The following is a 144,179-nucleotide window of genomic DNA, read 5'->3' on the forward strand; positions in this document are numbered from 1 at the left end:
ATTAGGGAGTCTATATTAATTTGATAGTTATTTAGATTTGAATCCATTCTTTACTCCTCTCTTCCCCACATTTTAGTAATATGTTTTTATATTTTATATCCTTTTATTTTGTGAGTTCTTTGATTTCTTTTAATAGAAATATTTGTTTTTACTGCTTTTGTGTCTTTTACCTTTATATGGACACTATTGGTTTCTTCTTCCCACTCAGAGTTCCCTTTAATATTTCTTGCTCAGTTGGTTTAGTGGTCATGAACTCCTTTAGTTTTGTTTGTCTGGGAACTCTCTCTCCTGTTCTGAATGATAACCCTGCTGGATAGAATATTCTTGGCTGCAGACTTTTCCTGCTGAGCACTTTGAGTAATCATGCCATTCCCTTCTGGCTTGGAAAGTTTCTGCTAAAAAATCTCTTTCTAGCCTTATGGGTTTTCCCTTGGAAGTTACTATCTTCTTTTATCTTGCTGCTTTAAAATTGTTTTCTTTATCTCTATATTCTGCTAATTTAATTTAAATATGTAATTGTAATTGGTGTACTTCTGCTTTTGTTGATTTTGATGATAGTTCTCTGTGCCTCCTGGATCTGGATATCTATTTTCTTTCTCAGATTAGGGAAATTTTTAGCTATTATTTCTTCAAATAAATTTTCTGTCCCTTTTTCTCTCTTCTTCTTCTGGGACTCCTATAATATGAATGTTATTATGTTTGATGGAGTTCCTAAGTTCCCTAAATTTAATCTTGCTTTGCATAATTCTTTTTTCTCTCTTTTGTTCAGCTTTGTTAGTTTCCTTTACCTTATCTTCTAGTTCACTAATTCATTCATCTGCGGATAGAAATCTTGCTGTTCATGCCATCAAGCATGTTTCTCATTTCATTTATTGAGCCCTTTATCTCTGTTATGTTTTTCCTTATCTCTGTATTAAGGGTCTCACTCATGTCTTCCACTCTTTTCTCAATTCCAATGAGTATCCTTATGATCATTACCTTGATTTCTCTATAAGACATGTTGTTCATAGCTGTTTTGCTTATATGCCTGGCTGTAGCCTTGTCCTATTCTTTCATTTGAGATACATTTCTCTGTCTTCTCATTTTATCTAAGTCTCTATGCCTATTTCTCTGTGTTAGGAAGTTAGCTATGTCTCTGTTCTTGATAAATTTCTCTGTCTTCCATTTTGTCTAAGTCGCTATGTCTATTTCTGTGTTAGGAAGTCAGCTATGTCTCTGTTCTTGAGGGTAATGGTCTTATTAAGAAGAAATACTGTAGTGTCCTGTCACGTGGTGTCTCCTGTTCTTAAGGGCTTGGTGTTTTCAGGAGTATCTCCAATGTATGCTGTGTGTGCTCTGCTATTTTGTCTTGACCACTTTATCCTTCAGGCAATTTGTCTGCAGAGGCTCTCTTTGCCTTTTGTGGGCAGTGTTTGGTCCCTGGCCTGAATGTGGCATATTTTAACTAGGTGTTCTCTGCTTATGAAATGAGACCTGTCACCACCACCACCAGAACCAAAGCTTTACATAACTCCTGGGTTGGGAGACATAGTATGAGCAGGGGTTTGGGTTGATCTTCTGCAGGAGGGGGCTTTTTGTGCTGTTACTGAGGCAAACATGACTAAGAGAGGCAGTTCCACCATGGTGTGGAGGGGCAGGACTTAGTGTAAGCAAGTTAGGTAATAAGTGTTGGTGCTGTGCTGGTTCTTGCAGATGGCCTGGTGCTTACGCTGAGGGGCCAGAGAGGAAAATGGCACTGGACAGTACTTTTGCTCCTGGAAGGGTCTCTCTGTGAATGCTGTCTCCCTGGAATGCACTGCAAGATGATCAAATAACCTCCCCAATATATGTGCCAGGTGGGGCACACTGTATGCTGTATGCACACTGTATGTCTACTGGTTGTTTGCCTGGCTTCTCTCCAAGATCAGTGCAATGCCCTCTGGGCTGTATCCCAGCCATGTCCACTGATCTTTAAAACTCCAGGCTTTAAGCTCTTTTGGTTGCGAGAAATAAAAAAATTCATTTCCTCTTGCTTTCCAAGCCAATTGCTATGCAGATTTGTTTTCTCTATGTGCCCCTCTGTGTGCTAGTCTGTCTCTTGTCCTTCTCTGTGATTGTGGCTCCATCCTCTCTGCAGTGGCTATGAACTATTTTTCTCCCAAATTACATCTCCATACTTCCTACCTTCTTTGATGTGGGTCTTTTTTCTACTTTTAGTTGTGACGTTTGTTTGCCAGTTTTCAGGTAAGTTACTGGGTATTTAGGATTATTTGACAGGTATATAGTGTATTCATGGAATGAGGAAAACCTAGGATCCTCATACTCTACCAACATCTTTCAACCTACATTACTTGATTGTTGGCTGTTGAGCCAACGTTGTATTCTCAGGCTACTATCCATTCTTGTACCATCTCAACTCAAATTTAAAAACATGACAAATGTTTTTTCTAGAGTCATAGTTTTCTGTGATTCTTAGGTTTCTCTAAGGCTCAAATTCTATCACTCTTGGTTTTAAAGCAACCTCATTTTTTCCTACACAGTTGCAAAGGTGATATACATATGGCTTATAAGGCAAATTTGGCTTGGAGGTATGTTTTATTTGGACTATATATGCTTTTGAAATTTAGGCCAAGAGTGTGCACCCTAGGTAGACACCACACTCAACATTTCTTTTATCTTCTCTTCTACATAAGCCAGGTATTTAAAGACTTTGAAGTTGTAATGCTTGTAATAAACCGTCTTGCTTTTGGCATATTTATTTATCTCAATGAAGTCATTTCCTGGTCACTGAACGTTAAAATATTGCAGTCATTGTTGATAACTTTTGTGAAGTATTTTTTGCCCTTTGAAATAATCACTGTGTGTATTTATTTAACAGCATTGAACTGTACTTATAAATTAAGATGGTAAAAAAAAGACCCAAATTAAATAAAAATAGATTCTCATTGTATAAGATTTAGACAATCAAAAGTACAAAAGCCCTAAAAGTCCTCTTTCATTTGTCTCTACCAACCCTTCCCCATCTACAGATAATTATTTTCATTAAATTAGGATATATTCTTCTGGGAAACTTTGTAGACTTTTACACCCCTACACATACCCCCCCCCCCACACACACACACAGACTATTAGGTTTTACATAAAAAGCAGGCCAGGAAAACAGTATGGTTTCCTCAAAAAGTTAAAAGTAGAGCTACCCTACCACCCAGTAATTGCACTACTAGGTATTTATTCAAAGGAGATAACATAGTGATTCAATGGGGCACATGCACCCCCATGTTTGTTTGTTTGTTTATTTATTTATTGTTATTTTTTTATTGAAGTTCAATTTGCCAACATGTAGTATAACACCCAGTGCTCATCCCATCAAGTGCCCTCCTCTGTGCCTGTCCCCAAGTCACCCCATCCCTCCACCCGCTCCTCTTCTACTACCCTTTGTTTGTTTCCCAGAGTTGAGTCTCTCATGTTTTGTCACCCTCTCTAATTTTTCCCACCCATTTTGTCCCCTTTCCCCTATTATCCCTTTCACTATTTCTTATATTCCTCCTATGAGTGAAACCATATGATGATCGTCCTTCTCCAACTGACTTACTTCACTCAGCATAATACCCTCCAGTTCCATCCATGTGGGAGCAAATGGTGGGTATTCATCCTTTCTAATGGCTAATATTATATTAGAAAGGATGAATACCCACCATTTGCTTCCACATGGATGGAACTGGAGGGTATTATGCTGAGTGAAGTAAGTCAGTGATTCTTAGATTTCTCTAAGGTATATATATATATATATATATATATATATATATATATATATACACACACACACACACACACACACCATATCTTCTTTAACCATTCATCTGTCAATGGACACCGAGGCTCCTTCCACAGTTTGGCTATTGTGGACATGGCTGCTATGAACATTGGGGTGCAGGTGTCCCAGTGTTTCACTGCATCTGTATCTTTGCACTCCTATGCAAAGAAATCTTGAGAGAAAGAAATCTTGCCATTTGCAATGATATGGATGGAACTAGAGGGCATTATGCCAAGCAAAATAAGTCAATCAGAGAAAAATGATTATCATATGATTTCACTCTATGTGGAATTTAAGAAACAAAACAGAGGAGCAAAAATGAAGGGAGAGAAAAATAAAACAAGATGAAATCAGAGAGGAGGATGAACCATAGGGATTCTTGACTATAGCAAGCAAGCTGAGGGTTACTAAAGGGGTGGGGAATAGGGGAATGGGAAATTTGGTGATGGAAATTAAGAAGGGCACCTGATATAATCAGTACTGGTGTTATATATAACTGATTAATCACTGAACTCTACCTCTGAAACTGATAATATGCAATATGTTAATTAATTGAATGTAGTTAAAATAAAAAAAATTTTAAAATGTAGGCCAGTAAAATATATCCCCCCTCCCTTATTGACAATAGGTGTCTTTAGATGAGAAAGGTATCGTCAAGGGGAATGAAGGAGAACTTTTCAGTTTTTAGCCATTACTGCCAATGCTGCATGGACATGATTTGCATACATCTTTGTATAAAACCTACCTTAGCAAGATATGAAATCAGGATGCTATAAATCAGAAGAATGGTAGACTGGCTATGTAAAAATATTATACTATATCAGTCAGGGTTCAACCTGAGAAGCAGAGCCAATAGGGAAAATAAATAAATAAAAATATTAGATAGATAGATAGATAGATAGATAGATGATACATAGGTCTGTGTGATTGTTGGGGCTGGTTAAGAAAGTCTGAAATGAGCAGGGCAGGTCTTCAGAAAGGGAATATCATAAGTAGGTTGGAACCATATCTTCTTTTGGGAACAGCGTCAGTTCTGTTTCTAAGTCTTTTCATCTGATTGAATCAGGCTCACCCAGATAATCCAGGATAATCTTCTTTACCTAAAGTCAACTGATTAGGGGTTTTAATTACATCTGAAAAATACCTTTACAGCAAACCCAAGATTAGTATTTGATTGAATAACTAGATACTGTATCCTAGCCAAGTGAATACATCAAAAATTAAAATATATATGTATAGCAAAAGACACTGTGAACATAAAGACAATAGATAGGTAGATATATTTACAATATAGATAATAAAAGTATTAATATTCAAAATTTATTGAGTTCCCCCAAATCAACAAGAAAGTCAAGAAACAGCTGATAGAAAAATGGGCAAAAGATATGAATAGGAAATTCATATACAAAATACAATAGTCTGATGGAAAAATGTAAGAATATGCTCAAACTCACTAAGAATTAAGAAAATAAAAGGTAAAAAGATTTACATTTTTAAAGTTAAATTTTAAAAAAGTATAACTTTTACTTGGTGAACTACTCCTATGAATCTATTGTCTCTTATTCACTCTGTTAATCACTAAGTTTCAGTGTTAGTCTTGTATGACTGATGAACCCTACTGAATTCCCTGATCCTTCTTTATCTGAGTTCAACTTACACACTACTGCTAGATAGATCTTCCTAATCCTCTTTTTTCTCTTACACACATGCACACACACACACACACACACATACAAATATACCACAGCATTGTTTGTAACAGCCTCAAGCTGGAAACAACCCAAATGTCTAACTAATATAACATGGATAAACAATTTGTGATATACTCATGCAATGGAATATTTACAATAAAGAAAGTGAATGGACTATAGAGTACAAACATTAACATGGATGGCTCAAAAAATATTCTTAAGTAAAAGAAGCAAAAAACAAAGAAAACAAAGTATGATGCTACTTAAAGTTCAAAAAAAGCTAAATTAAAATGTGTTATTTAGGGATGCATAGCTAGGTAGCAAAACCATAAAAAAAAAAAAGAAACGAAATGATTATTCCAGATTAGGGTAGTAATTGCCTTAGCTGAGTGAAGAAGAGACTTGTGATTAGTGCGGTGAATTCAGGAGACCTTTGGGATGCTGTTGATCTTAGACTTTATGGCCTTGATGGGGACAGCATGTTAAACTCACATATATGCTTTATGCTTTGTCTCTATTATAATTTTTTTAAATGCCACTAGGGAATTTTCTAGTGCTCACAATCTCTTATTTCTCTTTTCTCCCCAGCTTTATTGAGATATAATTAACATGTAATATTGTATAGTTTGAAGTATATAATGTGTTGATTCAATATACTTATAAATTGCAAAATAATTACCACCATAGTACAGTTGACCCTTGAACAACACGGGTTTGAACTGACTGGGTCCTCTTTTATATGGATGTTTTTCAACATAGTACATTCCTATAAATGTATTTTCTCTTCCTTGCGATTTTCTTAATTTTCTTTTCTCTAGCTGACTTTGTTGTAAGCATACTCTATATAATACATATAACATACAAAATATATGTTAATTGACTGCTGTTGGTAAGGCTTTTAGTCAACAGAATCTAACCTTAGTAGTTAAGGTTTTGGGGAGTCAAAAGTTATACTTGGATTTTTTGGCTGTGCGGGGATTGAGGGCTTGAGGGAAGGTGGTCAGCACCCCAACCCCTACATTGTTTGAGGGTCAACTGTTTAGCTACCACCTTCATCCTGTCACTTGTGGTACTTGCACAGATTTTGCTTTATCATTTTCTAAATTAAATTTACTTTTCTGTTTGTTTGTATTTGACTTAAAAATTGTTAAAAATAAATTAGATTAAAAAGACCTGTATGAATTACTTCCTGCCTACAGAATAAAGGTCAGACTCCTCCACATTCACATCTCTCCATTTACTGAGTACCTCAGCTTTTGTTATCCTACTCCTACTACTGTCCTCAGTGGAAGCCAAAAAACCTCAAACAAAACAAGACAAAAAAAAAGCCCCAACAGATACAAATTTTACTAAATTGCCTGTACCAAAAAAGAAAAAAAAATGAAGAAGACTTTTCCTCTTGTTCTTTATTTGAAAGTAGATAGGGGGAGAATTTTGAATTGCTTACCACACATTTTTCTAAGATGAATCAGAACAGGATGAAATGCCTGCTTCGTCTCTGGCTATAATGAATACGCATCTAGGGCACAATTTTCAGGGAGAACACAAATATATGCAATGTTAGTTATGTTGTGCCTGCCACAACACAGTGAAAAATAAGAAAGGATTAAAATCTAGCCCAGAGTCTTCATGCGGACTCTCAGTTTCACACTTAGTCATAGCCAACTTCACACCCAGACGCCCCTGACAGAACCAGGGCCAAATGTTCCTGGAAAATGGGACTTCTGAGCTTCATAGACATGTGCTACAAATACCTGAGCCTCATGCCTGGGTGGAGAGCTCAGCAAGAAGACTGATGGGCAGCTTCCAGGGGAATAAATGAGGGAGGGGCAGGATGTGGTCTTGGTGACTCAGAAGTGGCCCGCCTTCTCCACCACCAATCTGAGTCAGCATGTGGCCACATGGTCTCACATGGTGCCTGGTGGGTCTTGATGAGCTGTCCTACCAGGTCCTCTGTGCCTGCCTTTAGTGAAGCATTTGATTTTAGAGGCTCAATTTACATATGAGTAGTTTTATTCTGTCTTTCTGAATTAGTCAAGCAAGAGATTGTTGAAGCTTTCTGACCTACATGGTATGGTGGCATGAAGTGTTGTTGGAGGTTTTCATACTTGCTCGCCTCATGTGGTTCTTCAAATGGTAAAGTAACATCACACAAGTGGAGACAGCCTAGCATAGGAGTTGAGGACCTGGGTTTTGGAGGCAATCCAACTGGGTTCAGATCCCTGCTTGCCAGAACCCCTGCACTTCTGATTTTAGAAATGTGCACATACCATTCCTTTTTGCCCTAGGACATGAATTGTGTGCTCTTAATGTGATTGGTGCAGTGAAAACTGAGTCATCCTCGTTGGTGCAACAGTGGCAGTTCTGGTGATGCCCTGCAGAGCGGTGGCAGTTCTGGTGATGCCTGTGTCTGAGTTTCTGCTGGCAGAGTGGATCATCCTGTCCAGTGCTGGGCATTAACTTTCAATGTCTTGATTTGGGACATGGTTCATGACTGCAGAGGCCTCAACTCACCATCCTGGCAATTCTGGGAGTTATGCAGTGACCTTTTGTTTATTTATTTTTAAATTTATTTTTGAAGATTTTATTTATTTATTTGTCAGAGACAGCACAAGCAGGGAGAGCAGCAGAAGGAGAAGCAGGTTCCCTGTTAAACAGGGAGCCCAATGCAGGGCTCAATCCCAAGACCCTGGGATGACAACCTGAGCCAAAGGCAGACACCCAACTGACAGAGCCACACAGGTACCCCACAATGACCTTTCAATACATTCTTTTTTGCTTCAACTGAACTTTTGGTTGCTTTTAAATGTAACTAAGGATGTTGACTGATTCAATGACCTGAGGAACATTTATTACGTTTTCTTAACCTATTTTTTCATCTGTAAAGTAGCTTAGTAATACCTGTCTCTTAGGGTTAATGACAGACTTAAATATATATGCATGCAAATAAATATACATGCAAGCACTCAGTATGGTGCTGACACATAGTAAGAGTCCTTAAAATGTTAGCTATTATTATTAATAATTTGTTGGGCATCAGAGTAATATTGGAGTGTCTATAGTAGAGTGAATTTTGGTGTGAGGAAATTCTTGCCGTTTACCAGAGAGTCAGGAATGATAGCTTGGAGTCTTAGTTTCAAGATTCACATATAGTGACCCCATCTGAATGGTAATGTAGAAGAAATAATTCTTTCTTTATTGCAATGGTAGGATTAAATGTAACCTAGGAATTTTTATGGCTCATGGCTTTAATTTATGGTTGGTTGATTTAGGCAACCATGTATCTTTAGTTTTACTTATTTAAATTTAACATATTGACTTGAAAGGGCACAAATCTTAAGTATACAGCTTGATTATTGCACAAAGCAAGATATTAATCATTACCAACTTTACAAAGGCCTACTTTGTGTCCCATCTCCAAAGGTAACTACTACACAGATTTCTCTTGCCATAAATTAGTTTGCCTGTTTTTGAACTTTAAATAAACCAGATTATATGGTATGTACTCTTTTTGTTGCTAAATGTTATATCTTTGAAATTCAACCATGTTGTTACACATAGAAATATGTGTAACACAAACTCACTACTGTATTGTGTTATGCATATACTTTATTTACCCATTCCATTGTTAATGGGCATTTGGGTACCCTCTCATTTGATTCTATTAAGAATAATGTACTACCAATATTCTTGTAGTATTTTTTGTGCACATATGTATGCATTTTTTTTGGATTTACACCTAGAGGTTGAATTGCTGAGTTATAGAGTAGGTGTATGTATGCTTACCTTTCTTGGCAACAAAATTCCCAAAGTAGTTTTGCCAGTTTGCATAGCATTTTAAGAGTTTCTGGCAGTCTATATCTTCTCTAATACTTGGTATTGTCAACCTTTTAAAATTTCGCCATTCTGGAGTGTGTGTAGAGATACCTTGTTTTATTTTCAACTTGCATTTTCCTGATAACTAATGATGTTGAGCATATTTTCATGGTCATTGGCCATTTGGATGTTTTCATTTGTAAAAAATCTATTCATGTCTTTTATCCTTTCTTAAAAATAATTGAGTCTGTCAATTTTTTCTTATTAATTTATAAGAGATCTTTATATGGTCTAGAAATAGTCCTTTGTATGATTTATCCATGTAAAATGTCTTATCCCACATTACTTCTTGTCTTTTCATTCTCTTAATGGTATATTTTGATGAATAGAGGTTTTATTTTTTTAAAGATTTTATTTATTCGTTTGAGAGAGAGAGAGAGAGTTGGGGAGGAGCAGAGGGAGAAGAACAAGCAGACTGTGTCCAGTGGGACTTGATCCCATGACCCCAAGATCATAACCTGAGCCAGAATTGAGAGTCGGATGTCCAACATTGAGCCATTCAGGAGTTCCATGAAAAGACGTTTTAAATTGTAAGAAGTCTGTATGGTTAATCTTTCCTGTTACATTTTGTGCTTTAAAAAAAGACTTTATTATTTTTTTATTATATATTTTTAAGTAATCTCTATACCCAATGTGGGGCTTGAGCTCAAAGCCCTAAGATCAAGAACTGCATACTCTACCAACTGAGCCAGCCAGGCACCTTAATAGACTTTATTTTTTAAAAGCAGTTTTAGGTTTACAGAAAAATGAACAGAAAGAACATATATTTCTTCCCCCTCCCCAGTTCCCCCTAATATTAACATCTTGCATTGGTGAGGTGCATTTGTTACAACTGATGAACCAATTCTAATGTATTATTAACTAAAGTCCATAGTTTACATAAGGGTTCATCACTGTGAGAAAGTGTGAACCCTGTAAAAGTGTTGTATACTTTTTTTGGTTTTGACAAATGCATAATGTTACTTATCAACCATTACAGTATCACTTAGAATAGTTTCACTGCCCTAAAAATCCCCTGTGCTCCACCTCTTCATTTCTCCCCAACTGCTGATCTTATTACTGTCTCCATAGTTTTGCTTTTCCAGAATGTCATATTGGTGTAATCATCTGGTGTATAGCCTTTTCAGACTTACCTCTTCACTCACTAATATGCATTTAAGGTTCTTCCATGTCTTCGTTTCTTTTTAGCACTCAATAATATTCCATTGACCGGATGTATCATAGTTTATTTAACCATTAACCTCCTGAAAGACAACTTGGTGGCTTCCAAGTTTTGGCAATTATGAACACAAAGTTTCTACGAACATGTGTGTATAGGTTTTTGTGTAGGCATAAATTTTCAATTCCTTTGTAATAGCTGGATCATATGATAAGAGTATGCTTAGTTTTGCATGAAACCACCAGATTGTTTTCCAAAGTGGCTGCACTATTTTGCAATAAGTGAGAGTTCCTATTGCTCCTTATCTTTGCCAGCATTTGGTATCATCCATATTCTGGATTTTGACTATTCAAATTGTTGTGTAGTGGTAGCTCATTGCCATTTTATTTTTATTTTTTAAAGGTTTTATTTATTTGTTTGAGAGACAGAGACAGTGACAGAAATAGCAAGAGAGAGCATGAGCAGGGAGGAGAGGGAGAAGCAGACTCCCTGCTGAGCAGGGAACCCAATGAGGGGCTAGATCTCAGGATCTGGAGATCATCACCAGAGTTGAAGACAGATGGTGCCCCTCATTGCTATTTTAATTTGCATTGTCTTGATGACATGTGTTGTTGAGCATCTTTTTATACGTTCACTTTTCAGCTGTGTATATTCTTTGGCGAGGTGTCTGTTAGGGTCATTGGCTCATTGTTTGTTTGTTTGTTGGAGAAAGAGCATAGGCAAATGAGAGCCCAGTGTGGGGCTCCATCTCACACCCCTGAGATCACGCCCTGAGCTGAAATCAGGAATAGATGCTTAACTGATTGAGCCACCCTGGTGCTCCTGGCTCATTTTTAAATTAAGTTGTTTGTTTTCTTATTGTTGACTTTTAAGAGTTTTTGTGTATTTTGCATAACAACTCTTTATCAGATGTGTCTTTTGCAAATATTTTATCCCAGTCTGTGGCTGGTCTTCTCATTCTCTTGACATTGTCTCTCATAGAGCAGAAGTTTTTAATTTTAATGAAGTCTACATTACCTTTTTTTCCCCCTATGGATAATGACTCTGTAAAAAGCCATTGACAAACTCAAGGTCATTTAGGTTTTCTCCTATGTCATCTTCTAGGAATTTTGTAGTTTTTTTGTTTTATATTTACCTCTGTGATTATCAGTTGATTTCTGTAAAGGCTATAATATCTGTGTCTAGATTTACTTTTCTTGCATATGATGTCCAGTTGTTCCAGCACCATTCGATGAAGAGACTGTCTTTTCTCTATTGTATTGCCTTGTTGCTTGTCAAAGGTCAGTTAACTACATTTATTGGAGTTATTTACAAGCTCTCTGTTTTCTGCCACTGACTTATTTCTTCTTTCATCAATAGCACTCTGTCTGGATAACTAAGTCATGTTTTTTATGGATGCCTAGACATCCCCAGTATGGAAAAGCAAGCTCATGACATAGAGGATGGAATCACGGACCAGTATCTATTTGGACTTCTCCGTGGAACCAGAACTAGTTTATTTGTGACCAACTTAAATTTACTAGCCTATCTCTTTCAGTGGCAAGAGACAGAAACCCAACCCAAACTTAAACAAAGAAAGACATGTTCTGGCTCACAGGGATTTGGGAGAATTGAGTGGAACTGGCATTAGATATCTTCCAAGAATCCATATATCTTGGCCCACCTTCTCATTTAGAGGGTTTTTAATAATAAGAAAAATTAAAAACCAAATAACCTACTTCTCACTGGCTTAAAGAATAATTTCTTCATTTCCTTCAAGTATTTGCTCAAATCTCACTTCCTCAGTGAGGCTGGCCAACTTTCACTTTATTCAACACCAACACCTGTCTCCTTTTTACTATGCTCGACTTTTACATTTTATTCACTTACTGCTTTGCAACATACGGTAGAACTTTCTTATTTATGTTTTTATTTTAATATATTTCTTGACTAGAATGTTAGTTCCACAAGGCAGGGCTCTCATGTATTTTGTTCACTGAGATATTCAAGCATCTAGGACAGGGTGCCTAGAGTATCGCACATGGTAGGTGCTCAACAAATATTGGTAAGTGAATGAAAGGGAATTTATTATCTTATATAAGATGAAGTCTCAATTTTCAGGATCATTGATTCTGCAGCTCAATGACATAATTGAGAGCCATGGTCTCTTCATCTTCCCTGCCTGCCACCCTCAGTATGCCAGCTTGGTGTCTTGGGCTAGCTCTCTTCATGGTTGCAAGATGGCTGCTGCAGTTCCAGGCATCCCATTTATCTCTTTTTTTCCTCTAATCCGTGAAGAATCCCATATTGATTTTTAAAATCACACTTGCACATATAATAACAAATTAAAATAAATGCATAAAATACATGCAGCCCTCCTAGACACATTCTTAATATAATTACTCAACTGCAAAAATGTTGATTTTGGAAGAATTTTGTCAATGTAAATTTTTGAAATGTTAAGCAGGTATGTTAAGTATAATAATTTTGACATTGCCTTTGAAAAGTTTAATAATGGTGTGCCTTGGTGGCTCAGTCCATTGAGCATCTGCCTTTGGCTCGGGGCATGATTCCCAGGTCCTGGGATGGAGCTCTTTGCCAGGCTCCCTGCTCAGCAGGGGAGTCCACTTCTCCCTCTCCTTCCACCACTTGTGCTTTCTCTCATTCACCCTTTCTCCCAAATAAATAAATAAGATCTTTAAAAAGAAAGAAAGAAAGAAAGAAAAGTTTAATGGTTGGAAAATTATTTTTGAAATACATCTTATTTATTTTAATAGAATTCTTAGAAAAAAATGAGGAAATCTGTCATGAGGATGATTAAAGGAAAAGCGTTGACTATATTAAGGTGAGATAAAGTATTTTTAGAAACTGTGAAAATATATTTTAAAATATAAAATTTCCATAAGGCATAATATAGCCAAAAAAAAGTACATGAAAGACAACTAACATTTTTTTTTTTTTTTGGTTGGATCAATTGAATGCCTATTTTATTTAACTCAGATCAAGTGGATTAAGAAAATTCCCTTTGGCTAAAATAAAAACATGAGATAATGGTAAGGGATCCATCGAGCTCTTTTAATATTAACTGCTTTGAAAAAGTAAAGAACATTTCATGTGAAAATGTTAATTTAAAACATGGAATGTATCGGTTGCCATATTGCTCCATGTATATAAAAGGCTCAGGCTTATAAAATCTGAAGAGAAAATAACCACAAATCACCCTGTTAATCCATTGGGCATTTCTAGCTGAATTAAGTTTGTCCTTGTTAAAGAAATTATCTTCGTTCCCCCCCCCCCTCTCAGGAATGCATGTAAAACAGTTCCTGTCTCGATGTATGCCTAAGGCAAAAAGTTCAGTGCTCAATTACCTGCTGTCTGAAGTCTCAGATTTTGCAGGGAGCAAGTGAAATAGCGTTTGAATCAGAAGTCTTGACCCATGCTCTTCTTTTTCCCTTCACAGCCCTGCCAGCTATTTGGCATATGAAGGTCCTGACCTGGGAAAACCATCTCGGATAACCACGCAAGGAGAGGGAAAAATGCAACACCTAGGAGATTTCAGTAAACAGTAGAATCATGCCAACCTAATCTGTGTTAAAATGCTTGGAATGTGGGAGCCGCCGATGATGCCTGTTGTCTGTGTGTCTGACTGAATCCTTTCTTTTCTCAGAGCAGCAAAGCCAAGCCTGGGAACCAGGCCAAATGCCTGCCACTTACCTTAAATTGATCAGCCACTTTGAGATTAAAACCCCTGAAAGCTGCCACACCGTGAAAACAAGGCCTCCTTCACATTAAAGGCAAATTGCGACTTTGGGTTTGCTGTGATCTTTTTTCCATTTTATCCAGTTTTTCACTGTGCACACTTTTTTTTTTTTCCTTTCCATTTATGCTCCAACGTAGAAGCCAATAGTTACAGCATCTTGGCCAGGCATTCATTAAGGTTTATAAGAACAAAATTTATGGTTATTTAGAGCTGGCACAGAGACAGACTGTTGTTGGAAAAAGAAAAAGAAATACAGGTGGGAAATAGAAGTCTTAACAAAGGCCCATACTGTAACGTGGTGCATGGGCTCTTCTTGGCTGTGGTCTGGGGCAAAAAGCATATTGTATTTAAAACCAGTTACTCCTCTATTTTGAGTCCTCCCCATTCTATGGTTCTGTAGATGATGAAAACAAGTAGACCAGTCACTCCAAGTGGTTTTCCTGTCTTGTGTAAGAGCTAGCATTTACAGGAGTGGGCAGCCATCAAGATGCATAGATGTGTGTCCATCTGAGTGATACATCTGTCAGCATGGCTAAGGTAAGCACATTTAAGAAATACATATTATGGGGCCACCTGGGTGGCTCAGTGGTTGAGCGTGTGCCTTTGGCTCAGGTCGTGATCCTGGGGTCCTGGGATCAAGTCCGTCATCGGGCTCCCTACAGGGAACCTGCTTCTGTGTCTCTGCCTCTCTCTCTGGTCTCTCATGAATAAATAAATAAAATCTTTTAAAAAAGGAAAAGAAATATATTATGGATCAGAATAAAGGCTCTCTCATGAAGAGACGAGTCACTTTATCTTCTTACATAACAGCAGGGCCTGTGTTCTCAAAAATGCAGGGTGTGGGCAAAACACACCCATAATCTCTGAATTCAGGTAATAATGTGGAATTCTGGCACAAGCTTGAAGTCTATATTCTCCCTCGGGAAACATTGCTAATGATTCTTTTTTTTCCTTTTAAATACTCTGATTGCCTGCAGTAGGGGAATAAGAAGGCTCCTTGTCCAGTCATTTGCAATATTTATGAAGCAGGCCTTTTAAGCATATATTTTAGTTTCTACTCATTGTAGTCCAAGAAGTTCCTAGGAGTCCTGGCATGTATTGAAAAAACATACAGCTTTAGTGTTTCATGATGTAAAGTGTTCCCAAAATACCACTCCTAGCTGTGCCAGTAACATGCTTTATGACTTAGAGCAAGTTAGTGTAAGTGTCCAGCCATTCATCTCCCATTATTAAATGGGAATATTACTACTATTACTACTATCACCACCACTACTACCATCACTGTACTCTTACCAGGTACACTATGCTAAAGTATTGGCTCCTACTTCTCCAACTTTGTACACACTAGGATATTTCCTCTTTCCTCGCCATGAAATTAAGTTCATCTTATTTACAGACTTTGTTTCGGAAATCTTCCACATAATTCTTTTTATTTCTTTTTATCAGTATCACCTCAACATGGAAATATTTATAGTGTTATGTGAACTTGGCTTTGTCTACATGTTACTTGTGCATAGAAAGGAGTACTTTACCCTAATCACACACATTTTCAGCTCCCCAAGAGCAGAGGCTAGGATCTTCTTGATATTTCTTCACCAACAAGGTGATCATTAAATTGGAATAGAATACACACAAAATCTTTTGCATCACTTCATAAAATGTTAAATATAGCTTTGGCTGCATGAACACACAATGTGATCCTTATTTGCAGATAATACTGATTATTTCTGAGCGTGGGTGAGCCTGTTTGCTAAGTAGTGAATAGAAGTCACTTCCCTTATAATGCAGAGTACCAGAAAACCAGAGTCATCATAGAGGGAACAGAAAATGGGATGGTTTGGTCTGGTATTGATTTCTGTCTCTGCATCTTTTTGACCAGTTTGCCTCATAACTTTGTCATTTAAATTTCCTACCATGCCAATAGGCTTTTATCTTGATTACCGATTTTATCATAACTTCCGAAGTCTTTGTATTTCATATCTCCTATTAATTGTGATCCTTCTATATTTCATCAGTCATCAGGTATTTATGGAGCGCCTGATATGTGTTCAGTGTTAGGCGAAGGGTAATTGAAAAATTCCTGTATAACAAGAAAGAGTAGGTAAGAAAACACAAAGCAAGTAAATGACTGCCTCCAGGGATCTGCTTTGTGTTTCGTGGCATAGGGTAACAATTTGAGGATAATTTGAGAGAATGTACATTGGAATCATGTTTCATGATGAAACATCAGTATGGCAGTCCAAAGAGTGTGCACTGAAGCCATCGCAGAAGGTGTAAGCCTTGAACAGGGCCTATAGCAATGACGGGGAAAGGAGGGCTGTGTCTCTGAGAGAGGGGAATAGTAGGAACAAAGGCACAGAGGTGAGAATGAACTTGGTGACCTCATGAATCAGCTAAGACATGCTTTTGGGTGGAGCCATGAGAGTATGGCCAGGAGTGTTTTGGGAAAAAGGACTGAGCGACAAGTGCCAACTAGTGGAAGTCCTTGCAAGTCAAACAGAGAAGTGATTGTCTTGGGAGAAAAATGGGACCTTCTTTAGGGTTGAGGTTGAAAGATTTAAGATGACCATGAATTCTTTTCATGGCTAAGGCTAAGGATTTCCAAGGCTAAGGCTTGGCATTGGAACACTTAGGCTCTGGTCTTGGTTTCAGCATTTTCAAGACGCGTGATCTTGAGCAGGTTAGTGAATCATCTGAGCCTTAGTTCTTGCATTCATAAGCAGGAATAGTTCAGTACGCCACCGACAGCCCCTGTAGCCATGCGAGCGTGAGAAAATCAGCACGTGCAGTGCAGCAGAGCCCACAGAAGCCAAGCAGAAGACAGAAATCAGAGAAATGCTGCAGAGGCTGACACTGCATCATATGGGTGACTCTGGTCCTCCGGTCTCCAGAAAAAACTAGTACTGCCGACTGACTTCTTTCCCTGAAACTCCATCTCCTCACCTCGGCTACTCTATGGAACTCTGACATTTTGCTACTCTCTCTTTCGCCTTGTCCCTTTTCAGAAAGAGTTGCCCTGTCCCTACTTACACCACCTCACAGACCCTTTTGGAGAAATCACCAACAGATTCCCAAAAGGCCTGTTGTCTTTTGAGTTTCTGCTTTACTCACATCACACACTCTGTCTGTTGACATTATTCTTTAGCACCATGCCTCCTTATTTTCTGTAAAGCTCCAATTTCCCTGAGTCTGATTCTGAATGATTTTTAAATTTCTTACCTAAGAGAATTCACTTTCCTCCACTTTTGCAATCCTCCCAGCCCATTCCTTTTGCTCCTGCTGGTCATTTGCTCTCTCTGATTACTTATTACCAGCACACCTCTGCCTCCTACCATTCTCTCATCTCATTCTTGGATTGTCTTGCATTTGAAAAGATTAGGGAGCCATCCCTGCTAATGCCAAGTCCTGGAAAGGATGTAGGGAACAGAAAGTAAGTCAAACAGTGCTGGTGATAATGTAAATTGGTCCAACATTTTGGACATCAATTTGGAAATACTTTGTAAAGCCAAAGATGCTCGGACCCTCTTCCTACCTAGGTGGTCGCCCCAATAATAACTGTTGTTGTATACTGAGTACTTCTTTGGTGAAGATGCTGTTTTCACTGCTTTATTCTCTGGAAGGAAATGCTTCCATTGTTCTAATTTTACTGAAGGAGGCACAGAGAAATTAAGATACATGCTCAAGACTGCACTGTTGGGTCTTTGTGGTAGAGCTTGGAACTGGAGTGGGTAGTTGGGCTTCAGAACCTAAGCTGTTATCCATCAAACATCCTGCAGAAGTTTATACCCCAGGAGTGATGTTTACCAATGTTCACTGCAGCACTGCTTAGAACATCAAAAGATGTGAATGACTACACTGCCCCTCCAAAGGCAAATGGGTGGATCGATCCATGGACTCCTATTCAGGAGCTAAAAGGAATGAACTGGATCCATGAATATTGAGGTGGACTAATCTCAGGAATAGACTCTTGTATGGAAAAAGCAAGGTGCCGCATGATATATATACAATAACACCAAAGATGTAAAATTTTAAAACAAATGAAACAATAGTACATAGTTTATAGATCATCATCCCTGTACTAGTTAAAAATCTTAAATGTGAATGAACTACATCAACTGAAAGATATCTTGAGGGATGGAGGGAAAGAGAAGGAATGAGGGTGATTTTCTCTGTGTTTGTAACATTTAAACACAAAGGAGAGGGTGGATGAAAATATGGTAAAATATGAATACTTGTTTAATCCAGGTACTGGCTACATAAGTATCATACTATGTTTTCATTCTTGTCTATATGTTGGCAATATTTTATATACACAGCTTGAAAACATTAAAAAGAAATGAGAAATTAGTCAAAACCTTACAAGGAGGGACCATCTTCCGGGGGCTTTCCAAGTGAAAACAAAGTAATTCTGTAGCACAGATTACGTGATCAATATTGCGAGTGAATAAAGGGAAGTAAAGGTATTTTCTAGGAGCCTAGAGATTAGTTAAAGAGAGCCAGACCTATAAAACAATTACGAAATAACATATTAAGGGTAGAAATGCTCAGACTGACAAATAAATAAGATTTTATACTAAAAAAAAAAAGAGAGAAAAGAAAAGAAAAGAAATGACATAGGCACAGGCAAGGAATTTTAAAGCACAACCTACTTCTGCTAAAGGAATGCCCACCTGAGTGGTTTCAGCAATTGGCTCTGGGCAATATCACAGGGGAAGGAAAGTGTATGGGGCTAATCTTTGAGCAATGGCTCAAAATATGGGTATGATCTCCCACGTGACTGATAGCTGAGGCTCTGCTCTTAAGGAGTGGAGGATAGGAAATTTGTAGGCTACCCATCCACACTTACAGCCTGTTACCAATATAAAGCAACCAAAAGTGTAATTTTACTATTTTGTAACCAGCCCTCTATTTATACATCTCATGTCCATAGATTTCATGTAATTAGAACCTAGAGATAATACCTAAGGTATTTATTTAACACGTTCATTCTGACTGTGTAATATTTATTATTTATTTATCTCCTTAAATGCACATGATACTTGACAAATATGTAGAAAGACAAGTTTCCTGCCCTGGGGAGTTTATGTTCCAATGTGCACAAATAGAACACAGGGGTAGGATCTTGACTTGGGGAAGACTTGGCAGATAGGGAGAGGCTGCCTAGGTAAGAGAGAAGGGAAGCTGAAATCGCTGGAAAAGTGGGGATGGGAATGTGCAGGGAATGGAGGACTTCTAAAGAAATTCTTTAATAGTAAGCATGATGTTTAGTCTATATAATGCCCTTGAAAAAACTTCGTGAGAGCAAGGGTGAAGTTTAAGATTTTGACAATAAGGTGAAAGTGTGGAAGCATTGGTACTTCAGTAGCAGCAACCATGTACTGAAGCCACCATATACAATGTACAAGAATCCTCATGTATATTAAGTCACCAATTCCAAAAAGCTGATTTTAGTGTCATCACTTGACATACGCAGAAACCTTGTTCAGGATGACACAGCTGGTAAGTGCACGAGCATGAATTCAAAGTCAGATTTGACTCCAAAGTCCATGCTTTTTACTCTATACTCCACACAAAGCAAAGAGAACATCAAGAAATGAGAACCAGACAGGAGGATTAGAACATAGGCTAATTGTACACCATTAGCAACAATACAGTGCAACCACCTCAACATTTAAGGTAATAAATTTCCTTATGTGAGAAAAAGTAGAGTCACTGCAGGTAAGTTAAATGACTGAACTGAATTACATTTATCACTAGTATATTAAGAAAGAAGAATCTGTTGAGATTTATGCTAATATACAGATAGAACACTCAGAGAGTAGAAATATATGGTGTGACCATGGAGAAAAAGGGGAATGAGGAAAGATGAAGAGGAAAAGCTCCACACTAACTCAAGAAGCGAACATGGGGCACCTGGGTGGCTCAGTGGGTAAAGTGTCCAACTCTTGATTTCAGCTCAGGTCATGATCTCAGGGTCGTGAGATTGAGCCCCAAGTCAGGCTCTATGCTGGACATGAAGCCTGCTTGAGATTCTCTCTCTCTCTCCTTCTCCCTCTGTTCCTCCCCTCCTGCTCACACACTCTTTCTCTAAACAACAAAATAAAACAAAACCCAAAAACTGGACATATAAGAGCTCTGGATTTGCAAGTAAATTTACTCTTTTATTCTTTTTTAAATTATTGAAGTATAGTTGATACACAATGTTACATTAGTTTTATTTTTTATTTTATTTTTTTTTAGAAGCAGGCTCCATGAGGGAGCCTGCTGTGGGACTTCCTGGGACTCCAGGATCATGCCCTGGGCCAAAGGCAGGCGCCAAACCACTGAGCCACCCAGGAATTCCCCCTGTTACATTAGTTTTAGGTGTGAGATATAGTGATTGGACAACTCTATACATTGTGTTATGCTCACCACAAGTGTATCAACCCTCTGTAACCATACAATGCTATTACAGATGGCCAGCAGACACATAAAAACGCTCAACATCACTTATCATCAGGGAAATACTAATCAAAATCACAAAGAGATAACACCTTATACCTATCAGAATGGCTAGTATCAGAAAGACAAGAAATAACAAATGTGGGCAAGGATGTAGAGGCAAAGAAACCCTCTTGGTGGGAATATAAATTGGTGCAACCACTGTTGGAAAACAGTATGGAGGTTCCTCAAAAAATTTAAAATAGAAATACTATACAATTCAGTAATTCCACTATTGGGTATTGACCCAATGAAAATGGTTTAACACTAATTTGAAAACATATATGCACTCCTATATTCAAGGCAGCATTATTTACAATAGCTAAGATATGGAAGCAACCTGAGTGCCCATCATAGATGGATGAATGGATAAAGAAGTTGCAGAATATACATAAAATGGGACATTACTCTGCCATAAAAGTGAGTGAGATCTTGCTATTTGTGTCACCATGGATGCACCTTTTATTCTTGAATCTATGATCAGGCTGTATTGGTTACCTGCCTCTTTTTTGCCCAACTGCATAGGACTCCATTGGTATGGAAATTTGCCACCTATCATCTTCCCATATCTTTTCCAAAAGGATTCAGAGCAATTTTGAACAAAATATATCTACCCAATAAGGTTAATAAAAGTGAAATAATTACAAATTTACCTACGCTGCTCTTTCCTAACTCCTCACCCCCAGTCAACCATCCATTAACTCAATCCCATACTTAAAGATCCAACTCAAAACTCATCATTCTGACCCTTCTATCTTGTTCGACGGCTGTTCCATGCATATAATTTTATTATAGCACTTATCATATGATATTACAATTAGCTGTTTCAAGTAAGTTTTCTTATTAGACTATGAGGTCTTTCAAGCTAGGAATCAAGTTACATTCATTTGTATGCACCTTACTTTGCAAAGTATCTGACACATGTTAGGTACTCAAAAGTTATTGAATAAATAAATGATTAAAAGTCAGAATCAAAGAAAAGAAAAGAAAACAAGTATTCTAAACTATAGGCTAATAAGTATTTTTGTTTTGGGGTATCAGGATTGGCTCTGGAAGTTAGAAAAAAAGAGGAACACAGAAAACACATTATCATTACCAAAAGGAAAATGCAAACACATTCTTAGGGAAGCAGTGATTAGAGCTAATTATGCCTAATAAACCTTTGTTTGAGGGGCATGTAAGTAATAAGTTATAAATTGATTTTTCCAAGCAGAAGTTTCATATTAAATAAAGAATACATATCTACAAAACAATGACCAGCTTGTCAAAGAGTTATAACTAGACATTCCCAGTACCATTGACCAAAGATCCCTACATTTATTTAAGAATTATGACAGTATTACCATGAAAGTGTTTTTTGCTTTGTCATTGGTGTTACTGTGCCACCAAAGGAAATACCATTTTGACCACTGTGCATCAGTGTAACCCACAATGGCATTATTTTTAAACCATATGTCAAGTGCCCTCTCTTCCAACGCATTTGTTTTGAGACACTGTGGTTCAGTAAAGACAGGATGCACTTAGAATTAAGCATCCTTAACTCCATTTCCTAGTTCTACCACTTATTGCCATGTGATCCTGGAAAAATGAAGGAAACTTTCTGAGCCTCAGTTCCTCATCTGTAAGAATGATAGAAACAGAATAGGAGGCAATGTATGTTAAGTACCTAATATAGCGGTCCTCATATGGTGGCTACTCAATTAATGCTAGTTATTATTAAGGGCAAAAATCCTCTGTCCTTAATTAGGACACTTGACACCATTCTGTACATTTTTAGGGCAATAAGTAAGCAGTGAGCACATTTCAGGTCGTTTCCTTGGGGCATGTTGCTTTTGACTGCTGCCCTGCTGATTATTGCCAAAACAATCACTATCTTAGTTCTCACTCTGGGGATGCTACTCTGTGTTGCCACAGGGGAGCTGCATGCAGCTTTTGTCTATCTGAAGCTATCTTGCTTCCAGTGGTACTGTTTTTCTCCTGGTATTTATCATACAAATCCTGTTGGAGCAGACACCAGAATTTTCTGAGATTTATGCTGTCTTTTTAAAATCTCCATAGCCTAGGGATGCCTGGGTGGCTCAGTGGTTTGGCGCCTGCCTTCGGCCCAGGGCGTGATCCTGGAGACCAGGGATCGAGTCCCACATGGGGCTCCCTGCATGGACCCTGCTTCTTTCTCTCTGCCTGGGTCTCTGCCTCTCTCTCTCTTTCTCTCTCTCTCTCTCTCTCTCATTAATAAATAAATAAAATTCTTAAAAAAAAAGTCTCCATAGCCTACATCCTGGTCTTTATCACCTACCTTCACTGACCTTGTCATAGTTCTTCTCATACGAATAATCAGGAAAAAAAAAAAAAAACGAATAATCAGGAAAATCCTCCTCAAGTAATGAGTTCATTGTTTAATTACCCCTTTGAAGAATTTAAGAGATAAAATGGGCTAACCTGCCAGATTATGGGTCCACCCATATCAGGATTTTGTTTCTACATCAAGGAAAATTATGTGGGGAGTCTCAAAAGGTTATGAAAATACCTTAGTTATCTCCAATAACTTCCTAATAGCCTGTTACTTGAATATCTAGAATTTCATTGTTTCTTCAGGATTGGTTTCTTGATATAGTCACACACTATATGGTAGAGTCCCAAAGGAGAAAGGATATGGATCTTTTTAAAGTTAATCTCAAGGTTCTGTAGAGAATGAGAAACTGTCACCTAAGGAATGGTAGCTAGAGGTGCTTGAGCTGGGGTGGGTGATAACTGAAATCATGTGTTTCTTTCAATGAAGAAGAAGTGAGGAGAATAATGCTAATCTGGTGATTTCTGCTTCTCCCAGAAAATGGGACCTCAGAAGGAAAAAGCAAGGAGATATCTAGGCCCACATAGAAATGATAAAGCCCTGCCTTGTGAGGGAGGGTAGTAATAACTCTCTCAATAGATACCATTGACTTAGAACCTTCTGTCCCTAAATTTCATTCTCTTTTTAAATCATGATTTGTGCTCATCAGAAATAAACACAGGATTTAGGTACTGAATTCTACAACTTCCCATTTACTTCCTATATCGTTAAATTTACACCACTCAGCTCTTCATCAATCACAAATATTTATTCATTGACTACTGCAGCATAAATAAAGTAGCATATGACTACAGTAGATATTTGAAGGATTTAAGATTTTTTTTTCCTTATTGCCTGCTTAGTGTTCAAGCTCATTCCTACTTGTGGGAGTGCCCTAGTGAGTGGTATTGGTAGGATGGAAGAAGAATGGGACAGATGTCCCTTCTCTCTGTCCTTGTAGCTACAGTGTGGACATAATGACATAGGCTGAGATCATTTCTTCCCTTGCTGCTTTCACCTTGCAAAGCAGTAATGCAAAGACATCAGGATTGTTTAGAAATTATTTATGGCAGCACACAGAGTCCAGCAGCAGTGGTGTCTGTTGGGGCAGGGATGGTGTGGCCAGTAGCGATCTCTGGGCCAGACAGTTCCTGTGGCCTGAACTTGACTGTGATTGTTATTGAGTCTCTGGTTCCTGTCTGCTCTCTGCTTCTCCAGCCTCCCTTTGTATTTTGCGCGAATTAGAGTAAGTTTTCTGTTGCTAATCAGCTAAGTCTGACGAATGAAATACAAATACAGCTCTTTTCCCCACATGCTGTCTCAGGGCTTTGGTTTCCATCTCCTGACTCCATAATTTGAGCATGGCTTCCAAGGTGGCTGCAGCAGAAAGGAACATAAGAACTTATGTTCTCTTACCTGCCTTGGCCCAGGAGCACACACAGCACTTCCTCTTGTGACCATTAGCCAGAACCATCACGTGGCCCCACCTGACAGCAAGGAGGCAGGAAATGTAATCTCCCTCCGCATCTAGGAGAGAAGGGATATTTGCATATGGGAGACACTAGGTGTTTGTGCCATGAAGAGTAAAGAGTGCTAAAAGTTCATTAAAGGTGGAAAGTGACAGAGGCTTAGAGAGGCAAGAGAAAGTATATCACCAACAGCTAGTGCTTCCTCAGAATCACTCTGTACCAGTGTCTCCTGGTCCCTTAGCCACTTACTCTGCCTCAGTCTTGGCTAGAACCTAAGTGGTTCTAGCACCTGGCGTTGCCCAGTCACTGGGAGGGCTGGGCTGTGGAGCTTCTCCTGTCTCTTCTGGAATTGAATGAAATGCTGCATGGGCAGAGTGTGCAATCTGGCTTTCTAGGGGGATGCCAAAAGGGCTGAGTGTGGCAACCTGGAAGGGCTGGGAAGCTAATTGCCTGTGGCTCAATCTTTGACTAATGGAAACCAAGAGTCAGGAGGGAAGTAGGCAGATACATTCCCTCTTAGTCCTCCTTCCCCTGAGGCATAATTTTTCCAGAAGGTCAGTCAGGAGACCTGCTGCATCTGGCCCATTCTAAAGCAGTGGCCAGCATGGAAATCCTTCATTGTTCTATGGCTTCCCATCTTTTCCTGTTTCATTTTCTTTTTTCCCTACTCTTTCTGGTTTAGGATTGTATTCCCAAATTGTAAGAGAAATCTTGGTTTCCTCCTCTATTACTTTACTTTCTAGTACTATCATACACTTCTTTTTAAAAGTTTTTAAAGATTTTATTTATTTATTCATGAGAGACACACACAGAGAGAGAGGCAGAGACACAGGCAGAGGGAGAAGCAAGCTTCCTGTGAGGAGTCTGATGCAGGACTCGATCCCAAGACCCCGGGATCATGACCTGAACCAAAGGCAGATGCACAATCACTGAGTCACACAGGCATTCTCATACTCACACTTCTGACCACCAAATGTGTGGGGTTTCTTTCCACACATCAAGCATTTCCCCAATTATTGGTGCACACCTACTGAATATCCTACAACTATGGTCAGTTCTGACACAATCTACTTTGAGTTATCAGATCCTACAAGCTTAGGGCTCAGTCCCAAAGACTATTACCACTTAGGGGTCCATTAAAAGTCCCAGGTTGTCACCTGTACTTTGGGTCACTGGGCTGTAATTCAGGGTTCCCATGACCCTCTTTTCAAGTTCAGTAATTTTCTGGAACAGCTCACGGAACTCAGGGAAACACTTTCATTTACCGATTATATAATGAAGGCTATGATAAAGGATATTGATGAATAGCCAGGTGAAGAGATATGTAGTGCAAGGTTCAGAAGGGTCCTGAGAGCTGGGGCTTCTGTCTCTATGGAGTTGGGATGTGTCACCCTTTTGGTACACGGATGTGTTCACCAAGCCAGAGACTCTTTGAACTCCATAGGCCAGGGATTTTTATGGAGGCTTCCTCACACAGGTATGATTAATTATTAACTCAATCTCCAGCCCTCTGCCCTCCTCCAGAGGATGGGGAATTAGGCTGAAAATTCCAAATTTCTAATCATAGCTTGGTCTTTCTGGTGACCCACACCCATCTGAAGCTTTCCGGGAGCCTACTTAGAGTTACCTCATTAAAACAAAAGATTCTCGGGCGCTTGGGTGGCTCGCTTGGTTAAATGTCCACCTTTAGTTCAGGTCATGGTCCTAGGGTCCTGGGATTGAGCCTCATGTTGTTGGGCTCCCTCCTCAAGGGGGAGTCTGCTTCTCCCTCTCCCTCTGCTCCTCCCCCTGCTCATGCACTCCCTCTCTCAAATAATAAATAAAATCTTTAGAGGGGAAAAAAACACCAAAAGATTCTCCTATCACCCAGGAAATTCAAGAGGTTTAGGAGCTTAGTGTCAGGAACTTGGGTCAAAGACCAAATAGAACAAAAGATGCCCCTAGCACCTTTATTGCTTAGAGAATTACAACGGTTTTAGGAGCCAGGAGCCAGGGACAAAACCTCAAGTATATATTTATTATATCACAATATCACAGACATCAACACATCTGAGATTAGGCTCTGCCTTCTAGAGATCTCAGACTAAAAGAAGCCTTCCTACAAAATGAATTAATATTATACAAGCTTAGGTGTCTGCCTGGCTCAGTCAGTAGAACATGTGACTCTTGATCTCAGGGTCGTGAGCTCAAGCCAGACATTGGGTATGGAGCCTATTTTAAAAATATGTATATAAGCTTATTTAAGGTTTAAAAATACCATGGCATGGAAGATTTATATTCATAAAACTTAGAGAATAAAAGTTTAGTTGATTGTAAGTTGAGACAATTGTGTATATTCAGAAAGGATTCCTTTCTGTATTTGGCAATCTTTCACTGTCAAGTTGGGAGGGATTCAGAGTTTTAGGGACTTTTGGGTCATATAAAAGTTTATAACTCTCAAGTTCCACAGAAGTAGAACTATATTGTTGTGAAGGTAAAATCTAGTCATTACACAAGAGTAAGAGGTGGTGTAGATCAGTGTAGTTATGAAAAAAATAAGTAGAATTTGCAACTTGGAATATTTCATATCCAGATATAATGCGAATAATTTAAGATACAAATAGGTCGAAGTAGTCAGATAGAATAGAGCCTAATCAGTTAACCAAGTCCAAAATCACTGGATTTTTTTGGGAACAAACTTAAATTCCTATTAAGATTCTTGCGGAGTTATACAGAAATTTGATAAACATGCAGACTGTTCTACGAGGTTCTGAATGGAATGTGTGCCTAGAAAAAAATTACTTCTACTAGAAACATCAAGCAGATTCAGAATCTGGAAAGATAGAAGAGAATATCATACTATGGGTGTTTAGACGTAAAAGCTTTAATGGAGGAGCTAAAAATTTGATTTTCTACACTTGATACCCTCCTACAATATCCTTATTGATAGTCCTTCAGTTTCTGTTTACAGAATTCTAATCCTGGGGAATTTGCTTCTTCAATAGAAAGATGATTTCTGATGTCATTGTGTGTCAGTGCATGCGTGTGTGTGTTTTATTTTTTTAATTTTTAAAATTTATTTTTAAAAGATTTTATTTATTCATGAGACACACACACACACACACACACACACACACACACAGAGGCAGAGACATAGACAGAGGGAGAAGCAGGCTCCGAGCCTGATGCAGGACTCAATCCTGGGACCCCAGGTTCAAGACCTGAGCCAAAAGCAGACGGTCAACTACTGAGCCGCCCAGGTATCCCATGTGTGTGTGTTTTAAAAGCAAAATTGCCTGCCTTTAACTTAACTGAGCCTAAGTCCCTAAACTAGCTAAAATGGTCTAATCCCTCTTCCACATGATGATCCTTGAAATGCTTGAAGATAGGTTTCATGTTTCCCCTGGATCTCCTGTGCCCCAGGCTGAATGTCTACTACTTCATCAATCACCCTTTCTATGATTCTGTGTTTTTGTTTTGTTGACATGGCCCATAGTTAGTTTCTAGGTGAAGGGGGACAATAAGTCTCTTTCTCTGATTGAAGAATTATATCCTTCAAAACTGAGCTGCCCAAACGTGGACACTGTATTTTAGATATTGTCAGGTGAGTCCAGAACGGATCAAATTGTCAGTTCCCTCATTAATGATTCCATACTCCCATTAATGTAGTCTAAAATTATGTTATTATTTAACTGTTGATAAAACTTACAGTCAGCCAACCATTAGTCTTCCCCCCTTCCTTTGCTCCTCAGCCAGGTCTTTCCCATCCTATCCTTGGTACTAATTTTTTTGAATCCAAATTAAGTGTTTTTCATTAGTTGTTATTAAACTTAATTTCTCTGACTCAGGCCATAATTAAAGCCTGTGCAGATTTTCTTTTTTGGATTAAAAAATCTGCCACCTAATATATTTACTATATGTTTAGATTTCGATCACATGCCTTCAATGATAAGCAAATTGACAAGATAGAACCAAGGATGGTGCCTGTGGCAAACCAGTAGATAGCACAGGTTGATCTCAACCTGATAATCAATTCTAAATGGGTGCCATCATCAGTCAGTTAAATGCTATGTGTTTGTACCAAGCTCCAAGGAACTTTATTGGGATACTACTGAAATAGCTTTCCATTTGGTTTACCACTTTCCTCTTCTACTACATTAGTAACGGACATCTGACTCTGTACTAGGCATAATCAGCTGGTCTAGGTATTGCCAACTGGCCTGGCAGTCATAGCCAGGTCTTGACCTTCACTTGTTGGTTGTAAACAATTTCCCAGGACATCAGCATGAGACTTGATCACTCTCTGACCATGATGGATCAAGACAATGACTCTGTAATTATGTCTGAACACGGACAAAAACATGAATGTTGTCCAGGTGACAAATTACCAAACATTCCCCTCTCCCAGCTAATGTGACTGCTACACCTTTGGCAATGATAGCTTTATCCTTACTTTAGTCTGTCCTTTCTGTAGATAACACTTGGGGAGATACCTAATCATAGAAATATCCCTGTTCTCTAATAGTATCCAATCTAGAATAAATTCCCACTTTTCTAGAGCCTTCCCCAAATCACCTACCCAAAGTGCAAATTCTATAAAGGTTTTTTTCTAACATCCCCTTACTAAGATGCCCCATGGGTTCCCCACAGCGAATGCCATACCTTGCTGTAACAAGTAATAAACCCAGCTTGGTCAACTACAGGTGTGTTCCTGGTGGCCTTTTGTTGGAGAGTGTTCACATACTGCCAGAAAAGAAGGTATTTTTCACATGTTTCTGTGTGCATGCACATGCGTGCACACACTGCCCACCCCGCCCCAATTTATTATTTTCTTTTTTGCTCTGAGGATCAGAAAGGGATCCACAGCCACAGAACCTTATTACTATTTTCCCTGCTAAGGATTCAGAATGGCCCACTGGTTTTCCGATCAGGAGGAGACATCCTTCTCTCACCTCTACGTGGGCACAGCTCTGTTCACACTGGTTCAAGCACCAGTGGTGCTTGGGAAAACTGGGACAGTCTATAATCTCCTGGCTCCACATCCCTCAGCACAAATCTTCTGCTTACGCTACTGCCACCGAATCCAGTGATGCTTGAAGTGGCATAAGGAAACTGCTTTGCTTGCGGTGACTGTGGTGTCTGGCTCTGGGAGAGCAATTCTTCCCTTGAGTCATGGGCTGAGGCCAGGGGTGGGACAGAGATAAAAGCTTTTCTCCCCTCTCCAGTACCCAGCTAGAACCAGACTCACTGAACCAGACCCAGCATTACGAATATTGTATTCATATGTAGCTTGATATATTCATTTAGTTTCAGGGAACGTCAGTGTTTTCTTGGCACTGGATTCTCTTTGCACTTGAAGCGTGTGATTTTAAAGAAAAATTTGTTTTCTACTACCAGTTTACATACTAACTGTTGTCTCTTGCATTGCAACAGTTTTTCTCTTTCCATTTATTTCAATAAATGTTCATTCATTACCCACCAATAGAGCTGTGGAAAATAGGAAGATGAATCAAATGTTGCTCTTAAGTATATAATCTAGAAAAGGGTATCAGACATGTACGTAAGTACCTGGGCATCACTCCTCCAGTCAACAGAGATTCATTAAGAACCTACTCAGTGCCAGGCACTGTGACCTTAGCTGCATGTTGATAAATGCTATGAAGACTACATGCTAAAAGGATGGCCTTCTAAATCAATCAATCATCAATCAATCAATCAATAAAAGGATGGCCTTCGAAATGTAGTAATCTATTCATCGAGAACCTCCTATGTACCGGTACTAAACCAGGAACTTTTACCTGAATATCTCCCTTAATCCTCAGAAGGACACTTCGGGATGGATGATGTTATCACTCCGTTCTGCTGAGGAGATAGCGGTGCTTGTGGTAGAACTTGCTAAGATCCCAGAGCTAGTTAGTACTGGAGTCAGGATTCAAACTCAGATGGTCTGTCTTTGGATCTGTGCCCTTAACAAATACTGATGATTTTTGTTTTGTTATTCTTTTGGCCTATAGCTTTTTTTTAGGGGTGGGGGGCGGCGATGCTGCTGATCTCTGAGAACTTTGGCTCTGGGGAAGCTTACAGTGTGACCAGACATTTCAGGAGGTGTTTGAACTTTTCTCCTGCAGTTGCTTCTCACAGGAGCACATGTGGATACGTAGGCACCGAAGCAGAGCCTGGAGTCTGCAGCTATGACTGTACTGCCGTTGTTCTATGTATTCTGTACAGTCTTGGGAGGTTATTTTTAATGCAACATGCCAGAGTGGCATGTTGAAAGATCCATAGTAACCAGCTAACAGTAACAGCAGGGCCTGCCAAGTAAAAGTTCTGTAAATCAGTCATAAACGCAGTTACAAAATCCGGCCAGCGTCGTGTGCATGAGGGAGTGTCCTTGGAGGAGGCACAATCCACGCACAGTTTCATGGGATCTCCTCGAAATTCCATGAGGGTAAAGAGCTCTTGTGGTGATTTTTTTTTTTTTTTTTAAGGAGAAAAACGTGAGGAAAGGCTTCCTGTCACTTTATTCTAATAGAGAACTCTAGCTCCGAAAAGTTAAGGACCAGATGCTCAGAGAAATGAAGGTTTGAGATACCAAGTACCCTCCTTTCTTGTGTTTTTAATATTTTTGGAATAATTCCTTTTCCGCTACCACAGCCCATACTCAGGCCTTAGTAACTCGGTGTACTGAAAAGCCTCAGTTCTTTTATCTGTCCTCCCTCAAATCTACCGAATTCCCAACAGTGAAAATCACCTCAGGCAGGATTTTGGACATCTCACTTACCCTTGAGTGAGAATTTTACAAGGAGCTCCCAAGTGCTACCAAACCAAATGAAAGCTCCTACTTTGAAACAGTAGGGGCTTTCTCCTATGACAGCCTTGGAGCAAACGCTGTGAGGGAGCAAGATGCTTTACTGGGGAATGAGGACTTTCGTATCAGGCAATGGGCACGTCATTAACAAATACTAACGAGTAACGCGTTCCCTCTGCAAAGCCAGAGCAATCACCTTTATGGATCTGGCTCCCAGCGGTTTCAGAAAATCTGGGCATCAGAAGCAGGCCATTCACGGCCGACAGAAAATATTTTATTTTATTTTTTATTTATTTATTTTATTTTATTTTTATTTATTGGAGTTCAATTTGCCAACATATAGCGTAACACCCAGTGCTCATCCTGCCAAGTGCCCCCCTCAGTGCCCGTCACCCAGTCACCCCAACCCCCCGCCCACTTCCCCTTCCACTACTCCTTGTTCATTTCCCGGAGTTAGGTGTCTCTCATGTTTCCGATAGAAAACATTACACGAATATAGACTACCCCAGAAGCAGGCCCTTGAACATCGATAACATAATGCTCGATGAGATTTCATCTGTGCATTGCATGTGGGAGTGGACTCTCCTGCCCTTCCCCAGCCACCCGGGACCATTCACATCACACGTACCTCTTTTACTTGATTTTGCACGTGGCTGGTTCTCTCCTTGGCTATCTGCTCATTTATAAATCATTGCCACTTGGAGAGGAAGGTTGGGGAAGGGTAAGAGAGTAGTGAGGAAACCCAAAGGGAAAACTGTTCAAGCAATGCCACCTGAAGAGCAATTATAAATGACATAAAACTTCCTTGACTATATAACGTAAGTTATTGGGAAAATAGGCTTTAGCTGGTGAAATGAGGTGTGGCTGTGTCACCGGAAAGGCTAGAGATAAGGTTAAGTGGAAAGCTTTTTCCAAGATGCCGACTCAGGACGCCTACCTGGGTTGGGAATTCCCCACTGTAGGTTTTCCCCAGAATGAGATACTGGTTGAACAGAAGGGAGTTATGAAACTGATTTTTCTGTATTTACTGCAAAAGTTTTAATTTCAGGTGCTTCAATACTTTGGGCACTTTCTTTTCTTCTCTCTCTCTCTCTCTCTCCTTTCTTTCTTTTCCCCACTGTGATAAAATACACAACATAAAATTCATCGTTCTAACCATTTTTAAAGTGTCCAATTCACGGCATTAAATACTTCTCAATGTTATACAACCACTACCACTATTCATGTCCAGAACTTTTTCATCATCCCAAAGAGAAATTCTGTATCCATTCAACAATAGCTTCTTCTCCTGGCCCCTGATAACCTCTATTCTATTTTTTGTCTCTATGAATTTGCCTTTTTTAGGTATGTCATATAAGTGGGATCATACAATTTTTGTCCTTTTGTGTTTGGCTAAAATAAGACATTAAGTACAATGTCTTTACGGTTACCCCATGTTGTGGCATGTATTAGACTTTCATTCCTTTTTAAGGCTGAATAAATATCCCATGGTATTTACATACCACATTTTGATTAACCGATTCAATATATGAAGTGTATTTGTGTTGTTTCTACCTTTTGGCTCTTGTGACTTCTACCATGAACACCAGTGTGCGAGTATCTGTTTGTCCTTGCTTTCAATTCCTTTGGGTGTATACTTAGAAGGGGAATTACTGGATCATATGGTAATTCTGTTTAACTTTTTGAGAAACATTGAAAACTTTTAAAGAATATAAATCAAAGAGGCAAACCCATTTCAGAATCTGAGGTTTTCAAACCCAAATGAGAAGTGCCAATTGGATTTAGGAAAGAAAGAAAGAAGTGATTGGAGACACTGATGTGAACAGTTTGGGTGCCGAGGTGGCAGGGGTGGGGGTGGTTAGAAGCCAGATGGCAGTAGGCTGGCAAGTGAATGGGAAGTGAATAACTATTTTTATTTAATCTTAATTTTTTACAGATAGCCATTTATTCAAGTCTTTTGAGAATGTGAACTGTGAAAGACTGAAAGGTAGGAGAAAGTTAAGGTACTAGCTGGAGAGGCCAAATTGAGAACAGGCTGTTTTAAGACAGGAGAATCTTGAGTATGTTTAAGTGCTGGTGGGAGACATAAATGAGGTGTGGTGATAATCAGCAGAGGTCTCTGGGGCACCTGGGTGGCTCAGTGGTTGAGCATCTGCCTTGGGCTCAGGTCATGATCCCGGGGTCTTGGGCCTGAGTTCTGCATTGGGCTCCCCGCAGGGAGCCTGCTTCTCCCTCTGCCTATGTCTCTCTGCCTCTCTCTCTGTGTCTTTCATGAAAAATTAAATAAAATATTTTAAAAAAAAAATCAGCAGAAGTCTCCAAGAAAGGAGGAGAGGGTCATTGTGAGGTTGTCTTGGCCTGCATTGAGGGTCTGCTTCTGTGGAATAAGAGAAAGAGAGCAGGACAGCTTCAGGTGCAAATAAGTTTAATCATTCAAAGATATTTTTTGAGTTTGGTGTTATAGTGGAGTATAACGTGAAATACTACCTGGATTTTATTATGGTGGTACTATAGAGGAGGGAAGGCTTGAACCCTCAAACTAAAAATAGGGCAGAAAGTGCAAAATGTCGCAAGGTAAAGATACAGAGAAAGTATTGTGACCTTCAGGAGAGGGAGGGAGTAACTCCAGTTGTGGAGGACCAAAAACAGGGGAAACTTTCACCAGAGAGTCAATTATTTGGGATAGGATTTGAGATCTAGGCTGGCGGTGACAGCTAGCAAAATGGGGCAAAGGTCATATTTCCAAACCATTCTACAGGACACTTAGACATTCTATGAGAAATGGGTGTTGGTCAAATTAATTTAGAAAGTGCTATATACAGGCTAACCATATTGTACAGCATGATGGACTTTAGAAGCAGAAGAGACACTATTAAATACACCAGGACAACAGGTGTACATTGGGACTGTCTAGGCAAAGTGGGATGAGTAGTTACTCTTGTTCTATACCGTAATCCCCTTTTGGGGATTTATTTTTTTTAAATATTTATTTATTTATTTATGATAGACATAGAGAGAGAAAGAGAGGCAGAGACACAGGAGGAGGGAGAAGCAGGCTCCATGCCGGGAGCCCGACATGGGACTCGATCCCAGGACTCCAGGATCGTGCCCTGGGCCAAAGGCAGGTGCTAAACCTCTGAGCCACCCAGGGATTCCCCCCTTTTGGAGATTTAAATGAACATTAGGATTTTAAGAGATTCTGGGAAGTACTCTAGTAAAGAAACCTGTTTTATGCTGGTTAATCTAGCATTTCCCATATTTATTTGACCCTGGAACACCCACCCTGTTTTTTCTCCCTTTCAGGAGCATATATTAGCACCTAGTAAGTGCTCCAAAGGCAGGGAAGTGAAAGGGATGTGGAATCCATGGAGGATTTGTTTTGGCATAAAGAGAGCAGTGGAAGATGGGCTTAGAAAGATGGATTGAGCCATATCGTAAAGGCCTTTGAGGGCCAGATTGAGACCTTTTCTTTTTTTTTTTTTTTTTTTTAACTTGATGAAAGCTATTTCTGAGAGTAGCACACAGAATAACTGCTTATAAGTTGAAAAGAATTTCAGAGAATCATGACTTTCAGGAGGGTAAAATAATATATATTTTTCCTTGTTTTCCTATTCCTGTTCCTTCCTTAATCTCTGTGAGTAGGAGAGATGAAAAGCTACAATTTAGGGACTTTCTTCAATGCAGGAGGTATTAAGGGATGAGTTGTAAAGCCCCTATCTGAAGTCATGTCTTCTTCTCTTCCTCTGGTTTCATTTCTGAGGTCTAAAGGATAAAAGGAGGGAGGAATGTGAGGTTTTAAAAAGCAAAGTCATCTCAGTTCCACTTGGTATTGTGGGTGCTACATTTTAAGATGTAGATTTGAATACAAAGAGTTAGCCCGGCTAGAGTACCATGGTGATAAAACAAATATCAGTTATTATCATTGCTTGATGGCAGACTTAAAAAAAAATATATATATATATATTTTGAAATAGAGAGAGAGAGAATGAGGAGGAGCAGAGGGGGAGAGAAAAGGAGGGGAAAAGAATCTCAAGCAGACTCTGAGCTGAGGGCAGAGCCTAACTCGGGCCTCAAGATCACGACCCTGAGATCATGACCCAAGTGGAAACTAAGAGTTGGACTCTTAACCGACTAAGCCATGCAGATGTCCCTAGACTTTTCTTAAGTAGAGGCATATCTGGCAACCTGATTTACAGGACAGCAGATAAGAAGCAGGAATAATTAAAAATAAACTCCTTGAGAGGCTAAAACTTAAGGCACAAGTTCTATACACACTAGGTGTAACAGACAATTCTTACAAATACTCCTCATACTCATTTGTACACACTTCCAGTAAATTTAATAACCTTGATTTCTAGTGCACAATAAATTTAACAGCAAATTAAAAGGGAAGGAAAAATTAACTATGGTCAGTACATTTAAATGAAACACAGAGTGTAATACTATAAAAATTCAAGAAAAGACTCACATGGTACAAGGTTCTGAAGGCATTTTAGAGGCAATAAGTTGATCAAATCTTGACTATGCTCTCTGAGAATACTATTTAGTTATACCATAGAGTTATATGTATTTATATGGATTACGTTGATTCATCAAGGATGTTTAAGTATGTTCCATTATTCTAAGATGGTAAGAGAGCAGTAAGACATTTTAGAAAGAGTTCCATCCAAAGATGCCTGTGATTTTAAAAGTTTGTTCACTTAAAGGTATCTATCTCTTATCTGGGGAAGTTATTGTGTAAATCTGCTATTTCATGCAGGTGTTGTTTCCTTCAGAAAGAAGTTCATTGTCAATTTTTTCCCAACCATATTTCAACATCAATTATTAATCCCATAGGTTAAAAGAGGATCAACATGGCAACAAAGTGTTTTGAAAACAGCCTCTTGTGATTTGAAGATCAAATAAATCATTAAATTAAATTACTCTACAATCAAATGTTTATGACTGTTTAAAGTCAGGCAGCCAGCGGCACTCTATAAAGGAACACCGACTGAATTATGTCATAAAATACAGCAGCTAAACTTTATCTTATCACCTTAAAAGCCACTTGTGGTTCTTATATGGGGATGCTGGCTGTTCAGGTTGGCAGGGGACAATCTCGTGTGTCAAGGAGCAGCTGTGAGCCTTGTATCAACTGCCTTCCCGAAAGCAGAGGGCCAATGGTGCAGTCCACAGGCAGCTATTCTTTCTTCTTAATATTTGATTTTGGGGTTTTGGCCTACTTTAAAAATACTTGGCAATTTTAAACTTCATCAGAAAGTGGGGGAAGAAAAGCTATCCTTAAGGTAAACATGAATACAGTTCAGAAGTTCTGAAAAATTAAAACTATTTTATGCTAAGATTGCCAATGTTGAAAATAATAAAGCATAGTTCATAACATATGGCCATCATCCTTATTTCTTGGCAAACAATAGCATTTCCACTTCCCATTCCAAATTGAGCTAAACAGCTGAAGAGTGAATCATATTAGGAAAGTACATTTCCTCTTGGACTATTTGAACATGCTCTGATTTATCAGACTCTTGTCTAATAATTTAATGAGGTTTGGTTTTATTCATTCTTTATCAGAAATATAGATGGATTTCTAAAACAACAACAAAACTCCAAAAGTCTTGGTCTCTAGTATACTAGCAAACTCTGGGAAATTAAAAACAACAATTAGCTATAAAGGTTTATTTTATTTTTTGGATTTAATAAAAGTTCATTTTAAAAGATGTAGGACACTAGGGGCACCTGGGTGGCTCAGTGGTTGAGTGTCTACCTTTGGCTCAGGGTGTGATCTTGGGGTCCTGGGATTGAGTCCCCTGTGGGGACCCTGCTTCTCCCTCTGCCTTTGTCTCTGCCTCTCTCTCTGCGTCTCTCATAATAAATAAATAAAATCTTTTTTTAAGTAAATAAAATCTTAAAAAAAAAAGATGTAGGACACTCTATTGACTGGTACTTGAATAGGAAAAGCAAAGAAACAAAATTTGTTGTATGGCTTAGGGGCATTATGGCTGTCATTCTACGAGAGAGGTTGTGAAGGGCACAAAATTTGTCCCATCCATAGAATATGATTTTCAACAAGTAATAGACATTGAAGATTTGAAGGGAGCTCAATGGGTGATCCTGGACCAGCCGCACTGGCATTGCCTGGGACCTTGATGGAATTGTAAATTCACAAATCTCACCACTTCAGGACACTTAAATCAGAATCTCTGGAGGTGGAGCACTGCAATCTATGTTTTATAAAGCTCTCTCCAGTGATTCTGATACAAAATGAAATTTGAGATCTCTCTGAGATCACCACTGAATCACTGAACCTACATTAAATGTACGGAGAGGCATTCATTATCTTCTAAGGCAAATCATCCTATAGTTAAATAGCTTTGATTTTTCTGAGATAAATCTTTCAAGTATTAAGCTGATAACTGTGTCTCTGAATATCTCTTCTGTGGTCCTAATTCTACTCATGAGGAGTCACACAAACTCCAGTCCCTTTTCCTTTGTTGGGATGTGAGATAGCCCTGTGTGATGCTTAATAGCACAGACATGTTCTGGGCTTGAATAGAGACTTTATCATTAATACATATGTGACTTTGGCAGGTCATCTGACCTCTCTGAGCTTCAGCTTCCTCATCTGTAAAAGGAGAATAATATTAATATATTCATATAATACCCTATAGGTTTGTCGTGAGGATTGTATGTACTTAGCACATGGTGAGCACTCAATAAACGGTAGTTGCTTATGATTATTACTGTGTCGACCCTTTAAAATTTTAAGACAGTTATCATGTTGTCTCTGAGTCTGTCTCTTTCTAAACTTATTGTCCCCAGGTCTCTCTACCATCAGTATTACAATGTGATTTTGGATTGTCTCACCATTCTGATTGCTTTTCTATAAATAACCTTCAGTCTTTATATCAATGTCTTTATCAAGAGTGGCTCTATATGCCAGATCACATCTTATCTCTGCATCATAGATATGGCATCTTTATTTTACATACTATTTTTCTGTCAACATAGTCAAACTTAGGTATTTTGACACTTGTTTCAACCTATGAAATCATACTGACCTTGCTTTCAGTTAAAACACTCAAGTCTCTTAAAAATACATATTATTTTTAATTACACAAACGGCACATACCTAATAAGAAAAAAGAAAAATAATGCTACTGATATTCACTATGGAGATAACTATGGTAAAAATTTTGATATGTACCTTTCTAGACTGTAAAAAAAAATCATATGGTAAGTTTTGTGGAACATAGCCAACAGCATGAATTCTGAAATACTGGCCAGTTGTTTACAACATTTGAAAAGTTGTATAATCTCTCCTAATCTCATTCCTCACTGGGAAAGTGGAAATAACAACATTTATCTTATTGCTGTGAGATTTAGATCAGATACTCTTTGTAACCACAAAACATGACTTCAGAAAATGGCACTTGATTACCATCATCATAATTACGTGAATTACATGTATATTTTATAAAAAAAGAATTATATTTTCTGATTTATTGATATTTCTGATATATCTTATTCAAAGATATATTGTGAACAGCTTTCTGTTTTAATACATTGATTTTTTCCTATTCTTGATTTTGAAATTATAACAACTCACAAGAAATTGCAAAAATATTAGGTTCTAGTGTACCCTTCAGTTAGCTTCCTCCAGTAGTAACTATGATGGTATGTTATCCAAATCAGAAAATTGTTATTAGTATACCATTAACTAGACTGTACATCTTATTTGCATTTCACCAGTTTCAATACATTTATTTCTACAAATTCATTTAATATTGTCTCATATATTAAAAAAACATAATGTAGGGATGCCTGGGTGGTTCAGTGGTTGAGTGTCTGCCTTCAGCTCACAGTGTGATCCTGGGATCTGAGATCAAGTCCCCACATCGGGCTCCCACCAGTGAGCCTGCTTCTCCCTCTGCCTATGTCTCTGCCTCTCTCCGTGTCTTTCATGAATAAAAAAATGAAAAATCTTAAAAAAAAAACCCAAACCCAACAACCATAATGTATATACCCATTTCCCACCTTGGGACACTTGTATGCATATAAGTGTATATGTGTCTGTATGTGTTGCTGTCATAGTCTCTTCATGTGCTAGGAAACTGGATATTCCCAAGCAAAAGAATGAAACTGGACCTCTATCTTACACACTTACAAAGATTAACTTGAAATTGATTAAAGATTTAAATATAAGACCTGAAACTGTGAAACTCCTAGAGGAATGGGGAAAAATCTCCTTGACATTGGTCTTAGCTATGAATTTTGAATATGACACCAAAATTCAAGCAAAAAAAGCAAAAATAAAAAAGTGGTACTACATCAAACTAAAAAGCATCTGCACAGCAAAAGGAACAATTAACAAATGAAAAGGCAACCTATGGAATGGAAGAAAATATTTGCATACCTATCTCATAAAAATTTAATATCCAAGAAATATAAGGAACTCATCAACTCAATAACAGAAAAACCCAAATAACCTAATTAAAAATGGGCAGAGGATCTGAATAGACATTTGCCAAAGAAGATATCAAAATGGCTAATAAGTTCACACTCAACATCACCAATCATCAAAGAAATGAAAATAAAAACCACAATGAAATATCACTTCATACCTATTAGGATATGTATTATTAAAAAGATAAGAGGTAAGTGTTGATGATGTGGAGAAAAGGGAATCCTGGTGAACTGTTGGAAATGTAAATTGGTACAGTTACTATGGAAAAAAGTAGGGAGATTCCTCAAAAATTAAAAATACAAATTAAAAATATGATCCAGTATATATAGAATCTCACTTCTGGACACGAAAACAAGATCTCAAAGAGAAATATGTATGCCCATGTTCATTGCAGCATTATTCATAATAGCAAAGATATGGGAACAACAGATGAATGGATAAAGAATATGTGATATACACCCATGCATACACACACACACACACACACACACACACACACACACACAATGGTATGTTATTCAGTCATTAAAAAGAAAGAAATCCTGCCTTTTGTGACATCATGGATAGACCTCAAGGATATTCTGCTAAATGAAATAATTCAGATAAAGACAAATACTATATGTTTTCACTAATATGTGAATCTAAGAAGCCAAATTTACAGAAATATAGAGTAGAATGATGGTTGCCAAGGGTTGGGAGAAATGGGGAGACGTTGGTCAGAGGATACAAACATCCAGTTTTAAGATGAATACATTCTGGGCATCTAATGTACATCATGACTATAGTTAACAATACTGTATTATATACTTAAAAATTGTTAAGGGAGTAAATCTTAAATGTTACCACCAGGGGAAAAAAAAAAAGGTAATTATGTGAGGTGATGGATGTGTTAACTAACTTTATTTAGGTAATCATTTCACAATATATATATGTATGTGCTGTATACCTTAAACTTACATGGTATATGTCAATAATATCTCAATAAAGTTGGGAAAATAAATCCTGTGATTAATATTGTAGTAGCTAAACACTATGTGCATCCTTAATTATTTAAGAAAATTCCTAGAAGTGTAATTATTAGGATAAAAGGTTTGCATGGTATTATGATTTTATTTTGTTAAAAAGATTTATTTATTTGAGAGAGAGAGAGAGATAGATAGAGAGAGAGAGACCAGGGGCAGGGAGAGGTGCAGAGAAGAGGGAGAGAATCTTGAGCAGACTCCCTGCTGAGTGTGAAACCTGACACAGGGCTTGATCCCGAGCCTGAGATTATGACCTGAGCTGAAATCAAGAGTTGGGTGCCTAACTGACTGAGCCACCCAAGTGCCTGTGTTATGATTTTCAATACATATTGCCAAATTGTTACAGAAGGACTTATGAGGACTTTCTTTATCATCTTTACTCATTTGGTAGACTGAGGGATTACTGTTTTAATTTATTTGATTAATAATGAAGATAAAGAGTTTTGTTTATTTATTAATCATTAATATGTCTTTGATGGTTGTCAGTTCAAGCCAGTTCAAGTCTGACTCTTTAAAACACACACACACACACACACACACACACACACACACACACACACTATTCCATGCCTCTCCCATCCTGTATTTGTGCACAGTGTTTGTTTTCTTTTCTTTTTTTTTTATGGGCCAGAGTGCAGGAACTTACATTTTCCCCTTTGTAATCATCTTGTTAAATTCAGCCAAATGTTTCAGCTCTCTGGATCCTGAGTCTCATCCTGTGTTTGCTGTCCTTTCTGGTTTGTTTTTAACTGCAGATCTGATAAATTTGCAAAATAGCTTTTTATTCTCATTTTTGAAAAAAGTGTTAGCAGGACAGGGCTCTGCACTCGACCCTGTGGCACTCCCTCAGGAACTGGCCCTGTCTTGACATCAGTCCATTAATTAGATGGGTTGACAGTGTAACTTTCTAATAGACAAAGCTGTCACCACCACTGTGGATGATATTGTAATCCAGAGTTCTCTCAGTTTTAGGATTAATCACTGCAACTCTGTGTTCAGGTCCACTGAAGCAATAGGATTACAAAGTTTCGATTTCTCTTTTGGCTCTAAATTTCTAAGAAGTTGGTGACAGTATCTCGCTCATCTCTTTATGTCTCTCCTCCTCCCTCCCCCAGTTTCTTCCATAGCACTCATTCAGTTTAAGTGTATAAAATGGAATATAAACTTTCCTGGCTGCTTCGCACATAGGGACAAATGACTCACCTCCTTTCTCTCTCCCTGCAGTCAGGCCTATCTATCCTACATCAAAGTAGCCATATATGCACAATAAAACTGCAATTAACTGGACTGCAACCTAAGAAACCTCATGTTATACACTCCATTGCTTAAAAAAAGGGGGAGGATTGCATTAAAAAATCCTTAACCCTAATTTTTTAAAGAGTAATTTTTTTTTGTTTTCTGTAATTTTGGATCTATAAGAATTTATTATTGAAAGATAAAACTGAGACACTGACAGTTTCTAGGTCATAAAATAAAGGTGAAATTATCTTCTATAATGAGAAAAGCATACCAAATACCTTAACAGATGCTTCCAAGGAGGCTTAAAACTGAAAATTAAATTTCTGGTTTTACAAAACACATCAGTCTCCAACATTCTAGTTAATTGAAGTTGACTATGTTCTGCTTTCTCTGAAGTTTATAGCTTCATCATGGTTTCAGACTATGAGCATTTCGATCATGAGTTATTTGCACAATTCTAAAATCTGCATTTCTTTTTTTTTTTTTTTAAAGATCTATTTATTTATTTTAGAGTGAGAGAGAGAGAGAGTAGGAGTACAGGGGGGAGGGACAGAGGGAAAGGGAAAGAGAATCCTAAGCAGCATTCCCCTCAGAGTGTGCAGCCCAACGCAAGCAAGGCTTGATCCCAGGACCCTGAGATCATTCAGACCTGAGCTGAATTCAAGTCTGATGTCCAACTGACTGAGCCACCCAGGGACCCCTAAAATCTGCATTTCTTGACTTAGCACTTTACAGACTGCCTCACTGAATCCTCACAAAAATGAAATGCCTAGAAACTTTTTAGAGAAAAATAATTTACATGTACTTATTTTGCTGAGGTCAATTTTTAATATCATTTAATAGACACAGTGATTGAGCTAGATTTAAATTCATAATACTTCGAGTTCTTACTCAAATAACACAACAAAGACAAATTTAGGAATCTACTATAAATAAAATTACAAAACAGTCTTGTTTGAACTTTCAGTTCAATATAGGAAAGAAACATTTATGTTAACTTGGTTCTTTTGATTTTGAGCACTATAAACCATGGTTTGAATTATTATTATTATTATCATTATCAATATGATTAGTTTTCTTCTTAAAGATCTTGTTTTTAACATTGACAGTTATTGAATACACCCCCAAAACAATATTAAAGACTCCTAAAAGAGTTGCTTTATAACAAGTGCTTCATGGTAGGCTCACTGTTACTGTCACTGCTAATACCTAATGAGATGGTGCAGACAAAGCAGGACTCCACAGTAGATCCACACCAGGGTTAACATGGCCCTGGCTCCTGTGGGTGGGTTCTGTGAGTCTGGTTTCCCTTTATTACCATACAGTGTGTGATGGCTGGGTTTTCCCACCACTTTTTGCTACTTAGATGACTTTAAGCCTCTCATTTGTGCTATTTGCTTTGGGGCCTTTTGGCTTTTCATGTGGTGAGAATGAGATTGTAAACAAGAATAGGGCATGTGAACTAATAATACCTGGTGGTGGTTATAGGCTGGTCATCCAGATCATCTCAACAAATGTTTATATTACACTTAAAGTTTTTTCATTTAAGTGAAAATTCTAAATTGAAGATTTCTAAGACAATATTATGGGTTGACCTTTTAGAACCATTTTTTTTACAGCTTTATCAGAGTATGAGAAGAGAGAGAGGGAGAGAGAGAGAAAAAGAGAGAGAGAGAGAGCACAAGGGGAGGGAGGAACAGGAGGAGAGGGAGAAGGAGAAGTGGACTCTCTGCTGAGCTGGGAACCCTGACTCAGGCTAGATCCTGGAACCCTGAGATCATGACCTAAGCCAAGACCCAGGAATCATGACCTGAGCCGAAGGCAGACACTTAACGGACTGAGCCACTCAGGCACTCCTATTTTTCTACCAGTAAAGAGGTCACTGATTTACATATCTCTGGTTCCCAGAATCCACACCCATTATTCATCTATAAAATGGGGATAGATAATAATAGTATGTGTTTCATAGAGAAGCAGGGGCTAGGAGTGAATAATGTAAGGCAAATAGAACATTTAACACAGATTCCAGCTGGGATCACCATCATTGTTATTATGATTCCATGTGAAATTTAGAGGAGAGAGATATCACCTTGGATTGGTCTGGTCTAGGAGAGATTCCTACATAGGGTAAGATTTTAAGTGGATCTTAAAGGACAAGTAGGTGTAAAGAAGAACAGAGCAAATGTATGGTTCTGAGGTAGAAAATATCAATGTGGTAGTGGGGTACAAGAGATTGTGAAGAGAAGGGTCAGGTGAAAGGTGAGGGTGTGTGGAGCAGCAGAGTACATATGGGAAGCTCACTGAGACCTGAACCAAGGAGTTGGGACTTTGTTTCAAAGGTACTGAGAAGTCAGGAAAGATCTTGGATTGAAAAATAATATGAATGAGGTGGGATGGCTTATAATGAATAGCAGAGGAGAAGTCAGCATCATCCCGGGCGCTCCTTTACTGTAACCTCTTGATGACTTAAACCCAAAACACAAAGCCAGAACACACGGAGGAGATGGCCCAGAAACATGAAGGAAGAAGGTGAAGCAGGAGAACATCTTCCTCCTCTCCACTGGACTGAGAGCCCATGTTTCAGTTTTTGGTGTTCTAACCAAGTCAGCTTTCCTTTATCTCTAGGCCATGAATCAGTGCATGTATTGTGTGTTTATATACGTATGCACATACATCAATATTTTTAGCAGTTTATGTGAAGTTATATTTTTTCATACAAATTTTTATTTGTAAAAAATTACACAGCAATTTTAATGATTTATGAATTTATTATAGTTGGTTGGGTTTACTTTTTTTTTTTTCTTACTATTCTTTCCTTAAATAAATAGATCACTGTGGGTACTCCAAAAAGATGTGGGCAAGCAAAACCTCACCTCCTTTGCAATAAGTGAAGGCATGGCATCAAATATCTACATTGGAACAGTGACCGTTCCCTTTCGAGAAGAAATGTGTTCCATACTTTTCTACAGTTGTCATCATTACTTCCTGCTATTCTCCAGCCCTGAGCCTGTGTCAATGATGTTTATCATCACACTAGTGCTATTGTTTTGCTTCTACTCAGTTCCATATATTAATTTTCATTCCTTACTTGGCCTTTTGGTCAGTTTAGCTCATGACTCATGAATAAAACCAATTTCTATTTTTCATGTCCGAAGTTGAATTTTTATAGGTATTTCTTCTCAGTATTCTAAGACAAGCTAAGAAGCAGCATTAATTATCCTGAATTCTGAATAGCTAAGGTCAGGCCAACTCTTGGTTATAACTCATGTATACTTTTCTTGGCCTGGTTAATTTTGTGCATTCATTGAAAAAAGAGATCTGCCAGGAGTTGTTTTTGATCTGATGGCAAGCCAACAGATGCTGTCAAATCATGCCAACATATGCTAAGTCCTATTTATCAGGGACTTCATTGTACAAGTCCCTTGTCTACTGTTATGTCATATTTACTTGCTCAGATAGATAGAGGTCTATGGCCAGATGAACAAATTCTTGAGAAGGTGCTATTTTTACCCAATTCCCTAAACCACATATGAGTGACAAATATTTCCATAGGATTAATGAATAGGTGTTTCAGTCTCCTCCACCCTTATTAAATACTGGCTTTTTCTTTCATACTTGGAACTCTGTTGAGTTTGTGGATGAGAAACATTTTCCATATGTAATGAATCCAAGGGCTTTTAAACCTATTAGATTTTGTTGCATATATTGGTCACTCTTTTAAGGAATTGTTTCCAATCCAGCCAAGAATCAAATAACCTGAGAATCTGGTACTCCTTTATTTAGAATATTTTCATATTTTTGAGTAATAAACACAGGGAATATTTCCTGATAAGATCAAGAATTGACCAAGAGAATCATGTAGCTTTAGCCATCCTTGTTTTTATCATTTGCCAAAAAATTTCCTTAGCTTCATAGAAACCACATAGAAACCAAATGACTTGGTTTTCTTTCCACTTCTCTAGGCAACAAACCAATTTTTTAGTTTCCATGGACACCCAGTTGAGCAACAGTAGTTAGATCTGTAAAAACTGCTATCTGAATTGGTTGAGCTACCCATCAGCATTGGGGTGGCATTCAGGCTTGATTCTCTAAGGGACTAATATGTATGAGAGTGCACATGAGCATCTGGAACAGTGCCAAGTTACTTTCCCTGGTTCTTTTTTAGTTTCTTAACTTGCAGAGGTTCACAAAGTATTATAGTTCTTGTCTTCATACCTAAATAGTTAGGAAGCTCCAAAATAAGGCGGTGGGAATGGTGATAAGATAGGTCTGATTGAAAGAGATTTACTTTTTACTTGGTTAAGCAAGAGGCCTCACATACTGATGGCTATGTTAATTAGGTTGAGAAATATACATATTTGGAAACCCTGTGGAAAGCCCAAAATACACTTGAAATGAGAGAAGTTATTGACTCATGTTTTAGTACATATGAAGGATAGCTTTGAATCTAAGCAGTCATCAGAAAGTCTGCCTATTCCAGCTCAGCAGAAATATAAGATGAGAGATTGAATTTAAATTGTCCTGTATCATGTACTAATTCCTAGGATCCCTCTCAGCCTAGGATAGAATGAGTGATCATTTGAAAAGATTAATCTGGTTTCCAGATTCTGAATATGTTGTTCTTTGCTTTAGCTTGCATGGTGTAAAAATCTCCATTTCTCAGTTTCTCCAAAATGAATAATATAACAACTGAATCTTGCAGACTATTAATCAGTGTTGCAAATGTTGAAAAAGAAAGGCATTGAAAAGTAGTGAGAATGATACTTTAATTGGCATTAGGGGACACAACTCTGCCATAAGTATGCTAGACCTTTATAGGTATGGTATTTCTCTCTTCTTGGTCTCTATCTCCTCATTCATGGAAGGAGAGGGACAGTTACTAAAATTCCTTCTAGCACTAATGTTCTACTACTCAGTGAAAAATCAATTTTAATTCCATATACAACAGGGGCCATGTCATGATCTTGAGAGCTAGTTCTTCCCAGGAATAAAATCTTCAGGCTCATGATCACAGGGAATTGAATGAAAAAATTCATTTTGTATTTTCCAAAAAGCTTCTAATCGCTTCTATTTCTTTTTGTGTTATGGAAGGTTTCCACGAATACCATAGAAAATGGATTCCTGGAGAAAAATAGATATTTCTCAGAGACTTTTATTTTTGGTTTGCTCTTAGGAATTTGAGGTAGACAAATAGATATGGAATTAAAAGCATAACTTTTTAAAAGAAGAGATGGTAATGGATGGTAGCTAGCTATGGGAAATCAGCCAGAATTTTGCAGATGTATAAGGAACTGATTACTGAGGTGATATTTTATCATTAGCAAATCAGGAACAGGAGAAAGATTTAGGAGAAATGTTACAGGGAAACGTTTACAAATCCAGGGACACATTTACAGACCATAGTTCTTTGACAGCTCCTTAACTGTGTGCAAAGTTTCCAATCTCACTCAAGTAACCTGTGCATATCTGGAGGGGAGGACCTCCCAGGTGGAGCTAACACCGTAAACAGAGCTTGAGAAGTATGAGCATGGCAGTGCAGAGTTTGTTTAGTCCTCTTGTAGTATAAAGTGTAGAAGGAGGCTGGATCATTTAGAATTCAGGTGCAGATAACAGAAACCATTTCAGCAATTTTAAGAGAATTGTGGCATAGAATTGTGGAGAAAGTTATCCAACAGGATCAAAAGTAGCTACAATGTCAAGTAAGATCAGTGCTGAGGAGTGTCCAGTGCTTTTGACCATTAGGAAACCTTTTTTTTTTTTTTTGTATATTTTTTTTATTGGAGTTCGATTTGCCAACATATAGTATAACACCCAGTGCTCATCCCATCAAGTGCCCCACTCAGTGCTCGTCACCCAGTCACCCCATCCCCCCACCCACCTCCATTCCACTACCCCTTGTTTGTTTCCCAGAGTTAGGAGTCTCTCATGTTCTGTCACCCTCTCTGATATTTCCCACTCATTTTCTCTCCTTTTCCCTATAATCCCTTTCCTTATTTCTTATATTCCCTGTATGAGTGAAACCATATGATGTTTGTCCTTCTCTGATTGACTTATTTCACTCAGCATAATACCCTCCAGTTCCATCCACATTGAAGCAAAAGGTGGGTATTTGTCGTTTCTGATGGCTGAGTAATATTCCATTGTATATATAGACCACAGCTTCTTTATCCATTTATCTTTCAATGGACACCGAGGCTCCTTCCAGTTTGGCTATTGTGGACATTGCTGCTAGAAACATCGGGGTGCAGGTGTCCCGGCGTTTCACTGCATCTGTATTTTTGGGTAAATCCCCAGCAGTGCAATTGCTGGGTCATAAGGTAGCTCTATTTTTAACTTTTTGAGGAACTTCTACACAGTTTTCCAGAGTGGCTGTACCAGCTCACATTCCCATCAATAGTGCAAAAGGGTTCCCCTTTCTCCACATCCTCTCCAACATTTGTTGTTTCCTGTCTTGTTAATTTTCACCATTCTCACTGGTGTGAGGTGGTATCTCCTTGTGGTTTTGATTTGTATTTCCCTGATGGTAAGTGATGCAGAGCATTTTTTCATGTGCTTGTTGGCCATGTGTATGTCTTCTTTGGTGAAATTTCTGTTCATATCTTTTGCCCATTTCATAATTGGATTGTTTGTTTCTTGGGTGTTGAGTTTAATAAGTTCTTTATAGATCTAGGATACTAGCCCTTTATCTGATATGTCATTTGCAACTATCTTCTCCCATTCTGTAGGTTGTCTTTTAGTTTTGTTGACTGTTTCCCTTGCTGTGCATAAGCTTTTTATCTTGATGAAGTCCCAATAGTTCATTTTTGCTTTTGTTTCCCTTGGCTTCATAGATGTATCTTGCAAGAAGTTGCTGTGGCCAGGTTAAAAAAGGGTGTTGCCCGTGTTCTCCTCTAGGATTTTGATGGAATCTTGTCTCACATTTAGATCTTTCATCCATTTTGAGTTTATCTTTGTGTATGGTGTAAGAGAACGACCTAGTTTCATTCTTCTGCGCGTGGCTGTCCAATTTCATTAGGAGACCTTTGATATCCTTAGCAAAAATAGGCCAAGGAGTGGACTGGGGCCATACTGCAGTGGGGGTCATCTGTGTTTTCTGGGAGTTTGGATCTGAAGGGAAGGACAATTTTATTTGAAGAACACAAAATGAAGGGAGATTTTGATCTTAAGCCACCAGAATCTTAAACAAGTTTGGATGCAGAAGGAATGGAGTGACTCGTTAGGCAAGACTTAAAGATACAAGGAAGAGACAGATACTAAATACTGATGCCTACAGATATGGAGGAGAGATATGCCTCCAGTCTTGGAGGCAGCGCTGGCCTCAGATAAGAGGAGGAGTATGTGTTTCTCACATAAGGCAAAGGAGGAAAGCAAGAGTGAAGAAGTAGATGTATTTATAAATTAAGGAAAAGAAGGGAGTAGAAATCACAGACAAGAGATGATTTTCTTTTTTTCTTTTTTTTAAAGATTTTGTTTATTTATTCAAGAGAGACAGAGAGAGAGACAGAGACACAGGCAGAGGAAGAAACAGGTTTCCAATAGGAAGCCCAATGTGGAACTCAGTTTCCAGACCCTGGGATCATGCCCTGAGCCAAAGGCAGATGCTCAACCACTGAGCCACCCAGGTGTCCTTAAGAGATGATTCTCTTGAAGACGGGAGGAACAGATCATCTATTGAGAGAAGGGAGAATGGGTTGGGGGGTATAACAGGGTGGGATAAAAAATTTGAGGAAGAATTAGGTTGGGGGAAACAAGCCAGAAGTGATCAGAGACCCATATCAAAATTGCTAAGTAAAATTCACCTTGAATAATTGGGGAGATTTCTAAGAAAGGCATAAAGTAATATAATAACTGTGATGATCTTGGGATAGTTGGTCTTTTAGAAAGTGGTAGTTGGTACTTAGAATGGTGATGTTCTTCCTTAAAATAGATTTGTTTTCAAGCTGTCCACCTGATGATTAGGTAAGACTTTTAAATCATCATCATCATCACTGATAATCATCTATTAATAACTAATAATTATAATAATTAATAATTAATCTTTTATTTCTATGCATCCTTGAGTGCTTTGAATAGGAGTGAGACAAAATGGTGGAAGTTATCATTAAAGAAAGAATTTTCTAAGAGCTTACATTTTGAAGTATTCTTCTGTGACTAAAAGTCATTGCTTTAGGTTAAACCTAATTTAAGGTTTGAGAAATCTGTCTAACAGATTGATTTAAGGACATGAAAGGATATTCAATATTATTAGTAATCAGGGATATAAAAAATATAACATTCAAATATAAAAAATAAAACCATAATGAGATACCACCATATACCTATTAGAATAACTAAAATTTGAAAGACTGAACATATCAGGTGCTGGCAAGGATGTAGAGCAATTGGAACCCTCCTCAACTGCTGGTGAGAATGGAAGTGGTTCAACTACTTTGGAAAACAGTTTAACAGTATCTTAGGCACACACACCCAGGGTGCCTGGGTAGCTCAATTGGTTGGGTATCTGACTCTTGATTTCTGCTTGGGTTATGATCTCAGGGTCATGGGATTGAGCCTTACATCAGGCTCTGTGTTCAGTGGGGAGTCTGCTCTCCCTCTGTCCCTTCCCTTGCTCTCTCTCTCAAATAAATAAATAAATCTTTAAAAAAAAGAAACACATGCACATCATATGGCCAAGATGTTTCATCCTCAGATACTATAAACATTTGTAACATTTGTATATAAGCCTTTGTGTAGAGTATCTAAAAGAGAAGCAATAAATGGCTACACAAAGACACTTTGTGCAATGTTCATAGCAGTTTTATTTGTAATAACCAACAACTGGAAACAACAACAATGTCCATCAATAGGTGAATGGGTAAATACATTATGGTATATTCATATAATGGAATACTACTTGGCAATAAAAGGAAAGAAGATACCGATTGCAGCCCAGCATAGATGAATCTCAAAATAATTATAAGGAGTGAATGAAGTCAAACAAAAGAGGGTACACAGCATATTGTTTCATTCATAAAATAGTCTAGAAAATCCAAACTGATCTAGGATGACAGAAAACAGATATGAGATAGTGATAGGGCTGGGAAAGGACAGGAGGGAGGGATTAAAAAGGAGTACAAGAAAACTCTTGTTTTCTGGGAGAGGCATCTGTTCATTGTCTTGATTGTGATGATGGTTTCACAGGTACATTCATAGGTCATAACTAAGAAACTGTATATCTTAAATATGTGCAGTTTATTATACTTTAATAAAGCTATTAAAACAAAAGAAAAACATGTAGGTTCAAAAGTTGGAGAAGAATGTAATTGTGTTATATAAAAATAAATTTTTTGAACACTGTAGCTTTTAAAAAATCATGCTTTTGAAGAGTAGTTAATATCACCAGAAAATGGTCATAATTTTCAGAGACAAGTACAGTTCTGATTTACAACAGTCCATTCAAATTTGCTGAATGTTAAATGCATGCTGTAGTGTTAAATTTAAAAAGCAAGATATGAAAAATGCCTTTATAATTTACCATGATCCCAGTTGTGGTAACTCTTTCTTGTCTCTCACAGCTGAAAGGAAATACCTCAAAATGTTAACATTGTCTCTGTGAGGTGGAATAACATATGATTTTTATTTTCCTTCCTATGCTTTTCTAAAGTTGGGTTTCCATTACTTTCATAAGCAGACAAGAACCCAATAAATGCTCTTTTAAAAGATTCTTTCCCACATAGAAAGCTCATTGATACAAACATTTTTAGAAAATACATCAGTCTAACTGAGCTACATAGCATATTTTCTTGTGCAACAAGCTACCAAGTTGGGATGGTGGATGTGCTGGAAAGAAAGGCAATTATGGCAGCTCCAGCCTGCAGCCAGCCTTTGATATACAGACCATCCTAGAAATGCCCCCTTATAATGAAGCAGCAGAAAAGGAAATTAAGGAACATTCCATTTATAATTGCACCAAAACCCATAAGATAACTAGGAATAAACCCAACCAAAGAGGTGAAAGACCCGTACTCTGAAAATTATAAAATACCAATGAAAGGGACTGAAGAGTATAATGAAAGGGAAAGCCATTCCATGCTCATGCATTGGAAAAACAAACATTGTTAAAATGTCTACACTACCCAAAGCAATCTAGACATTTAATGCAATCCCGATCAAAATACCAAAATTTTTCACTGAGCTAGAACAAACAATCCTAAAATTTGTATGGAACCACAAAAGATCTCAAATAGCCAATGCAACCTTGAAAAAGAAAAGCAAAGCTGGAGGCATCCCAGTTCTGGACTTCAAGTTATATTACAAAGCTGTAGTGATCAAAACAGTGTGGTACTGACATGAAAACAGACACATGGATCAATAGAATAGAATAGAAACCCCAGAAAGGAACCCACAATTATATGGTCAATTAATTTTCAATAAAGCAGGAAAGAATCTCCTTATAAATATGTTTTGGGAAGCTTCAGGAGTTTTCTTACATTTATCATTTGACCACTAGCAGTTTCTTGAGGAAACAAGGTTGAAGACAAGGAGGATAAATTCCCTGGGGCCACTCCCAGCGCAGCTCTGTCAAAAAATGTTCACCAAAGATATCCTGATGAGAAAAGGAGAGCAGTTGTACATGGTTATTCCTGTGAAGTGTACATAATTGCTCAGGGTTTTGTCCCGTCGATGGTGAGTCTTGAATCAGAAAGAAAACCAGGGTAAATTAAAGGTAGGCCTGGAGGGTGAGGGCATAGGAGGGAGGAAGGCCTGTGAAAGTGATGCTCAAAGGTGTCTGAGGACTTAGGAGAGCTCTCTGCATAAAGATGTGTCTTTATTCCCATCCCCAAAATATGAGGGACATGTGTTCCAAGAGCCCTCCATTCTGCTTTTCTGCCTGTGTGGACAAAGTCAGTGACCAGATGTTGTATGCATGGAGGTGTGATGTGGCAGGGGGAGTGGGGCTAGGTCCAAAGGAGAGATGGTGAGATCCAAAGTGAGCCTCATATCTTGCGGTGCAGGACATTCGGCTTGTATCTTACAGCCTAAAACATGAAAATTAAAAATAAGATGTCTGGGGGCAGCTGGATGGCACAGTTGGTTGAGCATCGACTCTTGGTTTTGGTTGAGCTTGTGATCTCAAGCTTGTGATCTCAGTGTCGTGAGATTGAGCTCCGCATCAGGCTCTGCACTGAGTAGAGACTTGAGATTCTCCCTCTCCTCTGCCCTTCCCCACCGCATTTTCTCTCTCTCTCTTTCTCTCTCTCTCTCTCAAATAAATAAATAAATCTTTAAAAAAAAGATGTCCAGTAACATGAAAATTAAAAATAAAATGGAGCTTGAGGTCCAATGTGCTGGAGAAGTGGTACACCTGGGGGCATCTCAGAGAAGGCAAGTAATAGCTTTTCAGGTTTGTAAGAAGACATGGTTTCCGATAAAACTACACTGGGAAAAATGGGAAAGAACCAGAATGGAAACAATAAAAGCCTGAATGAAGAACTTGTGGTGGAAAGAGCACAGGACCGGTGTGTAGTGACTAGGAAGGTAGAGGAGTATTTCTGAAGTGGAAGGTAATACGTATGCTGATAATCTTGGCACACCTGAAGAAAAATTAGATTTTATAGAGTTCATTGAAATCCTTTTTAATTCTCAAACAACTGGGTAAAGAAAAATATGGCACAAAAAGAAAATCTTTATCTGCCAGTGATTCTGATGATTGCAAACCAGAGAAAAGAGCTGCTGCTGACAAACCAAGAGGACTTGCCAGAGGTCAGGATCTCAGATGAATAATTGATGCTGCAGACAACAGTGGAGAATTAATGTTTCTCATGAAATGGAAAGATTCAGAAGAAGCTTGGTATTGGCAAGAGGCAAATATAAAGTGCTGTCAAATTGTGATCCCTTGGGGCGCCTCAGTGGCTCAGTCGGTTAAGTGGCTGCTTTGGGCTCAGGTCAGGATTTTAGGTGCCTGGATCAGTACCATGGGTTTTCTGGCCTCATCAACTTCCTGCTCAGTGTAGAGTCTGTTTTCTCCCTCTTCCTCTGCCCCTCTGCCCCTCCACTCACTTGTATGCTCTTTCTCTCTCTCTCAAATAAATAAAATCTTTTTTAAAATCTTTTTTTTTCATGAAAGACACACAGAGAGAGGCAGAGACGTAGGCAGAGGGAGAAGCAGGCTCCCTGTAGGGAGCCCAATGCTGGACTCAATCCCAGGATCCTGGGATCACGACCTGAGCTGGAGGCCCATGCTCAACCACTGAGCCACCCAGGTGCCCCTAAATAAAATCTTAAAAAAGAATACAATTTTAAAAATTGCAACCCCTCTTAATGAAAAGAGACTAATTTGGCATTCTTGTCCAGAAACTGAAGCTCAAGAATTGTTAGCAACTATATATGTAATCATGTTATATAATTATTTATGTGACTATATATAAGATCTGGGTCTTGATTTTTTATTTATTAGTGTGAAGAAATAACTACATTCTAATGAAAATCTAATTTGATATATTGTTTTGACGTAGTATCTCAGGAGTTGGAGTTTAATCTGTAGCACTGGTTGCTTTGAACAAATAAATAAAGCTTTCTTAGTTGCTTCCTTTATCAGGAAAGAACATTTGATATCATAGTATACTATTTCCTCTGCATTAGAGAACAGCTTTTTTAAAGGTTGGGAAAGATCTCCATAGTCATTACTTAATCAGAATTTGTGTTTAACTCATATATGCCTAAGGACTAGTCTGAGATGTTTATTTGTTCTTTTGTGGGCGTGCACATATATATTTGTGTGTGTGTGTGTGTGTGTGTGTGTGTGTAGTTTTCTTTTCTTTTTTTTTTTTAATTTTCGCCAAAACAAAAACAAAAATGCCCTTTCACAACCATGGATAAACCTGTGTTTTTGCAATGCCTTCATTCTAAGCAATCTGAGAAATAAACCATTAGGAGATAAATTTAAAAGTTTTCCTGAAGCCTTCATATTTCAGATTAAATAGATGATTCTGTCATTAATTGAACAATTTAAATATATTGTAAACAACTCAAATTGGACAATTTAAAAACAGTCTTATCAGAATGTAATATCTATAACTATAGTCATATAAATGCAAGTTTATTTGCAAAACTCCTAATGGGAAAATTTTATCAGTACCAACAATCTCCCCACCCAGAAAAGAACACTAGACAAATCTTGGTGTGTTTTAACTAGCCAAGCAAGACTTAGTTAAATGGACTTCAAAGGGTTCCTTCTAGCAAAACTTTACTAGAAGTTGGCATCCTCGTGCTATGTCGACCAGAAGGTTAATGTATAAGACTTTGTTCATGGAAACCTTGTCACGTGGTTAGAGATGTTGGCAACTTAGGATCTGCTGGAATGAATAAGTGAACAAATTTTTGTAATCTAAACTATTGATCTGCATGTTTTTCCTTACCCACAACTCATTCTTTGCCTGTAGGTGCAACCTTTTCAGTATTTGGGTTACAGGTTCAGCAGAAGCCTGGAAAAACTTAACTTCGTAGTAATTGGAATGCTATCCAACTGTGTATTGTTTATTGTAAATGGTGGTGAACAGTGATCAATAGTTTTATATCTTAAAAAATGAATATGTGAACTTATACTTTTGAAAAGCATCAGTAGTTGATAGCATTTTAGCTTTTAATGTCTTCCTTTGTTAATAATTTAAAGAGTCATATGCAAACGTTTGAAAATGTATTTCTTCAAATGTTCTGAGATGAATTATAACTCTTCTGCTATGGGAATAATCTTATCCTTTAATCTATCAGCTTGCAAATTTACCTTTAGGTAGGTAAGTATTCTGTGTGTGTTCCTCTCCACTGAAATTTCCCTAGAATTTTGAAGAAGACCACTGATTAGTCCATCATGGCTCTTCAGCCTTCCAGAGTTTATCCTTAGCCATTGCACCGCCTCAATTGGATCATAGAGGCTACTATCATTGGGGGGAATCTATGGAATGCAGTCCCTACTGCCTGCCTAGGCTCAGGGGTAGCAAGTGGAACAGGCACAAAGTTTTAGTCACCAAAGATGATGATGATGACGATGATGATGATGATTATTATTTTCATAATTTCATCACCATCTATTATGTATATAGTTATATGCTACATTTTTATATAAAACATACATTGAACTGGTCATTCAACCTGAACCTTTGATTAAGAACAACATATTGCCAATTACACTTGATGACAGAATTTGTCACATTTAAAATAGAAAGAATGAAGTGGTTTGGAGTTACATGTTCAGAGAAAAATAATGTTTTGTTTTGTTTTTTTCAAAATCATGTCACTATAGCATAAAATCTGGTCATTGATCTGAGTTCTCTCATTTTACAAAGTGTCCTTAACATTTAGTTGAACAACAGATTAACTCATGGTTCTCTCTACCAGGCTGTTACTGAATCATTCAATTTTGTATGGGCAATAGTTGATTCATAAATAATTTGTCTTTTTAGTATTTCAAAAAAAATGCTTTTGTACCTCAGGTGAACTCCACAGACTTGTGAATAAGTAATTAGTGTAATACTGAATGGACTGTTGATTAAAATACGTTTTTAAAACATTCTTGAAAATTTGAAGAAGAATCTTAGTATATCAGTATTCAAAATGAGATTGTCCAAAATTACTTTTAGGAGGAGGTTTTTCTAAAGTCCATATTAAAAGAATTTAGAAACTCTGAAATAAAACCTGGGCAACCTAGTTCTTAGAAATGGATTTTAGAATACATTTAAAGTGGTATTTTCAACACTTAAACCCTAGGATTTATCTCCAACAACAGTTTATTAAGTTATGCTTGACAATAGATCATTGTTCTTTTTAAAGATAGTTTTAACCCAGATGAGAAGTTGATTGTTGCATTAGTTTTTGAGTTCTGAGGATTATAGATATGTGTCATTTATACTCTCTTGTACACACAGAGGAAAAAAGTCATTTTGAAACAGAAAACTACTTCATTCCATAAGCATGCCATTAATGCATGATCCAAGATGTCATAGTTTGGATGAGATAATTGAATTCCTAGATGAATCAACTGAAAGCAGCTGCTTAGTTAAGGAATAATTTGGTGATATGTGAATTGAAGACAGTTGATTGAAAGAGAGAAAAAATGAGAAGGCTCAATATTATTACTGAAAATGCAAAATGATTCAATATCGCCATTATGACTATTGGGCCAATTAAAAAATGTTACGCTCATTTGTCTTTCAAGGAATTGCCTCCAAATGAAAGTACGGCTCTGGTTCTACTATTAACAAGTACATGTTTTATATTGAGAGAGGTACATGCCATCATTTTTGAGACTATGATTTGAAACCCTCGGGAATCATCATAGAATGAGTGAACTAACATTCTTTGAAAATACCAATCTGAGAAAGTTTGTTCACAATAATAATTCATGTTTATAAGGTGCCTTTCATTCAACTCTTAAGATTCTGTGTAGAGATGTGTTTAAATAATGCATGGTCATATATCACTGTCTTCATACATCACAGCCCAAATGTTTCAATTCCATGGACATAAAGCAACTCTTTATTTCGTGTGTGAAAATACAATCTCTACCCTTGCCACACAAATTCTCTACAAATGGCACCTTCTTATTTACGCTCCTATATTGCTTGTGCTGAAGGACTGTTAATACAATCTTTTCTTAAAGCAATTTTTAAAAACTTTTTAAAAAACAAAACACCTGTGTTTTCTGGCAGGACAACAATGTATCGGCAAAAATAGCTTTATTTAATGACTGACTGTGGTTAGCTAGCGCCCCATAATTCATTTCATAATTGGAAAAAAATGTAACATTTGCTGACATCATCTGAGTGCTGATCTGGACCCATTGAACAGGGAGAGTTTTCCAACAAAAATGATTTAATTTTCCACTTCACAATTCAGGAAGAATTTAGGATTAGGGCATTCATAGAGTCTAGAAATGGTTTTCATTTTCAGGATTTTAGCTCAAAATTTGGACAGGAAGGAAGACTGGAACATAATTTAATTTTCAAGGCAAAATTTCATCTGTAAAATTTTACTTCCTCTTATGCATACTGATACCACTCTGAAATCAAACATATTAAACTCTGAAGAAAAAATGTTAGAAATGAAAAATCTAAAGGGTGAGGAGACATAGAGTTACCTAAAGTTCTATCCTGAAAGAGTTTCTTAAACAAATATGTACTCATCTGATTCTTGTCTACCTGGATCTCCAGTTTATTTGGGAGTTTGCAGTGCAATATACACATGAGTAGCATCATGATTATTTAAAAGTGTTGCACTGTCACTCATTGTGGATTATTTTGTATTGATATGGCAAAATTTTGCATATTGCATTGCAATTATGGGTAAAGAATATCTAGCCTAATCTTTCTTTATAAAAAAGATTTTATTTATTTATTTGACAGAGAGAAAAAGAGAGAGAAAGCACAAGCAGGGAGAGTGGCAGAAGGAGAAGGAGAAGCAGACCCCCACTGAGCAGGAAGCCTGACTCAAGCCTCCATCCCAGGGCTCCAGGATCATGACTTGAGCTGAAGGCAGATGCTTAACTAACTGAACCATTCAGGTGCCCCTAGCCTAATCTTCCTTAGGAAGGCTCATCTTTATATCAGAGAGGAGGCAGAGGAATCTATTTCTAAAGTTTTCATCACCAGTATTTTTGTCTCATCTCACCTAAACACTGTCTTTTGAATACCCTTAATTCTCTGTCCTCTCTTGGCTGAACTTATCTCCAAAGTCATGACCTGGGTGAAACCTATCTGTCTGCTGATGCTGTGTCAGCATCTGAGCAGCTGAAAGAGCTGGGGGAAAAAATACACACACAACTGTATGTCCTGGTCTCTCTTTAAGTTCCATAGCCACAAATCTAAGCTGGGCATTCAACATGTCCACAATCTCACTCAACTTTAATAATATTTTCACCTTCCTATGTTCCTATCTTAGTCTCTTCAGGGTACCACTAAAAAAATACCATGGACTGGGTGGTTTAAACAACAGAAATTAATTTCTCACAGTTCCAAAGGCAGGAAGTCTAAGACCAATGTTAGCTAGTTCTAGTTTCTGGTAGGGCATCCTTCCTGGCTTGCACATGGCCACCTTTTTGCTGTGTCCTTACGTGGCATAGATTTTCTCCCTCTTTCTCTCTCTTTTTATAAAACCATAGTCCTATCATGTCAAGGCCCCACTTTTATGGGCTCATTTCACCTTCATTAGCTCCTAAATACCCTATCTCTAGAAACAGTCACCTTGATGGTTAGGGCTTCAACATGACAATTTGGGAGAGACACAGTTCAGTCCCTAGCAATTCCCAAGTGATCATTTCACTCCTTCTCTTTGAAACTGATATATTACTCAGTCTCTCCACTGACCTCACTGCTCACTATCAGCTTATATTTATTAGGAAAGTAGAAGCAGTTAGATGGGAACTCCCTCATGTTCTCCCATGAAAACTTGCCTCATGACTCCTACAACTTCCTGCTCTTTACTATGGATGATGTGTTTTGACGCAGGTCAAAAGACACCTGGTCAACGACTTCCACCATGTTCCATTCCTTCCCATTCTGAGAGTGAATAATTATTCACTCACTCTGAATAATTATTCACTCTCAGAATCCATCCTTCAAATTTCTGTTCAATTTTTCTGCTCCTCTTCATCAAAATTTTCTTCAGTGTTATCTAGAGTTGCTGCCTTTACTTTTTATTTTCTTTTTTTTAAGATTTTATTTATTTATTCATGAGAGACAGAGAGAGAGAGGCAGAGACATAGGCAGAGGAAGAAGCAGGCTTCATGCAGGGAGCCCGATGTGGGACTCGATCCTGGGTCTTCAGGATCACACCCTGGCCGAAGGCAGGTGCTAAACTGCTGAGCCACCCGGGCTGCCCTGCCTTTACTTTTTCAACTCACATTTTCTCCTAACCAACCTCAAGTGGACATCTGTCCCTGTAACTTCATTGACTTTGTGCTTGTCAAGATTATCGATAATCCCAATATATTAAACATTAGTGGCCATTCTACCATTCCTTTCTTCCTTGCCCTCTCAGCAGTAGTCAACAAAGTTGATCACCACTTCCTTCCTTTTTCCTAAAAAAAATATTTATCTATTAAAATTTTTTTAGGGGGATCCCTGGGTGGCTCAGCGGTTTGGCGCCTGCCTTTGGCGGGAGGCTCGGTCCTGGAGTTCCGGGATCAAGTCCCGCGTCGGACTCCCGGTGTGGAGCCTGCTTCTCCCTCTGCCTGTGTCTCTGCCCCCCCTCCCTCTCTCTCTTTGTGTCTATCATAAATGAATGGATGAATCTTTAAAAAAAATTTTTTTTTATTGTGGTAAGAACACATAACATGTGATCTACCCTCTTAACCGATTTTTAAAGTATACGATACAGTATTGTTATCTATAGGCATAATGTTGTACAGCAGATCCCTAGAATGTATTCATCTTCCTTCTTGAAACAGTTACTTTTCTTGGAGTCCATGACACCATACTCTCCTGATTTCCTTCTATTTCCCTAACTGCTTAGTCTCCTTTGTGAGTTCCATCTTCTCTGTCAGAAAGCTATAGATATGAGCAATACAGAGCTCTATCATGGCCTTCCTTTTTTGCTCTATTTATGCAGTTTTTCAAATCAACCATGTTAATCCAATGGCTTTAAATATTGTATGCTGATGATTTCCAAATCTTATGTTCAGCTCTGACTTCTCTTCTGAGTTCCAAATTACATATCCAGGTCCCTATTAGACATCTCCACATTATTTCTAAATGAGAATCTTCAATTTAGTGTGGATCAAATAAACTTTTATCTTTCTTTCCCAAGTCAAACCCCACAGGGTCTTTGTTTCAGTATATGGCATCACTCACCATCTGCCTGATTGCTGAAGCCAAAATTCTAGGAGACAACATCTCCTTCATTCATCCTCATATCTGAACCCATTTTAGAACCACTGACTTTATCTCTAAAAGTATTCTTAAAACAACTACTTTTTCTGTTTCTACCATTCCACCTTTCATCCAGACCACCAGAATCTCTCTTCTGGACTATTCCCATAATCTGTTCATCACACCAGGGCTCTCTCCTATTCCCAACCCCCAAGACAAATGGAATCCAAGTGGGATGGATACGTGGTAACCAAAGTACTTTTTAAAAATAAAAATCAAATCATAATCAATCCTTCCTTGCTTGAAATTCCTCTGATGGCTTCTTGTCAAGATCAGAATAAAATATGAAATCTTGACCTAGAGAACTCCAGGGCTTGCAGCATTTTCAATGTATTCTATGATGGAATTAAGTTCTGCAAAATGATTTCACCACTAAGTTTGATATTAGCTGTGAATTTTTTCATTGATGTTGTTTATCAGGTTGAGGAAGCTGCTTTCTATTTCTAATTTGTTGAGTTTTTTTTTTATTCCAAAAGAGTGTTGAATTTTGCCAAATACTTTTTCTGCACCATTTGAGACAATCATGTGGTTTTGTCTTTTCTTCTATTAGTATGATATATGAGATTGATTTATTTTTATATGTTGAGCCAACTTTGCACATTGGGATCCATTTTACTTGGTTATGGTATATAATCTTTACATATTGCTGGATTCAGGTTCATGAAATCTTCGTCTGGTTTTGGTAGGAGAGTAATATTGACCTCATAGAATGAATTTGGAAGTGCTTCTTCCTTTCTTATTTTTTGAAAGAATTTGTGAAAGATTGGTAATAATTCTTCTTTAGGTTTGGTAGAGTTCACCAGTGAAGCTTGGGCTTCTCTTTGTAAGATATTTTTTGATTACTAATTCAATCTCTTTACTTGTCATAGTCCTATTCAGATTTTCCATATCTTCTTGAGTCAGTTTTGGTAGTTTGTCTCCTTAGAGCTATTTGTCCATCTCAACTGGGATGTCTAATTTGTTGACATACAACAATTCGTAGTTCCCTTATAATTTTAATTATTTTTTAAAAAGATTTTATTTATTTATTCATGAGACACACAGAGAGAGAGAGAGAGAGAGAGGCAGAGACACAGGCAGAGGGAACGGGCTCCATGCAGAGACCCAGATGTGGGACTCGATCCCGGGTCTCCAGGATCATGCCCTGGGCTGAAGGTGGTGCTAAGCCGCTGAGCCACCTGGGCTGCCCAATTTTAATTATTTTTAAAATCTTATTTAGGTGTTCCTGGGTAGCGTAGTCAGTTAAGTGTCTGACTGTTGGTCTCAGCTCATATCCTGATATCTGGGTTGTGAGATTGAGCCCAGAGTTGGGCTTCATGTACAGCATGGAGTCTTAGGATTCTCTCTCCCTCTTCCTCTGCCCCTTACCCCCACACCCTCTATGTCTCTCTAAAATAATAAAATCTTTAAAAAATTTATTTTAGTTATCTGAATCTTCTCTTTTTTTGGTTGACTAAATGTTTGCCAATTTTGATGTTGTTTTCAAAGAACAAATTTTCATTGATTTTATTTGTTTTTCTATTCTTTATCTCATTTATTTTTGCTCTAATCATTATTAATTTCTTTCTTCAGTTTTCTTTGCATTTAGTTTCCTCTTCTTTTTCTAGGTTCTTGAAGAGGAAAGTAAGGTTATTGATTTGAGACTTTTCTTCTTTTTTTAACCAGTGTTTATTGCTATAAATTTCTCTGTAAGCACTGTTTTAGGGGCATTTCATAAATTTTGGCATGTTCTGTTTTCATTTTCATTTGCCTCAAAGTATTTTTAATTTTGCTTTTGGTTTGGTCTTTTACCTATTGATTATTTAGCAGTGAGTTGTTTAATTTCCATATATTTGTGAATTTCCCAAATTTTCTTCTACTATTAATTTCTAATTTCAATTTATTGTGGTTAGAGATCATACTTTGTATTATTTCAATCCTTTAAATTTATTTAGATTTGTTTTGTGCCCTAACATATGGTCTATAATGAAGAATATTTAATGTGTACTTGAGAAGAATGTGTATTCTGTTGTTGTATAGATTGTTCTATAGATATATCTTAGTTCTACTTGGTATATAGCATTAAGTCTTCTATTTTCTTGTTGATTTTATATCTATTCTATTTATTATTTAAAGTAGGATATTGGAGCCTCCAATTATTATTATTAAACTGTGTATTTTTTCCTCTTCATTTCTATCTGGTTTTGCCTCATGTATTTGGGAGTTCTGTTATTTGGCACATATATACATATATTTTTCAACATAACATAACTCTTTCTTGTTTGAAAAACTATATAAAAACCACAATAAACTCTTGGGGTGCCTGACTAGCTCAGTCAGAAGATCACGTGACTCTTGATCTCTGAATCATGGATTCAAGCCCCATATGGTGTAGAGATTACTTAAATTAAAAAAAACTTAAGACGTATTTAAGAAAAAACCCACAATGCACTCATTCTTATGTTCTATATCTGATTACCATAGTTTCCTATATCTTATTTAATAAACTCTTAGAAAATAGTCATTAACTGGTTATATAGCTTATGTCTTTTACATTTCCATCTGAATTTGTAAACTTTGAGCTGTGTTTCCATTTTATTTCTTTGACTGCTGTCATTATGGATTCTGTTTTTTTCCTGAAAATAAACAAACAAAAATTGTCTGAGTCTGGGAATCTAAAAGTAATCTAGATATTCATTCTCATTCCCATTCTCTGTCTTTCTCTCTGTATCAATCTGTCTTTCCTTTTTCCATTTATTCCATGTTGGTGTTGGCTTCTTTTTTGTGTGGATAAATTTTCCTAAATCCAGAAGAAAGAGAGCTCCTCTTTCCAATGGTTTCAATATTCCAGGATTTAGTTTTAGACTTATCTCTGAACCAATCAGTGTGACCAGAGATATTTATTGATTACAGTGATTGAACAGGTCTGGGACCAAGGCTCCCTATAGAGCTGTTGGTACAGTCAGTCCCAACCCCCCACAGGAGCTGGGAGCTTGGGAGGAGTGCTTTCTCAAAGGAAAATTGAGGTGATTTTGTCAGAGGAAAGAAGAGATGTTGGGCAAGCAGAAGCAACAGATGATCAGTGTCCCCAGTGTATCAGATCATAAGAATCTCCAGAACAAGTCTTGAAAACAGAGATTCCCAGGTCATACTCCAATCTTGTTGAATCAGAATCACTTAGAGGAGTTGTCTAGAAATTGATATTTTTAATAATATTCATGACTGCTCCCCTTTTGTCACTGCTTTTTACTGAAATGTAAACAAGTACTTGGAACATTCTCTTTTTCCATCTGTCTTAAAGATATACTTCTCAGCTAGTCTACACACCCAAGCTAAAGAGGAGTGATTAAGTTGTGTAGATGTGCACTAAAAATTGGTATGGGGATGATCTGAAATAGATATTGATACTTCTCTAAACCATCAGGGAATTATTCGTTCCTTTGTTTGACTTCCGTGGTGTAGAACTAATGACATGTTTTATTTTAAAAAGAGAAGAAATGAAAATGAAACAGAAAACTTTTCTAATTCATTTCTTTTTTTTCTCCCAAAAGGCAAAATAGATAAATGGCTGCACTCTGGATTTGTTAGGAAGGGAGACTTTATTTTTCATGTCTAAAATTATACCCATACTCCTCATTACTAAACATCTGTTTAAGCTTCATCACTAGAAAACATCCTTAGTAGATTGAAAATTCATAGTGAGCACCAATGAGTTACTTGCTGCTCATCTGTGTTGATTTAAGTGTGTGATGTATGAAGTGGCTTTGAGAGTAGAGGTTTACTGCCTCCCTTGTGCTTTCATGAACATGTATTACCTTCTCTGGATTCTAAGTACCTCGTGGATCTGAGTTTTTTTTTTTTTTGTTTTTTTTTTTTGGATCTGAGTTTTAAAGCCAATATAAAGCCAAGTTCTGTAAGGTAACAGAACTTAAACTGTAACACATACTTATGGACAATTAGCACTATGGAACTTGGGCTTTAAAATGTCCAACAGGAATAGCAGTAATAATAACAACAATACCAACAGCATTAAATTGAACTTAAGATAACATTGATTAAGCATTTTCTATGTACCCACCTTTGTGTTAAACACATAACACGAATAACGTACTAAATCCTTACAACAGCCTTATGAGGTAGTAGATGCTATTATTATTCCTAATTTATGGTGAGGAAGCAGAAGCACTAAGAAATCTACATAAGTTCATAGAGCTATGAGATGGCTGAGACAAGTTTAATACAGTCTGTTTTCAACCATATCCTCCTACCCTTTCAGTGAGTAATGGATTTACAATGCCAGTGGGGATAGATATGTTTGGTAATAATGTGTTTATTTGACAGAGAGGAGGACAAGATTAGCAGAATCATCTTATGTATATCTGAAACAATGACCTTGATTTCATTAACTCATTTCACACAGCTAAATGAGCTTAGGTGTTTTAGAACACTTGGAAGTGATTAAAGTCTTGCCTCTAGGTTGAAGGCTCTGGGGCTGGGAAGGAATGGACTTCAGGAGGCCCTGCTGTCTGTTGATGTGTGATAGACAGAGTAGATTCACAGAATAAAGGCAAATAAACATGCAAGTAGAAACCTGTATGCTTTGAGTTCAGTGAAAGGAAGAATGGAACTCATTCTTTTATGGCCACCACCAAGAAGTCCTCATTTATTCAACCCGTGTCTCCAAGAAAAATTTTTCTTTTTTTTCATAAAAATTTATTTCCATGTTAATTTTACTTCTTTAAAAATGATGGTAGATTCTTCAAAAATTTCTTGGTCTTTTTATTAGCTTCTTGGGAAGTTAGAAGTAGTTCCATTATCTCCAAAACTGGTTTGAATTAGGTACACAATTAGGAGCCTATCAGGTTGGAGAGAAATTTGAACTTTCCAACACCAATTTATCATCCTTTTTATAAAACAGGTATCGACAAAAGAAAAAGGGAAAGCCTGCCTCAACAATCCTATGCAAAGAACCTCCCAGTTTGTTTTTTCTTTAATTATTGTCAGTCCTTGAGAAATGTACATATCTGTTGCAATAAGCAGGAGTTGTGGCATGCTCTGTGAAGATGGGCCAAACCTCCTGCAGGACTGTGTGAATGGAATTCAGTATACATTGCAGCCTAAAAATATTGTAAGAGCATTCCATTCTTCTCATGAGACTTTTCTTCCTTTCTTATTCAGCTGCATTCAGATCTCTGTGGGGAGCAAGTGAGAGTCTGTGGATTCAATGAAATGTAAAAGCAGAGGAGACTTCCAGAGAGCCTTCTTTCTGTCCCTAAAGGTCTTCATTTGTCTGCAATGCTTGATAGATCAGTTTAGTCCAGAATTCACTGATACAGGAGAGATATTGACTTGCCCTATTGTGTAAACATAGAAAGACCCAAATCGAAACCCCTGCCAGTGACCCCCAGCCCCAAGCTTTAGGAACTATGGGATTGAGACAAGAAATTGTGAGAGTCAACAATGGTACTGACAACCATACGTTATTGACTCAGACTGATTAGAAATTAAAGCACCAACTCCAGAGGAACATTTGCAAAGAAATCAGAGAGTGCTTGGGTGCTCTATATTCTCAAGCTCTTATTCTTGCCTTGATTGAATCATTCTTAGCAGAGACAAGGAGAAAAACTGCAAAGTACTTTTGTAACTTTTCCCCCCTTTTTCCCTTTAACGTCCCATGTGAAAACTTGGGATGGGAGTTGGATGATTTATATTAAATTTTGCCTCTGCTCTGAATTGATGTAACTAGAGAGAATTCATATCACCTCTGGATGCCTCTATTTTTTAAATTTACAAAAAGTATAGTAATCATATCTTCCTCCTTTCATATCCACCAAGACAATTATCAATCAGGCTATGGGCAATGATGTATTATATTCTGAGCAAAGAAGGCTCTGATGGAATTCATGGGAATAGTTTTTTCCCCCTTACTGTTGTATTTTCCCTTCACTAAGAATCGGTGTTGTTTCTTTGCATCCAACAGACTCAGAGAAGCACAGATATGTCTTGTCTTGTTCCTGGTATCTTCCTTCACTCCAAAACATTATCAGTGATTTCACCAATAGGAAAGCAGAGTTTGGGAGGTTGGATTTGTCAGTTAACTTGTACTCCCTCTGCTGGCTGAATGGCTCATATTTCTTTTTCCATGACTCCCAGGTTCTTGAGATTAATTAATTAATTAACAATTGACTTATTTATTTACTCAGTAAAGTTGAAAATTATGTGTATTTTTTAGAAAATGATAAACTTAGGATGAATTTGTGAAATTGTATGTTTTCCAGTACTTGGAAGGGCTGTCATTTTATTTAGCGCCTATGAGGACGGGTTCATAAAACTAGGTTTTGCCAAATTGGTGGTATCAAGGATTAGCAAATCTATCCAACTTTAACCTTCTGATGGCACATACAAGTAAAGACACAAGAAATACCCGGCATTAGGTATTAACCATTTCCTTTAAAACACTGGAGGGATAACTTGGTATTCATGGCAGCAGTCTAGTAGAAACAGCCAGAACCATCAAATATGTTTAAATCCATATAGGTTTGTAATAATATAAACAAAACCCCTAATCAGTTGCCTTTAAATGATGATAAAGAATGAATTAATTATTTTGAACACTGGCAAATAAGAGGAAAGAATTAAGTAATTATCCTGTATTTTCTGTATGGGTTATACTACTGAGTAATTTAAAGTAGATGAAAGAAGTTTTTTTTTTTTTTTAAGATTTTATTTATTATTTTAGAGAGAGAGAGTGAGCAGGTGGAGGGGTAGAGGGAGAGGAAGAGAGAGAGAACCCCAAGTAGACTCCACACTGAGTGTGGAGCCTGTTTGGGGCTCAGTCTCACAACTGTGAGATCATGACCTAAGCTGAAATCAAGAGTTGGATACTTAACTGACTGAGTCTCCCAGGTGCCCCAAGAAGTATTTCTTTATATAAATACTCCAGCCAATAAATGTAAAAATACTGATAAAATTAGAATATCACCATCTTTCAATCCCTAATCAATTAAAGTATCTAGGCATCAAGCATCAAAGGCTACTAACATAAAGAGCTAGGTCATATGCTTCCTGATAAAAGAATACATCACCACTTATGGACTTACCCAAGGTATAGAACCTGAGCCTGATCAAGCCTCTGGATCTAGCTGCCAATCTGCAGGGACTATGGAGGACAGAGGAAATGTTGAACTACATTATGAGTGTGCAATTGGCAAAACTCAGATCCTGGGAATCTTTATAGATCAAATGCCCTGGGTTCCTCAGCAGATAAATTGCCAAGAAAAGAAATGGATAGACAGGAAATCTCTAAAATAAAAATGACTTAAAAGAGATACCAATTTTTTAAAAGAGCAAATCTTAACTAGAATGTTTGAGGTCCACTCTTGAGTAATAAAAACATGAAGAAACAGTGGAATGACTATGATGGTAGTCAGGTGGGTGCTTACTTCTGGGAAGAGAGAAGACATTGAGACTGGAATAGGACAGATGGAGGTGCTTCAGGGATGTTACCAAAGTTCCATTTCTTGACCTGGGTGGTGGTTACAGGTGCTCCCCTTCTAATAATTCACTAAGCTATGACTTTGTGCAGTTTTTGGTTTCTGTGTTTTATTTTACTATAAGAAGTTTTAAAAATAGGCATCCGGAACGATAAGGGTCCTTATTAGTTGCTTCGGTCAGTTTCCCTTCTTTCTATTTCCTACATTTTTCTCTCTCTTTTCTCTTTCTCTGTCTCCCTGGTCATCATGATTACTCTTTCCAGTTCCCAGGCCTCACCACAAAGCTCTCTCATGTGGCTTTTTTAGATGTGAGTTGAAGCTCCGTCTGCATGTTGGATGTGATGACTACTTGTGCCTAGGCTAATGTCACGGCCAAGTGGGGACATCTGGGAAGAGAAAAGAGAGTCAGAAATTCTCTTTGCTGATTTTCAAGCTCTGCCACATAAACTCAATTTCATCAGAGCTCATGTTGGATTGTGCTTCCCACTGTATATTTGGTACATTTACATGATTTCATATTTTTTAAAAATCTGGGTTATCTTGTCATTTTTTGGTAAATGACTCTTGTCATTATTTGGTAAATAAATATTTATTTTTAAGATTTAGAGAGAGGCAGAGACATAGGCAGAGGGAGAAGCAGGCTCCCTGCGGGGAGTCCGATGTGGGACTCAATCCCAGGACCCCAGGATCAGGACCTGAGCAAAAGGCAGACACTCAACAACTGAGCCACCCAGGTGCTCTTTTAACTTAGATTTAAATGGTAGACTCAAAAAGGATGAATAAATATAGTAGACAAAGATGTTTAATAAACAACTAATTCATTTTGTTGGGCACCTTCTATAAGCCATTCACCAGGTTACTTTTCTTTATAGAAGTTATGGAAAATAGTAGCTACCATTTATTGAGTATCAGTTATGTGCTAGGCAGTTTACAGATACTACTCCTAATCCTAAAAAGGACATATCTCTACAAAGTGGGTATCATTGTCTCTATTTTACAGATAAGGAATGTGAAGTTCTGGAGGGTAAAGTGATTTGCTTGAAGTCGTACATACTTATGTAACAAAACTGAGTTATATCCTGGCTCCAGCGTTTGCTCCTTTTTTTTCATCATGTGATGGTGATTGAATATTGACCTGCAACATGGAAGTTTTCATCATCCAGTTAAAGTATCATTTTCTAAATTAACCTCATGATGAGGTACAGCACTGGACTTGACTTTTCGAATGAGCTATAAGATCTATTGTGGAAGATGATGTGTTGAGGGTGATTGTCCTTCCTGTCATGAGTGTAAAGACAACTGTCATGGTAAATAGATAAAATCACATTTGAGTATCAAAATTAAAGCAAATTTTAGAGAAGACTTCCTGATTGCTCTGACAACAGTCACCTTTCCTTTTCTGCCTCTGGGACTGTCTCCCTTCATTCACGATTACTTTTTCTCCTACTACAGTGTAATGGAAGCTTGGTTTGTTGATGATACAAAGTTGACATCTTGGTAAATCAGTGGAAAATGACCTTTCTTCTGGACTGATAGGTATTGATAAAGAAGTAGAATACTTCTAAGGAGAATTGATCCTGTATTATATTCAATCTCAGAGCACTTTTGCATTTGGACACACAGGAGATAGTAAATAAGATCAAACTAAGAGAGAACATACTCATTTTATTGTAAAAGATTGTTCTTCATGTAACTTATTCCTCATTTAGCAAACAAACACTAGATGTTGGGAGTTTTCTATTCTGGGGATTTGCACAATCCAGTTTACTTATTGCATGGAAATAAATATGCATAGACAGGGGAAGAAGAACTTGACTGACTTTTGTTTAGTAGCAGTTTTATGAGAAAAAATTTATTTCATAAAAACATTCACCTTTAAATTTTTTCTCTTATAGCTTTTTCAATAGAATTTGAGAAGGATTATGATTTTGGTGAAGGAGAGAATAATTTTTTGGTTTGCTTAAGCATTAATGGATTGGCACGGGTCATTTAATTAATCTGCCACAAATGCAGCAGAAGCAGCATTAACACACATTTTATTTGTATGATTCTTACTTACATAAGACTCCTACTTTTATGTTTATAAAAGTGTGCATGTTGCTGATACTGCTTTTTTTCTTTTTAACAAAATCTCTCTCTCTCTCTCACACACACACACACACACACACACACACACACACACATTTATGTAAACCAAACTAAAACTTGTGTTTTCCTTACCAAATTTCCTTGAGAGAAGAAGCCCTCTAATATCTGAGAATGAGTCTTTGGCCATTTTTGGCTTTTTATGCAACTGATGATAGATTTTTAAGGTGCTAAGCATGAACTTGAGAACTATATATATGTTAACACCTGGACTTACTGAATATTTCCAAGCAATCAGGTTATATATCCTTCTTCTGGAGAACCTGGCTACCACTAGAGAAACTTAGAACATTCCACAGACACAGTATTGACATGTATACCTAAAGATCACTTGAAAAACAAGAGTTTCAAGTTTCTGATCCTACCATACAAATGAAAGGCTTACGTTAGTGGGCGCCAGTAAAGAAAATCTCACAACAATAAAAACACAGAGTTAAAAATCAGAAATCCCTCAACAGCCAGTGATTCTTAGCCCAGCTATCTATTAGAATTAGTGGAAAGGCGAGTGTGTAAATGCTTCCAATAAATACTGACAATCTGTCCTTCCCAGGTATGGATCACAGGCAACAATATTTTAAAAAACTCTCCACACAATCTCTGTGTGTAGCCAGTGTTAAGCACCACAAATCTACATGATAATTTCTAACTGCACTACAAATTATGGGAAAATGTGGGATGATTTATTCCTTGATCAGAAGGTCTGATTTATTTTTTTAAAAATTTTATTTATTTATTTATTTATTTATTTATTTATTTATTTATTTATGAGAGACACAGAGAGAGACAGAGACATAGGCTCCCTGGAGGGAGCCTGATATGGGACTTGATCCCAGGACCCCAGGATCACAACCTCAGCCAAAAGCAGACGCTCAACCGCTGAGCCACCCAGGAGGTCTGATTTAAATATTGAAGGCCATCAGCAAGGTTTGCTCACCAGCAATTCCTTTATTTCATTAAGAAGGCAGTGCTGCATGGGGGGGCGGGGGTTATATGAAGATGTGAAGGCTCCATAGGTATTTTGCCAGATGTCTGTGTCACCAGAAAGTGTGGAAACTTTTCAGAACGATATGTTTCCAGACTACAGAAGGTTTATTCACTCAGAAGAGTGTGAAACAAGTGCTTCTGGGGGTCTGGGAAACCTTTTTTACATAAAGGCATTTAGGGAAAGTGAGCTAGAAAAGATTCCTCACCTTCCTTTTTTTTTTTTTTTCTTTCTGAAATGTATCAGTGGTACCTGGACTGGTCAAAGTAGAACGATAGTCACATGAATGACCTGAAATGATGCTTCCCTTAATGAAGGGCAGTTTGGTAAAAGCCCCCAAATCAAACTTTACATCAAAATCCTGATGTGCATGTTTTCTAAAGCCATCCTTCCCACTGATAACATCTTCCAGTTTCTTTTGATACAATAGGTAATTTGCCATGTTGGGAGGCATTTTCTTTGCTCAGTTCATCTGATCTGAAACAGGGGTAATGTGTGGGGTGGAATTGCTTTCAGGACACTGTGGCATTTTAGTAAAAAAAAAAAGACCAGCCTGTGTGGCTCATTCTAATTTATCAAAAGCTGCCAGGCTTGGCTACACTGCAGATCTAGCAATCTACTTCAATGTAAACATTTTAATTACTATTTCTAACATTTGGCTTTCATTAAAAGTTAGAGAAAAACTAAATTTTTTTTTCATAAAGTAAATACTGGAAAACTCCTTTAAAAAGCCCACCCCAACACACAATTGCACACACACACACACACACAAGGTTTTGATCTAGAGACAAAAAGAAAACTCTATAAACAAAAGAAGAACAAAAAAAGGAGAGGAAGGAGGGAAGGAGAAAGGAATGATTATAGAAAAGGAAGACAAAAGAGAATGAAAGTATGTACCCCTATCTTAAGACGGCTCATCAAGATTAACTGGAAGTGGATTAAAGACTTAAGCATAAGAAAGACCTGGTATATAAAATTCCGAGAAGAAAACATAGGGAAGAAGCTCCTTGACACAGGTTTTGGCAATAAGCTTTTGGATATGATATCAAAAGCACAAGCAATCTAAACAAAAATCAACAAGTGGGACAACATCAACCTAAAAATATTCTGCACAGAAAAAAAATTGGTAAAATTAAAAAGCAACCTATACAACTGAGAAAATATTTGTAAACTGCATATTGGGTAAAAGGTTAATATACAAAATATATAAAGAATTCATATAACTCAATAATAATAACAAAAAAACAAATAATCTGGTTAAAAATAGGCAGAGGACCTTAGTAGATATTTCTCTAAGAGAGGATATCCAAATGGTCAACAAGTACATGAAATGGATGTTCAATATCACTAATCACCAGGCGAATGCAAATCAAAACCACAATGAAATATCACTTCACACCTATTAGAATGGCTATCACCAGAAAGACGGGTTAATAAGTGTTGGTGAGGATATGGAGAGAAGGAAACCTTTGTGCACTGTTGGTGGGAATGTAAATTGGTTAAGTCATTATGGAGAATATTACTGAGATTTCTCAAAAAATTAAAAATGCAACTACCAGTGCCTTAGTAGGTTGAGTGGCCCACTCTATTTTTTAAAGTTTTTATTTATTTATTCATTTGAGAGAGTGCACAGGGGGAAGGAAGGGCAAGCAGACTCCCCACCCAGACCGATGCAGGGCTTGATCCCAGGACCCTGAGATCATGATCTGAGTCGAGGAAGATGCTTAACTGACTGAGCCAGCCAGGCCCTGAGCCAGCCAAGAGTGGCCCACTCTTGATTTTGGCTGACGTCATGATCTTGGTGTTCTGAGACTGAGTCTGGCATCGGGCTCTGCACTGGGCATGGAGCCTGCCTGGGATACTCTCTCTCCTTCTAACCCTCCCTATGTCATGCTCTCTCTCTAAAAATAAACATAAATAAATAAAAATACAACTACCATATGATCCAGCAATCCCATTGTTGGGTTTCATTCTAAAGGAAATTAAAACAGGATTTTGAAAAGAAATCTTGGCTCTCTAGTTCTCCCTGTCGGACACAGACACATTTTCTGATGCAGTGCCAGCCGCATCCCCAAGATGTGGTGGTGAAGACTGGAGTAAATGGATTGACCATATTGGGATCCTGGTCACCATGGCTACTTTTAACTCTGGCAGAGTGGACATTGTCACCATGAATTACCCTTTCATTGACCTTAACTACATGGTCTATATGTTCTAGTATGGTTCTAGTATGATTCCACCCATGGCAAGTTCCATGGCACAGTCAAAACTGAAAACAGGAAATTTGTCATCAGTGGAAAGCCCATCTCCTTCCAGGAGTGAGATCCTGCCAATGTTAAATGGGGTGATGCTGGTGCTGAGTATGTTATGGTGTCCACTGGGATCTTTACCACCATGAAGAAGGCTGGGGTCCTTGAAGGGCAAGGCCAAGAGGTCATCATCTCTGCCCCTTCTGCTGATGCCCCCATGTTTGTGATGCTGTGAATCATGAAAAGTATGACAACTCTCTCAAGATTATCAGCAATGCCTCCTGTACCACCAGCTGCTTAGCCCCTCTGGCCAAAGTCATCTATGACAACTTTGGCATCGCGGGGAGTACTCATGGCCACAGTTCTTGCCATCACTGCCACCCAGAAGATCATGGACAGTCCCTCTGGGAAGCTGGGGTGTGATGGCTGAGGGGCTGCCCAGAGCATCATCCTTGCTTCTACTGGTGCTGCCAAGGCTATAGGCAAGGTCACCCCTGAACTGAATGGGAAGATCAGTGGCATGGCCTTCTGTGTTCCTACCCCCAATGTGTCAGTTGTGGATCTGACCTGTCACCTGGAGAAAGCTGCCAAAAGCTGTCTTTGTATAGACATCAAGAATCAGGTGAGGCAGGCATCAGAGGGCCCCTTCAAGGGCATCTAAAGCCACACTAAGGACCAGGTTGTCTCCTACAACTTTAACAGTGACACTCACTTTTCCACCTTTGATGCTGGGGCTGGCATTCCTCTCAATGAGCTTTGTTAAGCTCATTTCCTGGTATGACAATGAATTTGGCTATAGAAACCAGGTGGCAGACGGTATGGTACACATGGCCTCTAAGGAGTAAGAGTGCCCTGGACCACCAATCCCAGCAAGAGCAAGAAGAAGAGAGAAGCCCTCAGCTGTTGGGGAGTCCTTGACCCAAATCATCCCCCAACATACTGAGAATCTTCTTACCTTCACAGTTTCCAACCCGGACCCCCTGAAGAAGAGGAGGGACTTGGGGATCCTTACCTTGTCATGTACTATCAATAAAATATACTTTACTCAGCCAGAAATAAAAAAGAAAAGAAGAAAAAAAAAAGAAAAAGAAATCTGCATTCCTGTGTTTATTATACAGTTTTATTCACAACAGCCAAGATATGGAAACAACCTAATTATCAGTAAATGGATGAATGGATAAAGAAGATGTGGTATATATACAATGGAATATTATTCAACTATGAGAAAAAAGAAAATCCTACCATTAGCAACAAAATGGATGGGACTTTAGGGCATTATGCTTAGTGAGATAAGCTAGTCAAAGAAAGATAAAAATTGTGGGATCCCTGGGTGGTTCAGCGGTTTAGCGCCTGCCTTTGCCCCAGGGCGTGATCCTGGAGACCCGGGATCGAGTCCCACATCGAGTCCCACATCGGGCTCCCTGCATGGAGCCTGCTTCTCCTTCTGCCTGTGTCTCTGCCTCTCTCTCTCTCTCTCTTTGTCTTTCATGAATAAATAAATAAAATTAAAAAAAAAAGACGAAGTTGTAGAAACAGAGTAGAATGGTAGTTACCAGAAGCTGGGGGAATTGGGGAGATGTTATTAAAAGATATAAACTTGCAACTAAAAGATGAATAAATTTTGAAGATCTAACATTCTGACTATAGACAATGCTATATTAAATACTTCAAAATTGCTAAAAAACTAGATCTTATGTGTTTTTACCACAAAAAAAGAAATGACATGTGTGTATGTATGTGTATGAATCAGTAGATGACTCTGGCCCTCCCGTCCAAAAAAGCTGTAGTACAATTTGATGAGTCCTTCCCAGCTAGCTCTGAAGGTCCCTGTTAAATTTGACTTGGCAGAAATGTGCGTTACTGGATAACACAAGATACAACTTTATTTATCCTCCTATACCACAAATGTTAGTTTCAGTTGACATGTGTTTCTTGTTCTGATATGTAACTCTATGCTATATAATTAGTCTAGTTGAAAGATTAACTTTATATTCTAGAAAGTAGTAAAATATCAACATCATAAGAGTTCTTCAGAAAGCACAGAAGGACCAAAATAGGTTCAGGAGGAAGTAGGGGATGATAGAAGACTGCAGATAGTGGATATTACCTTGAGGGACATAGAAAACCACCGAAGGTCAGAGTATTATTATACTTCTATTTTAAAGCAACCACTTTGATTATTTGGTTAAGAATAGACTATAGAAGGCAAGGACAGAAGCAGGAAGATCAGTTGACTGCAATAGTCCAGGAGAAAGATGATGTAACTTGGATCAGGATGATAACAGTGGAGGTGAGAGAGGTACGGGTATGCCCCCGTATATAGATGCAACTGGATTTGGTGACGGATTGGACGTTAGAGAGAAAGAGGGTAAGGAGTCAAGAGTATAAGGTTTGTTTCTGGAATACTTAAAATGGCAGTAGCGATTAACTGAGATAAAGGATGTTACTGGAGAAACAGGTGTTAGGATGGAGATTTGGGGTGTCCTTTTGGATGTGTTAAGTTTGAGAAACCTGTTAAGCTCCCAAGTGGAGAAGGCAGTATTTTGTGGAGTACAGACTCAATTCCTCAGGGAGTTTGGAGTTCAGGGGAGAGGCTGGGGCTGGAGATAAGAAGTTGGGTCAGACCTAAACAGTGTGGCATGTCATGTTGCTGTAGAATAGTGGCAAAGGCATTGTTTATAAAAAGATGACTTTTAAGACTATTATACTATGTCCTCTTGAGTTGTCTTTTTTCCTTTAGACTCTTAAGCTATTATACTTTAAAAGCTTTAGCTTTTTTATTTTCATCTTTTATATGTATTTACGATGAATTATTACAAGTATCTATGCTTTAGATATCTCCAGATCTGCTTTATCCCCAGAGAAGTTCTCAACACATATCAGATAGTTGCATGAGTTTTATGTTTTTGTGTCATCTTTAAAATGGAATCCAAAAGGTTTTCCATATTGTTTGGGATGACTTGTGAATATCTTCAATGTTATGTTTCTCCCAGAAAAGCTAATCTCTCACATTATATGATAGGTATTGAAAAAATACGATTCAGGCCCTTAAGCAATCTATCACATAAGGAAAACTGAGGCCAGAGCCACTATTGAACCTCCTTTTGCCTCCAAGTCTGGACACTAGTCATAACCTAATATAGGATCTAGGTCCTGGTAGTGAGTGGGATAGAATTGGCCCTAACAATTCTGGCCAAGTTAGTCCCAAAATAACTATGTGAATGCTCAAGAGGCCAGACTATCACAGTAGGTCTGGGAGCAGGTACTAGAAGTTCTGGATCAAGTGTAATCAAAAGAACAATTAAAATGTCTATAGGTAAGATTGAAATAGTTTTTCCCTGCATTCTTCTGGAATAGAGAAAACTTAAGGTTTGGTTGGTTTTCTCAGATCTCTTCCAGATGGGACAGTCACCTTTTAAGAAATACTAGGAACTAGACGTAAAATGGTACTTGCTTAGATACTTTTTATGACATCTTGTATTTGATAATTCTGAAGCCATTAAAGTCAGAAGAAAGATGGGACTTAAAGATAGAAAGGTTGTAGCTTCACCACTTGGATTCTGGCTTTCTGTGCACTCTTTCATTCAGCAGTGGTTTATTGAACCCCCACTCTATGTTGGGGGCTGTGACTTATAAACTGGTTTTTGCTATTGTTCTTATTAATGCAATTTAATCACTTTACTAAAAATTAGAGAATAATTTATTGCTATAATTAATAATTCAAATCAGCTCACATCAGCCATAGAATGATAGAATTTAACTACAAGCAAATTCTTCACAGTGAAATATAACTACTCGCTAAAATAGGATATTAAAAGACAACCAATAACTTGGAAGAAAAAGTTTGTCCTTCATACATGGCAAACAAATGGATCTTCTTTGTAGAAAAATATCATATGCATTGCTTTTGTTAATTAATTTTTTTTAATTTGAGAGAGAGAACACTTGAGCAGGTAAGGAGGGGCAAAGGGAGAGGGAGAAACAGACTCTCCACTTATCAGGGAACTTGATGTGATGCAGGGCTCAATCCCAGGATTCAGAGATCATGAGCCAAAGGCAGACACTTAACCGACTGAGCCCTCAGGCCCCCCTGCTTTTATTTTATTTTTTCATATGCATTGCTCTTAAAAAAACACTATAAAAATAGAATAATAGATACAAATTAAGAATTAAATTATTCAAATAAGAAACATAAATGTCTGATAAACATGAAAAAACTTGAATATTACTAGTAATAAGAATTTTTGCAACTACGAATAACAAGATATTTTTCCCACTCTACTCAATTTTTATGAATTGAGTTTTGAAGATTGCATATAAGTTGTATCTATCTATCAGAGGAGTTGAATTTGAATTAATGAAGTGGACAAGAGGGTGAGGATCCAAGAGAAAGGTACTCTAGAAGTTTGAAGTAATACTTTGTGTTCAGAGATACATGAAAAGTTCAACACTGCTGGAGTTTACTATGCAAGAGGGAGAAGAAGAATGTAGAGTGAGGCAAGGTGAGTATGAAGGGTCAAGATTATGGAAGACTTTGGGTAGGTAACGGTGAAGAACTTTGACTATATCCTGAGGGTGATCAGGAACAAATGAAGGTTAAGGGAAATCCCAGTTGAATTACAGTTTTTAGGGAGAGTACTTTGACAGTGCAGGCAAGGTGAGACTGAAGACTAGACGATCACTCAAGCACTACGGGTGGTCCAGTGAAATGGGGGAGCTTGAATCTAGCCAAAAAAGAAGGGCTGGAGAGATCAACCAGAACAACAAGCAGTTTGTGCAATACCTCACCTCAAGTTTACAGGGATTGACTTTCATACACTTACATTCAAAGGAAAACACCACCAATGAAACACCTAGCCTCTTCTCAATGTTAACATAGGTTCACCTTTGAAGTTAAGGTGCCCCTCCTCTTTGCTTCCTCTAGAATAACCATGGGATGGGGATAGGAGGCTGTTATTCCAGAGCTGGGTGTAGCTTGTGGTCAGTAAAATTTGTGCATGTCACTAGCGGTCCTCACTCTGGCTGGAAGTATCTGATAATGCAAGGATTTGGACTCAAGTTGTAGGTACCTCCTATCTTAAGGCTCCTGGCCAGGCCCTGGGGAGTTTCCTGGAACACTGAGCTCTATTGCTATGCTTTAATCAGCTCTTCTTGAAATGGTGACCAGGGAGAGATGGGCTCTGAGGGGGAAAGAACCCTGTTAGGTCTCAAGAAAGACTGAGAAGGTTTTCAAATCCACATTTGGAATATATATTTTTTTCTTTCCATAAACATAATACATCTGGTTATTACCCTCCTAATTCATCTTGCATAGAATGAGGATAACTAACCTAATTTAAAGTTAGCCCTCCTCTATCACTCCACTTTTTTTAAAGAAAAATATTGTTAATAATTTCACAAGTTGACCAAGAAATATATAATTTCAGTTTTAAATTATGAATTTTACTTCAAAATTTATATGGCTAACATTTTTATTTATTTAAAACAATTTTTTTTGGGGGGGGCACCTGGGTAGCCAGTCAGTTAAGCTCTGTCTTCAGCTCAGGTTATGATCCCAGGGTCCTAGGATTGAGCCCCATATCAAGCTCCCTGTTCAGTGGGGAGTCTGCTTCTCCCTCTCCCTCTCCCCTACTTATGCTCCCTCTCTCTCTCTTAAGTAAATAAATAAATAAATAAATAAATAAATAAATATATATATCTTTAAAAAATAAAATTTTATGACTGTTTTTGAAATTACAGAGAATAGTAGATCTAACTCTAGCTAGGTTAGTGGATCTATAGCGAATATTCAGAAGTATGTGTGAGGTGCTTCATGTTAAGTCAAGCTGAGCCATTTGGAGTTAATACAAGAGTGTATGAGTAGAAATTTGGCAAGAATTAAGAGTCAAATACTGAACTAAAGTAAAAGCAGTTTTCTGCTGGGTGATTGGGAATGATTCAGAAAACCCATAAATGTGAGGATAGGTGCTTCAGAGGTGAAAGTGTACATAGCACAAACCTAAAGGAGAATATGTCTTCTCTAGATATTTTATCAATAAGGAATTTGAAGCCAAAGCAGTTAACTAACTGCCTTGGCAAGGTCACATGGTTAGAGGCAGAGCCTGGATGAACACTTACCTCTCTTGACCCAGAGTCATTACTTTTTCCAGTTCTTATGTTATCCTGCAATTAGGTTTAGAATTGGAGATCTCACTGTCCCTGGAGTCACACAGATAAAGACATCATAATAGAAAGAGAGGTAAGATTGTATGAGAAAATAACAGAGCTGCAAAACTAAAATAATAGGTCTGATTAATTTTTCCAGGTTGTAAAAAACAGCAGCTGTCTCTCTAAGAGACTGCATGGAGACATAAGAAGGGGGGATTTTTGACAGAAGGGCGCTCTGGGTCTTTATTTGGTGTTTAGCCCAGGGAATTGTATAAAAATCCAGCTTAAAAAAAAAAAAAACCTTCAGGTAATACTTTTCATACACAAACACACACACACACACACACACACACACGCACGCACACAAATAGCAAAGGATGTAAATGTCCAGTTAAGGAGCTTCTCTGATAGAACTCTAGCACATTGTTAAATAATTATATTGCTCTTCTGATTGCCAGGCAACAGGGTGGAGGTCTGTTAAACTGTACAATAGACAAGGCACTACAAGAAATCCAGATAGCAGCCAACAGAACTGGTTATAAAAAGATTAGAAGCTCTTGAAGTTAACCAAACAGAAGGAGCAGATAACACATATCTGCAGGTTCTAAAGGCATGAGCAAGGGAAGGGTGAACCTTAGGACTGCAGCCTACACAGCATCAAATGGAAGGCTGAGTAAGAATCTGACTCACTCAGGTGTCAACTGTCTAAGATATTTTGGTTAAACAATTTTCTTTTCTTTTTTTCTTTAGAAAGAGCAAGCATGTGCTCATGATGGGGGTGGGGGTGAGGGGCAGAGGGAGAGGGAGAGAGAATCTTCACTTGATCTTAGCCAAAAGGCCGAGAAGTGATGAGAGAGAGAATCTTAAGCAGGCTCCATGCCCAGTGCAGAGTCCCAATGGGGACTTGATCTCACAACCCTAAGATCATGACCTGAGCTAAAATCAAGAGTTGGATGCTTAACGGACTGAGACACCCAGGTGCCTGTGGTAAAATAATTTTCTTTTTTTTTTTAAAGATTTTATTTATTTATTCATGAGAGACACAGGGAGAGAGAGAGAGAGAGAGAGAGAGAGAGAGAGAAGCAGAAACACAGGCAGAGGGAGAAGCGGGCTCCGTGGAGGGAGCCGGATGTGGGACTGGATCCCAGGACTGCAGAATCACGCCCTGGGCCCACCGCAGGCACTAAACCGCTGAGCCACCCAGGGATCCCGTGAGAATTTTCTAAACAATGTTGGCCTAAATGACTGGTCCTCAATTTTGGGCAGTCTTCTGAAACCGAGTCTCAAGATTTTTATTTTATTTTTCAGAGATTTCATTTATTTATTTATTTGGAAAGTGTGTGAGCTCGGGGTAGGGCAGAAGGAGAAGGAGAGAGAATTCCCCAGCAGACTCCCTGTGGAGTGGGAGCCCCATGTGGGGCCGATCTCATGACCCCGAGATCGTGACCCAAGCCGAAATCAAGAGTCAGAGCTCAACTGACTGAGCCACCCAGGCGCCCCACAAGACTTTTATGATGGGTGTGAGAAAGAGCACTTCAGGGATCTATGACTCATAAAACTTAAGGGTAGTGTTCTAACAAAGCGGAAATAAAAATACAGATACTGAGCATCTCCTATAACAGGTAATCTCTAGAGTCTTAATTCTAAGACCTTACCCTGATATTACCCCTATTGTACAGACCTCAGAAAGAGTTGATTGATTTGGATGAGGCCATCTTGCTAATAAATAAGTGATGGATAGGAATTATTCCTGGTTGTGTCTGATGCCTGTTAATTTCTCATACACCACAATGTAGATCAATGGGAAGAGTTACAACTTCTTATCTCCTTCTCTGTCAAGATCGGAGCGGAGGGAGCAGCTGAAGACGCTTAGGAGGCAGGTCAGTTCACCCTGTGTCGGTTTAGGTTGCTTGGAAAGCATATGCTACACCATTTTCCAGGTAGTTTTTTAAAGGGAACTTAGAGAGATTCCTGGATTCAGGACCCCAGATACTGTGTAGATAGCAATGGTTCCTCTATAACTACAAGATAAAATTTAGCATCCAAACTCTATATTTTGGCTTTCAAGACACTCACCACTCTACCTCTCATCTAGCAATTTTGCTTAAACAATTTTTATTGTGAACTATACCAAATGCATAGAAAAGTATATAAAACATGTATGTACCGTTTAAGACATGATCATTATAAGAGTAGCTATTATATTCTAGGCACAGTGATCACAGTGCCTTCTCCCTATTATCATATTTGATCTTCAGAAAATCTTAAGGTATCCTTATTTTGCAGACTCCAGGGGTGGGTGGGTGTGGTGGAGTTTAAGTAACCTGCCCAAAGTCATAGAGCCACACAGCTAGTAAGAGAGAGAGACGGATTTGAATTCTGGTCTGTCTGGAAACAATTAGGTATTCCTGTTTAGCAAATCATGTCTTCCCCAGGCTGCTCAGGAATTTCATCAGCTCTTTCCTGCCCTATCACCATCCCCAGCAGATTCAGCCTCGGCCACAGAGTCTGTTCATCATAGTGGTCCTGATCCTAGGTGAGGAAAAATGTTCATGGGGAAGAAACGGTTATGAAGCTAAGATTTATGCAGGACCATTTTATCATTGTTTATTTGCTTTAAGGTTAAAAAAAAAAAATCTTTACAGTTGTGAGCTACCTGTTGTTTGATTCCTAATAGCGTTGGCAGGTAAGTTGCCAGTATTATGTTCTAAATATTTCATGGGACTAAAACTATACATTGTTTATCCGAAGCCCAAATCTTATTGTGTGCACTGTGTTTTATTTGCTAAATCTGGCAATCTCTGAGGAGATTGCCTCTCATTCTTGAAGTAAAAAATAAATGAAAATAGCCAAAGCAAACATAGAGCCTGAAGCAAAGTAGTCCACAATCCCTGAATATATAGAGCAAACCTCTTCTCCCTCAATCTTTCCCAGGCTCTGCTACTCGGAGCAATTGAAGGCAGGTACTTTAGGAAAAATATGTTGTTGCTTTAGGAAAAATATGTGTGTAAACTGGAAGTTGGACTTCTAACTCTGGGTAAGCTTGACAATACACTTAGTCTCATTGAGTCTGGTTTTCTCATTTGTAAAGTTAAAACACTGGACAAGATAAACTCTGAGGTTTTTCCACTTCTAAAAATATTCTCCTTTTCCTAAAGGAAGTGAAAGGAAATAAAAGCTTGGCAAACATATATTGAGTGCCTGGTATTATACAAGCTATTTCAATATCTTATTTAATTCTCAAAATAATTTAGAGAAGCAAATTGTGTCATTCTTATAATTGCATATGACTGTACTATAGTGGTGACTTTCATTTTCCTCTACTTCTACTTTGAAGAAGGACTAAGTGCTTAGATGCCTTGTAGAAATGGGTTAAATTGCATAACACATTAACTACAAATGTATAGTTCACTGAAGATTTGGTGGGTGACAGGTACCACCATCACAGCAGATCTTTCCATTCTAAATTGTGAAGTTCCAGTTTGGTACCAGCTACCATCTTTCTTATCAATTCTCAAGTTCCTTTCTTCTAGAACCTTATCAATCATATTGTCCCCATTTGTCTTCTTTGATGGGATTAGACTCAGAAACAAGATGGAAGTTAGGCCATTTTCAAAGTGGAGAGAGAGAGGCTGTCTAAACTGGCCAAAAGCTAGTTTTAAGCACTGAGCATCCAATGGTAAAAAGCTTTTGGTTAAATTTCAGGAGAAGCTCTTTAACTTCCATTGATAAACAGTTTAATTAAGGAGAAAACAACAACTATGAGTTTGACCAAATAGAAAATGCACACAAAAATCTGGAAGTCTGTAATATGCCTCTGTTATATGGCAATTTTAATTATGTTAAAGAGGCTAAGTTCAGAAGCATGAAATAATGTAGTAGGAAGCCTTTGAATCCGGCTTTTACTCACCACAAAGCTCTTGAGATTCACACCATTGTGCATATCAGTAGTTTGATATATTTTATTATAGAGTATTATTCTATTGTATGGAGGTACCAAAATTTGTTTATACATTCACCAGTTATTGAGTATTTAGGTTGTTTCCAGTTTATGGTGGCTATAAATACCCTGTTGTTGACATTTATATATAGGTTTTTGTTGGAGGTATGTTATTTCTCTAGGTAAATTTCTAGAAATGGAATTCCTACATTATATGGTAAGTTTGTGTTTAAATTTAATGTTTAACTGCTAAACTCATTTAGACATGGCTGTGTCATTTTACATTCTCACCAGTACTGTATGAGAATTTCAGTTATTCCGAAGCCTCAACACTTGGTATTTTAAAATTTTAGACACTCTAGGGGCTTCTGGAAGGCTGAGTTGATTAAGCAACTGACTCCTGATTTCAGCTCAGGTCATGATCTCAAGGTCATGAGATCAAGCCCTGAGTGGAGCCCCTAGTAGAGCTCCACACTGGGCTCCTCACTCAGCTGGGCGTCTGTTTCCCCCCTTTCCCTCTCCCTTTGCCCCTCCCCCTGCTCTCTGTCTCTCAAATAAATAAATAAATACATCTTAAAAAAAAAATTTACCCACTCTAAGAGCCACATCGTGGTTTGTGATACTACTTGTATTTCTGCAATGACTAATGACATTGAGCATCTTTTCATATGCTTATTTGCCATATTTTTAATTCTTTTTAGCCATATTTATATTTCTTTAGTGAATTGTTTATTCAATTCTTTTGCCTATTTTTTTAATTGGATGGTTTGCTTTCTTATAAGTTTTGAGCATTCTTTTATATATCTTGATACAAGTCCTTTATCAGATTTGTAATTTGTAAATATTTTTCCCAGTCTTTGCCTTGCTTTTTAATTTTCTTAATGCTGTGTTTCAAAGAGGAGTCATTTTTAATGAAGTCCAGTTTACCAATTTTTTTCTTTCATGGTTCATGATTTCTATGTCCTAAGAAATCTTTGCCTAATCAAGGTAACATTTTTACCCATTCTTTTTTTCCCCCAAGAAGTTTTATAGTATTAGCATCTATGCTAATGAACCATTTTGAATTAATTTTTGTATATGGTGGTAAAGACCATATGATTTTTGCATATGGATATCAATTTTTCTTAAGCCATTTATTGAAAAGACTATTTTCCTACATTGAGTAATCTTTGTCAAAAAATAATCAGTTATATGTGTTGATCTATTTCTGACTGTCTTCTGTTTATTCTTACACAAATACCACATGGGCTTAATTTGTATAGCTTTATCCTAAATCTTGAAATCAGATGGCACACAACCTCCAGCTTTTACTATACTCTGCATAGAGTTGTCGAATTTGGAAATACTGAGAGAGGAACTTTTTCTCATGTAATTACTCTGAACACTTGTACATATTCTGGAAGCATCCCTTTGCTTCTTATAATAATTTACATCAGTTGCTTTTAAGCCTTAAGTATCCTAAGAATTCATTATAAGTTCTTGCTTTCATGTTCTCTTGCAAACGAACCCCTTAAATGAAGCACTTCGTGTCTATGATGTGTGTAATTTGTCATGGAGGTCACAAATACCAGGTCTCCAGCACCATGGGAGGCAAGTGGGCGGCATTACTGAACAGCAATACTTTTCAGATTGTCAAGTTATCTTGCTCTCCCATGGTTTCCTAGTGCAAGGGATCACCTCACTTCAGAGGCTTTGAAAACAGGTTGTGCAGGTTGTATTTGAAATGGCAAAAAGCTCACTTTTAGGTCTTGGGAATTCCAGGGAAAGTAGAATCACTTTCACCAGTTCAGTCCATAGAAATGAGGAATCAAAAACATTAGTCATGCAAACTATTATGTCACAAATCAAGGGGATTTATGCTGAAGACAGAGCCTGAGCCTTGTCTTTTGAATGGACGAAACCTCCCTACCCTGTCACCAAAGGATTTCTTTGGGACACAAAATTTTGTTTTGCTAGAGTATTTTCACAGTGGAAGAAGTGTATATTATATCACACTTACCACTCTATAATTATTTTCCTATCTATAATTTTCATTCCCTAAACTAGTGACAGACAAAACTTGATAAATGTGACAAATGTCTTTACATAATAGCAGCTCATCTGTTTATCAGTACTATTGAAGAAATGTAACAAACTACCAGCTTAAAAACAAAATATTTTTTCTAAAATGAATTGTACACTTCCTTGTCTTCATAATGGGATATGCTGAACAAATTTAATCTTGCCTGGTAATTCACGCATTATTGAGGATGTAGTGCTGTTTGTCCCTGGGCAAAATTATTATACTTTTTACTTCCTGTGTTCATTTAATAGCTTCTCTCGCCTCCTGTTGGTATTGGCCTTTTATTTTGTAAACTGCTATATTGGACATGAGATAATCGAACTTGTTGGAATTGTGAGAGAAGAGCACATGGGTTCTGTGTGGGGCCCAAAGGCTTCTCCTATGAGTTCATGATTTCTTTTCATTAAACTTTGTGACATGTTTTGCCTCCTCAAGTGACTCAGAGGTTCTTGGGTTTGTAAGAGATAGTTAAAATAGCTGGAAATAACCAATTGCGTGTGTGTGTGTGTGTGTGTGTGTGTGTGTGTGTATAGGAAGGTATGGTATCTGTGTGGTAAATATGTGAGAGGTAAATACATATATATATATATATATATATATATATATATATAATGTATTTTAAGTTCCTCAAAAGCATCTCTACATACCTGTGTCTGATATAAACTAATCTCCGAACAAATGTTAGTTGAATTAATGAAAAAAAAAAAAACATAGACTTTGCATGTATTGATAGGTAACAGTCATAGCAATTTTGACAATTTTATGATTCTTTCTGTAATGTGGGAAATGTGTTGTGTCGCCCTGGAATGATGCCTCAATTTCTTTTGGAAGATACAGTTATTCTGATAGCATTGTTATGACCACTGGCCACACCAGCTCTGGGGACTAACCTTCCAGGCAACCAGCTTTGTGTAGAAGGGAGTTAACTGTCTCACTTGTGTCCATCCAGCTCAAAACCCCTCTCTAGGGACCTTCAGTCTAATTTTCCTCAAAAAAAAAAAAAAAAAAAGCTTATTTGCCACTTTCTAGTTCATAAAATGTTATTTAGAGTATTAATATCAGGGATGCCTGGGTGGCTCAGCGGTTTAGCGCCTGCTTTCTGCCCAGGGCGTGATCCTGGAGTCCCGGGATCGAGTCCCAGGATCGAGTGCCGCATTGGGTTCCCATTGCCTATGTCTCTGCCTCTCTTTCTCCCTGTGTCTCTCATGAATAAATAAATAAAATCTTTAAAAAAAAGAATATTAATATCAAAGGCAGTTGCAGCATCAAGATTTTCCTGCTGCTGTTGGATTGAAGGGGAGTGGATTCTTTAACTGTTAATCCTATTGAGTCAATAAATGAAAGCAGAATGGAAAGATTTAGAAGCAATTTGCTGTATTTTCCTCCTGGAATCAACCAATAAAACACAGTTGGTCTGAGAGTGTAGAAGGTTATGGGAGCCACCATCCCACAGATTTCATCTGAGATAAATAATTAAATTAAGACTAATAAAGTTAGACTGTCTCTACCACAAAATAAGATATTAGGTTGACAGAGCCTTGCTTAAAAATCTTTTCCATTATTTTTTTTTTATCCTTTTTAATGACATTTGAGGTCTTCATCCATGAAGGGCCAGTTATTTCCAATGGTATCTCCTTTAATGTTTTTTAGACTGGTTTTGCATTCACATCCTCTAACTTGCTGCTTAAAATGACTAGTTTAGATTTCCAAATTGCTTGAAGTTGACTCTGATTTTGAATCAACTTTACGTGATCACAAGTTGTATTAGTGGCAAGTGACTGTTTGGATCATACTGTGATCCCTGGGGAGAAGATTACAGGGAGGGAGAACACAAAAGAATACAGAGTCTCATGAAAGACTTCACCACAAAGCCTCAGATGATCTCTCTGTGTGCTCAGGGGATCCGATCTAGCCCTTAACAGCCCAAATCTGCATGTCCTTCTAATCAAAATAATCCTGAGGTTGAGATAACGGCTGGGAGTCAAATTCAAGATCAAGTGCCCACCCTGTCAGTTGGAAAGACATGATGAAGAGGTAAACTTATGACATGGAAATGTTAACAGAACATGAATCTTTGTAAAACTGTAGCAGACCTCCTCCTGCAAAGACATAGCCCCTCATTAGTCTGGCCATTGCACAACCGACTGGAGCTGTGTTCATGCAGCATCCGTCTTGTAGGAGAAAGATACTGTTACCAGTGGTGGGCCTATTGGGCCTATTGGGAAGCCAGTGAAGCTTAAACCTCAGGGCCCTTCCCCTGCCTGGGCCCCTTCTAAATAAATCTTCACATCAATACATAATTTTATATGTCATTGAATTTTTTTTCTTAAAAAAGGCCCCAATATTATGCAAGCATCTGGTCCACCAGATGTCGCTTCGCCCTGCTGCTACTGCAGGGTCCCCACCTGTGGCAGATGCGACAGAAATGGCCGACTTGCCAGCAGTCCTCTCCACACCACGCGCACCCTTTTGTCTCCTCTGTTGGTCTGACTTGGTGGTGTTTCCACCTCCACTGTTGCCTCACAGTCTGCGTGATGTATCCATCACGAAAGCATTTCCTTAAGTCGGAGTTTTGCTGTGTCAGACCTATTTCTCTGCCTTTTAGTAGTCAGGGTAAGTCATGAATCTCCCCTGCAGCCCGCAACAGCTCAGGCGTTCTGCTCCCACCTAGTCTGGTGCAGAAGGGTAAGAGCCTTGTTTGGGCTTTGGTGGCTGGGCTGTAAACACTGGAGACTGCCTGCATAGCTGCAGATCTTGAGGGCTCCCCATCCTTGGAGCTGTGCAGACCTGGTGCATAGAATTTGCAACTCTTTTTATCGGGGTCAACTGTCCCTCCAAATATTACCAAGCACGCTGTTGGAAGTGTTTTGTGTGTTTCAGTGTCATAGAGCCTCCAATACTACAGGATTTCTGGGGTTAGCCTGCTAAGGCAGAAGTTTGAAAACTTAGGGCAAGTTGTTTTGTTGTTACAGAAAACCAGGATTTTTTTTAAAAACAAAAGTAAACACATTCTCTGTGGACTTGCAGACCCAGATTTCTTGGATGATTTAAAAAACTTGGGAGACACTGAAAGCTGTGCAAATACTTGAAAATGGTATCACCTTGTCTGAAGTAAGGGAATTTTAATACTGTCAGTGTAGGTGCGTGCTGGTAGGATGCATTCATAATCGTGTTGGTGCTGTGACGCTGCCCCCGGCTGACAAACATAGTTCCCTACCTACCTGATGGCCGGTGTGCAGATAGAGGCAAGGATTCTCTCTTCCACATTGCTTGGGCTCAGCACTCTGGCAGCTGGCTTTTCAAGTGCAGCTGAATGGAACAGGGTGTGAGAAAACCACTGTCCCATGCTGATTTTCAGAGCCATTAGAAATGGATAGAGTGACTCTCCTTGCTCTGCAGGCTGGACAACAGCTTCCTTCCACCAAGACAATCAGCAAGGCCAACCACTTTGTGACACAGCCCTCTGGCTACAAACTATAGGATATTTCTGGAAAATTCTGAATATGCTCTCCAATTAGAGTCTGCCACTGCTGTCCCTTCCTAGATGGAATGCCTCTTGACTTCAGTGGATGTTCTGCATGAAGGATGACTCGGATTTGTTTTCAAAGAAGTTTAATCTTTTAAATTGTTAAATCTGAGAACTATCCTCACACGCATTGAATGGCTTCTTTTCTTTTCAGACTCCTATGAAAATGAGATGTCTGTTATGTCCTAAGTACGCAGTAATACATAATTATTAAAATAATTTTATACAAGGGAGAATGATTCCCCACCCCCGGCCCCGGCCCCATGCCCATTTATTTAAAACTCTTTCTGAGCCTACATGGCACATCCCAATGCTCATCTCTAAGAAAGATTAAGTCCTCTACCCTTCCCATCTGTTGCTTCTTCTTAAAGTTCTCAGGCTTTCTTCCTGCCACTCTTCCTGGGATCATGACAGACGTACACAGATGAAGATTGATTTCAAAACAAGCATGTGGGCGCAAAGAAGTGAATATAAGAAAAAAACGAATGGCGGCCTGAAAGAATGTGGAGGTTTACAGAAATGATGTACCTCCTGTAAAAATCTTAACTGCTCCGCGAGTCTCGGTTTCATGGAATGCCTCTCTGGAATGATTTTCTTTTTCAGTGGCTGCAATACATAAAGGCCACTGAAACTTGCTGTTACCCTCCCCCTGCTTTTTATAAACCCCTCAAGTTCGGGTCAGCTTTCATCCATCTAAGCCCGGGTGGCAACTCTGGTTTAAATGCCATTTCATGCCTGATAAAATTTCATTAGGCATTTTAACTTTTAATTTCTTTTATTGACTTATCGTGCAGATGGAGAGAAATGTTTAGAAAGGGGAAAAAAATTTAAACAGGGATTTACTGAAGTCATGTTTCAGTAAGGAAGGAAATACCATTGACTTTATTACAGCTGCCTAATGTTTTCCACAAACTGTAGAAATAATGCGTTGTATCTCGGTGACCTACAATAGCAGCTGACTGCTTGCACATGATGGAAATGCAATTTTGGGTTTGCTGAAAATTAACTATTTAATGCCCTGGGATCTGTGTTTTACTGTATCTTGTGTCTGGTTTGTTCTACAGGCTCTTTTCAGGTCTTGGACTGTCATCGGCTGCAGGTTTGAATGCGGGCATGCAGCTTCCTGAGAGGTGGCCTTCCTGAGAGGGGTCGGATGGGGAGAGGCCACACCAGACACCCATGTGTCTGTTTGCTGTCCCTACGTGGTCCTCAGAGCTGAAGTGAAGATTTCCTCTGCTTTCTTCCTGTGCCCCCTTCACCTGCCCCCCACCGCCACACCGCCCCCAGTCCAACCAGCCGGAGCCCTCCCTCTCTCCCTTTGCTGGGCCTTATCTGGTATGTTCAGTGATGCGATAAAACAAAAAGGGAAGTTTTTGATTGCACGAACACACCCTTGGAGGGGTTCCAGCTAGGGAAGAGTCCGTGAAGGAAAGAGAGAGCCGTGTGGGGAGGCCGAGGTGCCAGGATCGAGGAAAATGCAAGCTTAGGAGGAAAAAATAATAACATGCTAGAATGGCAGTGGTGGTTTCGAGAGGTCTGGAGGGTGGAGGGAGTTCAAAAAGGAACTTGCCTAATGAGGCCTCTCTGAAGATTTACTGCTGTGGCCGCTGCTGAGAAGAGGATCCGGAGAGAAGATGTTGGGCCCCGAGCAGCTTCACAGGAAGCCAGACAGGGCTGTGCTCTCTGGCAGGCCGAGGGGAGAGCCCGCTCAGCCGCAGCATCTCCGGCTTGCAGTTGAATTGTTTTTAAAGAGCCCTTCCATGCGGCCCTTGGGACCCCTCTGCGCACCGTTCTCAGGGCGGAAAACCAAGCAGAGAGCCCGTCCTGGATGCAGGCCTTCGCGCCTGCCCCTGAGCACCTCCCGGGGCACCGCTCCCTCCCCGAGCCGCACCCCTGGGGGCTCAGGGCTCACCCTCCAGCCCTAGCGTCTTGGCCGGAGGACAGGACAACCATCCGTGGGGGTCGGAACCCCGCCTGTCCTTCACCCAGCGGACTGGGCCCCCTTCCCTGGCACAACCCGAAGCCCCCCTTACTTCCAAGGACTGGAAGTGAAACTCTGCAGTGCAGATTCCGCGGCCGGCCCGGGCCTGCTCGCAGATGGGACGCTCCCCTCCCGCCCGAGCAGCCACAAGGATGGACCCATTAGTGGAAAATACTGCTGCTCAGGGGAAAGAGCTTCATTTCCCCATCTTTGGAGCAGACACGATCACTGCCATTTTACTGACAGGGAAACGGGCTTAGTGAGCAGAAGTGATTTGTTCTAGGACCCAGAAATATTTGGCCTTAGAACACTCCTATGCCCTCTGACCCCTGGAGGACACGTGCACCGTGCTCCCAAGGACGGGCTGATGTCATCTTGAGAACTCATTCTGGGTAATAAATCAGAATCCTTCAAGGGGAGGAAAGATAAATGAGGTTCTGGATGTTTTCTCACAAAAGACAGCAAAGCAGCCCATCTGGTCTACCATGTAAACCCCAGTAAGTGAGGTAGACTATGGAAAGACATCCAGAGTTCGGGATCCCAATCCCACCTCACAAATCGGCTGAAGTGGGTTTGAGGAAAGTGAACTCGACTCACAAAGCTCAGGAGGATCCAAGGAAAGGCTGAGCACAGCAAAGGAAATTCTCCGGGGACACAGACGGGTTCTCTGCTCATTTTTCTTCAACACTGAGAAACAGAGCAGCAGGAGGAGGGGAGTCTCCCCTTCTTCATCCAGTGTTGTGTGTGGCAGCAGGTGGAATGTCCTGTGAGGGCAGGTGCGCTTGGCGCAGGTGAACGCGCATGCAGGGTTCTGTCAGCAGTTCTCGAATCAGCTTCAAGTGCTCTGGCAGTGCTGGGCACCTGTGTGTGTGTGTGTGTGTGTGTGTGTGTGTGGCTGTGAGCAGGTGCCAGCTTGTGAGAAAGATTATGGTGGAGAGACAGGGAGAGAGAAACACACGAGAACTACAAACACGTAGAACAGTGTATTTCATAGACACGTTTCTGCTTTCTTGAATGAATAGGTGTTACAGAGAATTTCTTCCTGAGGAAACCTAAGCAGAAAATAGGCACTTCATTAACATCTGTTCTCATAAAAGATAAAGAAGACTGCTAGTTGCCTACTGAACATGTTTTACTCTTCTTTCTTAATAATAAAAACCTGATTGGGGGCAAATGGGGAAGCAAGTTGCCTATGAAGCTTTTACTTCTCTACCTCCCTTGTTGCTAGGTTCTGGCTAATAAGGATGTAAAGTAATTTTATTTGGTGGAACATCTAGGAAAGTTCCTTAAAAGGAAAACAGACAGATGGCAGCTCTCTTGACTAGTACACAGCTAGGTCCTGAGGATGTCAGAGCAGGAAGGGAGAAGTAGCCTGTGTCTCTAATGGCGTCTCGGTGGTTGCATAAAGACTCTGGGTTTCCCTTCCCAGATTTCTTTTACAAGAAAGAATAAATCCCTAATTTGTTTAAGCCACTGTGACAGGATCTGTGTTACCAGCGGGCAAAGCCAATTCCTGACTGATACAGAAGGCAAGCTACTTACCTTTTTCTGAGTACATGGGTAGTACCCATGACACAAAGAAGTGAATGCTCAAACTAAGAGTAAGTCAATAAGCATAAGGGGTAGGTTCTAACTCCGTCCTATTATGTTTGAACTTCAGATGTAAATGCCATAACCTTTAATGTCATGGGCCCTTTTGAAAAAACTGTAGGAAGGTGCGGACAATCTCCTTGGGGAACTGGATATGCACATTTAAAATCTTCACACACAATCTCAAGCATTTTATGGAATTGATGAAGCCCATCCACGAAGCTCTTGTTAGGGATTTCTGCATTTGGTTACAATTACTTTGAAAGGCAGAAAAGGAGGGACTAGATCTGGCTTGGCTAGTGGTCAGTGCGTTCAGATTTTTTCTCAGGAAAGCTTAGGGGTAAATTGGATCACCTGGGTAGTCAAACCTCATCTTCCCAGGAGCCTTCTTTAACAGCAACCTAAATCTTTTGGATTTGGAGATGGATGGTGAGACCATTTGGTGCAGGAGAAATCAGATGTTACTCTGAGGCTTGGTAGGCCACCTAGAACTAAGGAACAGGCCAGATTATTACGGGGAACTCAAGAGCTTTTGCGGCTAGCTGTAGTCCAAGGTGAAATAAATAAATAAATAAATAAGCAAGCTAAATTTACTCTGTACACCGGAACAAAGGATGTTGGAAAGGGCTTTGTGACTGAATGTGAACCATCTTTGGAGAAATATCTATTATTGTTCATTGGATTTTTAGCAGATTTTGAATAGTTTTATGGGACTTTGTATGTTTGTGGGACACACTGACAGGACATTCTGAATAGTTGGTTGATTAATGAAAATGTAACAAGATATTTCACTTATAGAGCAGCTGTTCCAATGTTTGGGCATTCCATGTCAAGCTGCTATGAGCTGATCTAGTCCAAAGAGGCTTTACTGAAAGTATGTTGTAATAAACAGTGTCCACTGGGTGAATTTGCCTAAATCGTTTTTTGTGTATTATGCCTGTGGGAAAAGACATATGATATTTTGAAAGCTGTTTTGCTTTGATTTCCCAGTGAAGTAATCCTGCTCTCACAAATTCTAATTGTATGACGCCGTAAGAACGGGCTTAATCCAGGTTGTAAAAATGTGTAGGTCCTACTGAATTAATCCCCCTTTGGAGGACATGTACAATTCATTTCCTGGGATCTTTATCATACAAGCTTTCCTCCTCAACTTTTAGCATATCTTTCACTCCTTTAAAAAAAAACACTTCACAAACTAAACAACAAATACTCTGATTCTTTTCAACCTCTAAGATTATATGAGGAACATAATAACATAGTGTTTGTGGAACATTTTCTCATATTTTTATAGCAAACTAAGATGTTCTGGGACGGTTGTTCTTGAATTTCAGTGTGCAAAAGAATACCTGTGGAATATGTTAAAACGCAGATTCCAAGACCCCTTGGGGTTCTCATTCAGAGGCCTGTGGTAGAGTTGGTAGCTGTCGTGCTTTAAGACAACAATAGTTTGTATTATAGAGCTAAACTCCCTTTGGATGAAAGGGTGAGATTATGCGCTTCCTTTATGATTCTTTCCACTGCAAGACCTTGGAACACTATGGAAAAGATTTGAAATACTCTTGTGCCAGACAATACTGGAAATAGCGACATCAGGGGAAAATCTAGGAGGGAAAAAGTTTGGTTCTCATAACTGCTTTGCCTGGGTAGTATACGGGTTAACATTTGGCAACACATGGGATGATGTGTATGCCAGGAACATAACTGATGGTCAATCATTGTGGTGAATTCTCCATTATTTCTGTGGTGCCTCCTGAATACTATGTCACCTTAGGATTTGAAAACATCCTTCTCAGACTGCTCAAGTTATGATTGAATTGATGACAATATCAGGAACGGAAACTTAAGCCCTTCTCAGATACTGTTCCATCTGCTTCACGTCATAAACCCACAGATGGTCTCCTCTCTCTTTAGGGGACTTTAACATTCTTGTTTTACAATGTTAGGAATTATAATATATACAATATGCTTCTCTGAAAGTGTCATTTATGTTTGTAATATACTGTCCTTTAACCTAGAAGCATGTATCATGTAAACTACAGATGTCTGTTTTTTTGCTTTTATGTGGAGGGTCTCAATTACTTGCTGTCTGCTTTCACTAAACCTTAGCGTGGAAAGTTTTCCTCTATATGTTTGACTCTCCTTGTGAGAGGCAGGGCAAAGCTAGGCAGAGGAAGGAGGGTCCTCTGAGAGGGGCCAAGATTGGGGAGGGGTGGAGTAATCCATAGTCAACAGTGTTCAAGAAAGAGAAAGGTCGAACTGGGAGAAGCCCAGTGCATCCACCATCAGGGAAGAGCTGAGTGTGGACACCCAAGGACAAGGAGAAAGGCTGGGATGACAGAAGGGGGTAGGCGCTGATAAGAAAGGTAAAGAAGTGAGAGGGTCCCAGGTCATTTTTCCACGAGTGGGTGTGGGATTCTCAAAACTTATTTTTAGTAGCATAAAATTCCATTTTCTAGATAATACAAGACTTTGTGGGTCACATTTGAAGTCATCATTCAAGGCATTTAGCTCTTTGAACTATCTCTAAACACAGAATCTTCAGCAACTTTGGAATTCATTCACAGAAGGCTGCAAAGGTATCTAAAGGAAGCCCACACCCAGTATCTTCATGTGGTATTTCTATAGCTTCTCTGTTGGTTTCAGCCACCTTTGAAGGCATTGAATGGTACTACCGTCCCCACTGCTCACCTGTGAGCACTGATGCCTTTGTCTGGGATCGAGGGCCCTGAGTGCTTTCTAGGTTACCAGTCCTTAACATGAGCATGACCAGAGCCATCTGTGAAGGAGAAAATGCTGTGGCATCTAACACCAATATGGAGAAAACAGTTCTTCCTACTTGACTGTCCTACTTGGCCACCAGGCCCTAAGCAGTATGGCTCCTACCTCCAGCCTCACAGAGTTTCTCAGGAAAACTCTTCCTTCAGGTTTTGCCTCCTCAGGGCTCAGGAGTCTAGGGGGCTGAGGTAAAGAACTAGAACCCATGACACACACCACATTATTCTCTGCATTCTCCCTCCAAAAGCCCACACTCTCTGGTTCTTCAGACACAAACCTTCAGGGAAACCAGTTCTTGGGACCAGCTCCACTGGTTCGTTAGACATGGCTAATTCGCCACCCCACTATGTGGAAAGCCAGACCTCTCTGCTTCTGGGGGGTTTGCTTCCATATGCAGGCATTTGCTGGCTTGGTTTAAGGCCTCAGAATCTGTGTAGACTGCATGAGACACCTTGTACTCCCTGCCCTAACATGTAACTTTTCTAGAATTTGCCATTGCTTTCTCAGAAGACTGGGAAGCAGAGGTAAGCGGTTGAGTCAACTTCAGCGGTAGGAAACATAAGAATCTCACATTATGGCTAGTACATTCGCTAAAATAGTTTTCTATCTCAGGACCTCTGGTATTTCCCACACAAATTCCAAGGTTCAGTTATAAGCCTCCAAGGGTGAGAATGTTGTCTAGTATCTTGGGTTGTCCCCAAGTGACTTTCAGTCAGAAAGAGTAAAACTGGATAATTAAACTCTATGAGTATTAATTACCTTCTGTCCTAAATAGAGTGTATTCTAAACAACCTTATGATGTAGAGGAGGCTAGTCTGGTGGCACACTGGCTTACACTTCTCTTTGCTTCAAATCCCATCTCACCCTGTCCCGGGAACCCTCTGCCCTTGTGGAAGTAAAGGCCAGAAACATTGTGACTAGAGACAAGGCTTTAGGGTCAGAAAACTGTTTCAAAGCTTAGCCTTGCCATACATCGGTCGCATGACCTCGGGGAAGTTCCTGAACATCTATAAGCCTCAGAGTCTTTATCTGTGAAGTGGAAATAACCTCATATTGTTGGCATGAAGGTAAAATGGAATAAATGCTCCACAGTCAGAACTCAGTAAATGAAACCATTATTATTATTAGCTTTCCCTTGTATGATTCTCCCTCCCAAGCTGCTCTGTGTCCTTAGACACATCCTTTCCCTTCCCCCAAATAATACTTGCTCCCAGACAAACATCAGGAATATGATTCCTCATCATAGTTGCTAAGTGCATTGTGCAGAAGGGACTAGCATGGTTGTGGCACATAGTGGACATCTAAGTACCCTGATGGTTCTAGTGATGGATATGCAGACTATATTATTACTGAATGTATTTGCATTATTAAATCATGGTAAGAAATTTTAAAAGTGTTGCATTCATTCAACAAACTCTTATTGGGCACCACTTTATGTCAAAAACTGTGTAAAGTACCCACTATATGTACGGTAGTTTTAGAAATAGATAAAATCTCTGTACCTGTGAGACTTTGAATCTAACAAGCCAAAAAATGAGAATAGTGGGATTTCATATACCGGTGACGGTGTAGTATGTGAAGCAGACCTCAAGCATCCTCCTACTCACAAGTCACTACATCTTATTTCATAGTTTGGTAGGGATGATAGAGGAGAGAGTTTTAGAGGGATGAGGAAGAAAGGTGGTGAATAATGGATTAAAAAAGAAAACCTAAATGAATAATTTGGATTCTAAGTAAATGACCATTCTGACAGGATGAAAATAATCACACATAAGCAGCCCTGGTTTCAAATGCTTTCTTGATGAGATTCAAGATTGCACACTAGTTCCTCAAAAGTAGTTGGGTCTCAAATTCAGTAAAACATGCCTTTATGACTTGACTCAGGTCTAGATTCACTCCATAAAAATGAAATATTCTGAAAAAATGAAAATTGGCTCATAAGAACTTTATTGAAAAAATTGTCTTCTCCTTCAGTAATCAAATGCATATACTTCCGCTTCCTCTTTTATTAAATTAGGATAAACCTAGTGAAATTACATAAACACAAAATTATTCAAACCTTTACCAGTTACTTTATATAAAACCACCATATTTCACTTAAAATGGTATATATAAGAAGAAAATCTTTTATTATAAATTAAAATCTTGGAGATTTGGAGGGGCTAATCTTTTTCATGCAATGCGTTATTCTCCAAATGAGATTGTTTTTTAAAAGGATTTAGACTTCATAAACACTGTTGGCTCCTTCTACAGTGGCCAGGCACTGTGGTGGGCTCATTTATAGAACTTTCCGCTTTTATTATTTTTTTTAAGATTTTATTTATTCATTTGAAAGAGAGCGAGAACCAGAGAGAGAGATCCTGAGGGGAGTAGAGGGGCAGAGGCAGAAGCAGACTCCCCACTAAGCAGGGGGCCTGATGTGAAGCTCTATCCCAGGACCCTGAGATCATGACTTGAGCTTAAGGCAGATGCTTAGCCCACCAAGCCACCCAAGTGCCCCAGAACTTTTCCTTTAATCTCATTTAATCATTGATATTTTCCAGTGAAGTAGATTTTATGCTGATAGGAGCTTAGAGCAGTTAAAAGAGTGGCCCAAGGTCATCTGTCTAGGAGGTGGGAGAACCAGCATCTGTACCTCTGAAAATGTATCTGAAAATGGCTTATGGTTTGTTCTCTGATGATTTACAATCTGCAAAGGATATGGATGAAGTTATTCCATGCAAGCAATTAATCTGGTTGTAAAGGGAGTTTGAACCAGCTCTATATGGTGAAACCGTAAAATCCATTATAATGTGAATTCTGGGTTGTAAGAAAGAAAAAGAGGGGAAGGGTAGGCAAAGAACAACAAGTAAGGAGAACAACAAGCTTCTGGTGTACTCTAAATGGTGTAAGGTACTCTGATTCCCATGAGAAATTCCCCAATGAATGAGGGAGAGACCCATGCTCCATCCTTCCTTCAGGACCTGGTTACCTGCCTGATGTAGGCTCCCGAAGGCCCTATCAACTTTTATACTGGAAATGCAGCTAGAGTGGCATCAGGAAACTTCACTGGGAAAGAGTGGGCATTAGAGTTCAGATACCTCTTACAGGAGGAGGCTCACTGAAACATTATACTTCATATTCATACTCCCACACAAACTAAAATTGCTAAACACTGTAAGATTCGGATGATTCCTGGAAATATATGACACTTGGTTTCAAGTATATGCAAATAATAACCTGTTAATTTCCATTTCTATCAGGTGCAGAAACTAATATGATAGAGCAATTTTATTTTAGATATATGTCCAGAGCTATTTTGCATTTGATAACGCCAAATGCTACAAAACCCAGGAATAATGATAAGCTAAAATCTACTACAGAGGTATTTGAAATCCAAAATTAGTGCTTTGTATAGAAATGATCCAGGCTCCTGCATGGCAGGTGATGGATTGTTAGTTGGATTTTATTTTATTTTATTATTTTTTAAAGATTGTATTTAATTACTCATGAGAGACACAGAGAGAGACAGAGACATAGGCAGAGGGAGAAGCAGGCTCCTTGTAGGGAGACTGATGCAGGAATTGATCCCAGGACCCTGGGATCATGACCTGAGCCAAAGGCAGACGCTCAACCACTGAGCCACCCAGGCATTCCCTGTCAGTTGGATTTTAAAGATACTACCCATTGGGGCATGCATACTTTCAGAAGCAGGAAAATCTGAAATATAAATTTGAATTTTCTATGTTTAAATTATTATTAAGATTTCAAACAAAATCTTTTTGACTGTCTCTTTATTTCTATAAATTATTTATAAATGACTTAACAATATAAAACAAACAAACAAACCAAAAAAAAAGATTCATTGGTCCAGATGGTGAATGGCAATTATTTTTTCCTGGTATACTGGAGATTATTGAGCTCTATTATATCCTGATGTATATCAATAATTGAATAATAAAGGAACGACTCTAGACCCGATTAATAACGATGTGAGGGACTTTGAAAAAGGGTGCACAATAAAAGAAGGTAGAATAGACAGGATATTAAACTGACGGAGGGCAGCCCAGGTGGCTTGGTGGTTTAGCACCACCTTCAGCCCAGGGTGTGATCCTGGAGACCTGGGATCGAGTCCCACGTTGGGCTCCCTGTGTGGAGCCTACTTCTCCCTCTGCCTATGTCTCCGCCTCTCTATCTCTGTGTCTCTCATGAATAAATAAATAAAATCTTTAAAAATAAATAAAATAAATAAACCTAAGGAAAAATAAATTGTAATTTTCGATTTCCAGCCTTGAGAAATGGAGACAAACACAGCTGCAGGTTATAGCTAATGCTGGTCTTTTTAGCTGCAGAGAACCCCATGAGTATTCCTGTCCTTCCCATTATTTCAAAGGTATATGGGGGAGCCAATTCCACACTTCTCTTAGTTATAGCGTTGGGGACAGAGCTCTGCATACCTACAGATATGTTATCTTCTGAAGATATTATAAGAACAAAGAATGTCATGGCTATGAAAAATAATATATTTCACACTCAAATACAACTGTTAGTGAGTCTACTGCTTCTACAGGCAAGGCAACCCACTGCTTTGCAACTTGCAGATTTATACTTGATTCAATACCCACACTTCATTTCTTGTACTTTCTGTCTGCTTAGCTGATAGCTTGCTTGCATAGCACAAGTGTGTCTGAATACAATATGCTGAACATTGATGATATTCAAGAACTTTTACCACAGCATTTTTTGTATTACTGAAAAAAATTGGGATAACATAAATAGCCATAAGTATAAGAAGGACTAAATAAATCACAGTACATTGATATTCTGGAATATTATAGACTCATTCTAGAATCGCTTAAACTGACAAGTTGTCCCTGACATACATTTTTGAGTAAGGAGGGAGTGACAGGACAATATATTTCATAAAATCCCATTAAAGAGAATAGATTCAGTCTATGTAGATATATTAAATATGTATTTCATTTTACATGTATGTGTAACACATATATATGTTATGTATACATGTGCATTATATATGTGCATGTGCGAAAAGACTGGAAGGATACTCATAGACTAGTAAGTGATAATTTCTGGGGAGAAGAAATGAGGGTAGAATGTGTACTTTTTACTTTAAACATTTCTGTACTGTATTTTTTTACAAGAAAGTAATACATTTATGATTTAAATTCTTTTCAAAGTTAGAGCATATCTGCTGTCAAGATTGTACATAATTGGATGTCCACTTTTAAATGCCTTCTCCAAAAATGAACTGCATGTAAAATTGGGTCTGCAGAGCCTGACTTCTCATCCCTGGCTCAGATGTTGCCTAGTGTCTTGCATCTGCTGTTGTCATTTCCTTTAGGAAGCGTTGAAAAGATAAAAAAGAGGTAAAAATGATTTTTTATCATCTTCTAAGCTCTTGGTGGTGGAAGGCCTCACACTTTTATATTCCAAAGGGCTACACTGGCAAGCAGGAGAAGCTCTGGACTGACTTGCCAATGAATGACATGACGCAATGACATGATACCAAATGTTATCACATATGATGAATTAGAACTTCACATGTGAAACAAACACAGATTGCAGACTGCCTACAAGACTTTACAGTTGCTTCTGAGAGGCACAGCACCAAGATGGATGGGTTTTTCCACTCCCACTCTCATCCCCCAGTTGCTGGGAACAGTTACTGAGAAAAATGCAAAGCTGAATTTCAAATTATTTCACAAGGGTAGTTTTTCTTCTTCTTCCTTTTTTTTTTTTTTTCTCCTCACTTTCAACCCAATCAAGGAGTACTTTTTTGTACTGTGCTGGTTGCTCGACTGCAAGATATCTTTATGTGAATTCCCCAAGAATGCAATCATGGATAGATATGTTACAAAAACATATATGAGCCTGCGGCATCTTGCCAGATATTTGCGTTTTTCGGAAATGCGTGAGTTCTTCTACCAACTTTTTAAAAATCCATTCATTCACGGGAATAAAAGGCACAGCATAGAGAATGTAGTTGATGATACTGTGGTAGTGTTGCGACAGATGGCAACTACACTTGTGATGAGCACAGTGTAATACAGAGTTATGGAGTCACTGTGTTATACAGCTGAAGCTGAGGTAACGTGTGTCAACTATACTGAAAAGAATTCATTAATTCATCCATTCATTCATTTCTGCAAAGAATGAGCCCCTTTACATATAAACATGAGCTCACATATGTACACATGGGTGTGCAAGCACACACGCACACACATACACACACTGCCCCCCAGTACTGGGATGGTGCAGCAGGTCCAGCGGCTTACTAAAGAAATCTGGCCAAAGAGAACCGTGGTCCTGTAGCCCTATAAAGGAGCTCAGTGTGTGCCTCCCGCTCAGAGTCTGTGCAGGCAAACAGTTCCCGTAAGGGTGAGAGGCTCATCTGTAAACTGATCTCATGTCAGTTCTCCTGCTGCCTTAGCCCAGCACTGGAGCCAGTGAGGCCAGCCAGCAGAGACTGAGGAACATAAAACACATTCCAGTGGTTGGCATCTGGGTGCACAGCTGCCAGGAGCAGCCAGTGTGTGGCCTCGAGGCCTTGGGGTGGGCTGAGGGAGGGCAGGTCCCATGCCAAGGCCCGCAGAAAGCGGTCTGAGGGCCAGTTTGGTTCCACAGGCTCCAGCCTTGTTCCTGAGAGCAATAGTTTTATCTAGAAAGTATGTTGTGGGAGGTTGGAATCCCCCCTTTGGGGCAAGGGGGGCAGTAATGCTGACACTCCTGAGGCTATGGCACGAGGGGGAGTCCTCTGAGTACTTTTGTACTCTTGCCTCAGGCCCAAGGGAAACCCCAGAATTACCACAAAGCCATCTCAATTCTGGCTTGGATCACCAATCAGCTAAAAGCAATTTTTGGAAGATGCTTTCATCTAGCACGTAGGAGTGTATCTTTGTGTCCAAGTACGTGTGTATGTTGCAGGCCTATTTTTAAGAATGAACTCTCTTGATTTTCATTTTTGCAAACAGATGGGAGGGGGATGCCCTAATGCCTGTTAGAACTTCAAGGGATTGGTTTTCAAATGAGAAAGCTTCAGAAATGAGAAATTGTTGAAATTATTTGGTGGCAGCTTTTGACTGCATTTACCATGTATTTACTTTTTAAAGTTTCAGTTCATTTGAAAGCTAGTATAGTTAAATTAACCAAAATCTAAATTAAAAAAAATTCCTCCATTCTTCCAGACCTACTTCACATCATCAAACTAGGCCCCGCTGGAGGCCCCATTAAAATGGCAGCTCCCACTGAGAGAGAGACAAAAGCCCCCTCTCTGAATGGGGATGCTGAAACAGTGATGGGCTCTCAGAACTGCTTTTTTTTTTTTTTAATCCATTAAAAAAAAGTTACCTCTGCATTGACTGTGAGAGAGTATTTATTTAGCTCTCCACACTGTGGGAAACAGGGGCATTCTCCCTTATAAGGACACCCAGACCTTCTTGGGAGAGGAGAGAAATATGAATCCATAACATGGCTGAACAAATTCTTCCTCGCAACTGAATTCATGGAATGTTTTGGATGTGAACAGCTTAATTTTGGTGTGGTCTGGGACAAATTAATATGACTTAAATCCTACCTCACACAGGAAGTTTCTCCTGATGATGTGGGTGGGGTTAGCATACTCACTTTCCTCAGAATTCTAACAGTCCTCTCTATTATATATATTTTTTTCTCTCTATTATATTTAAATGTGGCTCACCCTCTGCTCCAGCAAGAAAACTCTAGGAATAGAGAAATAAAAAAATGAATAGAGCAATTAAGAACAAACTAAAAATGTATCTAAAAAACCTAACTGTGCAAAATGTTTAGTATATGACTGTGATATTTTAGGCTACATGAATGTTATGAGAGTCTTCATTCAACTGAATAAAAACTCCTAGAGGGTGGTCCAACACCTTTGTATTTGGGGAGTAACTATATTAAACACAGTGATTTAACTATATTAAACACACACATAGCCCTGCTATGAGTATTTCTCATGGAGCCCTGGGAATGGTTATTCCAATCACACAGGCTTAGGGACTAACAAGGAAGTATCATCTGCTTCTTCTAGAAGATGAACCAAGGCTTTCACCTTTACCCTTAATCAGACATTTATGTTCTGTCATAGAGAGTTCAGTCTCTTTAGCAGAGAAAAATGATTACTTGCATCTTAAAATGAACTTTGATGTCATCCTTTCCAGAACTAAGTTTCTTTACTTTTGTGCATTGGGAATAAAAAGAATCACTACAGTACGTTCTCAAGTGAAAGCTACTGTAAATATCAGTGTGGTTTAGACTTGGGAGCCCACTTGCAGATTGCTCACACACTTTAATTCTTTAGTTACTCTGTATTTGTAGAAAAAAGTAGTAAGAAAGATTACTTCTTGATGATTAATAATAGAAATCACTTGTATTTGGCTTTGAAATGCATCATATACTTGTCCTTTCTGCAGACATATGCACATAATTATGTCTGGGTTCAGTTTGTGTTACAAGTGGATTACTTTCCCTGAATAACTGATCATCAAGAGAAGTTCTCCAAGAAGCAAGATGGGTTGTTAGGCACTTAGGGGTGGAAGCCAAGGCAAGATGCCATTTTTTAGATGCCCTTAGGCTAATGTAACCAGACAAGAAGGGTAAGACCATGAAATGTGGACAGAATCAGCTGATAACACCACTCTATGGGACCTATCTCTGTAGTGGGGGATGGGTGTAAAAGCAACTTAGGACAGGGCTCCTCTTCCAGACTAGGCTTCTCAGAACACATGTCTCTCTCCATATGCATCTATAATACATCATTTTCTATCAAAATCGTATTTGGGCCAAGAATAGTAGAGCTATGTAATTTATTATCACTAGTAGAGGCCTCTGAAAAATGTTTATCAATAAAAGGTACACATGTATACATTCCTTTTTTACTACAGGAATTACAGGCCTTTGGAGATAGAAAGAACATCTTGGAGAATGAGATTTCAAATGCTTTTTCCCCTAGTAGTAGGTTCCTTTAAAAACTAAAATAAAAATAAACACAGGCCTACATGGAATTCTAATATGTAAAATAACACCAGAGCATCTTATTGAATGAGGAAAGATTTAGGGTTCCAGAAGCTCGTTTTGAAAAGCACCATGTTAACATGGTTTTTAAGCTTCCTGAACAAGAAACTGTACAAATCATCTGAGAATACAACAAGACAGTAACAAACAGATGTCCTCAAATATTAGGGAAATGGGGTCATTGTACCATAAGAGCACCTACTTAACACAGAGACAGAGAATGAGGGTTTGCAGCAAGTGGCCAAAGGTTACACAACTACTTTGTGACAAATTCAGGACCCAAATTCATTTTTTTTGCCCACTTGCAAGCCACCGTATGATGCTGTCTTTGGAGTCTGGAATGCCTTTGAAATCAGGCTGTATGACACTCTAATCAATTTTAATGATCTACAGCTTTTAGAAGTTGGTAAAAAAAAATTTATAGCAAAGAACAAATTTCTACATTTTTCTTTGCTGCTACAAAATTGATCATGATTCTCAGAGATATTTTTATGTTAATGATAATCATTTCTTATATTTCCTTGGCCTGGTATGCATGGTTTAAACACCGTCACTTGCATTCTGGAGTTGGGCATAGGACATGACATCTCTGACCAGTAAATCCCTTGAATGAGTGCATTTTCCCCCTCTGTGCATGTCTCCTTCTCGTCCATTGTCTGTCTTCTTTTCATGCCTGTCAGGCGGTGGCCATGACTGTGCACTTATAAAGGTCAGTGACCCAGCAGAGAGGGCAGGCCCTGCAGAAGGCCTGTTGATGAAGCATTTCAATGCACACTGAATTTGTTAGCTCTCTGGCTTACTCCCAGGGGCAGGGTACAATTGTTTCCTGTGTGGCATGGCACCCACCCGGAACTCTTATGGTATGGGCCTTTCCAACTAGGAATCTCTAAACCACGTCCTACAAAAGAAACATCCGACATTTCCCAGCTTACTAAATTCTTTTACCTGGCTCTCCTTCCCTTAATTTGTCTAGTCTACCCAGTAAAACAAATTAAAACAAAGGCTTCCCTTATTTACATAGATGGTCAGTCATAGAGCTGTTTTCAAGGATTATTTATAAAACTGAGAAGCCACATCTTTCAGGCTGAAGAATTTTAGAAGGCTATGGTCCTGAGCTATTACAAATACTAAAGCAAAAGCAGACTTGGTATTTCTTTTGAGATTGTCCCAAGGAAGTCAAGCATTTGTTTCTCTGTTTGGAGCATCTCCCTTTCAGTAAAGTAATGTAGATATAGAAGAGGGAACCACTGATTGAAAAATGAAAGGCTTATCCCAAATTTCAAGATGCTGAAATCTTTGCTGCAAGTAAAGAAGGCAGCTCTTACTTGGGTGAAATCAAATGAAAAAGTTATGGATATATGATCTGGTTCTGGTTACAATGTAGTACCATGTAACAGACTATCCTTTCTACAGATAGCAATTATACAGTCTAGACAAAATATTCAAGAAAACTATTTAAACATATCAGACAGTGACCAAAAGCAGTCAGAAACTGGAGGGAATTGACCTTGAAGGAAGGAACTATACTGGATAAGATCAATATGTTTATGAATTTTCTGAGAATGCTCTAGTCTGCCTGGTACAAGACAACTAAAACTCAAGCAGAAAGTTGTCTTATTGGCCTGAAGGTTTGGAGAGTGGAGTTTGGGAGCTATCACAGTGACTGGAAATTGAGGAGTGAAAATCCCAGAAAGAGGGATCACAGTGGGAGTGACCCCCAAATCCACTTGTATCGTCCTCTCAAGCCCTGGGCTGACCCCTGAACTATACATGTGCAGGGGAGATTTTGAGTTGCCCCATAGAAAACTACTCCTGGGAGGCTGAAAGAACAGAACAGAGATTTCAGCTTCTTTCCACTGCATGAGACTGAGTGTAGAATCAGAGTCCTGCCAAGTTTGAGGAGCTTCATAATTTTTCAAGATTTTTACTTAAACTCTAGAAAAGTCATACCTTAGATATAAAGACTAGATATTATACTTAAAGGATGTGCTCTAGGCCTAATGAAACAGACCCCATCAAAGTATCAAACCAAGTCTTTACAAGTTCAGGGTGATCAGCCAGTGATGTAATTATCAACTAGGACAAGATTAAATACTGTTCAGAGGAAAATAACAGAAACCAGAGTCTATAATGAATCCTCTACAATGTCCAGTATACAATAAAAAATTACTAGACATATGAATAAACAAACAAAAAAGGTGTGATCAAATAGTAAATCATACAAGATGACCCAGATGTTACTAAGACTTTAATGGAGCTATTATATATTTGTCAGAGGACTTAAAGAATCAGATAATCATAATGAGGGACATGTTGGGAATTATAGCAAAGATATGGAAACTATAAAAATGAACCAAGTGGAAATTCTAGAACTGAGAAGTATAATATTTAAAACAAAATTCAACAGATAGGATTAAAAGTAGTAGAAAGGGTCAGGAAATTTGAAGACATCAATAGAAACCATCCAATCTGAAGAATAGATAAAAAAAAATGTTTTACAAGTATGTGAAAAGAACTTCAGGGTCCTGTGGGAAAATATCAGTCTAAAAATCATTTAATTGGGTTCCAGAGGAAGAGGAGAGAGAAAGAGAAACAAAATTAAGAATAGATGAAAACCACCCAAATGGGTAGAAAATATCAAATTATAGGTCCAAGAAGCTCAGCAAACCCATGTAAGTTAACTATAAAACCCCACATCTAGGCACAATTTAGCCAAGTTTCTGAAAACCAACAAGAAAGAGAAAATCCTGAAAAGCAGTCAGAGGAAAAGACATCACATAAAGAGACAGTGATACAGATTATCATTGACTTTTCAACAGAAACAATAGCACACCTTTAAAGTGCTGATTGATATATTCGGTTCATCTAGAATTCTACATCCAGCAAAACTATTCTTCAGAAATTAAGGTAAAGTCTGACTCCCTAAAGATACATTGAAGAAAACTTTTCAGGCTAAATGGAAATGATAGCAGGTACAAACTCAGATCAACAGAAGCAAGAAAGAATACCAGAATAGTTATACAAAAGTAGATAAATATTTTTTCTTCAAAGAGCTTACTGTTTATTTTTATTTTTTTATTTTATTATTATTTTTAAAAAGATTTTATTTATTTATTCATGAGAGACACAGAGAGAGAGGCAGAGACACAGGCAGAGGGCAAAGCAGGCTCCCTGTGGGGAGCCCAATGTGGGACTCGATCCTAGGACCATGGGTTCATAACCTGAGCCAAAGACAGACGTTCAACAGCTGAGCCACTCAGGCATTTCTTTTTATATTTTAATAAAAGAAAAAGATAAAACCAATGATAAAAGATTTCACTTTAAATTGCTCTAAAATAAGGAGTAATTCAGCCATGTAGATAATTTCCTTATATAAAACTTCTTTTAAAAGAGCAAAAGTTGACAAAATAGAAAACAATGGAGAGAGTTAACAAAAGCCAAAATAAGTTTCTTTGAAGAAATTAAATAAAATTGACAAACTCATAGCAAGCGGGTCAAGAAAAAGAGAGAAACACAAATAACCAATACTGGAAACGAAATAGAGAATAATACTATGGGTCCTATAGGCTTTAAAATGATAATAAAAGAAAATAAGGGAGTATATGACTTTATGCTAATGAATAGTATTGGAAAAAGAGGATAAACATATTGAAACCATAGGAACTTCAGCTCCCACCTCATACCACACACAGAAATTAATTGAGATGGTTTTTAGATCTAAACCTAGACTCTAAAACTAGAAAGTTTCTAGAAGAAAGCATAGGAGAATATGTTTGAGACCATAGGTTAGCAGAGATTTCTTATGAGAAGACAAAAACATTAAACGTAAAAGGGAAATTTATAAATTGGACTTTGTCAAAACTTTTAAGCTTCTGCTTATCTAAAAGACCCATTAATAAAATAAAACAAGCCACAAATTGTGAGAAAATATAATGCATATATCTGAGAAAAGACTTCTATAGGCAATACATAAAGAACTCCTACACATCAACAACTAAAAATTAAATAAGAATTAAAAAATTGATAAAAAACTAGAACAGATGCTTTGCAAAAGAAAAGATACGTACAAGAATAAATACTCTATGTCATTGTCAGGAAACTGCAAACTAAAACCATAGTAATATATAATTTCATACCAAATCTTGGTGAGACTGTGGAATACCATACTGTGAATATAAAATGGCACCATCTGTATGGTAATGTGTTCAGAAAAATATACAACTACCCTATCACTTAGTAATTCTACTGCTAGGTACTTACTCAAAGAAACTGAAAATATGTCCACAGAAAAATGTGTATGAGAATATTCATGAGGTTGGGATTTCCTGGAAATGGGTGAGATGGAATTTTCTTAGATAGTACAAATATTCTCTATTACAGTTATGAAAACTCATTGAATTGTACACTTTAGATGTATGAGCTTCACTGTATATGAATTTTACTTCAGAAAACTTTTTAGAAAGCCAACAACATTGTCAAGATATCATTCTTCCCAAATTTGATCTATAGATACCATACAAACTTAATCAAAGTTCCAGCAAGTTATTTTGTGGACACTGACAAACTGATTACAAAGTTTTTATGGTGATGCATAAGACCCAGAATAGTCAACACAACATGGAAGGACAAACTGTAGGATGGACACTACATGGCTTTAAAACTTACTATAAAAGCTGTAGTAATCACCACAGTGTACTATTAGTAAGAAAACAGGCAGACTAGTGGAACAGACTAGAGAGGCCAGAAGTAGATTCATAGAAACAGCCAACTGATCTTTGACACAGGAGCAAAGGCAATACAATGGAGAAAAGATAGTCTCCTCAACCAGAACAACTGGATATCCACATGCAAAAAAACGAATCTAGATACAGGCTTACATGCTTAATAAAAATTAACTCAAAATGGATCAAAACCTAAATGGAAAATGTGAAACTATAAAACTGGAAGATAATAGAGGAGAAAACCTGGGTGACCTTGGGTATGGTGATGAATTTTTAGATACAATTCCAAAAGCATTATCCATGAAAGGAGTAATGGATAAGTTGAACTTCATTAAAGTGAAAAACTTATACTCTGTGAAAAATAATGTTAAGCAAATGAGGAGACCAGCCAAAGACTGGGGGAAAATATTTGCAAAAGACACATCTGATGAAGAACTCATGCAAAATATACAAATAATACTTCAAACTCAACAATAAGAAAACAGCATGATTACAAGATGGGATAAGGCTTTGACACCTCACCAAAGAAGACCTACAGATGGCAAACAGGCACATGAGAAGATGCGCCATGTCGCATGTCATCAGGGAGTTGCAAATTAAAACAACAATGAGTTATCACTAGACACCTATTAGAATGGCTAAAATCCAGAACATAGACAATACCCAATGCTGATGAGGATGTGGAGCAGTAGGAGCTCTCATTGATCACTGGTAGGAATGCAAAATGGTACAGGCATTGTGGAAGACAGAGTGGTGATTCCTTATAAAACTAAACACACTCAGCATGTATGATCCAGCATTTGTACTCCCTGGTATTTACTCAAAGGAGCTGAAAACTTATGCCTACACAAAAACCTGCACAAAGATGTTTCATAGCAGCTTTATTCATAAGTGCCAAGACCTAGAAGAAACCAAGGTGTCTTTCAGTAGGTGAATGGATAGATTAGCTATGGTACATCCAGACAATAGAATATTATTCGGCACTAAAAATAAGTGGGTATTAAGACATTAAGCCATGAAAAGACACAGAAGAACCCTGAATGCATATTACTAAGTGCAAGAGGCAGTCTGAAATTGGCTACACGCTGCATGATTCTAACTATGCGATATCCTGGAAAAGGCCAAATATGCAGACAAGAAAAAGATTACTGGTTGTATTATAATGATGGATATTTATAATTTGCTCAAACCCATGGCATATACAATGCCAAGAGTGAACCCTAATGTCAACTACGGACTTTGGGTAATTATAACCTGTCAGGATGGGTTTATCAATTGTAACAAATGTACCACTGGTTGGGGCTATTGATAATGGGGGAGTCTATGAGGGAGGGAATATATGGGAAATCTATGTACCTTCTTCTTGTTTTGGCCCTGAACCTGAACTCTTCTGGAAAAAACCAAAGTCTTTAAGAAGAAAAAGCCAAGAAAAAAACCAATTTCATTCTTGTCACTCTCTATGAGATAAAGTAACAATTTCATAGAACATTGAAAGAAAGATGAATAAGGCTCCTTAAATTATGATCCTTAAGCCTTTGTCTATTTGCTGGTTTGTGGAAGCAAAAATTGTTTCTATTACACAGAAAGAACTGAAAAGAAAAAAATCCTAAACTGATAACTGGTGGACCTGTAACTTCTTAGAGACTTGGAAGGACACTTTGATGGCCTATCAAAACTATAGCTGCCATACCTTTGACCCAGCTATCTCCCTTATAGAAATCTGTCCCTAGAAATATTCACATTAAGTGCAAAAAGATATATGGGCAATGACCTCACTATAGCATAGCTTGGAATAAAAACAAATTGGGGACCATTTAAATGTCTATCAATAGGGCAGCCCGAGTGGCTCAGTGGTTTAGCGCTGCCTTCAGCCCAGGGCATGATCCTGGAGACCCGGGATCCAGTCCTGTCAGGCTCCCTGCCTGGAGCCTGCTTCTCCCTCTGCCTGTGTCTCTGCCTCTCTCTCTCTCTCTCCTCTCTGTGTTTTTCATGAATAAATAAATAAAATCTTTAAAAGAAAAAAAAAGCTATAGGGCCATGGTTAACAAATGATGGCCATCTAGATAATAAATACTGTAAAGCTGCTACAAGAAAGTATAAATATTAGATGTGTATGAGATAGTGTCATGTGAAAGAACCGGGCAATAGAACAACATAAATAACATTGCCTCAGTTCTGGAAAAAGAACTCCCTTCTTTCTCTTTGCTTCTCTCCTTCCTTTTTCTTTGTAAATGCATAGAAAATGCCATAAAGGATACACATCAAACTATTATAAATGGTTACCACCTGGACAAAGGGAGTGGAAAGGTAGCAGAAGAGAACTTCAATCTTTTTTCACTTTCTATATGCCTACATAGTTTAATTTTTCTTCTCAACAAATGTATGGTAGTTTTGTAATTAAAATTTCTTTCTAATTTTCTTGAGATGTAATTGACATATAGCATTGTATTAGTTTAAGGTGTACAACATGACGATTTGATACATGTGTGTATTGCAAAATGACTTCCACAGTAAGCTTAGTTACTTAACAATGTGGGCTGATTTCCATCAGCTCACATAGTTACAAACTTTTTTCCTTGTGATGAGAACTTTTAAGAACTATTCTTTTAGAAACGTACAAATGTATAATACAGTATTATTATTATAGTCACCATGCCATACATTACATCCCCAGGTTTTAGTTTGTCTTATAGCTGGAAGTTTGTACTTTTTGACCACTTTCATTCATTTCCCTATCACCCCCTCTCCCTGGCCCCACCTCACCTTCGGTTGTTTCAAAAAGAAGAGAGGAAAAGGAAAGGAAGAGAAAGGGAGGAAGAAAGGAAGGAGAAAATGAGACAACAGTTATTTTATTGCAGAGACGAGGGAGCCCCTAAACGTCAGTGTTCATGATTAACCAGGACTTGGAAGAACGACTTCAGGTAGGGCCAGATTCAATCCCAGACAATTGCAAATATTTCTTATTTTTAAAGACAGAATAGTAGATCCCACAACTTCCCTTGGTAACCATTCTCACTTGATTTTGTTTTGTTTTGTTTTTAAATGTTAAACATTTTTTTTTTTTTTATTTTAGAGAGAGCAAGGGAGAGCGAGTGGGGGCAGAGGGAGAGAGATTCAAGCAGGCTCTCCACTGATCAGGGAGCATGGCCTGATCTCACCTCCCTGAGATCATGACCTGAGTCGAAACCAAGAGTCATGGGATCCCTGGGTGGCGCAGCGGTTTGGCGCCTGCCTTTGGCCCAGGGCGCGATCCTGGAGACCCTGGATCGAATCCCACGTCGGGCTCCCGGTGCATGGAGCCTGCTTCTCCCTCTGCCTGTGTCTCTGCCCCTCTCTCTATCTCTCTGTGACTATCATAAATAAATTTAAAAAAATTAAAAAAAAAACAATATGTATTCTGGAAAAAAAAAAAAAAAAAGAAACCAAGAGTCAGACATCTAACTGACTCAGCCACCCAGGTGCCCTGGTAACCATTTTCATTTGTAATGATCTTTACAACAAGATACTCCTTTCTTATATCTGAGTCCCTAGTATACCTCTGTCCCTAGTATAGAAACAGAACAGCTGATCATCATATATTAGCACACAGTGTTTTCAATTACCCATATTAAGGTTAAGGGAGGAGCAGTGACTTGGATAAGGAAATCCACCTTCACTTCCTTTTTTCATGTTTCCTTTTTTAAAGCCCATCACTCTAAAGCTTGAAGAATCTGAAGAATAGAGGCACAGCCCTGGAGTCCCACACAGCTGAAAGTCCAGCTGTCTTTTACCACTTGTGTGCCCTTGGGCAAATTGATTAGCCTTCCCAAACCTCAGTTTCCTCATTTGGATATGATTATAATCATAATGGTACTGGTGATAATAATCCCTCCTATCTTGCCGCCTGGTTGTAAAAATTACAAGAATGACTTAAAGCACCTTGCTTATAGTAGGTGCTCAATCAGGATTATATTTAATCCAACCCTCTAAGACGACTGAGAGCGAAAGTGAAATCAAGAGGAGATAAGAACTCACATCTCTTTAAGTCAAGGCTAGGTCTCTACATTACAGGGTTTCTGTTAGAGACTCTCTTTGACCACGATGACTTTTGGGCTATTACTAACTTGACAGTTGCTCATTCCTGCCTCCCATGTTGAGATCCACTTTGTAGTTAGGAGAGCCTAGTAGTATACAGTAGCGCCTGTTTATCCTCGGCTTGGCTTTCTGTGGCTTGTTTCCCCACCAACAGCCGGACAACCATGAGGAGGAAGCAGATGATCCTCCTGCTGAGGCGCTCCTACACAATGCCTATGTCACTCCCCTCGCTTCATCTCATTACATAGGCATTTTATCATCCCACATCATCACAGGAAAGGCAAATATAGTAGAATACGATATTTTGAGAAAGAGACTATATTCACATCACTTTTTTTATAGTACATGGCTATAATTGTTTTATTTTGTCATTAGATATTATTTTTAATCTCTTACTGTGCCTAATTTATCAAATATACTTTATCATTGGAATGTATGTACAAGAAAATATACATAAGGAAAAAAACATAGGAAGGTATGTACAGTGGTATCCGCAGTTTCAGAAGGGGTCTTAGAAGGTATCCCTGCCGTGGCTAAGGGGTGAGAAGACTGATGTACCCACATTCCAGAAAGTAAAGGGTTATTCTGTACATGAGGATGATGGGCAGTTTATTCCTTCAACCTCACTAGAAAGTTTCATGCTAAAGGAAATGGGATTAAACTTCATCAGGAGGGATTTAGATTAGACGGGAAGAAGAACTTCCTGACTGATGATTTCCTTCCCTGCAGTCCTTAAAAATAGAATAGTGGCCCATTTTTCAGTTTTTTAGATGCAGGCAGTTAGAATAGATGGTTTTTAAAGATCTCTTTTAATATTAATATTACTTTTGTCCCAGGCTGTGTTTCTAAGAGGAACTCACTTTATGCACATCTATGAATCAAAGAATATAGAGGATTTTTTGTTCCCAAAGCAATCAAAATACATGTTGCCTGGAATTTCTTTATAGGCCTTTAAAATCATACAAAACTGCTTTAGCAAGCTAAAAATTACTCCGTGGGAAATACACAGAAGGAGGTTTAGGAAAATAATTGTATGATAAAAGTTTACTTTTGTAAAGTATGTTAAAATTATTCCAAATATTATTATTTAAAGATCCTTGAGTGAAAACCTAAACGGACTTAGGACTGGGTCTGAAATCTAATTCTCTGAACTGGGTGGTCTTCGTGTGATTTGACTCCGCCATGTGAGCAAATGGAAATAAATATAAAGTAACACTGACATCTAGTGGATCCCATATGTTACTGCCATTGTTTGAGGTGGAGCTTAAATTCAAATTTAACTCCAGTGTTTTAGAAAATTGGACTGGTTAGGACCTGAGAGTCCCTTCTCCTTATTTTAAAAGTACATTAAAAAAAGTTTTCAAACATATGTTAGTACTTAAGAATTGTTATTTTATTGTTGTTTTCTAATTTAATTTTATTGTGGGAACAGTATGTGATCTGTGTGGTGACCTGAAATTTGTTGAGACTTCTTTTGAAAGCTAATCTGTGTTAGATTTTTGTCATTGTTCTATGGGCACTTGAAAGAATTTTTTTTTTGTTTTGCTTGTTTTTTGGTTTTGGTTTTTGCAATCATCTTTCTCCATGATTGTGGTTTATCCAAATCTCATACTTTTGTCAGATTTTTTGCTTTTTGTATGTGCATTGTTAAATGCACATAAATCCATGGCTTCCCCTGGGAAATAATTGACCTTTCTGTGTCCTTTTATCTAAGGTGTAAGCCTTAAGTGGCTGGCTTAAAAAAAAATCTGAGGATCTTTATCTTTCAATAGTGAGTTTATTCTCTTTATGAATACTGATTACTGATACATTTAAACTTACTTCCACTACCGTATTTTGTGTTTTTTTATGCACTGTTTTTTTCTTTGTATTTTATTTTTCTTTTTTCATATAATCTGTTGGAGATACATATATATGTATAATATAGATATTATGTATGTATATTCTTCTCTCTACCATTTTAGGATACATTGTACTACGGGTTTCTTTTTGGCTTTCTTTCTTTGTTTCTTTCTTTTTTTTAATTTTTTTTATTTAATTTTTATTTATTTATGATAGTCACAGAGAGAGAGAGAGAGGCAGAGACACAGGCGGAGGGAGAAGCAGGCTCCATGCACCAGGAGCCCGATGTGGGATTCGATCCCGGGTCTCCAGGATCGTGCCCCGGGCCAAAGGCAGGCGCCAAACCGCTGCGCCACCCAGGGATCCCTCTTTCTTTTTTTTAAAAGTAAGCTCCATGTCCACTGTGAAGCCCAATGTGGGGCTTGAATATATGACCCTAATCTGAAAACCTGAGCTGAGATTGAGTCAGGTGCTCAATGGACTGAGCCATCCTGGCACCCCTCTTTTTAGCTATTTCTATCATGAAATTATTCAACTATAAAGATAGGTGTATGACAAGTCCCATGCCTTCCTCCTGCCATTTGGCTGAACAGCCTCAGGATTATTAAATAAGAAAAGAATTACAGTTTCAGTTAAAGTCTTTGTATATTCCTCCTCAATCTAATTTTTTTTCTTCTCCGTTTCTCTCAAGGATTCATCTCTATTATGCATTTGATGTTTATAATTCCACGCATGTTTTAAAATTTTTATTCTGTATTTTCTAGTTTTAAATGTTTTTTTTTTTTTTTTTTACTGGTTGAAACATCTATGTGAATATATTTCTTATCAACATTATGGTCTTGACATCCATTTGTGTTAACTGATACGCATCTGGTTCACCCTTTTATTCCTGTTTAGTAGCATTCCATTTTTGTCCTACCTATTCTCCTGTTGATGAATATATAATTTTCCCCTTAGTTTTTCTTATTTCAAGCAATGTTAGAATGATGCTCTGTAACATGTCTCCACGTGCACATGTGTGAGAATTTCTTTAAGGCAACTTTTTTGTCTATGTACCCCTAAAATAGTCTTGACAAACTGTAATTTCTTGCACATTTTAAAGGTAGTTTTAAAGTGTTTACATTTAAAATTTGCATAGTGGCAAATGATGTGATTTTCAGTTTATTGTAAATATCAGTATTTTAAAGTACAATTGTTCAAAATATACAAATGTCAAAGCAGATTGATAGGCACTATCGCCATCAGTATAAAGAAATTTAAGTTCTATTATATAATCTGAAATGTTACATTGTTCTCTTTTCTAGCTTCAACTCAGGTTTCCAATCAACTCTAGAGTTTTATCCTAATACATGTTTTGATGTTTGAAAATATTTTCTCTATTATCCTATCATATTTCTCTACAACAAAATGCATGTCAAAAATTTAAACATGTTCTTTCCCTGTGACCGAAAGACTCTGAATATTAAAACATTTTATTCTGAATTGAGTTATTAGCACCATTATAAGCAGTACAAAACTGGTCAAGGCAACATAATAATTATTTTGGTGAATGGTTAATTAAGCATAAATATTAAAATTTTATGAATTTTATGAGTTCAGCATAAATACTATTCCTGCTTCTTTTTTTTTTTAAAAAAAGAGTTTCACTTTTATTGGTTTAAAAACATTCACAAAACACTGAATATTATCAATTTTCTGTCTCCATTCCCATAAAAGGCATGGAACAACCATTAGCCCTTATAACAGTGATTCCTGGTAAAATTATATTCCCGGAATTCAGTATACAGTTTAAATAAAATCCATAGCAAAAAACAAATCAGAAAGGGTGTTGCACAGATAATCTTCATGGAGTCATCCTGACCAGAATGCAATCAGTCCATTTTTGTTATTCACAATCCATGCCCTATAAACTTGTAGTTTGCAGGGCAAACAATAACTCGGGCAAAGTATTTTTTGCTACTAAACAATTGTTAAATCTGAAGGAAAGCTTCATTTATGCATCTATATTCTATCACATACACTGGCATTGAAATACTGCTTTTCTAGAGTTGGAGGTCTAGAAAATTCCAAAGAAAAAGGTAGTCCATTGGTTATTTGAAGAGTCTTCCTTTTATTTTATTTTTTTTAAAAAGATTTTATTTATTCATTCATGAGAGACACACAGAGAAAGAGAGAGAGGCGGAGACACAGGCTCAGGGAGAAGCAGCTCCATGCAGGGAGCCTGACGTGGGACTCCATCACACCCTGGGCTGAAGGCGGCGCTTAAACCGCTGAGCCACCCGGGCTGCCCCAAGAGTCTTCCTTTTAAAACCAAAAGTAGTCACTGCTACTTACCCCAACTATTCCCTTATCTCACACAATTATTGCACCAAGTTTAGCATCTATCTGAGTCAGGATCTATTAATTTTCTGAGCAAACTTTTGAATTTCTGGAACATAGTGGCTAATTCTACTGTCTGTTTTTTAAATTTTTTTTTAATTTAAATTCTTTTGTCAACATGTAGTATAACACCTATTCCTGCTTTTCATTTTTATAGTTGAAGCTGGAGAATCTTGTTCATATAAAAAAGTGGATGAGAGGGGAGCCTGGGTGGCTCAGTCGGTTGAGCATCTGCCTTCAGCTCACGTCATGATTCTTGGGTCCTGGGATCGGTCCCCACATGGGCTCCTTGCTCAGTAGGGGAGTCTGCTTTTCCCTCTCCCTCTGCTCCTGCTCATGTGCTCTCTCTCTCTCTCTTAAATAAATGAATAAAATCTTTTTTGAAAAGTGGGTGAGAATGGAGTATTTTGCTAAAACTATGTTAATGATTTGAACTTATGGTGAGTTATACTGTAAAAAATAATATAACTATCATAAATGTTAATGGCCTGTCAGGTGACAACTCATTTAGATCTTCTTTCAATTTCATTGAAAGCAAAGATTTGGAAACAACCTGACTTAGACTTACAAAATATTTCATCATATAGGTATTAGTCATTTACTTTCTCAGATTCTGGGAAATACACCACAAAGACTTTGGCAGTCCTATCGAAAAATCATACCTTTTTCAGTTTTACTTAGAGGCATCTTGTTTAAACCAATATAATCAGAAAATTTGAGGAAAATAAATATATTTTTAAATTTAACACAGCTTTTCTAATGTGATAATTTTTAGTAAACAGCTAATAATCTCATGTTTTAAGGATATTTTCATTAAAATCTTAGAACTGTAGATTTATTTAATTCGATTCATTGAAAACGGCAATATGAAATGTATTTATTTTTTAACGGTTTTTTAAAAATTTTATTTATTTATTCATGAGAGACACAGAGAGGCAGAGACACAGGCAGAGGGAGAAGCAGGCTCCATGCAGGGAGCCTGACAGGAGACTCAATCCTGGGACTCCAGGATCACACCCCAGGCCAAAGGCAGGCGCTAAACCCACTGAGCCACTCAGGGATCTGGCAATCTGAAATTTAATTTGCAAAGCTATCCGCCAAATTAAAGCTTCTGTTAGAAAAAATATGACTTCATTTTTAAAAATTCAAATGTGTGTTAACATACTTTTGGAGGCATATTATGAAAGCCAATGAAAAATAAAAATGCATCTTGTAAAATAGAAGAAGAGGAGGTTAATGTGATATATAGCTCTAATATAAATTATTCTTCTCATAAGTCATAATATAAAATAGGACAGTAGCAATGTTTTTCATTACTTAATTTGAAATAATACAATGTTATATGTTGCAAAAATTACATATTTGTGAAAAGGAGTAAGCAAAGACATCGGACTTCTTTTGGTAAGAAAGTGTGCATGCGTGCGTGTGTGTGTGTGTGTGTGTGTGTGTGTATTGACACTCCTGTTTCTATCTTCTGGAAATAATTAGGAATCATTGAAATGATTAGAAATAAGCATTTTAAAAAATTAGAAATAATTTCAGCACTTTCAATAGACATATCTTTTCTCTCTCTATTAAAAAATAAGAGTTGGGGTGCCTGGGTGACTCGTTTAAGTGTCTGCCTCTTGGTTTCAGCTCCATGCTCAGTGCAGAGTCTGCCTGAGATTCTCTCTCTCACCGTCTGCCCTCTGCCCCTGCCCCTGCTTTAACTCTCTCTCTCAAATAAATAAATAAAATCTTTTTTAAAAAATAAGGGTATATTTTCTGTAAATACATTGAGCCACAATTTAATAGGAACCAGAAACAATTTATAAGGTGACATCAGATCATCTTATATAATCTTATATAATAATTATATAATTATGTAAGTGGTATAAATAATTCTAATACAATTTGATTAATATGCTTTGATTAATATCCTATGAAATGGAATATTTCTTTATAACTTATTTGTCATTTAGTAGAAAATAGTGTTTATTCTGTTCCAGGTGCTCTGCAAATGTCAACTGGTATATTTCTCATAACAATTTTATGAGATAGCTCTTGTATTTATTCCCATTTTATAGCCAAGGTGACTAAGACAAAGAGAAGTACCTTGAATATTTACACAGGTAGTGAGAATCATGGTAAGTTTAAATTGAATGATATACATTGAATCTGAAAGATAGCCATTGAATTGTCATTCCTAATTCCATGCAGTATATTTTGAAATGTTAGGTAGTTTAAATATCTTTCCAGTTTCTTGTAAATGAAGCAACGTCACTAACTTGTTCTGCTTCAACTATTCAAAGACCCATTTCTTTTCAGATGAAGGCACTTCCTTGGATTTTGAGACTAGTTGTGAGAATTAACTACATGTGGGGCTCCTGGGAGGCTCAGTCCATTAAGAATGTGACTCTTGGTTTCAGCTCAGGTCACAATCTCAGGGTCCTGAGATGGAGCCCTGCTTTGGGGGTCCATGCCCAACATGGAATCTGCTGGAGATTCTCTCCTTCCCCTTCTGCCTCCCGACTGCCCCCACTCCCAACTCGTGCATATGCATGTGTGTGCTCTTTCTCAAATAAAATGAATAAAATCTTTTTATTTTTTTCAAAGATTTTTTAAAGTGTTTTTTTTTTTAATTTTTATTTATTTATGATAGTCTGAGAGAGAGAGAGAGGCAGAGACACAGGCAGAGGGAGAAGCAGGCTCCATGCACCGGGAGCCCGTCGTGGGATTCGATCCCGGGTCTCCAGGATCGCGCCCTGGGCCAAAGGCAGGCGCTAAACCGCTGCACCACCCAGGGATCCCTCAAATATTTTTTAAAATAAAAAAATTTGAAAAAAAAAAAAATTGAGTGTGAGAGAGAGCACCAGCGGGGGGGGGGGGGGGGGGGGGGGGGGTGGAGGGGCAGAGGGAGAGAACAGGGAGCCTGCTGTGGGGCTGGATCCCAGGATCCTGGGATCATGACCCAAGCCGAAGGCAGATGCTTAACCTACTGAGTCACCTAGGCACCCCAATAAAAATATTAAAAAGAAAAGAGTTAACCTCGGGATGCTGGGTGGCTCAGTGGTTAGCCCCTGCCTTTGGCCCAGGGTGTGATCCTGGAGTTCCAGGACCCAGTCCCACATCGAGCTTCCTGCATGGAGCCTGCTTCTCTCTCTGCCAAATCTTTGCCTCTCCCTTTCTCTCTCATGAATAAATAAATAAAATCTTTAAAAAAATAAAAAAAGTTAATTTCATGTGACTATGTGGGAAAACCCTTTTGGGAATTCATTATTTCTAACTAATGTTCTCCTTGCACTGCTCTTGTGGAACTTTCCTCAAGAAAGATTGTGTGTTAACGGGAGTGTGACTGAAGATAGGAAGTCATTAAATGAACATCATCTCTTCCATCTTCCTCCACCACAATTTAGTTCACAGTATCCAGCATGGGCTAAAATATCCTGTTCTTAATACTCTGCTTCTCTATCTTAAAACAAATATGTATAAGGCACAAAAAGACCTTTGGGTATGGTACATTAGTCAATCATTAAAGAAGAAACCAATAACTCAAATTGCTTCTTTGTTTGGTGCCCCTGAGGTTTTTAAACTGGGGCACCAGGTTAAAGTTTGGAATAGGAAGAGACATGTCTCTGTATCAGCCAGGATAGTCAATTTATGCTTTAGTAACAAACACCTCCCCCATTTCAGTGGCTTAGAACACCAAAGTTTCGTTATTTCTCCTCCCACATTCCATCTGGGTTAGTTGGGTTCTGCTGTATATTACCCCTACTCTGGGCCTCAGGCTGATACAGCTGCTTCCATCTGGGGTGTTGCCAGTTATTGTAGCAAAGGAAAAATTGCTCTGGGGTGATTTGCTCTGGTAAGTCAATGCTCCGAGCATTATAAAGTGGGAAGGATATTTGTAAAAGGGTTGGAAGAATAGGACAAGTTATATGAGCTTTAGAGTGAATGAAACAGGCATTGTTTTTAGGTAGATCACTTTTAGGAAAGAATAAATATGAAAATTGAAAGTCTAACACTAATTTCTTTCCCAATACCCTGGTATGCTTTGAAAGGCTTCCATATACTCTCAAAAAACACTAATACTGATTTGAAGATACACAGTTCAAGGATATAATTGGAAGTGGAATTGCTGGATTAGAACACGGACTTCATCAACTTTGTAGTATATTGCTAAGTGATTGCATTAATGTTTGTTCCAATTTTTACTTTCATTGACAGTGAACTAGTGCTCCTACATTTGTCTTACATCCTTGCCAACACCTACTATTGGCAGTCTTTCAAAATTTTTGCCAATTTGATAGGTATGATCTATTGTCTCTTTTTTATAGTAAGATTCACATTTTTCTCCTTGCTACTGAGTTTGAGCATCTGTTCATATATTTATTGGGACATTCAGATGTCTTCTGTAAATTGTTTCTTTTGTCTCTTTTCCTCCTGGATTTTTTTGGGGGAGAGGTCTTTTTCTTATCAATGCGTAAAACATTCTTGTACTATACCTTTACATATATACAAACATATATATGGCTCATTTATCCTCCTGCTTACTCAGCATGTTCACTAGGATGTCATTGCTTTTATATGCATCCTAGACCTACTATGACCAAAATGGAATTCCTGATCTTCCCTCAATACCACCTCCATCTGTAGTCTTTCCCCTTTCAGTTCCTAGAAACTCCATCTTTCCAGTTTGGCTGGAACTCCTAGAATCATCATTTACTGTTCCCATTCTCTCCCAATCTATATTGCATTGGCAGAAAATTCTGTTGACTCTACTTTAAAAATACACTAGAATCTGACTACTTTTAATTGCCATCATCTCTGGTCTGGATAATCACAAGAGCCCACAGCTTGTCTCCCTATCTCCCTCCTTGTTCTTGCACACCCTCTCCTCTGACTCCAGTCTACTCTCACAAGAAAGGTTACAGAAATTAGAAAAAAAATGGCCAATTTCAAGAAAGCTTTGCTAATATGATAATTTTTGATAAAAGTGACCAGAGACTTCTGAATTCTATCAAACATTTATAGAAAAATTAATGTCAATTCTTCTCAAACTCTTCCAAAGAATTAAAAAGGAGGTAACTAACACTCCCAAACTCGTTTTACAAAGCCAGTATTACCCTGATACCAAAGCCAGATAAAGACACTGTAAGAACACTACAGGTCAATATTCCTGATGAGCATAGATGCAAAAATTCTCAACAAAATACTAGCAAACCAAATTTAACAGCACATTAAAAGAATTATACATCATTATCAAGTGGGAATTATCCTTGGGATGAAACAATGGTTCAACATACACAAATCAAAAATAAATATACCACAATAATAGAATGAAAGATAAAAATCACATGAGCATATCAATAGATACAGAAAAAGATACATTTGACAAAATTCAACATTCTTTCATGATACATACCCTTAAGAAATTAGGTATAGAAGGAATGTACCTCAACAGATACAAGATACTTAAAAGTTGTTAAGATAGTAAACCTTAAATGTTATTAGCAGAAAAAAAAATATGGAGTTCCATTTGAGTGTGGCACAGTAATTAAAACACTGCAAGACTACATGAAACTGAAATTTTGTTTTCTACTCTTTGCTCTAGTTCCTACTGCTACTTACTCAGCAAAAATTACCAGGGGGAAGGATTCCCAAGTTGAACAATTTATTGTTTTGTTTTTGGAGCTCTTCCAGAGTCTAATCTGTCATGCTCCTCCACATTGTTATTGAAAACATGACTTGTTTCTCCTCATCCTGGGAAAGTTTGCTTCTCAGACTGTACCTAGTCCCATCACTTTCCTCCATGTGTGGAAGTGACTGCTATTCTTTGCTCACCTATGAGGGGCTTGTTCCTCTAGGAATGTCCTTCATTAACAGTAAGAGTATCCATTGCTCTTTAGTTTTAATGAAAAGAATACTCTTAAATTTATCTGGTGTTTTCCTGCTACCATGCAAAGGATGGTCTTTTATATCCTACATCTAAACTGAAAGGAACTCCCTTGCACTTTCCACCCCCTAAATTCAGGGTAAAGTGACACAATCAATTGTACACATTTAAGGTATAAAATTTGATATGTTTTGTCTATGTTTTTGACTATTCATTTTCTCTCCTGTGTTTTTGGATATCTTTCCTTTAAATGTTTTCAAGATTATAACGCATACTCCCCACTGGTATATAATTTCCATAAGGGACATGCCTTCAACACCACTTCATGTCAGGGCTTGGAATAATGTGTGGAACATAGGGAGTAGATGAATGAAGAGTCTCTATGACCTAGCAGAAAAAATACAGATTTTGATCTGGAATCAATCTCTGCTTAAGCCGCTTACTAACTGTGTGACCCTTGCAAAATACTTAGCTTCTTTGAGTGACGTTCTCCAACCTGAATACTAGGCTGGGTGTATCTATCTTGTGAGATCTGAATATAGGATAGGAGTTACCTGGCTTTGTAAAGACTCACATGAAGACGATGTGAGTGTTGTAGTTGATTCTGTGTCAGTCAGGATGATGGTGTGTACTGATTGCTAAAAAGAAGTCAGGGATAGTCTTGGTGACATTAAGCAGCTTAATATCTGTATAGCAAGGTAGCCTATGGGTTTAACTGTTTAGAACATGTCTCCTGAATGGTGTTTTATACTGACCATGAATTTTAAGAATGAAGTGAAATTTGGAGCACATCCAGGAAAAAACTGCAAGCATAGTGAGGGGTCTGGAAATGATCACATGTCTTCATAGTTTTAGATCTGATGATGATGGGTGATTTTTGTGGATGATTTTAAGTGAAGACATGATTACTATTGGCTAATATTTAAACTGCCTTGTAAATAAGGAGGGAACCTGTTCTTTGTTTTAGAGGGAATTCTTGGTATTAGCTGGTGTTAGGCACAGGAACATACATTTTGAACCTAATATAGGGAAAAACTCTCTCACACATGGAGTGCTTGGCAAAATAGGGTCTTACCTGTTACCTGTAAGCATTCAGGTAGCTGAGTGGTCACTTGTCAGAGAAATTAGAGCAGAGCTTCTAGCAGGAAAGAGAAATTGGGCTGAGCAATCTTGACAAACCTCTTCCAACTTCAAGTTTCTATGATTCAACAACTCACTAATTGGAAGCCATTAAATTATGCCAGTTGCTAGGCTGAAGGCTGATTACCAACTAGCCTAGGTAGGGCTCCTAGGGGAAGATAAAAATAATTATATAAGGATTTACTCAGCTGGAGGTCAAGATTTGTAAATAACTGAGGAGGCATCCCTTTTGACAAAGAAATGGATTATCAGAGTTTTGAGTGGCTGTTTCTAATAAGCAGGCCCTTATGAGACATAACCTGATGAACATTGGACTGGAATCACCTGACTCTAAATCCCTGCACTGTTACCACTTCTACTGTTACCTGAAGTTCTACGATTAGAGGTTTCTTTCTTAACCTTAGAGAGTGTTGATTTGTCAGTGGCTACCTATTAAAGTGAATTAAGCCAGTGCTTACATTTTTAAAAAAAAACATTATTTATTTGAGAGAGAGAGAAAAAAAAACAAGCAGGGATGAGGGGAAGAAGGAGAGAAGAAAGAGAGAAACAGACTCCCTGCTGAGCAGGGAGCCCAACATAGGGCTCTATCCCAGGACCTGGAGATCATGACCTGAGCCAAAGGCAGATGCTTAACCAACTGAGCCACCAGGTGCCCCAGTGCTTAAAATTTTTTTTAATTAGTCGAATGAAAATTTTTTCAAATAAAAATTTATGGGACAATTGCATATAAATTTTTAAAAAATGAGAAGTGTTCTGGATAAAATAGAAAGCTCTGCCTACTGAAATTGTTTTCATTTTCTCTATACTTCCTTCTTCAAAGACCTTCCACCGAAATTTTGGGTTCTTCAGGGCAAAGATTAGAAAACAGTCTGCAAAATTACTGTCAGCCGTCAGTTAACAGAGGGCTATATAGAATATCTGACTTGGGTGGGGAGGAGGAAAAAAAGCCAGATGCAAATTTTTCCTCTTTTCTCATTTTGGTGAGTCTGAGGCTCTAGGTTTCCTAGTACCAAGAATGAGACTTTGCTTTAAGGTTTCCATCTCTTTTGAAATTGGCTAACCTCATTCCAAGTTAATCATATCCAGCCCCTAGGAGATGATTCAGGCAAAGAGTATATATGCATCAGTCAGTCCAGTGGGAAATAGATTTACACATGCAAACTAGGATAATTTGGGGAAGATTATTAAAGGGAATGCATACAGAAGTGTTAGTATAGGAAACCATAAGCAGGGCAGCCCAGGTGGCTCAGCGGTTTAGCGCCGTCTTCAGCCCAGGGTGTGATCCTGGAGACCCGGGATCGAATCCCACGTTGGGCTCCCTGCATGGAGCCTGCTACTCCCTCTGCCGGTGTCTGTGTCTCTCATGAATAAATAAAATCTTAAAAAAAAAAAAAAAAAAAAAAAAGGAAACCATAAGCAATGTTCTGGACTTAATAGCAGCGAGAACTGTTCCCCTTGAGGCTAAAATAAATACAGGGAGAGGTTTTAGAACCCAAAAGGAGAGAGTCTTGTCAAGCAGGCTCAGTGGAAAATAGTTCCCTCAGGCAGGGGCACAACCGAAAAGTTGACTTTGCAAAGAGGAAGCCAGGGCAACAAATATCCTTACTCCTCACCTTTCCCCTAGTTTCCTATTGAGGGGTCCTAACAGCCAACCCCAACTGGAGGTCAGAGGGTGAGAGTATGCCTGTCAATGTGAGCATCACAGATAGAGCATCTTGGGCAGAAAGGAGGAGAAGAAGGTGAAGAGCAGACCCATGGGGCAAATGGAACTTATCGGAACAATAAAAACTTTTGGAAAAGAAAATCTACTGACGAATAAACATGTTTTGAATGCTGGCTAGTGCAAAAGAATGCACTAAATGTAAAGGAGGAAATTATTCTTCAGTTTTCTAAAACCTTCAGCAATGATTCAGATTAGAAGACTGCTGGGGCTTTGGGGTATTGGCCGGTGAACTCTATCTTCTAGGGCCCTGCAGTGACTAGAGTATGGCTTTCTCCTCATGGTGTCATTAGAGCCTGGATCACCAACTAATCCCACAAGCTTCATCGTTACTATTTTCCCTCTAAGTCTCAAGAGCCAGAAGTATGACACAGGGGAGTGCATCTCCTTCTACCATATCCCATCCAAATTTACCACAGATGAAAGTAACTACAATGCTATAACATTCCAGGGGCTATTAACATCTATTTTAAGTCATACGTATTATTTATGCATATATATTATACATGCATCACACACATATATGTGCAATTATATACACATTTATTCATTTACTTGAGGTTTCCTAAGTTATAGAAAACTTACAAAATTGACTAAAAAAAGTAAGTTTCAGGAAACTGAAATCATGGTTTTAAGCCTTCCTTCTAAGACAACTGATAAGCCAAACAGGCTTACATACAATTTCAGGAAACTATAAATTATACACCTATGTCTATAAATGATGTATATGGAATAAATTTGTAATTGTAAATTTATATATACAAATTAATTAATTAATTAAGTTGGTATAAATTATTGCTATATTCTCCTAACTTTTTTAATTTAAAAATTCTGGCGGGAAAGATTATAGACTCACATGCAATTGTTAAATAATAAAGATCCAATGATATAGTTAAGATACAGACAATTTTATTCCTGTAAGGATCACTTCTATTTCCTTTTTATAATCCATTTTTCTTACTACTTGCCCAGACTGGAAGTTAACACCTGGCAACCAATAGCCTGTTCTCCAATTCTATAATTTCGTTATTTCAAGAATGTTGTATGAATTGAATCATTCAGTATATAAGCTTTTGGGACTAGTTTTTTTAAAAAAAATACTCTACCAATTCTCAAGTTGTTGAGTGTATAAATAGTTTGTTTCATTTTATTGCTGAGTGACATTTCATAGTATGGAATGTCTATAGTTTAGCTATTTACTTTGAAAAACATTTGGGTTATTTCCAGTTTGGAAATATCATAAATAAAGCTGTTTTAAATATTTACGTACAGGTTTTGGGATGAACATAAGTTTTTATTTCTCTGGGATAAATCCCCAGGAGTGCAATTGTTGGATTGCATAATAGTTGCATAGTTAGGTTTTTAAGGAAATGGCCAACTGTCTTCCAGAGTGGCTGTATCATTTATATCCCATCTATGATGCATGAGTTTTTCTGCATTCTACTAGTATTTGGTGTTGGCACTATTCTTTTTTATGTTAGATATTCTGATAAGTATGTAGTGATATTACGTTGTAGTTTTGGTCTGCATTTCCCTAATGGCTAATGATGTTGAACATCTCTTCATGTGCTTATTTGTATGTCCTCTTTGAATGAAGTATCTCATTGTCTTTTTATGTCCCTGCCATTTCTAATTGGAATGGGTATTTTGTTTTGTTTTTTAACAATTGAGATTTGAGGTTTCTTTATATATTCTGGATAATAGTCCTTTGTTAGTTATGTGGTTTGCAAATATTTTCTTCCATTTTGTATCCTGTCTTTTCACTTTCATAGAGGACCTTTCATACAGTCAAAATTTTTTAAGTCCAATTTATTACTTTTTCTTTCCATGGGTGGTGTTTTTTTTTAAGATTTTATTTATTCATGAGACAGAGAGAGAGAGAGAGAGAGAGAGGCAGAGACACAGGCAGAGAGAAGCAGGCCCCATGCAGGGAGCCTGACGCGGGACTCGATCCTGGGACCCTAGAATCACGCCCTGGGCCGAAGGCAGGTGCTCAACCGCTGAGCCACCCAGGGATCCCCCAATGGTGCTTTTGATATCGTCTAAGAATTCTGTCTGGCCCTAGATACTAAAGATTTTCTCTTATTTTTTTTTCCTGAAAGTTTATAATTTTATAAAGTTAAAATATTAAACCTAAACTTTTGACTCATTTTGGGTTAATTTTTGCATAAGGTATGAGGTTTAGGCTGAGGCTCATTTTTTAGCCTATGGATGTCTAATCACTCTAGCACCATTTGTTGAAAAGGCTATCTTTCATCCATTGAATTACTCTTACAACCTTGTCAAAGATTCATGTGGGTCTATGTATAAGTTCTCTATTCTGTCCCATTGATCTATGTATCTATCTCTCTGCCAACACTGCACAGCTTTGATCACTATGTAAGTCTTGAAGTCAGATATATTGATTCCTCCCACTTTATTCTTTTTAAAAATTGTTTTAGCTCTTCTTTTTTTTTTTTTTAAAGATTTTATTTACTTATTCATGAGAGATACAGAGAGAGACATACGCAGAGGGAGAGGCAGGATCCCAGGACCCTGGGATCATGACCTGAGCTGAAGGCAGATGCTCAATCACTGAGCCACCCAGGTGCCCGTTTTAGCTATTCTACTTCCTTTGCCTTTCCATATAAGTTTTACAACAATCTTATCTATATCTACAAAGAATCTTGCTAAGATTTTGATAGAAGTTGCATTAAAACTATAAATCAGGGCAGCCCCAGTGGCCCAGCGGTTTAGCGCTGCCTTCAACCTGGGGTGTGATCCTGGATACCCTGGATCGAGTCCCACATCAGGCTCCCTGCATTAACCCTGCTTCTCCCTCTGCCTGTGTCTCTGCCTCTCTCTGTGTGTCTGTCATGAATATATAAATAAAATCTTTTTAAAAAAAATAAAAATAAAACTATAAATCAGTTTGGGAGGAATAGATATATACCTATACTATGTTCAGTCTTCTAGTTCATGAACATAATGTGCCTTTCCATTTATTTAGAACTCTTATTTCTTTCATTAGCATTTTGTAATTTTCGGCATAGGAGTTATGCACATTTTGTTAAACTTACATTTAAATATTTCAGTTTTTTTGAGTGATTACTAAAAGTATTGATGTTTCATTTTAGTGTCCATTGCTCATATATAGAAAGAGAATTCTTTTAATAATAATTTTTTGAGTATAGTTGACCAGGGTTACATTATTTCCAGTTACAACATAGTCATTCAACATCTCTATATGTTATGCTATGCTTACTGGAGGTATAGCTACCAACTGTCACGATGCGATGCTATTACAATACCATTCACTATACTCCCTACGCTGTGCCTTTTATTCCTGTGATATATTCATTCCACAATTGGAAGACTGTATCTCCCACTCCTCTTCATCCATTTTGCCCATTCCTTCATCTCCCTTCTATCTGGCAACCATCAGTTTGTTCACTGTAGTTATAGGTCTGATTCTGTTCTTTGTTTATTCTTGTTTTTTGGTTTTTAGATTTCACATGTAAATGAAAGCATTTGGTGTTTGACTTTCTCAGTGTGACATATTTTGCCTAGCATAATATGCTCTAGGTCTATCCATGTTGTCACAAATGACAAGATCTCATCCTTTTTATGGCTGTGTAGTATTCCATCACACATATTTGCACACCCCCCACTCCCTACCCACACACACATCTTCTTTAACCATTCATCTATCAGTGGACACTTAGGTTGCTTCCATATCTTGCCATAGGGATGCATATATTTTTAAAATAAATTTCTATGGTTTGGGGGCAAATACTCAGTAGTAGAATTACTGGATCATACGGTATTTCTATTTTTAATGTTTTGAGGAACTTTCATACTGTTTTCCATAACAGTTCTACCAATTAACATTCTCACCAACAATGCAGGAGGGGCTCTTTTTCTTCACATCCTTCTCAATACTTGTTTCTTATCCTTTTACTTTAGACATTCTGACAAATATAAGGTCTCATTGTGGTTTTAATATGCATTTCTTTGATTACTAGTGATACTGATTTTGTATGTTTATTTTGTATCTGGTGACCTTGCCTTGCTGAACTCACTTATTAGTTCAAAATGATTTTTTTATAGGTTCCTTTGGATTTTGTATGTAGAAAATCATGTCACTTTCAAATGGAAACAAATTATGTCTTCCTTTCTGATCTGATCTGTTTTTATTTGCCTTATTGAATTAGCTCAGACTTCTAGTTTAATGCTGCATGAGAGTTGTAAGAAGAGCTATCTTTGCTTTATTATCAATCTTAGTGGAAAAGGATTCATTCAGTCTTTTCAGTTAAGTATGATGTTAACGGTATATATATACATACTTTTTTTGTAGATGCTTTTTATTAAGTTGAAGAAGTGCCCCTCTATTCCTAGTTTTCTGTGAGATTTTATCATAAATGAATGTTGACTAGTATCACATGCTTTTTCTTTGTCAGTTCATATGATCATGTGATTTTCTACTATAGCTTGCTAATAATGACCATTGACTATTTTTTTATAGTTGATTAATATTTCAGTATCTAATCAGTCTTACATCCCTGCTAAAAGCCCCATTTGCCATGGTATATGATTCTTTCATACGTTGCTGAATTATATTTGCTTATATTTTGCTAAAAGTCTTTGTGTTTATGTTTATGAGGAATATTGGTCTCTACTTTTTTGGAGGTAGGCTGTCTCTGGTTTTGGCATCAGAGTAATTTCAAGTCCATAAAATAAATTGGGAGTTTTTCTTTTATTTTCTAGAAGAGATTGTTTAGAATTGGTGTTAATTCTTCTTTAATTTCTTCATAGAATTCTCCAGTGAAACTATCTGGGCCTAGAGACTTCATTTTGGGAGTTTTAAAATCATACATTCAACTTCCTTTGGAGTTACAACGTTATTCAAACGATCTATTTCACATCGAGTGAGATATAGCAGTTTGCGCTCTTCTGAGAATCGGTCAGCTTCATCTAAGTTGTCATATTCATGTGTGTAGAGTTGTTCCCTTCTGTTACATATACGTAGTATTCCCTTATTATTCTTTTGATGTCGTCATAATGTGTAGTGATATACCTCTTTCATTCCTGATAAAGGTGATTTATTTCTTTTCTCTCTCCCTACCCCTTTGTCAGTCTTGCTAAAGGCAGGGTCTAATGTCCATTTAATGGATATTTTCTAATTACCAGCTTTTTAAAAAGTTGATTTTCTCTATTTTTATTCTGAATTGAATTTCACTGAAATCTGCTCCTACCTTTGACCATTGTATCTATGTCTTGGTGTGGTTGTCTTTGTGTTTATTCAGTTGAAGTTTGCTCAGTGTTTTGAATCTGTAGATTTCTGCCTTTTGCCAAATTTGGGAAGTTTTCAGCCATTATTTTCTCCAGTACTTTCTCAGTCTTACTCTTTCTCTACTCCTTCTAGGATTCCCATGAAATGAATAATAGATATTTTTGTTATGATCTCACAGGTCCTGAGTCTCTCTGAATCCCACCCACCCACCTTGCCCCCAGTCTATTTTCTTTTTCCTTACTCAGAGGGGGTGATTTCTATTGCTCTATCTATAAGTTCATTAATTCTTTCTCTTGTCCCCTGAACTCTACTGTTGGGTCCATCCATTGAGTTTTCTATTTTCATTATTGTGTTTTTAGCTCTAAAATTTCCATCTGGCTCTTTTTTATATCTTCCATTTCTATGCTGAATCTATTTCTTTGCTGAAACTTTCTACTTTTTCATTTGTTTTAAGAATCTTCATAATTCCTAGTTAAAGCATTTTTATGATAGCTGATTTAAAATCTTTCTTAGAAAATTCTAATCTTTGGGGACCTGGGTGGCTCTATTGATAAAGCATGTGGTTCTTGATCTTGGGGTTGTAAATTCAAGCCCCACATTGGATGCAGAGCCTACTTAAAAAAGAAAGAAAGAAAGAAAGAAAGAAAAATCTTATTTTTTTGCTATCTTGGTATTAACATCAATCAATTGTAGTTTTTCATTCATGTTGAGGTTTTCCTGGTTCTTGGTATGATGAATAATTTTTATATTAAAACCTGGTACTTGGGTATTATGTTCTGAGGCTTTAAATCTTATTTAAACCTGTCTTACTTGGCTTTTTGCGATACTACTCTGTCAGAGAAAGAGGGAGTGCCCCTTGCCTCATTACTCCCAAGTAGGGATGGTGATCCACCTTCCTCCCTTGGCTTCTATTGACATTCCAGTGGGGGCATTACTACTGAGTAAGAGTGGAAGTTTCAGGTTTCCCAGTAGGTGCTGATAACACCCTGGCATTATATTATTTCTTTGATCTCTAGGTCTCTAGTTTACCTTTTTTTCTCCACCTTTCTGAGCCACCTTTTATATTCAGTGGAAGGAATAAGAAAAAGTACATTTATTCCATCTTCCTAGAAGATGAAATTAATCTTTTTTACTTTATAATTATGTTTCTTTTTCATTCATTATATATTTAATAATCTTTGATCAATTACATCAGAATTTGTCCTATGTTATTGGTTTCTTCGAATAACCAATTTTTGCTTTATTGAATTCTTCTGTTTTCTTGTTTTCTAAAACATCAATTTCTGCCTTATCCTCATTATAATCTCTTTTATTTCTTTGAGTTTATTCTATATTATCTAATTTATACCTACCTGATTATTTTTCATTCTTTTTATATTATTTAGAATAAGCAATTAAGGCTATACATTTCTTACCATGCAATACTTTTGCTGCATTTTGCAAGTTTTGAAATGTAATGTCTAAATTTTTATTCAGCTATAAGCACTTTAAAATTTCAGTTTTGATTTTTCTCTTTACCTCATGAACTTTTTTTTAACTTCCAAATGTATAGCAGTGGTTCTATGTAGTTATTTTTATTATCCACTTCAAACTTTCTTGCATTACAGAGAATATGAGTCTCTATTAAGCTTACTAGTTGAAGTTATTAAGACCTCATCTTTAGACAATAAATTACCACACACTCAATAAAATACTAGCCCTAATTGCAGCCTCCTTGTCAGTTGGGCATCTTTGCTAGAGAAGATTAAAATGATCTCAGGTATTTTAGCCATTGCCTATTTTCAAACCCTAGCGGAAAAAAAGGATCAGAAATGGAAAAGAGTATACATTCATAGTTTTATCGCAGGGTTGTTCAAAGAGAAAAGTATATTTGCCTACTATATCTTCCATGGTGGTTATAGCATCTTCTTGATTTTTGATAAGATATCCCACTAGCCCAGAAAACCTGTCTGCTTTTAAAATTTCTAGGCTTCTTCAAAACACATCTATTTGAAGTGGCGAACTTAGCCTTGATTTGAGGTTTTGTGACTTCCCTAAGAGACCAACTATATCGGGAAATTTCTTAAAATATATAGCCATCTTTCCTCGAGTTTTGGTCTGTTCATTTTGCTTAATGTTGTTCATGAATTTTAGAAGGACAAAATAATCATCAAAAAGTTCAAAGGATTTTTTCAAAGAAAACTGCAAGTTATTTAGATAAGGAATAAAGTTCTTAAGTGTTAATTTATTTATGTTATTTTTTAAAAGGTTTTATTTATTTCTTCATGAGAGACAGAGAGAGAGAGAGAGACAGGGAGAGGGAGAAGCAGGCTCCACGTAGGGAGCCGGATGAGGGACTCCATCCCGGGACTCCCGGACCACGCCCTGGGCCGAAGGCAGGTGCTAAACCGCTGAGCCACCCAGGGATCCCCTTAGGTGTTAATTTAAATTCATTATTTGGAATAATCATTATTGATATAAAGTTGATCATATTTCTTTTAGAAAGTTCATTTTTATTGTCAAAAAATGAGGGGATGAGCTGGAGAATCTGGATTGTGTAGAGCCCAACTTCTATCTCCCCTCGATATCCAGCTATCTTGTAGTTTGATATCATATTTTTGACTTCTGATAAAACTTTTCCTTCACTTTATACTCTGTATTTTCACTTTGTTGTTGAAATTCTTTGAATGCACTTGAGGCATATACTGCTAATCCAGAAGATCAGCTAAATCAGCAAGTAAAATATTCCTGTTTCTTCTGTTATCTTCTATTCCCCATCTTATTTTACTTTTGTAGACTTGACCCAGTGTATCTGAGGGATAAGAAGTCTCAGGTCCTATCTTTTATTTATTTATTTATTTATTTTTGCTTGATTTGCCCAATTCTGAGCATTGCAAAGTCCTTCTCTTTAATGTGGAAGTGTCTTGCAAAGGCTTGGCAAAGAAGGTATTTTGACTGAACTGATGAACACCTTCAAGCAATACTTCTTTAATTGCCATATTTCCTTCATTTTTATATAATGCTTTAATAAATGGGGAAAACCAAGTTCCAGTTTCACCTTCATGTTCGTTGTGGTGTCTGGGGAGCAGCAAGGCTTGCAGATCTTGGAAAAATTGGCTTTTTCTTTTTTTTGATTTAAATTTATTTTTTATTGGTGTTCAATTTGCCAACATACAGAATAACACCCAGTGCTCATCCCGTCAAGTGCCCCCCTCAGTGCCTATCACCCATTCACCCTCATTCCCCACCCTCCTCCCCTTCCACCACCCCTAGTTTGTCTCCCAGAGTTAGGAGTCTTTATGTTCTGTCTCCCTTTCTGATATTTCCCACACATTTCTTCTCCCTTCCCTTATATTCCCTTTCACTATTATTTATATTCCCCAAATGAATGAGACCATATAATGTTTGTCCTTCTCCGATTGACTTATTTCACTCAGCATAATACCCTCCAGTTCCATCCACGTTGAAGCAAATGGTGGGTATTTGTCGTTTCTAATGGCTGAGTAATATTCCATTGTATACATAAACCACATCTTCTTTATCCATTCATCTTGAGATTTCTGTTCATGTCTTTTGCCCGTTTCATGATTGGATTGTTTTTTCTTAAACCAGTATCATAGAATACATTTTCTGTTAACATATCTAGAATAATTTGGCTTTTATCCAAGTGATAGCTTATCTTCTGTTCTTTCAGTGAGGAAATCACATTCAAAGGTTGAATAATATGTAATACATAGTACTTCCCACATTCCACCTCTGTTTTTATCCAAACAGGTAGTTAGTGCCTACCTTGTCTTCAAGTTTTTCTGTTGGCTAGAAAGCCTTCTTTTTGTGATTCCTAAGAATTTTTCACACTATCATAGTGAAATGGTGGTATCAGGTATTTATGAGTTAAGAAGAACCAGAAAAGAAGAGGTTTGTTTCTTGGTAGAAGTATTTTGTCTTAATACCCACCATTTGCTTCCTATATAGGTTTTCCTATATTTTTGATCAATTCTATGACTTTCCAACCATCTATTCACATCTTCTTTTGTCCAGTCATCTGTAATTTTTGGCAGGTTCAGTGGTGCTGCCATTCTGATAGCTGTCTATAGAAAAGGAAATATGATTTAGTATTTTTATAAGTAAAATTTCAAATAATTAACTAATTTTTAATAGGTTATATATATAAAAATATATGTATAACTATAAAAATTTCTTACAAAATTCAGAATGTTTAAAAAGATATATATGCCATCTAATTATCTTCCTGAGAGGAAATTACCATTACCAGTTTCTTCTGTATCCTATCAGAAAAATACTTCTAAACAAGTACATAAGCACTTTTTTTTCAAACAAAGGGCAATATACTATACACGATTCCCTTTACTTGTTTTATTCACTAACTATATCTTGGGGATACTTCCAGTCAATATGTAAATAAAGATGTTTCATCCCATTAATGGTTGTTTGCTATAATGTGTGTTAGCTATATTGTTTAAAAATACTCAACTCAGCTATAGAAATAAGAGAAACAAAGGAGGATATATGTAACTGAATAGAGAAAGTTGTATGAAGTAAGGAGGACATAGAAACTAAGTATAGAAGCAAGTAGTTTGTGAATTATGTTATGATAGATGTATATAAAAAAAGAAATAGAGCATATGAGTGTTAAACATAGTTAGGAAGGGATGGAAGGGCTAAAAAGATATCAAATATTCATAAGATACACTTGAAGCATTTGGTATTTTTAAGGTCTTATTTGGATCACCTATTGGTGACACCCATTCTGATCCCTTGCAGTTTCTGCTCAAGGAACATAAACAAGATCCACAGTAGCTTATCAGGCTACTTGAGGAGTCATACCTGTGTTCAGGCATATGTGCCTCTCTGCATCTCTCTGGTTAAAGCAAATGCATGCATTGACTCAATGTGTCTTCTATCTGGAACCGCTTTGGACAGACCTCAACTCTGGTTCTCAAAATTGCACAATCAGTGGAGAATGCTGATACAGCAGAAAGGGAGAGAGAGAGGATATATGAACTTGCATAATTTAGGTAGGAAGATTCTTCTACTCTTTTTTGCCTTATCCAAGCATGTTATCCATCTCTTCCCCCCTACTTTTTGCTGTGTATTTTAATTGATTTAACAAGTCATATGCCTCAAGCATCTTAATCTGGTCTATGAGCCATTCTGTTCCATGACTTCTGAGATAGTTTCTTGGGTAGTGATCTTGGAAGCTACTATTATATCAGAGTAATTTTTTTTCACATAATAATTGATAATGATTGATCCCTGAGCAATAATAAATGACATTGCATTGCTATTTGGTCTGCAAGTTGGCAGTCTAGAATCTGAAAAATTGCTGGCCATCAGGGTTATAGAAACATAGCAATGGTTAGAAAAAACAAAATCTAAATAATAATAGTTAGCTTTAAGTATGATTCAAAAATGCCTCAAAAAATATGAGCCATTACAATGAATTCATCACGAGAGAAATCAAATTAACAGAGGAGGAAAGCCTGGAGAATTATGGCAAATAGGTTATATAAGCCCACTTCCATGGAATAATACACAGGAATATTGCCTCCCAGTTGTAGATATAAATTCAGATTAGGATTTACTTTCCTTTCCAAACATCACAGCAATGGTCCAAAGTTAAGGCTATTATTTTTTTGGTTAGTAACTCCTGTTGCATAGAAAGTGAAGAAAAACATACCTTATAGCTATGCTAATGTCAAATAGGCAAAGGTATGCAAAATTGGTGGAGATTTTACTCCCTTACAATACAATGACAACTAGAAACCCAGACAATTTAATGCATTCCAAAAAAAAATAAATAAAAGTTAGGCCTATAGAGACCAGGAAGCTCACATATAAAATAAGCTGGGAAGAGAAAAGAGAGAATGAAGGGAGAAAAAATGCTTTAGGTATACAAATCTTGAAAGTAAACTCTGTTTTAGGACTACATCAAACTTAAAAAACTGCATCAAAAGACACAATTAACAGAATGAAAACGCAAACTATGGAATGGAGGGAAATATTTGCAAATTATATATCTGATAAGGGGTGAAATATTTGCAAATTATATATCTGATAATATCCAGAATATATTTAAAAATGTCCTAACAATACAAATAACCTAATTAAAAATAGTCAAAGAACTTGAATAGACATTTCTCCAAAGACAATATACAAATGCCCAACAAGCATATGATAATGACCAACATCACTAATGATTAGAGAAATGCAAACCTAAACTACAATTATATATCATTTCACATCCATTATGATGACTCCTATTAAAAATACAGTAAATCGGAGCATCTGGGTGGCTTAGTCAGTTAAGTGTCAGCCGTTGGCTCAGATCATGATCCCAGGGTCCTAGGACTGAGCCCGCATCCAGCTTCCTGCTTGGCAGAGTCTGCTTCTCTCTCTCCTTCTGTGTGTTCTCTCACTCTCTATTAAATAAATAAATCAAATCTTAAAAAAGAAAAACAAATCATGAGTATTTGCGGAGAAATTGGAAGAAATGTTTGTGTACTGTTGGTGGGAATGTAAAATGGTGTAGCCTATACAACCTTCCTTAAAAGGAAGCTCTTTAAACAGAGGGAAATAAAGGAGAAGAAACCTTGAGGGGTGTCTGGATAGCTCAGTTTGTTAGGCAATGGACTCTTGATTTTGGTTCAGGTCATGATCTTAGGGTCCTGGGATCAAGCTCCACGTTGGGCTCCACACCCAGCAGGGAGTCTGCTTGAGGATTTCTCTCCTCTTTCTGCCCATCCTCCAACTTTTTACACTTTAAAATAAATATATCTTTAAAAAAGAGATAGAGAAGGAAACTTGAAACATGAAGAAGGAAAAAAGAACACAGTAAGCAAAAATATTGGTGAATAAACTTAACTTTCTCCTCTTCGGTTTTCTAAATTATGTTTGATTGTTGAAGCATTATCTGATATGGTTCTAAATGTATATAGTAGAATTATTTAAGATAATTATATTATGTGGATAATTATAAATGGATAGGGTAAGGGTTAAAAAGGGAAGTAAGATTTTTACACTTCATTCAAACTAGTAAGATAACATCATTAGACTGTTGTAAGTTATATATATATATATATATATATATATTTTTTTTTTTTTTTTTTTTTGGTTAGTAACTCCTGTATGCATAGAAAGTAAAGAAAGCATTTATAGCCACCACTGGAAAAGCCATATATATATATATATTTAAAATACACTCACAAACACTGTAGATAAAAGTAGAATTGTAAAAAAAATTCAAGTTACTACAGAGGGTCAGGAAAATAGAGAAATGAAAACCAGAGAGAATAAATAGAAAGAAAAAATAAAATGGTAGACATAAAACCCAATAGACCAATAATTATATTAAATATAAATTGCCTACACACAGAAATTAAAAGACAGAATTAGTCAAGTGGATTAAAAACATGACCCAACTATACCCTTCCTCTTTGTAAGATACTCACTTGAAATATAACAACATAGGCAGTTTGAAAGTAACAGGATGGATAAAAGTATATAATAAGCACAGGAATGGCTATATTAATGTCAGATAGAGTAGAATACAGAGCAAAGAAAATGACCAGATACAGAAGAATATTATATAATGATAAGTCAATCCAATAAGATGACATAGCAATCCTAAAAGTGTATATGCCAAAGAAGGAAGTAGCAAAATATTTGAAGGAAACAGTGTAGAACTTATTATTTTAGACAAATCCACAATTGTAGTTGGATATTTCATCACCTTTCTTTTAACAATTGATAGAACTATATGGAATATAAGTGAAGATATAAAAGAATTTAACACCATCAACCAACAGTTTCCAAACCACAATTATAGAACAGCTCATCCAACAACAGCAGAAAAATCATTCTTTTCAAATGCCCAAGATAGACCACATCCTAAATGATAAAATAAATTTCAACAATTTAAAATAATTCAAACCATACAGAATATATTTGCCAATCATAATGGAATCTTATTAGAAATTGATAACAAAAAATGAGGAAAATTTAGGAACTACACATTCCCAAATAATTTATAGATCAAAGAAAACTCTCAAGTGAAATTAAAAAATACATTGCAATGAATGAAAATGAAAATACAACATATCAAAATTTATGAGGCAAAGTTAAAGCATTGTTGAAAGGAAAATTTATAGTGATAAATGCATACGTTAGCAAAGAAGAAAAGTTGCAAAAACTATCATCTAAGTTCTTAGAACCTAGGAAACCTACAAAAACTTGAAACCTAGAAAAGCTAGAATACCCAGAAAAGCTTCAAAAAGTAGAGCAAAATAAAACCAAAGCAACAGAATGAAGAAAACAATAAAGAGCAGAAGCCAATTAAATTGAAAAAAGAAAAATAATGGAGAAAATCAATGAAACAAAGATTGACTTTTTTCAAAAGATCAGTAAAATTGGCAAACCTCTACTAAGACTGACAAAGAATGATATAGGATAGATACAATTTACCAACATCAGAAATGAAACAGTGGGTATCATTTAAAACCTGGTAGGCATCAAAAGGACAACAAGGGAGTACTATGAACAGCTTCAAACTCATAAATTTGGCAACTTAATTAAAATGGACAATTCCTCAAAACCCACAAGCTTCCACAACTCATTAAATATGAAACAGATCCTTTGAATAGTCCCATAACTTCATAGAAAACTAGATATTTACTTAACACCCCCCCCCCCAAAAAAAAAAAACCTCTCTAGGCCCATATAGATTTGCTGGAGAATTCTACTGAACATCTAAATAATTAACACTGATTCCACAATCTCTTCTAGAAAACAATAAAAGAGGGAATATTTATCAATTCATTTAGTAATGTAGTAGTATTAATCCTGAAAGCAAGAGTTCCAGTGGACCCAGCCTCCAGAAGTGTTTCCATATAGCCAGACTCCTGCCTCACCCTGATCCCAGGCCAGGTCCTTGGGCCTTAGGCTCTCTGCTTGCCCTGGTATAGGACCATGGCCCACAGGAACAGGACTCTAGATTGGCTCCCATGGTCTCAGGCACATGGTCTGCCTCATAACTGTTCTGAATAAAAAAAAGAAAAAACACAAGAGACAACACAACAAGTGCTGATGAGGATGTATAGAAAAGGGAACACTGGGGGATCCCTGGGTGGCACAGCGGTTTGACGCCTGCCTTTGGCCCAGGGGGCGATCCTGGAGACCCGGGATTGAATCCCACGTCAGGCTCCCGGTGCATGGAGCCTGCTTCTCCCTCTGCCTATGTCTCTGCCTCTCTCTCTCTCTCTCTCTCTCTCTCTCTCTGTATGACTATCATAAATAAATAATAAAAAAAATTAAAAAAAAAAAGAAAAGGGAACACTCATGCACTGTTGGTGGGAATGTAATTTGGTACAGACACTATGAAAAACAGAATGGATATTCCTCAAAAAATTAAAAATAGAAGTACCATATGATCCAATAATCCCACATCTGGATATATATCCAAAGGAAATGAAAACAAGATCTTGAAGAGACATCCATACTCCCATATTCATTACAGAATTATTCATAATAGCCAAGATATGGAAGCAACCATCATCCATCCATCAGTGGATGAATGGATAAAGGTGTGCTGTATATTAGCCATAAGAAAGAAGGAAATCCTGCCATTGTGACAACATGGATGAACCTGGAAGACACTATGCTGAGAGAAATAAGCCAGAAAGAAAAACACAAATACTGTATGATCTCACCTTTATGTGTAATTTAAAAACAAAACAAAGTAAAACTCATAGAACAGTGGATGCCAGGGGCTGGAGGGGGAAGGGATGGACAGAAGTAAGTTAAAGGGTATAGATTTGCAGCTTTGTAGCATGAATAAGCCAGAGATCTAAGGTATAAGCATGATAACTGTTTCTAATAATGCCTCACTGAACACTGGAAATATGCTGAGAGTAGATTTCAAGTACATTTCTCACACACAATAAATGGTAACAGTGAAGAGATGATACGTTATTAGCTTGACTCTCTGTCATTTCACTATGTGTATGTATAAATATACATATATATATATCAATTCATTATGTTGATCACTTTAAGTATATACAATTTTTATTTAAAATACTGCATTGAAAACATGTAAGATACAATGTCAACAGTACTTGGAAAGATATTTATAACCTAAATGCTTTTATAAAATTAGAAGAATGACTGAAAAGTCATTCAATTGAATGAACCAAATGTCAATTGAATACATTCAAGGAAGAATAGAATAAACCCGAAGGAAGTAGATAAAGGAGAAAATAGAGATGAGACAGAAATATATAAAATGGGGGGAAAAGTTACAATAGAATCAAAGAAGCCCAAAAGTTGTTCTTGGTAAAGAGTAATAACATTGACACATCTGTGGAAAGAGTAACCAAGAAATAAAACGATGACACAACCAATATCACATGCTGTAAAAATTCTAAGCTTTAGAGGATATTACAAACAACTTTATAAATAAATTTGAAGACTGAGATGAACTTAAAACATTCCTTGAAAAATATAACTTACCAAAACTGACCTAAGAAGAAATGGAAAATATTCCACGTTCCAGCGTGATATTATAGATCACAGCAGACTGCCAACACTCCCATTGAAACTGGAAAAAAATCAGATAAATTATAAAACTTATTTTTGAAGCTATCACAGAGTTTTAGCTGGACTTGATAGCAAGGACTGGATGTGCTAATATTCCAGAGAGGGGCGATCCCTTCCTAGGTGAGCTTTGGAGCATTTGTTGATTCTGGGCTGGAGTTGAAGACCAGACTTGGTCTACTGGGAGAGGGAGAAACCAGTGGGGCTTTGGTAGTCCCATGGATAGATACGATGGATTAGAATCTAGAAGTGCTCCAAAAGATTTAACCATTACGGAAATGCAAAGTAAAACTACAAGGAGGTAATATTGTGCACCCAGCAGAATAACTGAAACGATAGACTGATAGTATCAAGTGTTGGTGACAATGTAGAGTCAGTGGAACTCTCACACATTGCTAGTAGGAATATAAGTTGTTTCAGCCAATTTGGAAAATGATTTGGCAGTTTTAATAAAGTTAAATGTACACTGACCTATGACCCAGCAATTATAAAGAAAAAAGATTAGAGTGCTCATATAGGCGACAACATGGGTGAATCTCACATATATGACATTGAGTGAAAGAAGTCTATATTGTAGAACTCCATTTATGTGAAACTCAAGAACAGGCAAAATTAATCTATTGTAGCAGAAGTCAGAATAGTGGTTATCTTTGGGGAGGAAGATATTTTCTGGGAAGGGACACAAGGAAAACTGATAGGATAAAAATATTTATGTCTTGATCTGGTTAGTGGTTACATTGATGAATACATATATAATTTTGTAGAGCTGTACCTTTCAGATTTATTCCTTTCATAAACATTATACTTCATTTCAAAGGCAATGATACCTCCAAAATACGTGATAAAATAAACAGATGAATAAAAGAGGTACTTGCATAGAAAAAAATGACGGTGTATTAGTAATCAAGGATAACAATTAATGTAATTCTGGGCCTCTGAGGACTAAAAGTTTTACTGGAGATTTATAATTGCAACCTCAGATTATATGCAGATATAACTGTGGCTTCAGAAACCTTTTGGTTTCACATGCCACAGTTGATTCATTCTAGTTGATTCATAGTTGTCTTTTTACCCAACCCTTCTCCAGTTAGTCTGCTATCTAAGTCATTTTCATGTGTCCACCTGCTAAGTGCCATCCATTCCACCCCATCCAGTACAGCTCACCTCGGTTGCACCCACACCACCCACACCTAAATCAGGGGGCTTGATCACTCTGCTGTCAGCTGTGCTCAAGCTCCTGAGTTCTGTATGCTTTACCTCTTACCCCATCCTACAGTATACTTCTCTTGCGGTCTCCCTGACTTTGTCTCACAGTTTTATGAGCTCAGCCCTTATGTATGAGCTGCCTACCATACACACGTAAAAACAAAAAGCTAGGTTCTCATACAAGGTTTGGGGATTGGGGAGTTAGGCCTGACTGGTTGGTTGGGAATGTGAGCAAATGAAAAAGAAATGACTTTCCACAATTTTCTCTACCAGATTATAGATTTTTATATTGTGACCGAACAGCTTTCACTTTCAAGCTGCTTCCCCTATAGCCTTTGTCAGAGTCTTGATACCTGTATATTTTAATAACTTAACTTTTCAAAAAACTGTTGAAGATGCCACTCTGGGTGAATATACACTAGAAGAATTACTGCTGTCTAATATTTGTTCTTTTTTTCATTTATTCCACCGTTTGTACCATTTATTTATCTACTTCCTTCGGGTTTATTTCAGG

At 37.8% G+C, this 144,179-nt stretch overlaps 1 pseudogene; it reads left to right on the forward strand.

The window, feature by feature from the left end:
* Window positions 1-74,144: 74,144 nt before the first annotated feature.
* Window positions 74,145-74,637, forward strand: LOC121475028 (annotated as a pseudogene).
* The last annotated feature ends 69,542 nt before the right edge of the window (window positions 74,638-144,179 follow it).

This window comes from Vulpes lagopus, chromosome 13 (assembly GCF_018345385.1).
Source record: "Vulpes lagopus strain Blue_001 chromosome 13, ASM1834538v1, whole genome shotgun sequence".
Taxonomy (NCBI): Eukaryota; Metazoa; Chordata; class Mammalia; order Carnivora; family Canidae; genus Vulpes; species Vulpes lagopus.